Below are 144,179 nucleotides of genomic sequence, written 5' to 3' on the forward strand. Positions count from 1 at the left end.
AGTGTGCAACTAACTCAGGCCCTGGGCTCCTGGGAGCACCAGTAACCTGAGTAGCACAGCCATGGATGCCTTTAAATCTGAAGATGATAACATAAAAGCAGTTCACATAGCACATTTTGTAGGAGGGGGATCTGAGTTAATTAGTAGCAGGATAAAATGAAATAAGGTTTGGCACATAGTAAATGCACAACAAACGACTGAGATTTGAGTGGTTTATCATCCTCTACCTACTTTTTCATATATGCATACTTTATCACATGCATTATATGTATGATAAAATTTTGAAAATTTTTAATACATGGTGTTACTCCATAAGCAAATTTCGTGGTTGCGGTTTGGTGTCCAAGAATAGATAAGCTCGCTACAATGGGAAGTGCAAGGGATGGATTGGGTTCCTAATGGCTCCAAGGAAAGAAAGCTCTTGAAGTTGAAGGCAGAGGCTAGAATTGAATGAGGGGTTACGGTCAAGGGGAAATAAAGTTTTTTTCCTTCAGAAACGTGTCTGTTGTGCAAGAAATGGTCCTGGGGGACAGAAAATAAAATCCCACGGGAATGTAGACCTGCCTGACTCTACATGGAAGTCATTTGAGGGAGCAGGAGGAAGCAGGCTTTGCAAATTAATAAATGGGGAGCTGAGCGCTGAGACCTATACTCTTTCAGTTCCCTGGTTAGCCTTTTACTTAATGGCAGCAGATGTTTCTGGCTGGACTTGAGTTTTGCAATTCTCAAGACCAGTAACTCCATGAAGCTTAGAGTAGGAACTCTGGGCAAGAGAGATAAACCTGGAACTGCTGTTTAGATTTTAAGAAATGGGCATTTTTGCATTTATCGTTGGTAAGGTAGATTCCTAAAATCTTTCTTGCCTAAAATCTTCCCTTCCTGTGTGTATCCAGGTCGGCAAAGGAGCATCTGGGGGCCTGAGGCTGGGGAGTTTGCACAAGAGAAGAGTTGGGGGATCCTTTTCTTACTTCATTTATTTATTCGTGTCATCTTGATGAAGCAGCTCTTCCGAGCAAAGCCAGAAGCCAGGTGGCACAAGTGAGGCTCATAGAGCACAACATTTTAGGAGGTGCTCCCTCTTGGGTTGGTGGAAGTGTAGAGTTGGTGCCCAAGAGCGATCACCACCTTAGGTTTTTGGCCGCAGGACCCTCCTTTGCCTCATGTGTGTTTGGTCCAGTTCTGCATAAGATGTCAGAGATCCAAAGATAAGTGAGATGAGTTTCTGATTCCAGTAAGTTCCTTCTCCAGGAAGTCCTTGAAAGGTGATGTTAAGCCTGGGAAGTATTAGGTCTGCCTGAAGCTCATGGGGAAGAGGGTGTAAAAAAAAAGAGAAACTTGAAGTTCCCGGACTCTTGAAGCCTCTGGATTGGAACTGGAGTCCACAGAGGGAAGCACAGGCCTGGGGGCTTCTTTCAGATGCTTGCGTTGCAGTTGTGCTGGCCAGTTTTTAAAGTAAAAAATTAGGTGTCATACTCTTATTGTTATTAGTAGTAGTATTACTATTGTCTGACAGGACAGACCATATCATAATAATGGTAATAATTAACATATAAAAATAATAATAATACTGAAAATAGAGCTCGTATTTGCTAAATGTATAATAAATGCATTTTTCCATTTAGTCCTCACAACAACCCTTTGAGGTAGGTATTATTTTTATTTTATAGAAGAACAGATTGAAGTTCAGTGATGTCAAATCATTTCTCTAAGGTCAGATAGTGCAAACTGCCAAGGTCAGGATTCAAACCCAGGTTTGTCCGCCATGCTGCCTCAAAGGGTAAATCTAAGCCAGTGGTGGTGGGAGTCGTCATGGACGACTCCTCCAAATTCCTAACCCTGAATGGACTTTAAAACATTCCTTATTTTAAAAAACTAGACTAAGGGCAAACCAAATTTCTTTAAAAAGATTCTCAGCTTGCCGAGGAAGACTGAGCAGGAAAACACAGCCATCTGTGCTCTCAAACCCCTGTCTCCTTCCCACAGCCCACCCCTCACCTTTCACTCTCCTCCACTGCTGCGTAGCAGAACTGACCTGGGAGAGAAAATAGAAAGACAGTGGAAATTGCTGTCACTCTCACACTGCCCTTAGGGAACAGGAGAACACTTATTGCCACACTGGGGCAGCCAGACAGGCCCTGGATTTCTGTTCTTCTATGTTAATTAGAAAGCAGAATCTTAAGAGCCAATTTTGACTAAGAACTCTGAGTCCAATTTTCTCCTGGCCCTGATTGTGAACGGCCTGATCAATATTAAATCTAATTTACAATGATGGCCCCTGTGAAGCTGGCAAATGTTATGTCAACATACCGTAATGACTTCGGCTTGCTAAGCACACTTGTTAGCGTGGCCGCATCTGCTGCTACCACTCTCTTAACCGCTCCCACCTCTAATGCCACATCTGTGATAATGTCTCCCAAGTTCTCTCGCCTTCTTTCCATCAACAGAGGCCCCAGGCCTGTCAATCCTTGTTGCCTCATTTCTATGTGATGAACTCGAGAAAAGAAGGAGAACACAATTAATTTTCCTCCCACAACTGATGAACCAAAGAAAGAAATAATTGCTACTCAGTTTTAATAATGGCAAATTTTATGAAATTTCCATAAAGACAATTCGGAAAGGAGCACGGGGATCATTTCTCCACGGGGGGCCCAACTGGTTTGCATTGTTCATAATGTTTATGTTATTACAATTCCATGTTGTCTGCATTTGCATCCCCGTTGTCTCCAGGGCAAGTTCTTGCAACTCATTTGTGAGGCGCTGAATAAAAGAGCTGTGACAGGAGCAAGGCTCCCATTCCAGAGGTTTCTCGTCTTTCCTCATCTCAGGGGAGACTGGGGTGACTGCTGGACAGAGGCGCTGAGGTGCTGGGTGTTTCTGAAAGCCAGTAGGCAGATACCATTCATGTTGCCTTCCTGCCCAAAACACATCTTGGACTTGCATTGTTTGTTAAAAAAAAAAAAAAGGTACAACTCTTCAGCTCTCACCTCTCAGGGTGCTTCAGACAACACATTCCCATTGTCTGCTCCAGCCAGCAGGCCTCCCCCAGTCTCTAATATTTGCTACACTTCCTCCCACCACAGGGATTTGGCATCTGTTCTTCCCTGTGCCTGAAGATTGTTCCCACTCCACCTTCCTGAAGAGAGGCTTTCTCACCCTCCAGATATCAGCCCTCCCTGTATCTTTTTATCACGGCTCCTCCACCGGGTCAAACTTGTCCTTTGTTGGTTCTGATTGCCAACACTCTTTTGTCCCACTTGCAACTTGATATTTGTTGGTGCAATTATGTGATTAATGTTTCCCTCTTCATTCAAGTGTAAAGTCCTTGAGGATAGGGGCCTCATCTGTCTTAGCTCACTCGTTTACCCTTTTGGAAGAGTATTACCTGGAAGTGGAACATGATGCCATAGTGGGGCATCATCACATCTCTGTTGGAGAGAATTACCATCTCTGTATTAATTGAGTATTGGTTTGGCCGTCATAACAAAGGAGAAGGTAATAGTAAACTTAAAACAGTGGTTTACTTCTGTCTGAGCTTAAGGTGATACAGCCACTCCACAGTGTCAGGGATTTGGACCCCTTCTATCCCTTTCATTCATTCAATGCAGAATTCAATTATGCACCTGCTATATTCCAGGCATTGTTCCAGGCATTGAGGAACCAGTAGTGAACACAACAGAAGGAGTCCCTGTCCTCATAGAGTTTATATTCTAGTGGGATTGACAAGTACATGAGCATGATGAAAAGTAACACGTATAGCATGCTATATAGGACTATAGGGAAAAATAAAGCAAGGGCAGGAGGAAGAGTTGGGGGTGGGGAGTGGATGCTATTGAAATTCTAGACAAGGTGGTCAAAGAATATCTCTCTAGAAAGGTGGTATTTGAGTAAAGACCAAGAGAGAGTGAGGGAGCAAACCATGAGTATACTTGGGGAGAATGTTCAGCAAATACAAAGGTTCTGTGGCAAGAGAGTCTCTGGTTTTTTGGGAATAGCAAAGAGGGCAGTGTGGCTACAGGGGAGTGATCAGTGGAGAGCAGTGGGAGCTGAGGCCAGAGAGATTATGCAAGGCTGGATAACACAGTGCCTTGTAGGTCATTGCAGGGACTTTGGCTTGTTGCTGTGTCCTCCTCACTCGGACTTGTATCTTGTAATCCAGGATGGTTGCATGAGCTCCTGGCATTCTAGCCAGTGGCAAGAGGAGAAGGAGAACAGGTGGATATGACCTTTTCCTTTAATGAACAAGCTGAAAGTTGAACACCTTGTTTCCCTTCACATTTCATTGGACAGAATTAGTCACATGGTCATACCTAGCTATAAGGAATGCTGGGAAGTAAGCCTTAGCTGCCAAGGATCCAGATAAAGCTCAGGGATTCTAGTACTTATGAAAGAAGGGATGAAGTATCTCTGAAGACAGTAACCACTTCTGCCACAAACTCTTTCTTTGAAAATAGAAAATAAGAAATTAGAAATCTGATTATCCCTTTAATAATGAAATCAGCTTTCCATTAATAGAAAATACAATGTAAATATTTTAACCAAAAAAGTACTTTATTTTTGGGTAATGTGCCAAAAATTCTTTCTTGTTTTGTTTTGGAAGCTCTATTTATGACCTAGTGCACTAAACAAAAGCCTTGTCGGGTTGACCAGTTAACTAAGGAGAAATACCCACATAGGATTAAGTTGAACTATTTTTCTCCTCTATCACAAGTGACAATTTTCTTTTTTATATTTCCTGCTACACAATGTAAAAATATATGAATTCCACTGTTAAGCTGTTTTACTAAAGAATCTGTCTTTACCCAGCTAAGGATGTGTATAGACACCAAGTTTTGTAAAGCACGTCTGACTTTAATAATGATGGAGATTCATAGAACAAAGCTAGTATAGAAAATAGTTGTAGTTCATAAATTAAACTTATTGCCAGTCACTGCAGAAATAAATAAATTAACAATGAACTTGCTAGATTTTAAATTTTTTGGCTATCCAGAGAAAAGCTCCTTTGTTCTCTAAAACCATACAAATCATAGTTTAATTTCTGGTGCTTGAGATAGAAACTCTCCCCATGGTTTCTCTCCTACAGTGGTTAAAAGAATGCTTTGACGTCTCCAAACCAAACTAAAACTTGGAATCATGATATTCTTTGATAGTTAATGTTGAATGAGTGCATGAACCCTGAGAAGCTGCTTTGTTTCCTAATCGTTAGCATCTCAGGGTTGGAAAGAAGATTAAAGAACAGGCAGTCAGTTCTAAACTCTATACAACATCTATCCTAGCTTGAATCCCTTCAGTGATAGGGGCCATGTCCTCTTATGCAGTGGTCTGGTTCATTGTCACATAGTACAGATGATTAGACATTTTTATTTCCCTAATTCACTTTATGTTTTTTCCCCAATAGATCCAAGTTTTCCTCAGTGTGACCAATACAAGATAAATTTAATTATTCTTTCCCATGACAGTTTTTCTCCCCAGAAAGGGGAGGGAGACCCAGAGTTGGCTCTTCCAAAGTCCCTTTTGTGCACTTTCAGTGATCAGGGAGCTTCAGAACAGAGAACTTCCTACTTTGGATGACATATCTACACCATTAGGTCATCTCTCAGAATAAAACAGGGAAAGTTAGTGGCTCAGAATTTTGTTACCAACTTGTTCTCTGTCTTTGAGCAAGTCATCTAATAATAATAATAGTTAATAACTGCTACTGATTATAGAATACTTCATATGATGGAAACTGTTCAGATATTTATGTATATTTTCTTATTTAATCCTCATATAACAGTAAGGGTAGTTTCTACTACTATCCTCATTTTATGATACAACTGAAGTACAGAGATATTAAATACCCTACCAAGGTCCCTATGACATTACGTTTGTACTTTTTTTTTTTTTTTTTTGGTACAGACAACCTCCCAGGCGCCCCTACATCTGTATTTTTAACTTCTCCACTGAACTCCCTCCCTCAGCCTAGTCATGAAACAATAACCAAGGCTGCCCCAAGTAAGATGGCCATTGTGGGTCCTGAAATTCCAACAGACCCCCAAGACTGAAGCAAAGGATGGGGAAATGGTCATCAGCAGGAAATAGAAGAAAGCCTGAACCAAGTTCAATGAGGGCTGTTGTGGCCGAGATATAGGTAATAGTGAGTGCTCCAAGAGGCCAGTAGCTTGGGATGCCACGAAGATCTGGTAATAGGCAAAATACTTATGTTTGTTAAGAGGACATAAATGCTGAAGAGATTATAAGACCCTCTGTCATATCAATTCAAAATAAAAGTAAGAGAAACATTAAAAATAAATGTAAAAATGTTCTCTTTTTCCTTCCTGTGCCTGAAGACACCTAATACCTGGTGGATACTCAGTAAAGGTGAGGTACATTTATTGACTTACAGGAACCACAGAACAAGCAGGTGGTGGTGGGAGAATGTTGTCAAAGGAAACAAGACAAATAAGAGCTCAGTTACCATAATTGAGTGTAAGTAAGGATGGCTTGTATTTGCTGAGGTTTGGGGGAATAAGAGGAACTGGAGTGGCCACAGAGTCCAAAAGTGAGACTGAATTTACAGACTGGTTGAGTGTCTTCATCTAGGGAGCATGGAAGGCTTAAAAATCCTGGGAGACTTTTGGGTGTTGATCCATATCACTCTGAAGTTAACCAGAGGAAGGATTTTAAGATGGCACAGATTGTAAGACACCTGTTGACTTAATGGCAACATTTTAGAAAAGAAAGAAATATGACTATCAATGTACATGGCGGATACGGTGGAGGATTTTGTCTTGGGCGTGAAGATTAATGGTCCCAGGTCATCTGAATAAAATCTGAACCAAGTTAGTCTTGATGTGTCAAGTTCAGAGGTCTTATAGAACAGGACAGGCCCACACAATTCTGGGCTTTATTCAGAAGTGAGGTTATCTCCACAGTTCCACTCAGACAACTGGAGGGTGTAATCACCGTAGGCTCTGGTGGCAAAGCTGAGCTAATGCTTGGAGGGTCTCTGGGTTTTTGACCCAGCGTAGTAATGCTTTTCAAAATGCTTGTAGCTTACTGAGTGGGAATTATGGGCACGGATTCTCCATTTCTGAAGGTTCCAGAGGGGAGAGGGAGATGAGAACAGGAGACCAAAATGAGAAAGTAGAACTTTACCAAGAGGGCATGGCAGTTACCACCACTTCCATTTTATCTCACACCAGAGATAAACATTCCAATCAAAATGCCAAGTATGTCAGCGGAAATACCACTCTGATACTGTCCTGTTGCTAAGGTTACTCCAGAGATAGAAAAGTTTCAAGCAGATTATTGGTATTTGGCCCCAAGGACCTTAAACTACAAACAGAAGACTTAACCATTAGGATAATATTGTATTAGATTTTAATTTCACATGCTTCAGTTTTCTTAATATCAATAATATAAATTTCAATTACCATAAAATTAGTGTCTGAGTGGGCAGGAAACACATCTCTTTGCAAGAAAATGTTGATGCAATAATTGTTAACAGAAAGGGGAGTTTCAAGCTCTTCTGTGTAACTAAAAGTTCCCTTCCCTTCAGTGACATAAATGCAAAGCTGATTTCCTTCTTCTTTAATGAGAGAAATTGAAGCCTTAATTAAAATAGTGAAACTAAACTTGGGCTTGTGTCACGGTTGAGACACTGGGCGTGTATGAGGGCTCTCATGGATGGGGGCAGGCTGCTTTTTTACTGTAGAGGAATCAGAGACTTGTTTGGTGAAGTTGAGTGTGTTAGTCTATTTTTAGTGTTTTGACAAACATTCTCATCAAAAAGACCTCCAAGTATCTGAGGCAAACTTTACCTCAAAACTAGGCTACCGAGGTAAGACATGGGTTTATGGAGAAGGTACTTTGAGGTCCGGGTATTACAGTCATCACAAAAGAACAAGCAAGCCTTTCAGTAACAAACCAAAAACCTTCTGGAACCTTGAACTTTTTAATTAAGAGAAATAAAGGAGCAAAAGTTTCCGAGGGAAGAAGAGAGAAAGAAGAGGGAATATATGCATGAGTTGAAAACAGTACAGATAAAGCACAGTTATTAGGTTTTCTTACTTTTAAGTTAGGAGCAAATCTATAAAACCACAAAATCTCTCTCTTGTTCTTTTTGAAAGTGCAATCAGATGTCTGTTTTTGCTGATTAACATCACAAGCATCTTACATTTCACAAGGTCCCTAAAAGTCTTCCTTAATTCAAGGTAAGATGTGAAAGACACACAAGCTATTCTCGGCAGGGATTCAAAGAACCTGTGCACCCATTCAAAGTACAATGAGCTTAGGCAGAACGCTGTGCTACAATATCAATTATCCTTACTGAATAGCATTTCTGCCCCCTTTTTGTGTGTCTTTTTGGAATAAGAATGTATGTTGCCCTTATTAAACCTACGGAATTACTTTTTTTCCTCCTCCTTAGGAAATCTAGCAAATGCAGACAGTTTCAGCGACTTAACAAAAAAAAATCTAATTTCCACTTGAGCAGCTCTGAGGTTAGGTCAGCAGAAAAAAAAACTGCAGTAGCTTGTGTTGATGAATATTTTATAAGCTCTACCATCTAATAAAAGATGTATTTAAAAATGGGCAGGATGCTGGTTAAGAAAATGTCCTATTATTTAATTATCATGAAGATAAAAGTTGAGTTTTGAGTGTGACGAAAGAATGAGCCAGCCCACAGACAAGCTCAATTTTGGGTCTTTAGACTCTTTTCCTTCTGTCCACCATAGATCTTCCATCGTGGCTCCAACTGCTGACTCGTATAATCAATGAGGCAACGGGGTGATTGCAGAGCTTGACCCATGTGGCGATTATTTAGTGGCCTCAATGGACAAGAGAAATCTTTAAAAAGCTTCTAATTAGCACACCCAGTCAATGAAACTGCAAACCTCATTATTTGAGTCAGGGCCAGAAAAGTACAGGCTAATATAATCCCCAAATGACATCTTGGCAGTATTTGGATCTTCTTACCCACTCACCATGATCTATAATGATGATGATGATGATGATGATGATGATGATGGTGACAATACCAACAACTCTAAAAATAGCAGCAACCATTTGTTGAGCACTTACTATGTGCCAGACATGATACTAAGTGCTTTACATGCATCATTTCTTCCAATCCTTAAAGTAAAACTCCATGAAAAAGGTCCTATTATCATACTTATTTTATAGATAAGGAAAATGAGGTTTATGGATGCTTAACTAGCAAGTGATTGAGCTGACTACAAAGCCAGCAGGCTTTGCTAGAATGGATACCTACAATCCTACTCCTTGTATCTTTTCTAGCAAAACCATAGTTTTTTTTTTATGTGTCTAATGGAAAAATGACAAATGCTTATGATAGAAATGCTTATAACACTGGTTTTGATACCAGCTGCATACCTCTTAGGCCTTTAGTAGAAGATCTTAGCCAGGAGAATAAAGGAAGTGTGGTAGAAGAAATAGCAGATTAGACGCCCTGAGTTTTAGCACCAGCTCCATCCATTACAAGCTATGAGACTTGTCAAATCCCTTTACCTCTTGCATTCTTGGTGGCTTATTCTTGAAAGTGATGATTGTAATATTTGCTCTCTCTCATTGCAGGGTTGTGCTGAGAAAACAATGTGATAATGTACCTGAAAGCTCTTGGAAAAGTTTCAAGTGTTATGTAAATGAAAGGTGGTAATTAAAAACCTCCAGAGAAGGGCAGCCTATCTCAGTCATCAATTATCATGTTTTCTTCCTTGTCAGAAAACCTGTATTTTTTCAGCTTCTTGGGGGGTATCGATAGCTCTGTGCAACATTTTTGTTTGAGAAATGTGTGAAGAAAAGGATCATCCTGACAGCTCAGAACCTATTTGTGATAGGAAATAACCGCACATAAATTGATGAAACCAAAGGCAGATGCATTCTCATGCGAAATTGTGAAAATTCATACCTCCACTTATTGGTTTTTATACTTAGTTATAAGAAGATGGAATATTTAACTGTCATAACACACATAAAGCCCAGATCTTTAAATAAGAGAGTGGTATAGGAATTGACTTATTATCTAGAAAAATGGAAAAAGATTTTGGAGGAAAAAACATGAAAAATGTGAATACCAGAAAGCTTAGTGTGTTTCCAAGCTTTGGGAGCCTGGGTGTGGGGATACACCTGAGAAGTTTGAAACCATTTTTTGCACATATTATATATATACTTTTTATTTCTTTTAACATTTTTTCATTTTCTGAGAGACAGAGACAGAGCATGAGCTGGGGAGGGGCAGAGAGAGGGAGACACAGACTCTGAAGCAAGCCCCAGGCTCTGAACTGAGCACACAGAGCCCGACGCAGGGCTCGAACCCACAAACCACGAGATCATGACCTGAGCCGAAGTCGGACACTTAACCAACTGAGCCACCAAGGTGCCCTACATATTATATTTTTGATGAAATTCAGTTATATTCCTGAATGAAAGCCAAAACTGGATTAGGAAGAAGCATTACTTCCAAGATGGTGTAATGGCATAAGGGAACGTCTCAGGCTTTAGCTTCAGGAAGACCTGGACAATAATTCTGACTTTGCTGCTTATAAGGTGCTAATTAGCTGCTCTGAGATTCTGTTTCTATACAGCTACTGCATGTAAACCACCCAGTGTCTTAGGCATTATGTTACTAGACAGACCAACAATATAACCTGAGTAATGAAGACCTAGCCAAAGTAACATCCATGTCTAAGTGCCATGGAGGTTCTAAATTCTTCCTCATCTGACTTTCTTTCAGCATGGATAAATAGGGACATGTACTAATCTGAGCTTTATCTTCTTATGTTTTTCCTTGATTTTTCTTGCCTAAAGTGCTCAAAGAAAGCAAATTTGGACTGATTGGGTTGTTGAGAAGTTGAGATCAGGTAAAGGCGAGACAAACCTGGATAATCAGGGTTTGGCAGGGAAGGAAATCCAAGATTCACCATTTTAAATGTGTTGAGGCACACTGAATTACAGTCTGAAATGACTGGGAAGGTTATATCTATCATAGATAGCATGGCACTGAAGTTAGATCATGTGTAGGTCCTTACTCAGCTACAAGGGAACTGTGTGTGCCAGGACGGTGTCAGGGAGTATAACCTTTGATTCACAGTGGTCCAAAATTTATCAAAAACTTGAGTTAAGAAATAATGTTTATGAGAATTGGTGGAAAGTCTAAATTCTACAACTTAGTCTCAGGTTTAAGTTAGACCTTAACTTAAACATTAAACACTAATGTTCTGAAACATTAGAGAGCCTTAACTTGGACCAGTTGGCCCCCTCATAATGTTTGCTTTTAGTGATCTAGGGATAGCATCTTGCCATAGACCTTTAGTGGGGAATGTTAAAAGACATGGCCCAGGCGCAGTCGGTTAAGCGTCCGACTTCAGCCAGGTCACGATCTCGCGGTCTGTGAGTTCGAGCCCCGCGTCAGGCTCTGGGCTGATGGCTCGGAGCCTGGAGCCTGTTTCCGATTCTGTGTCTCCCTCTCTCTCTGCCCCTCCCCCGTTCATGCTCTGTCTCTCTCTGTCCCAAAAATAAATAAAAAACGTTGAAAAAAAAAAATTAAAAAAAAAAAAAAAAAAAAGACATGGCCCAGGAAGTGCATCACTACCTTTGTGGTAGGGGTCCTGTCCTTCCCAGAGGTCTGCCTGACTATATTCTTGGAATTCTTAAATGTTTCCTCTGTATTATGAATAGAGAGATTTTTCTAATAATTAGCTATAATCATGCTATTTCCCTACACAGTAATCTTAACTGGCTCTAGACTAACTGCAGAACCAAATCCAGGTTTCTTTGCAAAGCCTTCATGTCCAGATTCTGGAAGTGGCCTCATGTTACTTACCTTGCCTCTTCCCCCTAGTCTCTTGAACCTCTGCTCTGGTAATACTGAACGTCCAGACAGTATTCCTTTAGCCTTCCATGTCCTTCCCACAATTGTCTACTGAATTAGTCATTCTTGAAGCCTCATCGCAAATGCTAATCCTCTGAAGATGTTGACTTCCCCAGGCTGACTTTAGGGCTTCTTTGCTTGCTTTAGTCCCAATTCAAGCAACACTTTTACTGTTTATAATTGCTTTTTTGTTTTGTTTCATTTTATTTATCTGTCTCCCCTCTAATCTGCAGGCCTCCAGAAGGCAAGATTGGTTTTCCCTTCACATCTGTAGCTCCAGTGCCTGCCATAGTGCCTGGACCATTGCTACTGCCTCTTTTCTGTCTGTTGCATGCAAGCTGCTGCTTTTCCCTCTTTCTTTTTTCTTCTGGTCCTCATCTTAAAAATGGCTTGTTAATAATTTCTGTTGAGTGCCGGGAAGAGTTGGAAAACCAGCTCTGACACATTCTACACTCTTTTTTTTTTTTTTTCGGAAGAGGGTGCAGTCCTCTGATGGAAGTACTGGTCCAAAAACTCACCTCCGTTCTGATTTTGTGTGACATTTCCCATCATGTAGAACATGATTAGTTGTCTTTTTAAGTGCTTCTTTAGGCCAAGTCTATTAATGAGATTTTGTTTAGTCCAGTGTGAGTCAGAGCCAAGCATGTTTGCTCACAGATGCGCATTAAAGGAACAGGGTCTGACTGGTAAGTGGCAGCCCAATCTTTGGGGCTGAGGTAATTTTCCAAAGCTGATTTTCTTAGTGTTCAGCAAAGTGGAATGTAATTTTAATTTGCAAGGAGAACTTTGGCTTCCACAAAACATAACTATCAGCTTTTTCTCAAAGCATTTCTCCACAATGATGCCAGAGAGGTCAGAATGGAATAGTAAGAGATACAAACAAATTTAATAAAAAGGATGCCCCAAACAAATTAAAAAGTATGTCCTGAAATTTTATGTTACAAAAGGGGGAACAAAAAAGTTCAGCAAGTATTCTTGTTTAATGATGTCCAAATACTCGTTTAGCACAAATGTAAGAGCAAAACAAACATCACAGGAATGTATACCTAAAGATATTACAAAGCCAATTTGAATAAAGTTTTAGCTCACCAAGCAGTCAAAGGCATCAAAGACATTTATTTCCTTGCAGAAGATACTTTATGTGGAGGATTCAAATTGGCAAAACTTTTTAATTGGTTCACTTCTACAGTGCAAGTTTATAGAGGCAACAATTCATTAGATGCTGTAGCATCAGACCAGAGCACCAACTATTTATAATTCAGCCCGCCATTCAGACATGCAGCCATATCAGAATGAGATATGAAAGTTCACCAAGTGGGCAGATTTTCATTAACCATTCATTTCCTTTTGTAAAGTTGAGGGCCACACAAATAATTCTTTCACCTCAATCTTCCTACATAGGAATAATATGCATAAATAAGTATACTATTCAGGAACTAGATATAATAGAAAAATGATGGACTCCAATGCAAATAAGTGTATAATATTATAAAATCATAGATGATGTGATTCTTAATTCCCTGCTCTCTTTCTCTCCTTCCCCCAATCCTATGTTTTCTCTGAAATGTCAGGAGTAAGGCTCACAGGGATAAAAGATGACATATTGCTCTCATTTCTGATTCTTCCCTGGGACATTTATTTGTAAGTACACAGTTGGGGGGAATAGTTTAGGGATATTCAGTCATGTATCCAAAGAGGAGAAAGGGTCATATCTCCCGCTGGTCTATGGAGATGAGGGCTTTACTGACGTTGCAAAAGGCAACAGAACCCAGATCCAGGGAGACATTGTTTTGCGAAAGTAACCTTGGGAGCATGAGCTTGTTGGTTTTTCCTACTATTCTTTTTTTTAATAGAGGAAACAAAGTAAGTAGGACTAAAATATGAAAAAGTAGGCATTGTACAACACCAACAGACATTTGCTAGAACTTAAGAGCCCTATTTATTTTGTTTAACGAATTAAGACTACCTGATGACAGCTACTGTTATGTCTCTTTCACCTTGTAGGAACGACAGTCTAGGGGTTGGGATGAAGATGACTGGTGTAATTCCGTCTGGTGAGACCATTGACTCAAGAGGATCAGAACTTTGCTTGAGGGATAGAGGCAAGAGTAGTTCTCAGTGTTAAAGTTGATAGAAATGAGAGTCAGCGTCTCCCTCAAATAACATGGATATCTGAAGTCCACAGACTTGGTGGCATGATTTTTTTTCTTTCAAGTGTGACAAGTTATTCTGGTGAGTTTAGATGAGAAGGTTAGTGAGAACTCATTTCTCTGTTGTACACCCTGTTCTGCAGATGGGATTTCTTAGAGAATTGCTTGCCTGTGTTTGGCATACAATGCCATGAAATGTGTTATGTCCAACAGATGTGCTAAGAAGTGATACAGTGGCACACTAAGAGAGTCCTGCAGCTTCCTGTCCTAGTCTACCCAGCGTGGGGGCGAGGCGGAGCATGGGCAGGACCAGCCCACTGTGCAAGGAAGTGCAGCTGTTTGGAAGGTATTTATCATGCTTCATAATTAATAAAGCTTATTATCATCACAATCAAAATAATTAGTGTTTATTGAGCACCTACTGTGGACTGGGTTCTGTGCTGGGAGTTTACATAAAGTATCTCATCATTATACTGAATCCTTTGTATCACCCTGGGACATCAGCATCAGAAACCCCATTTTGTAGAAAAATGAGCCTCAGAAATCTTGAGTAGTGTGTCTACGTCAGACTGTGAGTAGAGGGAAGCAGGGATTCAAACCCCTGCAAGTCTGCCATTGACCTACTTCAGAGTATGATAACCTTTGCTGGCAGTCCCTGTCCATATTCCCTTGCCTCTCTTGGAGGTCACCAGAAGTTCTTTTACCTACAGGTGGCTTCCCTGCATATCTCTGGTCTAGGGTGTTGTCTGGCTACTGAAGTGTGTTTAGTTAGAACACAGGGCAGGCTGGAAGTACTAAGGAGTTAATGCCCTTGGGAGCAGCCCTCAGTTCTCAACCACTGAGGTTTAGAAAGATTAATAACCTGTCTCTTGCCCTTCAGCAATTCTGAGGTGTTTTCTACACAGTCTCTCAGAGAGTCCCCGATGGGACAGAGTCCCAGTTGCCCATGGAGTTATCCCTCTTTAACTCACCTTTTACTGGTCTTCCTTCCTTCCTTTCCTCTCTTGCTCCCCTCATTTGCTCATGATTTTTTTCTGAGATCACCTCCCAAATACCACCTCTACCCAAGATCTAAGTTAAGACAACTATATGTCCCGTGGGAGGTCTTCCACCTGCTGGTTAATGACAGAATTATGCATTATTTAGAATGGAAAATTAAGAAAGATGAGAAAGACTCATTGCATATGTCTAAAGACACCAGGAACTCTGAAACCTAGCTGTCAGTTTTGTGCACAGACAGAACAGGGAGTTTTTAGAACAGCACAGACGTTTCTCCCATTTTGGCACAGTGGTTGTGTGGAAAAAATATATTTTCCTAAGTGTTTACATATGTCTTTAAGCTAACAGATTTCAGAATTAGTCCTTCAAGTTCACTAATAATGTGGGAGTAGCTTAGGAGTAATAAAATAAAGTTTAAACAGGACTGTGTACCACATAAATGCTCCCCTAAACCAACAAGACTGAAGTAGAAATAATATAAAGAAAAATGAGCTCACTGTATCTCATTAGGGGTGTACTGCTAGATTTGCATTTTTGTTTAATACTCAAATGCTGCCACGTTATAGCTGACTCATGACTTCAACTTCCTTTAACAAATTAAAATGAGATTGGGTAAACAGACATCTAGAACACCAGGCAAGCATTTACGAGAGTCTGAAAATGGTACAGGTGATCAGCTAGGCCTTACCTAGGGAGCAGTGAGTATCCAATTTCCTTCTGATTCTTTGGATTTGTTGTATTTATTAAATAGAGTAAATTCAAGTGGTATTTCATTAGTTGGGATAAATGGGTATATCTGTTGGGAAGAAAAATTGGTTTAAAAAAAAGAAAGAAAGACCACAGGTATATAGAAATGACACCAGGGTCCTGCTGATAATGAAAAAAAGAAATAACTTCTTCTGGAATTTCTAGTTTCCTTTCATTATCAGGAAGGGAATATTGCCATATTCCAAATACTACTTATCCTCTACTGATAAGATAATAGTTCATTTACACCAAAGATTGTAACATGGTTTAGAATTATCCTTTCCCTTTCAATTTGCTTCCCTCTTCCAATATCCTCAGATTCACAGTTAGTTATAAAAGAGATTTATGGTTTTAAAACATCATCTTCCTTTTTGCTAACGAGTTGTATAAAATAAGTATGCTTTTCCTAATATTCATTTTGAGTGTAAAAATATACAGTTTAGCAAAGAGCATCAAAACACTATTAATGCTGCAATTTAGTGACAGAACACCTCTCAGTTTTCAAGTACCTCTTGCTATATTTCTTCATTTCAAAGGATTTATTGTATTATTTCCTTGGCTGTAATGGTTGGGTCCGAGCGTAATAGGCTTATTTTGATATTTTCTCCACAGTTTAAGTTATTTCAATAATGACTAACTCTACCTTTGAATGATGCTCAGCAAACAGGAAAACAGTGGGTGTTCCATTTTGCCTTTTCCATCTCCACACCTTCAAGGGATCATGTTATCATTGGCAAGTGTGAGCGGCATCTGAATACTGGCTTGGAAGAGTCCTTCCTCCCTCCGTTTGAGGAAAACTGTGGCTCCTGGGCCATCCACTCTAGTTTTAAAAAAAATTTTCAAACAACCCTCACCACAAGAGCCTGAACTCCTAAGCTGTGAATGTAAGTAATGACATAGATCGGAAACTAGTTGTAGACAAAGTAGCCTACTCCTCTGGCTTGGACAATTAAGCAGAATCCAAGCATGGAGTGCTTGGTTCTAACTACTGGTTAAATCAGAATTTGGCCCGTGAATCTTTTTGGACTTTACTAGTATGTGATAACAACCATAGGCAGAGAGACAATCAACTCTATTCAGCCATTTGTAACTGAAAAATAAATGTAGTGTGTCCATGCAGGAATGTATTTTCTGGGCTTACGTGAGGACTGGGACAGAGAGATTTAAACTGAAGCATTAAAGGTGGTTTTTCCTCCCAGCTGGCTATATGGGCATCATGCTAATACCCTAGGGAGTTTCGGTGGTAGACGTGAACTGTGGATGTTTATCTCAGGAAGGTCAACTGTAAATCTCTCAGTCCCTGTTGCAGTTGGCAGGCCTCTAAGGAATATTTATATTTTTATGCATCCAAAATTTAGAGAAATCACAATTCTACAGGCAGAAAATTAGGTATTTAAGGACCCCAAAAGTGGATTGTGTATCTTTGGAATTTCTTTTTAATGTAAATATGATGTTAAGGCAATATGAAAAAAAAAATTTTAACAAAGAAAGAATTTGAATACTGTGATACATGTTCTTTATCCATATTCAATTTTGTTTTGAACTTAGTCATTGGTTGGAAACAATAGTGCTCTCAGAACCGATGGTAATAACTTTGTCTGGCCTGGTGGCTCAGAAACATTCCTCAGGAGGACCAAGCATCATTGGGCTGTAGGAGGAGAGCTTCATCCAAATAATTCACTCTTTGTGGTCCGTGGAAATAGCCTCCTGACTGTCTTGCTCCTATCCTTGACTCCCCTGTCTATTTTCAAAACAGCAGCCGGAGCGATCCATCTACTAAGGTCAGATCTGTTACTCAAAACCTCCAATGACAGCTTGTTTCATCCGGAGTGAAAGCCGGTAGGCACGTGAGCTGCCTTCCAAGTTACTGCAGGAACAATTTTACCAAATGTTTTGTGGATACACATCACATGATCTCTAGCTTTGCAACCTGAGTTTTGTTTTGTTTTGTTTTTTCTCTTCTATCCAAAACCCAACTGTAAATCAATAACATACATTTTAGGATTTTGATGATAGCATTCAACTTCTATATTCTATTAGTTAATTTGATATTAGTTGATTTAATTAGTTGATTAGTTTTATTAGTTAATTATTAGTTTATTAGTTAATTAGATTAGATTATAGTTTATTAGTTAATTTAATTAGTTAGTTGATTAGTTAGTTATTAGTGCTAGATGAGATCAATTTGAAATCTCCATGGCTTAAAAAAGTACAAGTTTACCTCTTGCTGCCACAATCCTTTGGGTCTTTTCCTGGTTGGGCAGCCTTCCACATGGCCAATCAGGAACCCAGTCTTCTTTACTCTTTGGGCTCTTCTCTCTTCTGGGTTCTTGAAGGCTCTCCATTTAGCCGGGGTGTGAGAAAAGAGGTATGATGGTGCTACAAGACTTTCTGCCATAGTCCACAGGCCAAAACTCAGTCACTTGGTGACACTTGACTACAAAGGTTGCTGAGAAATGCAGTGTGTGTCTGGAAAGAGGGGGAAATAGGTTTGTCAATTAGCTAGTAGGCTCTGCCATATCTATCTGCCATTCCTACCCTTAGTTAGTAGACCATGTGGCCTATTACATTATTTTTCATTTCTCAGTTGTTTAGGTATTGCCCTAAATAGACATTATGGTTGGATGTTGTGATATATTCTTGGAAGCAAAAGGGAAGGATCAAGTCTCTGGAGTCAGACACTCCTGAGTTTACATCATAATTGGGGCACTTAACTAACTGTGTGCCTTTGGGTAAATTATTTAACGTCTCTGGTCATTAGCTTCTTCATCTATCTAAACAGGTGTAAAATACCTCCTTCATGAGATGACTGGATAACAAATACATCAGAGAACAGAATAGCAGAGGTTAGGAGCACAGATCCTGGCACCTGCCTGTGTGTTTGAATCCTGCCTGTATCACTTAGTTGCTAGAGGATCTTGGATAAGCTTCAGTTTCCTCATCTGCAAAATATAAATCACGACACTATCTACCCCACTGAGGTTTGGAGAATTAAATGAGTTAATATATGTAAGACACTTAGAATGGTGGCCTCAAACATAGAGTAAGTAGTATGTGACCGTTAGCTCTAATCTGAGTATCTGGTGCATCTTATAGGCTTTTGATAAGTGGTATTCTCTGCAGGTTGTTGCTTGACATAGCTTATTCTTTTCAGCATCTATCAAAGACTGAAAAAAACCCCAAAGATCCCCCAAAAGGGCTCTTCAAGCATAGGATTTCAGACATACTAACGGCATGTCAAGGAGGTTTGTGTAGAGAGCCCTGCCAAATGACCACCTGCTCTGATTATTGCAGTGTTGGTTCTGGGTCCTGGAGGAAATTGCTCAAGAGAGAATATTTACCCAGGGCTCTTTGGAGTGATTTTTAAAAAAAAAAATGTGTGATGTGAGGTTAAATAGCACAGAACTCATTATCAATTTGGGTGCACAATGGAGAGGGGAGGTTATTCAGGGTATCAGTCTCATTTAAGTAGAATATTACGGTCTGAAAAATTGTTTAAAGAGAAATATAATTGGAATAATGGGACAACATAATGGGAAATCAATGCTATTAATGTAACTGCTAATTACTACATTAGAACATTTATCCAAATCTCTTCTCCTTAAAACTAAAAACATGAAATTAAGTCACCACAGTAGACAATTTGTGTAGAGGGACTCAGGGATCTTGGATTACTCTGGAAAATCTGCCCAAAACAATTTGTCATTGTACCAAACATCAAGCTGGATCTTCTCAGTTTCAAGGAGAGAATGTGCTTGGGAGGACTCATATTTTCACTCTATTCATATTGCTCATTTTAGGTCTCCTGGGTTCTGAGCATTGAGAGTGCTCTAATGTTTATTTAAAAAAATTTTTTTTTACCTTTATTTTTGAGACAGAGAGCGACAGAGCATGAACGGGGGAGGGGCAGACAGACAGGGAGACACAGAATCTGAAGCAGGCTCCAGGCTCTGAGCCATCAGCCCAGAGCCCGACGCGGGGCTCAAACTCACGGTCTGTGAGATCATGACCTGAGCTGAAGTCGGACACTTAACCGACCGAGCCACCCAGGAGCCCCAGAGAGTGCTCTAATGTTTAAAATGGACTTTTTGTTTCCTGCCCTTAGGAGTGTTATTTTATTGAATGTGGGTCTTTTTGATAGTATCATAAAAGCTCGGGTTCTGAGTGTTCTGAGTACCCTCTAAGAAGGTGGAATGAGGTGGAATGAAGAGCTTTATTGGATCAATTTGGGATTGTTTGGGGTAGAATGCACAGTGCAGCCTTCCTGGCAGAGAGAGTGGTGGTCCCACAACAAATGGAAGGGAATGTGACCACCCAAGTTTCTGGGACCGGGGCTAAAGGCCAGCTGTCTTGATTTGAGATATGGTACAATAAGACACTGCCTCTTTGATGTTAGTGTAGCTTGAGGTTGGAGACCAGAGAGTTTCCCATTTAGGGGGTTAGAACAGTCCAGAAGTAAGGTGTAGAGCTAGACACCAGGAGTAGGAGGCTCAGACCCCTCAGGTAAAAGGTATGGATGGGATGGAGTTTGTCTTCCTTTTAATTGTGGGAAAAAATATCTAACATAAAATTTGCCATTTTAACCATTTTAAGTGTATAATTCAGTGTGATTAATCATATTTACAATGTTACGCAACCATCACCACTATTTCCAAAACTTTTCCATTGCCCAGAAACTATAACTCCCCATTCTCTCCTCCTTTAGCCCTTGATAACCTCTAATCTGCTTTCTGTCTCTACGGGTTTGCCTATTTTAGGTATTTCATATAGGTGGAATCATACAATATTTGCCTCTTTGTGTCTGGATTATTTTACACAGCATAATGTTTTCAAGGTTCATCCATGTTTATAGCATGTATCAGAATTTCTTTTTTTTTTAAACTTAGTTTTTGAGAGAGAGAGAGAGAGAGAGAGAGAGAGAGAGAGAGAACAAGTGGGAGAGGGGCAGAGAGAGAGGGAGACAGAATTCGAAGCAGGCTCCAGGCTCCAAGCTGTCAGCACAGAGCCTGACATGGGGCTTGAACCCACAAACCTGAGATAATGACCTGAGCCAAAGTCAGATGCTTAACCACCTGAGCCACCCAGGCACCCCAGAATTTCTTTGCTTTTTAAGGCTAAATAATATTCCATTGTATGTTTTTTTGTTTTTGTTTTTGTTTTTTAGGTTTTAAATATCTCTTTGAGGCAGATAATCTTATTTACATTGATACAGAATCATTTCACATTTGTAGATCAGACACTAATAAATGCCTTATTTTAGTAAATTATCAAGAAAAACGGAAAGGAAACTAGTCAGAAGTGTTCTCCATTAGCCTGTCTTACCACAGCAGGAGGATCTGGAACATGGAGCCCGTACAGCTGAGGCTGGGCAAACTGTTTTTCTCTGGCTGGACAGTAGGGAACTTCAACTGGTTAGACTATGCTTTCCTTTTCTGAGCAAACATTTATACAAGAAAAAAGGATGGTTCCTAACATTGAATAATTCAAACATACTTCTGAAAACAGTGTGAACAGTGTGAGTGGGCAGAACCAAGCCCCTGGCAGGCAGGGTGGACAAGGCTCCAGGTTAACGAGGCCCTTAGTCGGCTGCCTGTAGTGTGAGCCCCACTCACACACATGCATATCTATATTTCACACGTGGATCTGTCAATAGACATTTGGGTTGTTTCTACCTTTTGCCTGTTGTGAAGAATTCTGCAAGAACATCAGCTGTAGTGTCTGAGTCCCTTCTTTTGATTCTTTTGGGTGTATACCTAGGAGTGCGATTGCTGGGTCCCATGGTAATTTTATGTTTAGTTTTTTTGAGGAACAGCCAAACTGTTTTCCTGGAGTTGTTCTTGAGATCCGTGAAACTGGTGACAGGTGTGCAGAGGTGGGGGGTGGGGTCTAACACTAGGAAGTGGAGTGAAGGGGAGGAAGATGGACCACAGGAACACAGCAGAAGCCCTAGTGAGTGGCTCGACCATGCACAGAGTTGGCTCTGCTAATATGTTCTCAAGTGTGGTCTGTGGACTGGGATGGCTTTACCTGGGTGCTGGTTAGAACTGCAGCATCTTAGGGCCTGCCGCAGAAGCACCTGTTTCTGCCTCTCTAACTTCTATGTTCATGGGCACATCGCCTGGGCATCTTGTGTGTGTATTTTGAGTGGAGTGGTCAGAGAATCTGCATTTCCAACACTGAGCCCAGGTGATACTGGGCTTGCTGGTTCCTAGACTACATCTTGAAGAAGGGAGTGTCAGGACCGTTTGCATTTTGGAATTACCTGGTAAGCTTTTCAAGCATCCCAATGCCTGGGTGCCACCACGGAGGTTCTGACTTAATTGGTTTGGAGTAAACCTGGCTTTCGGTATTTTCATAAAGTTGACAGGAGATTCTACCACGCAGCCGGGGTTGAAAGTTTCTACTCTGGGTTTGGACACTGTCTTATCTGCCCTCCTTCCTGTTTTCTTTCTAACCCTTCTGCTTAAAACTGAGTCAAATTCTCAATGGATTGATGTTTCTTGCATTCATCATTTACACTGCCTGCAGATTAATCTTTCTAAACCAGTGGCGGACAGACTGCTCTCTCGCAAAAACTTTCGGTGGTTCCCTCCTGCCCTCCATGAATCAAAAATACCTTGTGTTTATCTATCTTTTAGGGCCGTCCTTGGGATAGCTCCAATCTTCTTTACCCCCATGTCTCCCTGTTGACTGAGCCCTATATACTAATTTCCCTGAATATACAGTCAGTGTTCCTATCTCTGTGATTTTGCTTCGGTTAACTCCCCATCCGTTTCATCTTTTCTATATTTGTGTCATTCAAAGACCACCCTATTTTTACTTGCCCCCATGAAAACTTTCCCTAATCTTTTCAACTGACGAAATCCTTTTTCCTCTAGCATTTTTATTGGTTTTCTTACGGCATTTACTTTTTTCCCTTATATTTCTGGAATTTGAATTCTTCTCTGACCCTCCTTGCTGGATTATAAACTCTTTGGGGGCCAGAACCTCTTTTTGTTCATGTTCGTATCCCCTGCTGGGCCTACCACAGTGCCTCACACATAGTAGGCATTTCCAAAGATTGGTTAAATTGTATTGAATTGAGTAATTTGTCTCCATGTTATTAATTCTATTTTGGCCTCTCTGCCGTGTATTGATATTTTAACCACACTGTCTGACATTTAGTAAATCTTTAGGGATTTTATTTAAATAAATGCTTTTCCAAAAGCTCCAAATGTTCTTTATGAACACTTGATAGAGTTTCCTCACTGTCTTCCAAAGTTTGCAATGTGTTAATTGTTCACTCTTTGTACCAGTTTGTTTGTATTTTGGCTTCCCTGTGTCCTGAGACAGTGTGGGATCTAGTAGGAGGTCAGAGGCTACATTCATTTCACTTTCAAAGACTCATTATATTCCTAAAATCTTTGGGGTGCACTGGTAATGAGCCATGATTCTGGAAAGCCCATTCGGCTCTGATTCCACCTCATGTTCGGGTGGGAACTTCTGGGGTACTTAAGTGGGTGATGGGACTTGGAAGGTAATGATGTTTCCTGCAATTAAATCATGTCCATAACAAGTTGCTTGCAATCCTGTAGGAACAATTATAAGGAATCCCCTCTCATTTGGCACAATGAGATATGAATATTTTCTAACGGGCTAATTAGTGCAGTTATCATTTTTTTTAGCCAAAAATGTCAATGTGTGGGATTTAATTAGTCTGCCCTAGGATTACGAGATAACTTCTTAGCTTAGTCAGTCTGTCAGCATTTTCAGGATTTGGAAGGATGCCAGGAACTATCACCTACACACTTGCAGAAACTTTTAAGACTTCTAGAGAAATTACTATGAGGAGCAGGTAAAGTTTCCAGAAATAAAATCTAAATTATATGGGTGGAGGCATTGTGACCAAAGGAATATTTAGTTAGTGGAAAGTGTAAAAAACAGGCCTTGACATCCCATTGTTCTTATTTCTATATTGCAGGATGTAGGTGGTTTAGAGGTTGCCATCTCTGATTTAACTCCTTTGGTTTCTGGTAGTGGAACTTGATTCTACCTGGCTAAGCTACATGGGAATTGACTGGTAGGATATTGGGTAATGCGCAGAACGAAGGAGACTTTGAATAGTTCGGCCATGCAACATGGGGGATTAGGGAGGTTTCTGGGATGTCGGTAGCAGGCACTAGTAGGGGGATCTCTTCAGGATTCTGTTGGTGGAATGAATGTCTTGCAAATAGTTTCAAATCTTTTGACTTTCCAGGGAAAGAGAGTTGTGTTCACTTATCTTATGTTGTGGAATGGGTTCTGTAATATCCCTTCAAAGTTCATATCCATCCAGAACCTCAGAATGTGTGACCTTATTTGGAATAAGGGTCTTTGCAGATGTAACTTAGGTAGGGTAGAGATGAGGCCATACTGGATTGAGGTGAGCTCTGCATCTAATGAGAGTGTTCTTATATGAGGCAGAAAATGAGGAGACACAGACACACAGAGAAGGAGGTGATGTGCCATGGAGACAGATATGGCAGTGATGTGTCCACAAGCTCAGGAACACCAAGGATTGCCAGCAACGACCATAAGTTGGAAGGGAGGCATGGGACAGTTTCTCTTCCAGAGTCCTCAGAAAGAACCAACCCTGCTGAAAGCTTGATTTTGGACTTAGGTCTGCCTAAACTATGAAAGAATAAGTTTTTCTTTTTTTTTTTTTAGCCACCAAGTTTGTGGTAATTTGTTTCAGTACCTTTAGGAAACTAGCACAGGTTATATGTCCTGTGGTAGGCACCTTGATTGACAACCTCCCTGTAACTGTATGCATTGGGCTTAGAGGGACTTCCCAAAAGGAAATCCAGTGGTTGTCTTCAAGGAAAAGAGCATGGATAAGTGGAAAGAAACCATAGGAATGTCTATTATGTACCATAAACCTGAATTTCTATTTTACCTGGGAAAGCTGGGGAACAAGGATGGGAAATGTGCTGTCTAGCACCCGACTCAAGTAAAATGTGAAGCTCACCCTCAGATTTTGCCAAGTTACAAGTGGCAACTAGTCTTTTGGGGGAGAATTTGTGGTGTTGTGGATGACAAAAAATAAAGGCAGTGTTAGGACAAAGGCCTTGTTTATATGGTCAGGGTATGGTATGATATGGGTCTGGAAGATAATCTCTGAAATAAATGAAAATTTACTACTGTATGGATTAAAAGGAACCCACAATAATGATTTTGCCTTATTCCTGGACTGGGACACTGTGATACATGTGAGTTGAGCATAGTCAACAGAATAAATTCTAGCATGTGTGCAGAGAAATCATAATGGGCTACATGGAAATTATTGATCTTGTTTGGATGATTCTGTATTCCATTCCCTTTATGTTATTAGGTATTTGGTGGCCAGAGAGACATCTTTGTGTTTATTTCCTTTGCAGCTCTGACAACAACAACAACAACAACAACAACAACAACAAATATTTATCTAGGGCTTCCTATGAGCCAAGAACTCAATGTGTTACACAGGCATCAATGTTGTTCATATTGTTAGTGGCTCTGACTTTTGGATGTGGAAACAGGTTTAGGGAAGTTATGTACTTGCCTAGGGTCCCATAGCTGGTGAGTGATGGTACCAGGATTCAAACCCTAGAGTCTTGATCCCAGAGCCTAAATTCTTGAGTAATTGTGTAGCTATTGCATGTATCTTTACTGTGAATATATGTATCATTTCAATAAAGAATTACCATCTTTTCTTTTTTTGGTTGTTGTTATACTATTTCCTTAAAAGCCCATGTGGCATATTGCTCATGTGGCATATTCCTTGGAAACTTTCAAATGTCAGTCAGTGGAATGAACCAGAACTTTCTTTGTGCCGTGAAGTATACTGTCTGCTAAGCTAATCTCTTTCCTACTGGGGAATATGTATAATACGAACTGGTTTAGCTAGACTGAAAATCAATCATCAAGGCCACTGACGATGCTTAAAAAAAAAAAAAATCAAAAGCAGTTAGCATACAAATGAAAGTGATTCCCTATAACTCTATGTGGGACAAATTTCCTGAACCACCACACCAATAAATCAAGGCTGTGGAGGCTCAGTTATAAAGGAAGATAGATTGAACAATTTTCCTGTTATAAGCAAGCTGTTTTGTACTATGTATCTATTAGCTAGTTATTCAGGTCTAATTTAGGAATGTGTAAGTAAACATGGACAATATATTTCACTTGCATTAAAAATTTCCAAATAATGCTCCATATCAACACAACCAGATTATTTCTGGAATCTTTAAAGTGCCTTTTGCATAACTGTAATTAGAAATTCTTTGCTATAAAAAAATAGTCTGTGAGGGTCCCCCTCCCTCACTCCTTCCCCCAATCTTTGAAGTGAAATTTTTGTTGTTGTTTGTCCACAGAAGGCTTTTTGAATTCATTGGACCCACTGTTGGAGCATACCTTCTCAGTTCTGTTGAGTGACTTCCCTGCTGGGATTCTAGAGATACAGATAAAGCCAGAACAATAAAGCAACTAACTTCCAGTTTCTCTTATCCGAAGAGGCTGGCTGACAGCAGGGCTTTGGGACTCTATCAAAATTACTGAGGTAATTTGTATCAGGACTTGGGGGCTATAAATCAATAGAGAGGATGCTTCTCTTGACTGGCTGTAGGTTCTTTCTTCTAATCCACTCAGAGTTGAACCAAAATATGCAAGTGTCATGGGAAGGCCAATAATGCGATGCTCTGTGCAGGAAAATTTTTGAGCATAGCATCACACTAGTCATATCAAATAATCATTCAACATTTATTTACAGCTGTGAAAATATTGGAAGTAGAGGGCCACTGGTGGTAGCTCTGAATTTTTCTTCTCCTATTCCAAGACCTGACACAATGTACTTGCCACTCTGCATGGGATGGCACCCTGGGTAAAAGCCAAGAGTATGGACTCTGGAATCTGACTGTCTGGCTTTCGATCTTGGCTTTTTTATGTCCTGGTTTATGACTTCGGACAAGTTACTTAAGTTCTATGTATCACAGTTGCCTCATCTATAATATACATATAATAATATGTATTTATTTTATGGTTAGTTAGTGTTTAGTTTATAGAATTGTTTTGAAGTTTAAATAGGATCACCCATATAGTACCATTACCATGAGTCCTAGCACATAGGGATCCTGTAAAAAATGTTGTCTATTATTACTAAGCAAACAAAGTCCTTCCCTGTAGAATCCCCCTTCCTCCAAATTTATGCCTTGCTTTTCTGTTGGGGAAATCATCTCTTGCCTGAGCTTGGCCCAGGTGGTTTGGTTGGATGATTCTTCTCCCTTATCCCCAAATCCAGAAATGATTTATGATCTGGATTTGACCAACCAGTCTATTCCATTTCCTCATGGCCACAGTGACTAGATCAAGGATGGGCTTGTCATCCAAGTAGACCAATGAGACCCTATCCTGGGACTTTGGTAGAGTGTTAGGAAGGAAAAGAGGATGTTGCTAGAATGTACGATGTAAGTCTGGAGGTGCTAGGGGCCACTGTGAGATAGTAGGTGGAAAGAGAGGCTGAATCCTGAATAAATCACTAGGTTCTGGAATTCTTGAAGCCAGATTTACCACTGGACTTTTCAAACATTGGCACCAATAAATGCCCTTTTGATTAAGCCAGTTTGATTTAATTTTCAACATCTAAAACAAGGGTGAGCATATGTCGTTTGGGACAGCCTTAATTTATACCTATTGTCTTAGCATCGTTATGAATAGTGTACTTTCACTCTCAGAAGTATCCTGATTGAGAGGATAAATTATATGGCCATCTTATTTAAACCCAAAAAATCCAGATTAATACAGCAATACTGGAGCAAAGACCCTTGTGGAGTCCCACCTCTCAAGAGGTTCTTAAATTACTCAGCACATACTGTATTCTCACTAGGGAAAGTTCTGGTGGATACACTCATCTTCATCTCTAATGAGGGTGTAGGGCCCCTTTGAGATGGCCACTGCCACAGTGACCTCCTTAGTCTAGCTCTGATCTTTAGGCTATGGCTGCTTAGACCTACTTGGGACTCTTGTCCTTTTACTGACAAGCTGAACTTCTCTAGTTGAGCAATCAGCCTTCCTAGTCAATCTGTCTCTCTCCCCACTTCCTCTCCTTCCTCCTTGACTACTCATACATGTGTGCACACTCACACACATGCACACACACAACATTGGATTGGGTGAAAACCACCAGCTCCCTTGTCTTACCCCATGACCATGTTTGTTCATTCTCTAGTCAGTTGTGCTAAAGGGGAGAGGTTTGTGCTGGGAGTTTGCGTGGGCAGACGAACAAGATCACTGGGATCATTTTAGGTAGTAGAAAACATACTGGTGAAGATCTGACTTGCATTAGGTGATGTTAGCTTCTTTGATTCTCTTGATTTTCCTTTGCTGAAGCGTCCAAAGTGAGATATCAGAGGCAGAGCACTGGTCCTGAGCCAACTGTATAACCTTAGGCAAGTCACTTACTGCCTCTCTGAGCCTCCATTTGCTTCACTATTAAATGGATGTAAGAGTGTCTCATCTGCCTGTGGCACAAGGTTGTTTAATGTTGAAACACAATGATATATTCCATTGTGGTTTATAAGCTGCTATGTCAATGCAGGAGAACTGAACACAGTCATCATGCTATGGCAGCTTTCCTCACGTCTCACATGGGGTCTTGTTTGTTATCAGCAGGGTTCAAGAGATAAGTTGGCAAGGTCCTATTGCACTGTCAGGCTTTACAAGTGTGTATGTAGGTATATGTATATATGGGGAGGGAGAGTGGGAAACATTAAGTTATTTATCTGCACAAAAGTTCTTGTTTAGGCAACATGAGTTGATAATAATATCCATTGTTAATATTTAATGTTTACTTTTTTTTTTGCCAGGCCTAGAGCTGTGTACTTTATGTGCATTGTACCATTTTATTTAAAACATATTTTTAGTTATTTATTTTGAGAGAGAAAGAGAGTGGATGCTAGCAGGGGAAAGGCAGAGAGAGAGAGAGAGAGAGAGAGAGGGAGAGGGGGAGAGAGAGAGAGAGAGAGAGAGAGAGAGAGAGAGAGAGAGAGAGAATCTCAAGCAGGCTCCACACTATCAGTGCAGAGTGATGCAGGGCTTGAACTTACAAACCGTGAGATCATGACATGAGCTGAAATCAAGAGTTGGACGAGAGTGGGTGGCTTAACACACTAAGCCACCCAGGGTCCTCTGGATTATATCATTTTAATCCTCACAGTGATGTGAAAAAGTCTGTATCATTACAGACTTTATGCATTTTTCAAATGTAGAAATTAAAGCAATAATTGGCAGAATCAGGACTCAAACCTACGTCTGTTTGATCTCAAAGCTTTTGCTTCTAGAGGTGGTATTATTCTGTTCATTTTGTGCGTTGGGAAGAACACTTAGCCTGAAGTCAGGAGCTCTGGCTTCCATTTCCCTATCTGCCCTTAATGAGCAGGTGACCTTGGACAAGTCAAGCTACCAAATGGGCCTTTATTGCCCTGTGTGATAAATGAGGGGTAGATTAGATGATTCCTGAGGTCCCTTGAGGTTCAATGATTTCATGACTCTAGGAATTTGGGCTTGGGATCAAGTTCAAGTTTTCTTTAATGTCATAAGGTCTAAATCTTTCCTTTGGGGGAGCTGCATTTTATCATAAACATCAGTCACCAAAGCCTCCAGCTGCAAATTAAGAACGAAGGAGAAGGGGTGGTTTGTAGGTGCAATGAAGGAAAAGTTCCTCCTGCCAGATATTTAGAAAATGGTGAAATTTCCATTGAAAGTATATTATTAGTAGTAGAAAATAATGATTAATGCCATTTCATGTTCCTTTCACAAGTCATGGTAGATAATGAACAATGATAACACTATGCATGATTGCTGATCCTTGTGACATTCAAAACAGATTCAAAATTCCTCTTCCACATACAGGACTCAGTTAGGACGCTATATTAAATTCAAACTTAGGGATCAGATTTAAAATTCAAATGCATATCCTTTTTGCATATCTATTTTGACACAGCATTACAAATTACTCACTGTAATATGAATTAAAGATGGACTTTTGCACAATGGGGGAAACATTAAAAAATCCTATTTAAATTTAAATCCCCTTTTTCCCTTTTCAGATTTCCCCCCATATTTATCCCTCAGTATATCTGCTAATTATCAAAAGTATTGCTGTTTAAACAGTAATTTGTTCATTCACATTTTATTATTTTGTGCTGGTAGCGACTGCCAAGAAGCAATGTTGATATCTTGAATCACAATTAGTTCATTGTGATGTTCTTAAATGAGAGAATTTTAAGAGTACTTTGTCCTATCTACATTTTAGTATTTACCTAATGTACATAGTGTAGAAAGAACTGATGTCAAAAAGGACAGAGTGGCAAATGTGCTTTTAAGTATATTATAATAGAGCCAGTGAAATGTGCAAAATGACAAATTAAATTTAATGTTCAGGTGCATTGCCAATTTGTTTGGGGGGTAAAAAGCAGCACCCTTTGCTAACCTGATAAGAATTAATCAGATTTTAATTACTCGATGTGCAACCTGGACTGTTTAGCACATTTATGCCGAGTAATCACTGGGGCATCTCAAGCCAAATGGCTGAAAATTTCCATCTTTTAAATTATGGGTATGGTTCTCTGTTAATCATTTTTGGACCCTCTAATTTTTGTTTTTTTTGGTTTTTTTTTGCAACTTCATTTCTTCTATGACACTAATAATTTCCTTCGGGTTTTTCTTTTTTAGTGGAGGGGAACAATTTGCTATTTTGTATAAATGGAAGTGATGCCCATCTCAGTGTTGAGGCCCTAAGGTTGTATTTCCAGTTTTGTGGAAATATCCTCTTTGCTTTCATCTACCACGGAAACTCCTGGAGGTTAGGGGCGCAGTTTGTCATCACAGAGATGGAGTCTGACATTTTGGCCTCATTAACGCGGTGCTGTAACAAAGCGAGTAAACCTCAAACCTAATTTAGCAAAACAACCAAGCCCATAAAAAAGGGCAGGACAAGAAAATCAGAGGTGCATTCAATAAACTTTTATTATTGAACTTCAAAGTCTTTCTTAAAATTGCCAGAAGCTTCCCAGCTTTGTGCTGGTGCTTAGGAATTGCCACTCACAAATGTTAGCAAAGTCACCACGTCAGGCTCAGTAGATACGATGAAATCCAGAATCACATTCATTTTTGTGTTTCTTCAATTCCTGGAGGTCCTTGTTCAGCCTTCAATAAGATCATCCCTGGACTAATCAATGAGAAATTGCAGAGAATATGAATCCTGCAAAATCAATAATTCGTATAATAATTACACAAACATATTAGAGAAGCATAGTAGTGCATAGCCAAGCAAATCCCAGGGAACATGCTCTTGACATCTTTTAAAACTCAGCCAGATATGATAAAGTTTTGCCTACCTTGCTTTTGCTTTAGGATGAGCCTAGAGTTTAATAGAAAGAGTATTGCAAGGTTTTCCTCTAATGTATGCAAGTTAAAAAATTAACACATATAAAAGCCAAGTTGTTAGTAGAAAAGTTTAAATGAATTTTAAAAGAAAAGAGACATGATGGTTCCAGATACAGGTTCTTGTCATATGTCTGAAATACCAAATCTACTGTCTCTCCTGACATAGTTCACACAGGGAATCCTAGTAACTGCTCATGGCTGCATTTTTGTGGTCTGCCCCAAGACTTCTCCTTCTACCAGCTCAGGTTACCAATCTCATTGTTTTCCTCACCCCAACACCATGGGGGCATGAGGAGAACTGAATCAGAACCATGAGACTGGAGTTCTGGTTATGACCATGTGCAAAGGCCTACCAATCCCTCTCACCTTCAGTTTCCTTATCTGTAAAATGGACATTACAAGATCGCTGAGTGTATAAGGTGAAATGTTACTAAAAGTGCTTTCTTTCTTTTATTATAGAAAGAGAAAGAATGGGGGAGAGGGGAGGAAGGGAGGGGAGAGGGAGAGGGAGAGGGAGAGGGAGAGGGAGAGAGAGAGAGAGAGAGAGAGAGAGAGAGAGAGAGAGAGAGGATCTTAAGCAGGCTCCACACTCAGTGCAGAGCCTGATGCAGGGCTTGATCCCATGACCCTGGGATCAAGACCTGAGCCGAAATCAAGAGTCAAACCCATAACTGACTGAGCCACCCAAGCACCCTGGTAAAAGAACTTTCTAAATTGTTACCTCTGTAGTCCCTGCATGGTTTTCTGACCTGGAATAACTTTATCTTTGAGTAGAGGAGTCACAGAGAAGGCCTGTGATGGTTAATTTTGTGTGTCAACTGGACTGGGCAAAAAGATGCCCAGAGAGCAGGTGAAATATAATTTTTTATGGGCCAAGAGCCTACAATGAATCCTCACTTTTCTTGTGAGCCTCACTTTTTCTGTGTGGATTCCTCTTTCCATTACCTAGCCCTGCCAGTTTCAGTCCCTTTAGCCACCTGGAGCTCCACTCATTGCTTCCTTAGCTCAGGGAGATTGCCCATCTCCATTTGCCCTCACTTTGTGTATTTCCCTCCTCTCAAAGAAGACAGCCCTGTGCTGTTTGCTGTTCGAAGTCTTGAAAAAGTTGGGACACCTGGGTGGCTCAGATGGTTAAGTGTCCAACTTCAGCTCAGGTCATGATCTCGCGGTGAGTTCAAGCCCTGTGTTAGGCTCTGTGCTGACCCTCTGTCTGCCCCTCCCCCACTCGTGCTCTGTCTCTCTAAAAAATAAACAAACATCAAAAAAGAATTTAAAAAAAAGTCTTAAAACAATTGCTTTATGTACTTTGTCCAGTGTTAGAATTGTCGTTAGCAGGAAGCAAATCTCTAATAGTTATTCTGTAATAACTGGAAGTGAAAGTATTTATCTAGATTATTTTGCTCTAAATCATACATGAATTATTTATTCCTGACAGTTTCAATACATTAAGACTTTGTCTAACATTACTGCTAGAACCTACCCAACCAAAAAGTGAATTTGATATGAAAAATAAATCCTCAGAACAATGAAAGATGCTGATTTCAAATTGTAAGTTTCAACTACTATAGAATGAGGGTGCCCTAATTTAAGAACAAAGAGAAGATAATCAGACAGTGTTTCTACTCAACAGGAGTTTCAGGCATAATTGTGAAATCAACCAACACCTCTAAAGTTTTAAATTAAAATCTCTAAATTTAAGCTATGACTTCACACATGTAGCAACATCCTTGTGATTCCATATAATATAAACCATTATGTTGAAAGTAAACATTGACTAAAAGCACTCTCTCCTCTCTCTCTCTCTGTGTGTATATATATATATATATATATGCATGTGTATATATATATATATATATGCGTATATATATATATATATATATACACACACATCTATCTATCTATCTATCTATCTATCATCTTCTATCATCTATCTTTCATCATCACCTACCTCTCTCTCCTTGTCTCTTTCTGTAACATTTATTGAGCAGTTGCTGTATGTTAAGTACATTATATACCACATCATGTTTAATCTTCACACACAAAAAAAAACCCCTATAAGGTTAAGTAAACTTTCCAAGAGTAGTAGTAATCTTGGGTAAGTCAAAGATCAAATCTAGACAGTTGATACTGTTGTTATAAGTGCTTCAAGTAATAAGGTGGATGCTTTTAGTGAATTCTGAACAAAAGTTTACAGCTTGTACAGTAGATTTTTGATGTTTGTTCTACCTTCTTGACAAGTTGTGTTTTGTGGATCCACTAGTAGGGGTACCCCCAAATAGAATCCACTAGATTTATTCTCACATTGTACAAAAATGACCTAAAATACAGATAAGGAAGGAAATTTTCCATTCACAGTTTATTGTTTGCTTGATTTTATAACATTCCCCCTCCAAATATGTCTTGCCTCCTAGGAGAATCTTTCATGACATATTATGTCATAAGAACATACTAACTCAAATACAAACATCTGGTCTTAAAATAATGTCTCATTTCTTATTTCTCTTCTTTTTGTATGCTTCTTCATCTTGCCTAGTCCCACGGTTGTATCTTGGTTCAACCTTATAACATACAACATCACTCACGTCCATACAAAACAAACAACATGCATATACTAAAATACATCGTACAATAACTTCTTTTTTCCATCAAAGTATCAATAATGATTGAACAGTATTTAGGGAGTTTTGTGCCAGTATTTTTCTAAAAAAAAAATACCAATTTATGGTTACTGGTGTATACTATAGCAAAAAAAATTGACCATTGCCTATGTAATCTGACTTAATGGTACTAAAGACTATTGGGTTCATTTTTAAGAAGTCTCCCACATTTTCAGCTTATGTTTTTTTCTGATTTATCACTTTCTTAGATATTCCTAGAATTCAACTGCAGGAAGAAAATAATGTTTGATGATGCCAGTAAAGTAAGCTAAGGAAATAGTATAAAACCAAGAATCACAAAGAAGAATGTAAAGATAGAAGTTGCTCTTGTTGCTGTCTTACATCTGCAAAGAAAGGACAATGCCTAGAACTATTTGCTGTTAATTTAGTAAATAATGTACAGTTTATAAAAATATAAATTGTAAACTGTATGATATATCTTTTCTCTTAAAACTCTCTTTGTGCAGAAGGAAGTTGGGGGTTGAGATCATGTCAGCTGTAACATTGTTGTTTTACTAGGTTTGTCTTGATTGGTTCTCTGGAACTCCATTAACCTGCTTTCCATCGAGAGCCAAAGACATTATCTGCTGTTGAACTTAAAAAGAATTTTGCTATTAGAGACTGTAAGAAGTAGAGGGTGTTTTTTTTTTTTTTTTTTTTTTTTTTTTTTTTTTTTTTTTTTTTTTTCTAATTGAACCTGTTAGAGGACTGGGACCAAGTCTTATATTGCTTTTCTTATTTCCCCACAGTTCTCAGAACTGGCCTCAGTACCCAATTAGTATTTAATAAATACCTGCCTATTGGCTGACTTTCAGATTTGGAAATGTAGACTACCGTGAGATCAACAGGGGATTATGCACAAGGAAGAAACAGCTCAAAAAAGAGAGTATCTCCTTGTTTTATTTTTTAGTAAGCTTTTTGTTTCAGAAGAAATTATTTTAACTTCAATCTGGGGTAATATGTAATTTTAATACATTTATAAGTAGTATAAAAGTATGACTTCACATAGCAAATTGTGTTAGTCATTTCATTTTAAATAACGTTTTACTCAAATTGAGGGTTGATGAAGGGAGGTAGGTGGGAGATGGACCAGATGGGTGATGGGTACTAAGGAGGATGCTTGTTGAGATGACCACTGGGTGTTATATGTAAGTGATGAATCACGGGTATCTACTCCAAAATGAATGTTATGCTGTATGTTAACTAAGTAAAATTTAAATTAAAAAAATAATGTTTTACTTGTCCTTGGCCTGGGAAAGTATCTAAATGCATTTAGGTGCTAGCCAAATTCATTTTATCTTGGTAGGTAAGATGCTTATTAGATATGTAGCCTTATAAATACAATAGATATCTCTTACAGTGAGAAGAATTTTTTCTCTATTAAAAACTAAATTCTCAAAGAAGTTTCTGTACATTTTCAATGAGGTTTGAATGTTCATCTCATATGTATTCTTAATATTCTTTTGGGGACCTTGATGTAGTACTGCAACGGGAATTTTTTTTCTTTCAAGGTACATTGAATTACAGAAAAAAAAATCAGTTGAGGGTAACATCATTAAAAGCCAACAGAGTATTATACTCATTAATTCCACAAGGATTGAAAAAGCATAAAAAGTTATATTATCAATTAACACAGAGAAGCTGGGGGAGGAAGGAATAAAGGCTTCCAGTCCCTGTCAGTGTTTTTTCACAAATGTCTACCCATAAAACTTCAATAGCAAGACAAAGTGATTCATTGTGGATCCTACTGTCAGCTATCCCAACTTGAACTTTGCATTGTAGACTAAATTATAAAAATAATATTTATCTATTATCACTTAAGTAGTACCTAAGTTTTGGGGTGCTTGGGTGGCTCGGTCGGTTAGGCGACTGACTTTGGCTCAGGTCATGATCTTGCAGTTCAGATTGTTGGTTCCAGCCCTGCATCAGGCTCCGCACTGACAGTGCAGAGTCTGCTTGGGATTCTCTCTCTCCCTCCCTCTCTCTCTCTGTCCTGACCCCACTCATGCTTTCTCTCTCTCTCAAAAATAAATAAACTTAAAAAAATATTTAAAAAAATAGTCTCCAAATTTTCAAATACAATTGATGTTGTGGGATAATGAACCATTTTTACACCATGAATTTGGGTATTTTCTGGCATCATTTCTTGTACCCCTGTAGAATAATTATACTCCAGTTTGAAAAACATGGTATTATGGGACACCTGGGTAGGTCAGTCGATTAAGCACCCGACTTTGGCTCAGGTCATGATCTCATGGTTCATGGGTTTGAGCCCCATGTCAGGGTCTGTGCTGACAGCTTGGAGCCTGGAGCCTGCTTCGGATTCTGTGTCTCCCTCTCTCTCTGCCCCTCCTCCACTCATGCTCTGTTTCTCTTTCTCTCAAAAATAAACACACATTAAAAAAAAAAAAAAGAAAAACATGGTATTGTAACACCTTACATAAATATTATTACAATGAACTTTCATTATTTTTTCACATTGTCTCCTCCTACATTTTGAGTTCCCTGAGGTCAGGGACTAGATCTCATTTTTCTCCATATTATCAGAGGCCAGTTTAGTGCATAGCAAACAATAGCATGTAATATTTGTTTGCCAAATTGAATTAAATTTGTGCATATTTTATACTTGGGCTTGTGAAAGTTTCATTCAGACTGTATCTTTGAAGAAAATGATAAACAATAACAACACTACTAGTTACATGATGTTTACCATTGTCATAAAACTCTAGTCTTACGTATTTACATTTGGATAGAATTTAACTTGCAGACATGGTGCTTTATTACCAGTGCCTCACTAGTGTGCTGTGATCTGGGATGAGTCACAGCATCTGGTTGCTGCTGTTACATAAATACGTAAAAGAATGTTTAAAAAGATTTTGCTTTGATTGGTCATTTTGGAAAATCCCTATCTTATTGTCATGTTAAATGTCATTCAGTTCTGCTCTAATTCTTCATTTTCATCTTTCTTTTGTGCAAATGCTAAGGATAGGAAGGTCATGGGGGTTTTTCCTCTGCGAAAGTAGGACCTGGATCAAAAATTCAGAGTACCCTTGTGTTAGAGGGATGGTCCACTATGCCCCTGTTTTTCGGATGCTGATCCAGAATATATTTAAGCACAAAGGACTGCACCATCTTGTACACAAATATTGACAAAGCAAGGAAGACAGAAAAACCAATCTTTTGCTTAATGAGTAACCAATCCTTCTAGGGACAATAAATACTCAAGGCAGTAAGATGTCTTTTTTAAAATTTTGACTTAGAAAAAAAAAGCCCCCAAGGATGCTTTGCTTCTATAGCTGTGGAGATGCTCATGGTCTTAGCCAGTCAGGACCAGGCACCATGTAAAGAGGGAGTGGACTCTTTGTGTAGCTCTGGAAAGCAAAGGATTGCCATAGGTGTCTATGATGGTGGGGAGTGCCAGCGTGGGCAGAGCTTCAGAGAATTAGAAACCACCAGTACTTATTAAAAACAAAAATAGAGAAATAGAATAGATTTTGGTGCTAGAAGCATATAAGCTCTAAACTGTACTTTATTATGGTAAAAAAAATTTCCCCTTCAAAGGCTAATTTTAGTTTTGAAGTATAGAGTGATTCTACATACATTGCCTTATGGAATGACTGTCAAATTCTTGAATGTGAAAAGGTAGACTGTAGATCTAGGGCTACTGTAATGGGTAATATTGCTACCTGTGGCCTGTAAGCAAGCTACAGACTCCTAGGGCTTAGGAGTATCTAAGCCTATCAAACAAAGTATCTAAAGTATCTAAACCTATCAAAGACAATACAGTAATTAATCCCACCCTTTGTTTTTTATTGTATTATCTTTGATCTTTAGAAGGTTTCTTCCACTTAACACAGTTCTCTCAATGCTGGATATTAGCTTTGCTTCTTCTGTTTTCAAACTCTAAATGACATTTTTAGAGAAAATATTTATTTCCATGGAACAGAGTTTGCTCACGTACCAAGTAAGATTTAAGTTTTTAGAAATTTGCGGTTGAGGTCACAGTTCCTTAAAAGGGCTATAGAATGCACTTCTTGATCGACAATTTTTGTTCTTTGCGAAAACAAGGGCTGCTTTATCCAGGCTATATTTGAAAATTAAATTTCTAAACCTGAACCTCCCCCTTATCCCCCAAATCACTTTCTTTTGTGTTATAGTTGATCTCATTGTTTATGATTCCTCAAACCCTTCCAAGGATTTTAAGAACACTAGTTCTCTGAATTTAAATACAGTCTACTTGAAATACTTAGAGTGGTTTCCATTTTCTTACATAAATGCCAACTGATATAGAGCATGCGAGCATAATATAGCAGGATACAGAAAGAGGAGGCTAGGCATCTCAGACAGACTAGGGCTGCTGTGTTTATCTTCAATCAGATGGGGACAAGTTAAAACTATGTGTGCAAGACATTTGATATGGGCACACATACAGCTAACCAAGAACAACATTCTTAAGTGAACAATTGCTAATTTAAATCTATAGACCTAGATAACATTAGTCTTTCATTTTTGCCCTGCAGAATAATTGAAATCAAGCTTTGTCCTGGTGGATTCTTTAGCCTTGCATGAGGGACAGGCAACATCCATTGTTCATAGGCTTTTTTAGTAGTTGTTTCGTTGGAGCTGGGTGGTTTGGAGCATGTGTTTCTTAAAGGGGCAGAGTGCAAGGCTAGTCAAGTTGGTTCACCAAACTTGAGTAGACAGAATTGGCTGGTGGGATGCCCACTTCTATCATACCATGCTTATTCTTCCAGAAGTTGTTCATTTGGCTAAAGAGGATGACCTTCAATTGTATAAATAGGAACTATTTTTTTAAAGTTTATTTCTTTATTTTGAGAGAGAGAGAGATAGAGCATGGGCAGGGGAGGGGCAGAGAGAGAGGGGAAAGAGAGAATCCGCAGCAGGCTCCGTGCTGTCAGTGCAGAGCCCAATGCAGGACTCACTCATGGACCATGAGTCTGAGCTGAAATCAAGAGTCAGACCCTTCACTGACTGAGCCACCCGGGCACCCCAAGAACTTTTTTAAAAAATCAAGAGTACACTAGTAGCTATGGCAAAATAAATTATTTTATTTATATATTTACATTTCCATCCCTCACCACACAAATGTAAACTTCTCAATAGCAAGGTCCTTAAATGTCTTACTTTATCTTTAGTAAATAATACGCTTTTACCTATTCAAATCATTCAATGACTAAATATTGAATAGGTACAGTGACCAAGACATTAGACTAGGCCCTGGGGTTATAGCAGTGGAAAAACTTGGCTTCAGAGTTTCGTTGGTAGTAATAGGGAAAAAAAATATCATTAGCAAGACAACTTTCCTATAGTTGGGCTTTGAAAATTAAAAAAAAAGTCACATCTTTTTATTGTGTACAATGTGTAATAACACTGTTGGAGACTGATAGGGTGCCAAATATGGCTTTTATTTTACCTGTTAAAGCAGATTTATAGAGAGCTCATAGAGGCTCAACAGCTAAACATTTTGATTTTAGTCTAATTGGAAAAGAGAATTTAATTTTACTGACAATTACAGGGGAATAAAGAGTGCACTTAAGTTGAAATTAAAAAGTAAAATAGTAAACTAGTTAAGTTTATTGTAATATTGTTGCTTTCCCCTGATAATTTGCATTGCATGATCATGTTCATGATCTCATAGAATACATTAAATTCTATGGTTTATTATAATAAGAATATTTTACTGTGTAACTTGATAAATAGACAGATGTAAAAGAACACTTTGCGTGCGTGTGTGTGTGTGTGTGTGTGTGTGTGTGTGAAAAGATTGAGCTCTTTACCTTGGAAAGGATTTGAAAATTGGGTCACCTTATCCATTTTCTTCATATTGATGGAATACAGGTCACTGAAGTCTAGCTTTGTTTAGCTCTTCTTGCTCCATTTTGACAAAGTGATAAAGAACCTAATTACTAAACTACTCAGCTAACAAAGATGGGGGAATCACCTTCTCAAAAATGGAAAAGCACCTTTTCAAGTATATTAAGGGCCCATCCATTTCAGACTTGAAATTTATCCCACTTAGAGCCTGGATGAGGAGATATGTGTTGAGGGGGGCATAGCTCCTAATTAGCTCCCCAGCCTGGGTGTTGGAGGGTGGAGACCTCTGCACTTGGTTTCCCATTTCTTGGAAAAATGCTCAGTGAGAGCAGGGATAATGTCTCTGAAGCATTAATTATATATTTACTGAATAAATGAAGGAAGCTTGATAGCAGCATGCAAAGTAGGGATCCTGATTGTTCTGAACCTATCATTCTATCTGCCTATACCTGGATTTTTGTGTGTGATCTAGTATAACAGGGTCAACTTACTTCTGTCAGCCTCAATTTCCCCATCTGTAAATTGAAAATTCTAGCATTCTTCTATTGCCAAGAAGAAATAAAAATTCTTAGTAAGAATGACCTAACATTTTTGCCTTTGTAAATACGGTTAATTCACTATTACCCAGATTCCCTTAGTAAACAAATGCTGAATACATTTAATTAATACATCTTGATTACTAGAAGAAGATTCTACTTTCTGTGCCCCCCCCCCCCCCCGCCCTTGTCCCTGGTGACTTTCCGTAGTGGCTTTCTCAGTGGCTCTTCCTTCCCTGGCTCTTTAAAACTTAGTGTTCTTTAGATTTTCCTTCTTTTCTTATGCTATATGCTCTCCTTGGTTGATCTCGTAGACTTTTCTAGGCCTAAGTCTTGACCATGTCCAAATCTACATTTACAGTTCAGTCTCATGCCTCTTACCCTGAATCCTACACTGATATATTCAGCCGCCTACTCTGTTACCACTTAGATGTCTATGGCAGAGACAGGCTAGTTGCTCATCCAACCAGGTTCCTCTTCCTGGCCACACAGTTAGACTATAGCTGCTAACTTCTTCTGCATTCAGTTGGAGATTACATGAATGAGCACTAGCCCATGGACTGATGTGAGTGAAAATGATAGGCACCAATTCCATACATCTCTCTTCTGTCTTCATGGCTGGAAGCAAAGTTCTCCCAGATGGCAGTATTATCATATGGGAGAAGCCTGGATTCCTGAGTCACTCCTTGAAGGAGAGCTTCCCAAGAGAGCTACCCAAACTGCCTTGAGCTGTAATATGAGCCAGGAATAAAAGTTTGTTAAGCCACTGAAATTTGGGGGGTTATTTGTTGCCACAGTAGAGCTTGACCTTTCTTTATTAATATTGTGTCCCCTAGGCACCACGAGCTCCGCAGGTAGTCTACTTTCCACCTCAGTTGGTGGTATCATCCTCTTGTTAGCCACCCAATTCACAGCCCCCTAGTCCTCAGCCAAATCCAATTACTAACCAACTCCTGTGGATTTTAACTTCCTTATTTTTTTTCTTGGAATTATCTATCTTTTTTTAAAAACCATTATTCTGGTCTAGGCTCTTACTATTTCTTACCCGCTTGTTGATTTGAATGAAGTTAAAACAAACCAGGAGGTATCCTATTAGAATAGTCAGTCATTATTAAAAGGCCTTCCCAGCAGGGAACACGAGAGAATGTGGTGACAACGTAACGATACAGTTGATGTCTGGAAATAAGTAAATCTCCAGATCACTGATGAAGGAAGTGGGGACCTCCCCGGCCTTTGCTCTGCGCTGATGATGCCTGAATACAAAATAAAAAAAAGGACCCCCTGCAGTGCACAGATGGACAAGTGAGGCTTAATGCAATTAACCATGGACACCTGGATACTTCCTACCTACTGTCTTCCACTTTATCTTTTCATCCACTCACACATGCTTTTGATAAAGGGTCACAATGCCAGCTGCTTACTGAGTGCAGATCAAAGCTGGAGCGATAGTCTGGCAGGGGTCTTCTTGCTAAGCTTAACCTTACCTGGGAGAGTCAGTTAGCTCAAAACACTTCTAATCACCTGTGATCCCTCCTTACGTCTCCTGCAGAGCGTGGGACTGTAGTTGACAGCTCCCACGCTCCCCTGTCCATTTAGTGATGCTCCCTTTATAAAAGCAGCTCTTGGTTTTATCAACCTATATTCCCTCTACCACGAAAAGGAAGCCCCACTTTGATCACACTCCTCTTGCTTAGAGGCCCCTCCTGTGCCATGGTCCTTCATTTTCTTCATTTCTGTGGCAGCTCTCTCTCCTCCAAACCTCAGCACACATTTCCATTGTATATTTTAAAAAAGAAAATTAAAATAATCCCATGTTTAAAGAAATGGGGTTTGCCTTTAAATAATTTTTCAGCAGTCCATAGCTTTGTTTTTTCATGTAGAATAAAAAGATCCTATTGAAGCTTGAAATGGCTTCAAGGAACATAGAAGTGATTTTGAGGTCCGGATGGACATCTTTATGCTGGGTTTTATAGGAAAGCTTGTGATTATTAGAGGCTTACGCCAAAATGGAGTGACTAAATTTTCCCTGCCCTCCTCACTCAAATGTCTGGGGGGACACTTCTGCACATAGAACTGATTCCCGTATAAATAAGTACAGCATTGGCCACACTAGTCATTCTTACTACTGATTCTTCTTCTGGACCCTCTTCCTCCCTTCTTGTTTCCTAACTTGAACCTAGACCTTAGCCTGTTTCTGTTTCAGGCCTGCTGTTCTGTTACGTTGTCTTCTTCCTCCCTCTGTAGCTAAACTGGTCACATGCAATGTCATCTATGCTTCCAGGGGAATGATGGCCATTCTGTAGCCCCTTCTAAGAGTATTTGCTTTTATTAAAAAAAAAAAATTTTAACGCTTATTTTTGAGAGACAGGAAGAGACAGTGTGAGCAGGGGAGGGGCAGAGAAAGAGGGAGACACAGAATCTGAAGCAGGTTCCAGGCTCTCAGCTGTCAGCACACAGCTGGATGTGGGGCTCAAACTCACAAACTGCGAGATCATGACCTAAGCCGAAGCCGGATGCTTAACCAACTAAGCCACCCAGGTGCCCCTAAGAGTATTTGCTTTTAAAGCACTATTACCAACTGTAAAATGAAAGATTGTACTCCCATTAGAGAAATTTAAGGTGAAATGAGTATCGAGGGATTGAGGATATTTTTAAGAAGAATATTTTCCCTGAAATCCTTTCGTAACCTGCACCTCTATGCAGGTGGATCTTCTCCATCTAGCGTGTTGCTGGGTCCATTAGCATCTCATTATCTGCCATAGGGAAGTAGATACTGTGCTAGCTTTCATCCTGTCAATAGTCCCTATATGTAAAAAGAACAAAGACTTATAAAAAAAGGGAGGACAGAAACGATTTCTCTGTTTTCTTCTTTTCTACCATGCATACTGCCAAGTAACTTCCTACCTCCATCCTTTGTACATGCCATTTCCCGTGTCAGGAATTCGTCTCTTCTTACCTTCCTACTCATCTTTCAAGTGGTACTCCCCCAATGTGGCTCTCCCTGGTTCCTCCAGCTGGAATAACTTTTCTTTGTTTCTATCTTGAGCAAAACACTTAGCCACACTTTGCATTTTTGTAGTCTATAGCACACTGAGGCACAACAAAGGCTTGGCACTTTGCAAAATTCAGTGCTGTGGGCTACTTGTTTGGTTTTACAAGCTCTGAGCATTAAAATCTTGATCACTGCTGTTGGGTGGGGTCCACCCAGTTTAAATTTCTGCATATGTGACAATATCTAAAACGGGCTCTTTATCTTAGGACTTTATGAAGGTAATAAAAGTGTGCATCAAGTTATTTTTGAAATAATACGGGGGTATAAATAAGTAAATAATAACTGAGCCCATGCTATGCAATGACAGCTATGTAGAGTTAGCAAGCAAAATTATTTATAAATAAGGAATTATACATTATATATAGGGAGATTCTGATGTTGGCCAATTTTCTATTCACTAAGGGATTGAAAAACTGCTCAGTAGTGTGGCCAACAGAAAGGTTTCTGTTCCATGCTGAATATTTTTTTTTTCCTTTTTGTATCATCCAAGTTCTATGTGCTCTAGGATTCTTTCTGTGAATTTCTTGTTTTGATCCCTCATCTTCACTAAAATGTTCTTTTCTTCTATCAGAGCCCTTAATGCTATTTGCAGAAAATCTGTAGTCCTTGATTTTTTCATTTGCTCTTATATTCTGCAAAATTACCCTACTTTCCCCTTCCTGTCCTTAGCTTTTCTGCAGAAACGTGAAGTCCCCACTCCACACCCTTGTATTGTTAGACTAGCTTCTTGACTGGGACCTAAGCTGAAATCAGATTCTCTCTTGGGGCACTGACATGGTATCTGAGACACCCCCACTTTTTCTCATCATTCCTCAAGGAGCTACGAGGCGCAGCATCCAGGGGCATTGATGCTTAGGTTCGCCATCCTCTATCTCCTGTGAAGCCATTCTCATGATGGTATTTGTGTCTGTGTCTTATCTTCTCTACTAGACAGTAACCTCTTGAAGATGTCAACAGTATCTTATTCAATTTGTACCCTCCAGGGTTCCTAACAGTCTTGCATAGGGCAGATGCCCATGAAATGTTTAATGGATTGAACTACATTAGCTATTACTCTAAGTGCCCAAAAAGGGGTACTAGAGCTCTGAAGAGCCTTAATTCACCTCATGGGGTTACATGAAGCTCTGTCAGACCTAGTTTATACACCCCAGCTCTCGATGGGTAAAGTCAATGCCAATTAATGAGCTTCTGCATTGGAGAGAAAGCACATTTCCACCTAAAGGCTGATCAGTTTCTTTTCTGCAGTATATCTCAGTGATCATAAAGCAAGAAGACCCCTGGGACTCTATTCTATTTAGGCAAAGGCAGGTGTGCTGGGAAGCTTTATATTTACACACAAACAGAGAAAGCGGGGCTTATTTTTGCAATTACTTGTGAAGCTTGCCCATGTTTTCCAGCATGTAAATTAGGACTTGAAGGAAAACATCTAATTGCATTTCGCTCTAACTAATTGCCAACTCAAAATTTTAGATTAGTGTGCACACCATACTTAATTTTTTTGTTGTTGTTATTAATAACACATTTAGCTTGGTAGGATGAAAAATAACGAGACAGTACTGAAAAGACTTGAGGGCTGGCCCATTAAGGAAATGCTTTGGGTAGGGTGGTAAGGAAACTTTGAGGCAAAGTCATGGCTAAAATTCCGGACAAAGATTGCCTGGGTATTATACTCCTCTGTTGGTTCGCTGGTAAAGGTTAGATGGAGAAGAAAAAACCAGAGGTGGCATTTAGAGTCATTGCATGTGTTTTGCCACAAGGAGGGGCCATGGTTACAACCATGGAAGTGTCCTTGACTTGTATTATACCAGTAGCCTTTCCTGCATGAAAAACAAAACCTACTTAAAAGAGCTTTTTTTTTTTTTTAAAAATATGCTGCACATCCAGAAAGAATGGTACGGTCTTTTGTGAGTAATATAAACATACTGTGATATCCTTACATTATTAAATGAACATTACAAAGCATGACAGAATCACAGCCACACAAAAAAATAAGGACAAGCTAGTGTTGACTGGAAATAAAAAGGGAGAGGCTTTTTCACATGTTGTCATGAAAAGGTAACTGGAGACCTCAGAATTCTCCTGTTTTCTCAGCAAGAGTTATTCTCCAAAGGACACAATGAACTTTTTGTCCTTCTAAACACAGAAGTCAAAAAATGTATCCTTGGAGCTCAATTTAGCAACAGCGGGTTTGTGAATCTATTAACCATCCGGGAGAATTTATTCGGAGGGGGTTAGTTCTGAGTTTCTAAATGAAGGGTCAGAAGTCAGATTGGATGGACCTTGGAAAAACATATGAACTAAATAATGTGATCTCATCATAGCATCCCTCTGCCTTCATCATCTGCCATTCTTTAGTGGATACATGTCTGTGCCAGACAGGGTGCTCGACGCAGCAGCTGTCCCAGAGACAACGCTCAGTAAGATACCTACTGTTGCTTAGTTTCTAGACAGGTGGAGGGCAAAGATTCAAAAATCAGAGACATAAGTAAATATATACTTATAAATTATGTTAACGTACCACGAAGGAAAAGCGCAGGAATTGATTAAGACCACAAACTTTGCATCTCATTGAAATAAAGAAAGCTTGGCAAAGCCTCTCTGAAGAAATGACATTTAAGCTGAGACCTATATAGGATGAGGAGGATTTAACCAAAGCAAGGGGAATAGATATTTCCAGACAGATGGAAGGACAGGTGTGAAGGCCCTGCAGGGACTAAAAGACAGCACTTCCTGTTGGAGCTTGGTGACTGAGGGGGAGAGTGGCTTGAAACGCGGCTGGAAGATTGGCAGAGGCAGAACCACATAGGGCCCTGTAGACCATGGTAGGGAGTTTCTGCAAGCAACAGAAAGCTGCTGAAGGGTAGAAGTGATGAAAATCAATTTATAGAGATCTCCGTGTAGAGAGAGGATGGGAGAAAGGCAAGGATAAATGCCAGGAGACCAGTTGGGAGGGAATTTCCGTGGGGATGGGGAATGCGTTGCTCATTTGCCTATTTGTTCTGAAATCTGTTCTTTATCCTTCCCGTGCAAAACAAAGTATATTTCCGAAACTCTCTGGCCAATTTGCTTTTGGGCGGGCTGAACCAACGTGAGGCAGTGGAGCGAGACTGCAGAGCTGGATGAAAGGAGAAGCCAGGATATTTCCTCTTGTCTCTCCCTGCTTTGTGGGGCATCCCTAGCAATGTTGGTCCTTTTAGGTATCAGCTGCTCCTGGACAGCCCCGTTGGACAGACCCACTGGATGGTCCCATTGTCTCTGGACCTGGATCCTTCAGGGCACTTTTCTCCATGGTTCCTCTTTCTACCTGGCTTCCCAAGTTCTTACACTTCAGCGGTACCGTCTCTTCCTCAGTCCCTTCAGTCTTGGCGGTAATAGTGACTCCCTGCTACTGCTAATCTCTGGGTTGTATCACCATTCTCTGGCTTTTTGAGCACCTTTATGACTAGCCCTCTACATTAAAATACCTCGAATCAGAGCTTGGACTTTGTTTTCCTGACTGGTCCTGACTGATGCAATGAGCAACAATGGTAGCTTCGACCCTGGGTCATAGCAGTTGGAGGATGAGTACCTATATGGATTTGAGATAGCTTCTTGAATTCTGGGTGAACTGAGTGAAGACAGGGGAGGAATTCGATAGATCTGCAAGAGTCGAGTTTCCCAGCACCCTGAGAAGGATTAGTTAATCTCTAGCTAAATTTAGCTGGCATAGACTTGACTGAGGAAAACAAATGACCATTGGATCACCTCCTACACATTATGGATATGCCCTGAAGCCCTCATTAGTGGTCATGAAGCGGTCAACAATTGGATCCAAGCTAATATCACTCCACCCACAGACTCCCACCTTCACATTCTAATTTCTATAGCTGAGGTCTGGATAACTTTCCTGGGACCACAGAACCATGTCTGACTATAGTCTATGCAAGACTGTTTTCCTTAAAACAAAGAAGGGATAGTTTCATTTTGTTAAGAAATGATTCCCCCAATTATTTTTTAGCTTTTCTTTCCTTTTTCTTAGAAGATCGATAGCCTTTCTTGTTTCTTTTCCTTTTTCAAAAAAAGCTGTTCTAGCAGCTTCTCTAGACCCTGGCTCCCCCAGTAGCTCTTCTCCAGCACCCCCTGACTGAAGGAGCATTTATCTGTGTTGACGCTCCCCTCAGAGTGGGACAGAGCAAAGCATCAGTGGCATTCTTGCCATGGCCTGTGTGCATTAAGATGTTGAGAAGCCAGGTGCTTCCGTGTGCCTTCCTTTGGATATCTCAGGCTGTAAACCATTCAGGAAGATTTGGGGAGTTTTTCAAAGATCATATTTCTGTGGCCCCAATAGTCTGAAAATAACTACTGGGAGATTAATGTGCGTGGAATGATGCAGGTGTGGGTGTTGGAAGACTTCGGTGGTTTCAAGGCCTGTGGATCTATGAAAGCTCCCCACCTTCATCCTTTCCTGAGTCCCTTCCTGTATCCATTCAATCCAATGAGAATTTTGAACACCTATCATGTGGGTATTAGGGGTGTGTGCCAGGTGCTCTGAAGTACATGAAAGAAGTACAAGGCAGAGACTTGCTCTCAGAGGTTGGGTGAGACACACATCTGAAAAGCGAATTTGCTGTTAGTAAATAGCAGCATAGGGTCAACATAGGATCAGAAATCAGGAGGTCAGTATTTAATCTTATTGGTGCTTTTGATTAACTGTGGTCTTGGGCAAGTCACATAGCCTCCATAAGTTAATCCATATTGAAAAGATCGAACTAAAAGATCTCTAAGTCATATTATTGTTCTATGATTAATGGGGACATTTATGAGTGATCTAGAGCAGAGGTCCTTGGACATTATGGTTGCAGGTTCCCTTTATACTCTTAAAAATTATTGAGGGCCCCAAAGAGTTTTTGTTTAGGTCGGTTGTACCTATTGATATTTACCATACAAAATTGACATTTAGTACAAAAATGTGACTTTAAAATATGTATTAATTGATTAAAATATAAACCTATTACATGTAAACATAAAATTATTTTCATGAGAAATAAAATATTAAAAAAATTTTTAATGTTTATTTTTGAGAGAGAGAGAGAGAGAGAGAGAGAGACAGAGCATGATTAGGGGAGGGGCAGAGAGAGAGGGAAACACAGAATCCGAAGCAGGCTCCAGGCTCTGAGCTGTCAGCACAGAGCCCGACGTGGGGCTCAAACTTATGAAGTGTAAGATCATGACCTGAGCTGAAGTCAGACCCTTAACCTACTGAGCCACCCAGGCACCCCAAGAAATAAAATATTTTTTGACCAAATACTCATAATCACCTATTACTTATCCATTGAACTTTGGCTTAACCACATTTTAATCAGATTTCTTTCTTCCCCACGGGCCTTTAAGATCTGGCTTGCCCCCCATTTGAGCATGCACTAATGCACTGAGGTGAGCACCACCCACCCTTAACAGCTCATTCTGAGACTGGCTAACTCCAAAAAGAAACATTTCTTATTGAAGTGTCCTGATTTTACCACCTTCTCACCCCATCAGCTTGCCCTCCTCCCCCCATGAAGTCCCTGGTTACCCCTCCCTACATAAGAGAAGCCTCTTTCAGCGTGATATTGAGACATGTGCAGGTCCTGAGGTGAAACCACTTCCCTCATTACAGTAGTCTTTCTGAATAAAGTCTCTCCTTATCTAAGTCCAGTTTTGTTTTTATTTGACATTTTCGAAACAAAATCTTTAATGGAAATAGTGACATTGTTTTACATTATTGCAAACCTCCTTAATGTCTGGTTTACTATCTACTTCAGCAGTTCATCTGCTGCGATATGTTGCTTTGGTTGAAGGATATGGAGGAAATCTGGACTCACCAGCTCTGCAACTGGAAAAGGAGGACCTCACAGACCCCTCTGACAGGGTGTCAGGACCCCAGGGGCACACTTTGAAAACTGCTCTGGAGGAGCAGTTTCCTGCTATGGAGGAAATAGCTGAATGTTGAACTGGATTCTACAGAATTGACTTTGGATTTGTAAAGATGGGACAAAGAGGACAGGGTGAGAAAAGGCAAGAAGGAGAAAGTGAGCAAGCTGTGCTTGGGAAAGAGATGAAAGTGGAGTATGGAGAGAGAAGGTTTGAATTCACATTAAGTTCAAGTTATAGAGGAGCTTAGGGCCTTGAATTCCTCTTCTATCAAGGACTATGGTCTTGATCCTTTATGTCATAGACATCCACTGGGAGCTTGTAAACAGGGGAGTAACACTATGAACATGATAACTGAAGGCAATCATAATGGTAACTATGTTTGATGGATTGGTACAAGGAGAAACAAAAATTACGTGCTACTGCAATAGTCTAGGCATGAGGTGGCAAAAATCTATGGCAGAATAGTCATGTTAGGACAGTAAAAGGATGAGGAGATGAAAGGATGACAAGAGAATTGCGATAATTGATTGATTATACAGGGTGAAGGGGTGTAAGAAGTGAAACTAAATTCTAAATTTTGAGCCAAGTGATAGGTAGAATGGAGGTAAAATCTCCATTCTAGGTTTTGGCAGAGATGGGAAATTTAACAAGAACAGTTTGAGGGCAGATGATGCTTGAAATAATTATGATGTAATTTAGGAACTACAATTCATAATCTTCCTAGGCCTGGAAGATCCGTCTTGATCTGGCCTCTGCCCAGCTCTGTAACTTCCTCACTCCATTCTCTGTCTCATTCACTGTGCTGCAGTCATTATGCTTTTCCTTTACTCCACTGCCAAGTTCACTGAAGCCTCTCTTACCTCTGCCAGGAGTGCTTTTCCTGTGCCCTGTCCTTCTTCCCCTCTCCACCAGCTGCCCCAAGTTGCTACCTACCAGCATTCAGGTTGTAGTTCACATGTCGTCTCTTCCAAGAGACCCTTTCTCTTCTATTACCATCAACCTTTTCACCTTGTTTCATTTTCCTTCTAGCACTTACTATCATCTAAATTGATTATGCTTTTTTGGTTGTTATTTATTTATCTGTTTATTTTCTGCCTCTCCCCACTGGGTTGTAAGTTCCATCAGAGCAGGATTTTTATATATTGTTTACTTTTGTGTTTCCAGTACATAGTAGGTGCTCAGCAAATATCTGTAGAAAATGGAGACATACAGCAGACTGTAGAAATTTCAGGGTTTGCTCTTAGGAGTGACGCACAGATGTATGAGTTTGGAGGTCATGTCAGAGAGGTAGGACTTGCAGCATGACTAGGGCTAGAGAGTGGAGGACATCTGCTCTTTCTGACAAGGGAGGTAAGACAGTGTCACAGCCAGGATGTCCAGGGCCTACGGAGTCAATGTTGCCAGGATACCTGGAGATACAAGGAGTCCTGCCAACAAAGACTGTGCACTGGGATGAAATCATACCTATGAGGTAGAAAGGATGTCTACATGACTACAAGGAGATATCATTCCTGTGATTATGTTATGTTATATGGCAAAAAGCCTTTTGCAGATGCAATCAAGGTCACTAATTAGTCGAGTTAAGTGAAAGGGGGATGATCATGTGGGCCTGACCTAACTTGGTGAGCCTTTAAAAGGAGGGCTGCAGGTGGCTCTTAGGAGATGCAAGTGGCCCCTAATTGGCAACCAGCAAAACAGGAGCTTCCTTCATGGGACCACAGAACTGGATTCTGCCAAAGGCTACGTGAGTTTGAATGAGAATCCTGAGCTCTAGAAAGGAACCCAGTCCAACTAACACCATGGTTTCAGCCTTACGAGATTCTACGCCAAGGGCCCAGCTGAGCTATGCCTGGACTTCTGATCCACAGAAATGGTAAGATAATAAAGCTGTGTTTTTTTAAGCTGCTAATTTTGTGGAAATTTGTTACACAGCAATAGGAACCTAATACATATTTCAATAAGCATTTGTATGTTTAATTGCCAACCTTAACTGAACCTTGCAGCCTTCCTAGATTTCCCCATGACTATGTATCATAATGATAATAAAAAAAAAGCAGGCTAATGATCAAAACAGTTCTGCAGCATTACCACATGGGGACCCATACAGGTTGTTTCTCTGTTTAAATCACTTACTGGTATTGTTTTAAAACGTCACTGAAAAGTGGATAATCTAAGTTGCCTTCTGCTCTGGTTTTCCTTCTTAATACACCAGATATTCTTTTTAAAAAAATATTAAGCAAGATGTTAAAAAAAATATCTGGTTAATCAATTCTTTCACCTTTTGTTTCTACCCACCACGACCACGACCATCACTACCACCTTGGTCATTGTTCTCCCTGTTCAGGATTCCTGGTCCCTGTTTCTTCTCCTTTTCCTAATGAGCCACACACCACATTGTAGTCAAAGTGACCTTTAAAAAGTGAAATTAAATGGTCAGATGATGTTATTTCCCTGCTTTAAACTTGTTATGGACTGAATGTATCTCCTCCAAATTCATATTTTGAAGCCCTTTCTCCCCCCCCCCCCCACCCCCCCGCCGTGTGACTGTATTTGGAGACAGGATCTTTATAGAAATAATTAAAATTAAATGAGATCAGAAGGGTGGGTCTCTGATCTGACAGGATTAGTGTCCTTATAAGAAAAGACACCAGAAAGTTTGCTCTCTCTCCAAGCACACACACTGAGGAAAGGCCATGGTAGCCATCTACGAGCCTGGAAGAAGGCTCTCACAAGAAATCAAACTGGCTTGCACCTTGGATCTTGGACTTTCCAGTCCCAGAACTGTGAGAAATTTCTGTTGCTTAAGCCAGCCAGCGTATGGTATTTTTTTTTTAAGGCAGCCTGAGCTGACTAATACAAAGTGGCTTTCCATTCATCCCAAAATGGAATCAGGGCTTTTTATCATGGGTCCTCTCTCCAGCCTCATCATCTCCCTTTCTTACCCGCTTTGCTCACAATGGCCTTATTTTAGGATTTAAAACATGCCACCCTTTCCTACTGCAATGCCTTGGTCTTCACTGTGGCTTCTCTTCAGGAAGCTCAGTCCTCTACATCTTATTGCAAAGGTTAGTTCCTGAAAGACACTGTCCCTACCACCCTTTCTTGGTAAAATTCTGCCTCCCCCATTATTCTCATTTGATAGTTCACTTCATTTGACTGTCTGGCTTGCCCACTGGATTTTGAATGCCAAGATGGTGGGGACACATCTCTCTTTTATACACCATTGTATACCAGTGCCTGTCTCAGTGTCTGGTGCATAGTAGGTACTCAATAAATATTTATTGAATGAACAAAGAGCTGACATTTGAAGGATGTTTGTTTTAATGTATTCCACATACACTCTGGAAGCCAGAGCTCCACATCCTGGGCCCAGGTCTTCCCTTCACTTTCTGAGTGCCTTGGGGATATCCTTTACTATTGACACGCATGTGTGTTTGCTATTAGAGGGAAAGCAATATTAATTAACTTCCAGGAAGTTGGTGATGAGTGAAATATGTGGGTTTTTCGTTTGTTTTCAGAATACAGACTAACTCTCCATTTCAAAGACAATGGATGGCATGCTTGGCTTTCAACTAGTTGCCACTTAACTAGTGATTATGGTATAAAGCCATCTAGATTACAACATTTACAGGGAGCAGTTTCTTATTCCACAGTGATATCCTTGAAAACAACGTTAATAATATGGTACAAAGGGATTGTAACTGAAGGGTTTTCATTCATAATTTCTCTTCAGTTTGCCAAAGACAGTTCTTATGGCCCTGAGTAATGCTACTGTCTTTAAAAAAACCTTCATTTTTATGTTCCCTAATTACTGCTCCTTAGGGCATTTGAATGTCTTCCTAAAAATGCATTTCTTTTGAAAGCATTAAAAAAAAAATGGACTGCAAGTATTACATTTCTTCAATAGAAGAAAGTGGGGTGTGGGGTGGAGTCAGGGGAGAAAAACCCCCAAATTGTTACGGGATAAGATTTTCAAATCTGGGTGCATGAGGAATTATTTGATTTGATTTGATTATTATTTTTTAAATGTTTTTATTTATTTTTGAGAGAGAAAGAGAGTGCAAGTGGGGGAGGGGCAGAGAGAGAGGGAGACACAGAATCCGAAGCAGGCTCCAGGCTCTGAGCTGTCGGCAGAGAGCCCAATGTGGGGCTCAGACTCACAAACTGTGAGATCATGACCTGAGCCAAAGTTGGATGTTCAACCTACTGAGCCACTCAGGTGCCCCAGGAATTGTATTTTAAGTATTTCACTTAAGCTCCTTAAAAATTGAATGTGGATGCAGAAAAGATTGCTTTATTCATAGTGGAAGCCCCACAAGAACAATGAGATACAATAGCCATTATATATACATCATGTGTTCTCTCTCTCTGATGAAGGATAAGGGATACACAGAATTCCCCTTCTAAGCCCTCTCTGCTTTAGGGGAGCATTCACACTCTCTCCTTAATCACAGTTGAGGCCTGCCTCAAAACTCTTTTCTCACTCGAAATTTCTCCACTATGAGGAGGCCTGCTTCAGAGTTTTCAACAAGGTCTAGGTGGTTGATTCAGGGCTTACTCTTTAATCATATCATGCCCACTCCTATAGGTAACAAATATTCTCGCAGAAGTCTAGGAGGAGCACTGTAGAGGATGCTGTCCCCCTTCAGAGCTCAGTCCAGACCCCACCAATTCCACAGTCATGTCACCTGCTTGTGTGTCCACCTGGGTGCATCAAACTGCAATGCGCACAGGTACCGGAGATAAAAAAGAACTTTGTGATTTGAGCAGAAGGGAGATAATAGGGGGTGGTAGGGCCTGTCAACAGAGAGTGCTTGGCTCGCTCAACAATACTATGAGTGCTTCCAAAAATTTGCATTGCTGGCTGTTTATGACCCTCAGTGATGGACAATGATCTCTATCTATAGCACTTTCTAGTCTTAACTCATTTTCTGCTCAGTATGAATTCTGGTGTCTTAAATTTCTGGGGCCTAGGCCTATAGGTGTTTCCTTCAACTACACTGTAATCACTCTAGGGAAAGGGGTTCTGCATCACACATTTATTGTGCAGACTGGAATTGGCCTGCTCGCCGCCCCAGGGCCCACCATAGCGGCTGCTGCAGAGGCTGGCTGAGTTCACGTTTATTGGTTACTTGACTGACATGTTGGCGCACGTGTGAATGCTGGGTGACCCCAGCTTGCTGTGGCGCAATCTCCCCTGAACGTGTTCTGCTTAATGAAGGGCTGCCAGATAAAGAGCTCCATGGTCAAACAATTTGAGAAAAAGCTGAGTTTAGCAAGGTTAAAGTTTAATAGTTTCCTTTACTGCAGGATTTTTTAAAAAGGCTTAAAATGTTAATGAGCACCATACATTTTTAAAAGGGGAATGATAGCATGATTGGCGCTCTCAACCCCCTCCGAGAAACGACATTTTTCAGACTCCCTTGCAACTAAAGTTCTGGATGAGAATTCAGTTCTGCCAATCACGTGCATGCCTATGAAATTTGGAAAGTGAAAGTGAGATGTAGTTAATTTTCTTGCTATTGATGCTGGTAAGCAAGGTCACAGGGATGTGATTATTTATAGGCAGTTTTGGCTCAGTCATGTGACAGTTGCAGCTTCCAGAAGTCTGTATTCTGGCAACTGTGCATGTGGGCTCTTGAGCTGAGCAGCCTGGGGCAGCCCCTGACTTCTGTTCCTTCAGTCCTTCTGAAAATTTTGTAATCACCAAATTTCTTGTATTAAATTCCTTTTCTGCTTGAAACACTTAGAGTGGTTTTTGTCTCCCGCCCTGAACCCTGGCTGATACGAAAGGTATATAATGTGTGTATACCATACACATTACTCTGTATATATATGTCTGTGTATATATTTGCTCGGAAACAATTTTGTTTTCACAGCATAACTCTCAAGACCACGGTTCTTGAGTAACAATTTAGGGTAATTGTCTATGGAAAGAACACTGAAATCAATATCAGAAGGTCTACGTTACAGTTAGGACTTCACCATTTACTTGACTAGGGAGGTGATCCCCTTGGAGCCTAGAGTTCTCTTCTTCATTTGAAATATAAGAACAATAATTCCTGCCCTCGAGACCTCACAGGGTTGTCATGAGAATCAAATGAGATGATCAATGAGAAAGTGGTCTGGAAACTGTAAATTGTTATAGAAATGCGAAGCATCATCATTAGTCATGCTGCCATCTATGAAAATGAATGTTAGATTCATAATGCAGGGACATCATTCTCCTAACAATTGTCTGAGTAGTCTGTGGTTCCTTGAAAACATTGGGGGTTTGATAGATTAATCAGCTGGGAGCAGAAATACCTCCAGCCTTGTTGAATAGACCATAAACCAAAGGGAACATTCCCTAGCTCCCAAGGTGGCCTCTTTAACAAAGGATGAACACAGACTTCTCTCTCTTCCCCATCTCTTCCAAATTAAAGCCTTTGGGGGAAACATTCCTAACAGAATCCTTTACATCTTCAAAACAGACCAAAGGAAGTGCAGCAAAAATATTTCCTTCATTTGATTTTCTGTTGGTGAGATGGGTCGTTTCATTAGCAAATTGAGTACACACAGCCCCCACAGTCTGCTCCAGTAATTTCCAAAATATGATTTACATAAATTTAACTTTGTAATCTTGTGGTTATATTACTGCATTAAAATGACAAATAATGTGCCACATGATGCAGTTTCAAATGTTGATATGGTAACTGTTTACCAACAGCTGCTCAAATGGAGGTGTCTCTTATCATCCTCTCTTTTCTCAGGATTTGGATATTCATGAAGTATCCCAAATTTGGTCTTTATTTATTTATTTATTTACTTAGTTAGTTAGTTTGTTTATTTTTATTTATTTATTTATTTTATAAATGAGGGAAGTATATCCCTGTGCCCCACAAACAGAAAATTTGAAGTTAGCCAGTGGCTACAGTTTACCTGCTTCACTTAGGATTCTTTGAAAAAACTCAATGTTAAGCAGCTCAACACGACAAATGTCTGCTCACAACTAATGTGTGTAGGACCCTCTTAAATAGAGTTGATGACCAAGGTCCAGGATTTTAGGGAAGCAAGCGAGAGATTCTAGAAGTTATTTTGTTTGAAGGCTTCCTTCTGTTTTTGCCACAATCTAAAATCGCCTGTAATAAATAGAAAATAACCCCATCACAGCACCTCACATGCCATAGGTACCTAATGGTGATCTGTTTTGTGAACGAATGGGTTGAATCTTTTTTTAACTTTGCAATTTTTATCCTAACCATCAATAACATAGGAGGTATTGGGATTCATAATTAATGTCCTTTCTCCTTCCCTTCTGTCCTCTTTCTTTCTTCCTTTCTTTTCTCTCTCTCCCTCCTTTCAGAGAGTCAGTGCCCACTACACGTCAAGCTGTGCTCAAGCCACCGGGAATATACAGGATACAATACTCTCTCCTGGTACTCTTTCCTTTAACTACCACTCATCACATTTGAAATTATATGTTAAATGTCTGTCTGCTGTTCTGGACTATAAGCTCCCTGAGGGCAGAGAAATGTTCTGCTTTGTTCACTCCTATGTCTTCACATCCAGGACAGTGCTGTGTTCACAGTATTTGCTCAATGACTATTAATCAAAAGACTCGGACCCTTCTAGGATTGTGCATTCTCCTTCACTGTCTTATGTGTCTTATGTCTTATTTGGCTCCTGCTGCTCCTTACTCCACCCGTCAATTATTCCCACAAGGTCACTGGTGACCAAAGAGTCAACTTCAGCCTTTCCCAATGCTTACAAGACCACTCTATCACAGCTGTCCCTAATATAAGGGCCTCACAATCTAAGGAGGGATTCTGCTGATGTTGGACGGTCAAAGCCCTTCGTGGGCTTACAGCTAACTGATTTAGGGAGCGGGAACATCAATGTGAGTGGGTGAATAATTACATTAGTCAGAAAAAATGAAGACCAATATCAATCCTACATAAATGCCATAAAAGGAGTAACTGCTGAGAACTGAGGTGGTTAGGGAAAGCTAAGAGGAAACCGAACCTGAGGTAGGTCTTAAGGGAGAAGAGAAAGAAGTAAGGAAAGGCTTCTAACATCATTTTGAGTAGGACTTGAGGGATGTAATGTGGAAGAGATGAAATCAGACCTTGAGGAGATCGTTTAAATGCAAAGCTGAGGATTAAATTTTAACCTGTGCACAATAAAGAATTACTGAAGGCACTAGAAGTGAAGGGGGTGAAGCTCACGCAAATCTGTGTTCTTGATAGAACACAGCAGTCGTGGGAAGCTTAGCCAGCATTACCACCCTCCCCCCTCTGATTCCTGCGTTTTCAACTTCTAATTCCGTACTGCTTTTACTTCCTTTAGTAAACAGTCTCAGATTTCTCCCAGCTTAAAAACTAACACCTACTCCACCAACAAAATAAACCAACATTCCCTTACCCCTCATCTCCATTTAGCTATTTCAGCTCCTTCATTCAAGCTCTTAAAAAATGGCTTTATGTTCTCTATATCTGCTTTCTTACTTCTTATTTACCTCCTAACACACCAGAGTCTAGTTTCTGCCCTAACCACAGAAATGTCTCTGTCAAGATCACTAACGAGCTTCTAGCTGTTAATTTGAAGGCATAGTCGTTAGTCCTTACGTTACTCAATCTTGCATGTCATAGTTTCATGCCCTCTTTCCTTCCAAAAGACCTCTCTTGCTTTGGCTGTTGGGACATCTCTCATTCTTGGTTTTCATTATACCTTTCTGAGCTGTCTCAGGTGTTCTTCTTTTCCATTACATCTTTTATATATTGCTATTTCCCAGGGCTTTTTTCCTTGTTCCATTTTGAATAGTCCATTCAAGTGTGGGACAGTTTGGTAGAGATGTCCAGTGGCACTTGGATATAGAGGTCTGTGCTTGAAATAAAGATTTGGGGGCTGTCAGCATATGTGGGCAAGTGAAGACATGAGATTAGGGGAGAACAGGTAGAGTAAGAACAAGCCCAGGGAAGACAGATAAAGGGCAGGTGGAGGGATGGAATCACCCAAAGGAGAGGGGAAATCCGGGGAGACTGATGAGATGGAAATCAAGAGGGAAGGAGAATTTCCAGAAGCAGAGAATGCTACAGACACATTAAATAAGGTAAAGACTGGTAAGGATCTGTTGAGCTTAGAGAACTCTCACTACTGATAAATACAGAAACTAGATTTTCATGAGCTTGAATGGGGGCAAGGGCAAGAAAGTAGAAAGAGCTGGGATAGTCTGCTTTTTCTAGAATCTTGGCTGTGAAACAAGAGAGGAATTGAGTAGTAGAAAGAGAAAGATGCTGTGCTTAAGATGGGAGAGACTTGCATTGTCAAGTTCTTTAGGCAAAGGGAAAGGTAAAGAGCTATTAATTTTATATATCACAAAGTTCATAACTAGTCAATAGAAACAGACAGGGATGCACAGAGACTCATATTAAGGAAAGCAGAGTATGTGAGATTCCAAATTTTCTTGTGTTGTGGGTTCATTTCTATTCTTTAAGTTTAATATATGTCTGGTGTTTCATTTCATTTCTTCACAGCAGTAGATCATAATTTAATTTTTTTCCTTGATGTAGGTATAAATGGAGATGCTAAAGCATATTTATGCGTACAGGGTCATTTCTAGGTGCATGCACTAAATATTAATATTCCAATCCTCTTCTGAGCTCATGAGCCAAGCAAGAAATGCATTTTTCTTGCTTAGTGAAGAATTTTTTTTTCTGAAGCACAAGGCTATTTGAGCAGGCTCTCTATCCTCAGAGAAAGCAGTATTATTATTACATTTTTCCAACAAAAGAAACATATAGGAAACATAATTCGTATAGGAGCTGGGTTCTATACTCTGTTTCTGGTCTATTTGGAGACATGACACACAGTCTAGCAGATCTAGATGAAACAATACTAACTGAACTTCCATACTGGTGGGCTTAGTTTGCTTTTGTGATCTTATATTCTTCCTTCTCACAGCAGCATTTTGGTTTTTCCCCTGGGACATGACCCTTTTCTCTCTCTCTCTCTCTCTCTCTCTCTCTCTCTCTCTCTCTCTCTTAGTGTTTGTAGATCAGTTGAGGCTGACTTTTTCCCTGGCTCCCAAAGCAAGGCATATGATCTAAAGCAGGCAAATCAAAGTGCAGAATTGCTTTGTCCATAATGACGGGTTTAGAGTGGCTCCATGACCCTGTCCAGGCCAAGGATGGCCCTATTAAACCTGGAGTTGAATTACGGTAAAAGAGCTCTGTAACTGAGGATTTGAGTCTGGAGCTGCCAGCTGCCATTTTGTTCCCTCAAGGGAAGAGCCAATCTGAGTTTAAAGTTAGCACAAATGAGAGCATGGCCAAGAGATGGAGAAGGCCAGGTTCTTTGTGACATCAGTTGAGTTCTTGCCTCTAGGCATACCTAAAGCACTAGCACTACGTTTTTTAAATTCATGCAAGCCAATAAATAACCTTTGGAGTTGCATTTCTGTCCCCTGCAGTCGCAAGAGCTCTGACAAAAATGGTTGCTTGATGCCACATTCACACTTGTGACCTTATGCAATTCCACCCCCGCTGGGTAAGGATTATTAACTTCCTTTTATAGATAAAGGTCACAAAACTGCTAAATGACAGAGTCAGGATAAGAAAGTCTTAGGTCCTGTGCTTGATCCATTATACCATAGCTCTTTCCCACAAGGTCTCTCTTTAAGGTTTTTTAGGAAGAATTTATAGTGATTAATGCTATTGCCCTACTTCACCTTCCTGAACTATTAAGGTAATGGCGAACACTCTCTGATTTAAAACTTAATGCTGCCCTTAGTTTTAAATTTAGTTTATTTACACCTCCTGTGTCCTTTATTTCTTCTTCCTTTCCATATATGAATATTTTTTTAGACTCCATTGAAGTAATAGATCCAACAATTATTAATAGGATATTCTGTTCTTATTTAAAACATGCATTTCTCAGCCTGCCACTGCCTACTGATTTTAATCTAACATATCTTATTTTCATACAAAGTAATGATGACTCCCAGCACCTAGCACATAGTATAGTAGACACTCAATAAGTTGAATTTGTTGAATGATTTGTTGAGTGCCCATGGCATGCACAGTTTACTGATTGGCTTCATGAATGATACTTTTGCCGTTTTGCCTGGGACTCTCTCTCCTCTATCTACCTGGCCTGATATTCATACCTTTAGTTCTTCTTTCTTGAGTCGAACAATGGGAGTGACGATGGGTACAAAAGTCTAGGCAATGTGGTTTCAGAGAAGATGGGTTCTAGATTCCTATTCTGTTACTAAGTAGCTACCTGACATTCACTAAGTTATTCACATTTTCTGAGGGCTAATTTTCTTCAAATAGGTTGTTTTGAGGATTAAAAGAAATAATATGATAAATTTATCACTTTTATTGGTGCAATGTACACACCAGTGGGAAGGCAAGGAAGAAAGGAAAAGGATTGCTTTCTTCCAGCAACAAATCAAGCCGAGTCAGTACAGCTAAGAAGCACAAAGGAAAACAGAAGGAACAGGGAAAAGTTTTTTTGTTCAGTCCTCTGGCTCTTTCTCATCCCCTTCACCTTGTTTTATTTTTCTCTGTAGCACTCAGCACCTTCTAACATACTTAATTTGCATATATGTTATGTTAATGAGCTGTTTTGCCCCACTTGAGTTTAAGCTCCATGGGGGCAGGGACTGGTTGAGAGGGCACTAAAAGCCATTTGTTCAGTGAATGAAAAATTGGAGGAGTGTAGAGAAAAACAGGTGTGGGAGACTGCAAAATGGGTGGAGAAGTAAGAATCTGGGGCATGGGTATTACGGAGAAGGAGCAGAAGGACCATACGAAGAGAATATCTTTGATAATATCCAGGATCTGGAGTAGGGAACATCTTTCCCATATTTATTTTCCAAATATGTGTGTGTGTGTGTGTGTGTGTGTGTGTGTGTGTGTTGCTTTCAACAAACCTTATTACAAAAGCCACATTAAATAACCTTTACAATTCAACATTCTCCTTATGTGACAATGCATTCTCAGAACAAAAGGATGGTGATATATCACTACAATATTCTGAAAGTTAGGACACCTCAAATCTTGTGCCTCTTCTGTTGAGCTCTGTAGTCCCTGAAAGACATTGAGCACATTGTGACACTCCTGTCATGTCATCTCATCTTGTCCTTTTTCTTTTTTCTTCTTTTTAAAATGGTAAGACCTAATAGGGTACATGCTCAGCAATTTAAGTAGCTTTTTGTTGGCAAGTAAACAAATACTTCAAGTTTATAACAGATGCACAAGTCCACTTTGGGAGAAATGCATTATAGGCTCAGGTGCATCCTAAGAGCTCTTATAATCACATTTTTTCATCTGTTCATGTGGTGTACACCTGTACAAATTTGGCATGGGCTTGGGTAAAGTGTAGGAGAGTCCCAGGTTCAAAGCAAACTTCCAATCTTTGTTCAGTTCTCTGAATGTTGTAGATTATTTTCCTCTCAACCCATAAAAAGGTAGGATTCTTAGCATATCTAGAAGCTGCCATTGCCCTTTGGTGAAAGTATTAAATACAAATGCAAATAAATCAACCTGGATCAAAGAGCACAGACCTAATTTGTAAGCACTTTAAAGTAAGCAGGAAAAAATGGATAAAGGTTTTCAGAGTTTTGTATTTAAAAAACTCACAGATTTCACAGACCAGCGTATAATCTGAGGGAGTGAATTGTCTTATGTATATTAGTCTCTCTTTAGACGAATTGTATTAAGATGTTTTTACTTGCATTTGAGGCCTCCCAAAAGTTCAACACTAGATATTTCTATGGCACATACATTAAAATAAAAATCTGGGGATGGGGACGCCTAGGTGGCTCAGTTGGTTAAGTATCATACTCTTGATTTTGGCTCAGGTCTAGATCTCAATCATGAGATGTAGCCTCGCATCAGGCTCCATGCTGATAGCATGGACCCTGTTTGTGATTCTCTCTCCCTTTCCCTCTCCCTCTGCCTTTCCCCTACTCTCTCTTCTCTCTCTTTCTCTCAAAAAAAAAATCTGATAGCCACATGTATGGAAGAAGGAAAGAAAATACTGAAAACCAAAGACTGTTTCCAGGCTAAAGATTATTTCTTGACTTTTCAAAATGTTTAGCAGAAGGCTAATTAGCCCAGAAAATGCTGAAAGACTTGCGTTTTCATTCTTGTTTTTTGGCATATACATTATGCTCCTCTATTACATGCGGGATTGCAAAGTATTGTGCTTTACAGACATCAAATTGTGAACTCAAATGTATGTATGGTTGGACTTCAGTTTTGGCCTCCTCCATAAGAATAAAGAAAGTGGGGACCCCCAGAGCATAGCTCCCTTCCCCTCATGGAAAGACAAGCGGGAATTTTCCAGTGAATGACCTTGCAAGTATATCCTGAGTTGCTTCTCTTCGGTGTGTAAAGGTTTGACTCAGCAGGTTTGGGATGTTCAAACCCTGCACATTCCAGAGGAAGGTCTGGCCCTTGACTGGCTCCTGAGAGATAACCTCTAAGACTTTGGTATATCCTACTTGACAAGAGTGTCTTTGTTTACCTGTGGCCTTGAACTACACCAATATGATTTATGGAGGGGGCCTTGGACCATGTGATATCAGTTTGAGCTCTGGTGGTCCTGGAGGCTGGGTAATGAGGGTCAGCTTCATACTCCATGACTATGTGACTCCCAGTAAAACCTAAACTCTAAAGCTTGGTGAACTTCCCTGGTTGGCAATACCCTATGTGTTGTCACATATTGGCTCTGGGAGAATTCGCTGCTGTCTGTGTAACTCCACTGGGAGAGGACAACTAGAAGTTTGTGTTTGGTCTCTCTTGATTTTAATCTGTATCCTTTCACTGTGGTTAGCCATACAGTGGGTATAACAGTTTTTCTGAGTTCTGTGAGTCCTTCTAGTGAATCGTTGAAGCTGAGGGTGGCTCTGGGGATGCTTGACAACATCCTCCTTCCAGTGAGAAGGGCTGTCCTTATACTCACCATTGTGGCATGTGTACCTAATGACTATAAACAGCAGGCACCTACACACGGACTATTTGGCAACCAGGCTTAGACTGTTTTGCTCTGCTCAAAAGGCTATTCTTATGCTCGCCCCTTTAAAAGGGAGAACAACAGAAGCCTACCATCCTCTTTTTTTAGAGCACGGCCTCACAGCAAATGTAATTGAGTTATAGACCTAGCAAGCCTTTCTGAGAGATGCTGGAAGACTGGGAGAGAACCACTGACTTTTATTCTTACACAGTCTCTCCCTGTGGTCCTTCTCGCAGCCTCTTGAAGATGGCAGCTTTCAAAAAGTCATTAATCTGCCACAAGGAGGAGAAGCGCATGTCTCTCTTTGTGACCTATGTATCATGTTTTCATAGGGAGGTGCCAATCATTATCAGATTCATTAAAATCACCCTCAAAATAAATGTTGATTTTCTTCACCATTGTCTCCACAAACTTGCATTAAATTTAGACTCTGATGCCAAGGAATTTAATATATCTGTCCTCTGTCTTTTGGAGAGGGAGGACAGATATATTAAAAACAAATAGCAGGACTGACAAAGCTGCACAGGTGACACTACACATAGCCACCAGTGAGGGCCACACTCCCTACCATAGGTGGATGCCAACCCCAGTTCTGAAGTATGGTAGGCTGGCGGGATAGTGAGGTGGAGTCATCTCACTGTAGGGAGAGAGAAACTCAGAGAGGAAAGGCGCAAGTCTAGAAAGGCTGTAAAGGTCAAGGTCTAATGAGTTTGATCTTCATGTGTAGGTTCAGGGGCTTTCAGTGGCCTTGGGATTCTGCCTTCAACTCAACTCTTCATTCCAAAAGCAAATGCTTGCCGGTCATACAGCACATAATAGGCCATTTCCCTTGCCATCTCTTCTGCATTGTTTTCTCTTTCTTGTCCTCTGCTCCCCTAAACCCACCTCAGATTCAGTCCTGTCCAGGAGTGTGTTTGGCCTGACTAAATGTGGTTATTCCAAAGATTCCTCAGTAATTCTGTGCTCTCTTCACTCCAGAGTTAACCTCAATTTTTTTTGTAATAGATATGCTTATAAAGGTGGTCTGTGGAGTCAGTTTTGGTATAATGGCTCTCTGCTTTTCTATACACTTTCAACATAAAATCATACATATGTTTCTCTGGAATACTTTTTAGCATCCAAATCCAATCTAATCACATTTACAAACTCAGTAACCTTTTTGAAATCATATTTAAAAGTTATTTGAGTCAAGTTTTTCCTGATGAAATAATAATGCAAAAATAAGTCTTAATATAAATGCAAAACAGCTGAAGTTATTTTTAAAATTACAGTAACTTAAAGGCTTAAAGAAAAAAAAATACAGCAGTCGCTTATCTGAACAGAGCTCATTGATATTAAAAAAATCCCAAATGGCTTCTGAAACCTGTAGGTGAAATGCATGTCCCTCTGAATGCACAGATCTTTTTTATTTCCCCTAGAATTTTGTAGGCATGACTGGTTTTTAAAAATGAACAGGTGATGTAGGCTGAGGGAAGAGGCTGCACTAAAGCAAAGCAAAGGATTCAGAACATATCAGTAAATGAACAATTGGTAACCCCCTGTGTCGCCATTTTCTTCTCTGCTTTATCCTCATATTTTTACACAGTTAATAAGGGGAAGAGCTGGGACCCCAGCAGTTCTAGCTCCATATTCATGGCTCTTTCCAATTTACCACAACTGCCCTAAGCAGTGTTCATTAATCTTTGGAAATTTTCTTCTTTATATGGCAGATTGCTAGATCTCACTATTATAGCAGATACCTGTAAACCAACGTGCCAAAACCAGAACCTGTCCTGTCACTTTGCACCCAAGCCTGTTCCGTTTCATGACCTGTACTATCATTGTCATCAACTCAGGTTCTCAACATACTGTAGCTCACATTTGATTCTTCTCTCTTCCCACTCTGATATCCATTCATTCTTATAGATTCTGCTCTCATGATGCCTCTGAATCCCTCCCCCTCTTGCCTTCCCTGCTGCTGTCACCCTAGCTCGAGTCCTTATTATTATTATTATCAATTAATTGTACAACTGCAATAGCTCCTAACTGGTCTCCTAGATCCTGGTTCCGTTCTTTCTTCCAGTCTCTATTCATCATATGAAAACCATCGCACATACTCTTTCTTCTTTCTCCAGTATGGTAGGGTGATTGCATCAATGACCCAAATTAAATGGCATCCCTGTGTCTATGTCCTTTGTTCTGTTAGTTAATGGTTTCTTCCCAAACCGATACTGGGCTTGTTCATTGTGACTTGCTTTTGCAAATGGGAAAGTAGCAAACTTGATTCAAGCAAAGGTTTATATATAGCATGGGGCAATTTCTGCTTTCTTTACCCCTTGATCCTCTGAATTTTTTCCTGAGGACACATCCACGGAATCCTACTGGAAAAGGAGACTAGTGTGGAATAGAACAAAGTTAGCCCAGGTTGATACAACCAAGGCTATCCTGGACTAAACATCCAACATCTGACCACAGATATGTAATTGAGCCCAGCTAAGATCAGCAGAATCATTCAGCTGACCCTTAGACATATGAGCAATTATCAATTGTTGGTGTTTTGGGTATAAGTTTGGGGGTGCTTTGTTATGTAGCAGTAGCTAGTTAATACATCCAGTATGTTTTCTTCTGAAATACTTCCATATTGTATGTACTGTTATTTTAGCATTTATTATGTCTGACTTCTGTCGGACTGGCTCCTTTATGTCAGGGGCCACATTTTTAAAAACTGCAGTATCTAGCACATAACCTAGCACACAGTGGGTACTCAATAAGTATTTATTTATTTTATATTATTTTACAGTAACTCATCCCTCCCCAATCTTTTACAAAACTGAGTCAAAATGTTTTTTTTTTTTTTTGCCATCCTTTCAGATTTAGCAAGAATATCTGTTTCAGTCAAGTCCTTGCTTAAGCTGTGAAAGAAAAGGCTTACTCTATAAGTGCTTGAAAATTAGTGTTTGTTTTTAAGTTTCTTTCTTTTAAGCCTGACATTTGGATAAGCCTCTTGTTTAAGAGGAGAAGTAGTCCATCGGTTCAGCTCCAGTTCATGCCTTGTGACTTCCAAGGTGGGGGACATGTGCTGGATCTTGAATTTGGGGAGGATGCTTCCAGGGTAGGGAAAGTATAGGGCTTTGGAGAAAAGAAGGGGAATGGGAGCCCGTGAGGAACATCTACACAGTCTTCCTTTCCCCGTCACCATAAACAATGGTAAAGTATGCATGGAATTTTAATTCAGCCATCTTTTCCCTTTTGGCAAACTTGAATCAAATTTCATAGAGAATACTCTACAAGTAACACTGGTGGTTGTTTCCATGCAGAGAGGTGAAAATGACTAAAGACTTTTGAATTTTTTTCTGCATGTTTGTGCATATTTCTGATAGTCTATGAATCTTCTGTAAAGATGTTAGTATTTTTTTTTAGTTTATCTATCTATCTACTTATTTAGAGTGCTCGTGTGAGTGGGGGAGAGGCAAGAGAGATAGATAGAGAGAGGAATAAGAATCCCAAGCAGGCTCCACACTGTCAGCTCAGAGCCAGATGCAAGGCTCGATCTCAGGAACCGTGAGATCATGACCTAAGCTGAAATCAAGACTTGGACAGTTATCTGATTCAGTCATCTAGGTGCCTCTATAAAGAGACTTCAGATAACACAGTGAATTTGTCTTTCCTATTTAAAATTCAAGCTACAGGGGTGCCTGGGTGGCTCAGTTGGTTAGGCATCCAACTTCAGCTCAGGTCATGATGTCATGGCTTGTGAGTTCGAGCCTGCATCGGGCTCTGTGCTGATAGCTCGGAGCCTGAAGCCTGCTTAGGATTCTGTGTCCCCCTCTCTCCCCGATCCTCCCTACTCATGCTCTGTCTCTGTCTCTGTCTCTCTCTCTCAAAAATAAATAAACATTAAAGAAGAATAAAAAAATAAGTAAAATATAAGCTACAAAATATTTAAATTATGCTTGTACGTTAAGTACCAGTTATTGATTTCACAACCAATGGCAAGTATGTCGTATATATATGACATATATATGCTATATATATGTCTGCTCATATTCAGTTGACCTTTGAACAACATGGGTTTGAACTATGCAGATCCACTTGTATATAGATTTTTTTTGGCAAATACAGTATAGTACTATAAATGTATTTTCTCTCCCTTAAGATTTTCTTTTCTCTAGCTTCCTTTATTGTAAGAATACAGTATATAACACATGAAACATACAAATATGTGTTAATCTACTGTTTATGTTATCTGTAAGGCTTCCGATCAACAGTAGGCTATTAGTAATTAAGCTTTGAGGGAGTCAAAAGTTATATGTGGATTTTCAACTGCACAAGGGGTCAACACCCCTAATCTCTACATTGTTCATGGGTCAACTGTATACCCTAAATTATTTTTGGGTCCATTCTCTCAATCTCTACACCTTCCCCCAAGCCCATAGCCTGCCTGGTAGAGCATTGTATGCATAGTAGACATTTAGAAAATTTACCATTTCTTAGCCAACCCTACCCTCTGCTCCTTTGAGCTTTCTGAAACATTAGACATTCCTAGCTCCAATCTCCTTGGTACTAGAATTGGCACATTTGCTATACATCAACACTTGGACAATGACTAATGGCATCATCTAGGGAAGAACAAGTAGCAGATTCGTGAACTTCATTTCTTTTCAGCCTTTTATGCCAAGGCTAATTGCTTGTTTAAGTAAATGCATCTGACTTGAATAGCAATTGAAGATGTTTGGGGATAGTTTGAGTATTGAATTTCACATGCAGTGACCAAGGCTAAGAAAATACAGGTTAATGTCCTGAAAACTTTTAATCAATACAGAGGCTTTTCCTTACAGAAAGAAATTGGCCTTGGCAATAGACAAAATCAAGGGTCAGAAATTGAAATGCCCATAGAGGTCAGACAGGTGACAGAAATCAGTCAAGTAGGTGGGGATTGTGGTAAAGTGGCCAGCCGCTCCTTACTTTGACTATTGTCATGGGGGGAAGGCAGGCCCAGGATGGCCAGATCACCCAATTTTTAAAGCCAATCTGAAAATTCAAGTTTTATTTAAATGTGATATTTGAGTTTTAATTATTGACAGCGAATTCAAGAATATGGATTGCTCTCAAGGCTATCATTTTGTTTCCTCTAAACTAAACAGAGACGATTTATGGATTTTCCAATTGTTCTATCCTCACTACAGGAATTAACCATTATTCCGTTCTGACCTGTGACAGCTGCATCACAGGGTGTGATGGGAAATTACCTAGGGGACACCTGGGGCTGAGTTCTGAGTGAGCATCATCTATTGAGCAGAAAATCTGTTTGTATGAATGTCTCTGAATATATTTGTTTCCTGTTAAAGTAGTGCTTCCTGTAAACATGCTGCATCTTGTGTTGGAAATAGCTGAGAAAACTCCTCCTTTAGTGAGTGAGGGGCTAATTATTTAGTGACCTATCCTCGGCCTCAGTTGAGACACTCCTCATATGGTTGGGTATGGTCCCGGTAAAACAATGCCACAGATCAGAGGTTTCATAGGACCTTGGGGAGCTATAGCACGGGACAGCTAGGAGAATTCACATTTTACCCCAAAGAAAATCCCTACTCATAGGGATTTTGGTAAATTGCATCTACAGGTTATTACATTCAAGGTGAGCTTTGAGGTATAAATTTGTAGGATGTTGTTCTCTACCTTCACACTGACAACAATTGATCAACTGATAAACAACCATGCCCCTATGTCCCCAGAATGCTCCTTTGTTACTGTGGACACCTTGTTTCTTTCCCTGGATTCCTCAGACCTCCTGCAAGATCCAGGCACTACAGTGTTAACGCATTTCCCTGTACAGCAAAGGGCAGGCTCTGTTCTCTTTGCTAGTGCCCAAGCCATACCAGCTTAAAATATCTAACTGTTATCTTGGAACACTTGAACTAGAATGCCAGGACTCCATAAAAAGCAACACAGTTCAGATATTAGAATGTTTTATTCTTACTGCTTTCCTTCTGGTAGCCATGGGCTAGCAGGAAGCCTGAGATGAGTGGGAACAAGCAGCTCAAGGAACAGAACACATATTTCACTAAAAGCCAGAGGTCCTTTGTTCCAGTCCCAATATGTAGTAGATGCCCTGAAGCATAAATTCGTGAGTTTCATCTTGCATTTTCCTATTACTGGAAAATTTCAACTGGCTAATTTTAAAACATAGATTTCCGCGTCCCCCCCCCCCCACCCCCCGCAAATCTGCAGGCTCCGCACACATACTCTGTGGTAGCTGCGAAACAGTTGGAGAATTCCCCGTGTTCAGTGACCTCAAACTCACACTTCAAGCTGTGCTGTGGTTTCTTGCTAGTACAATAAAACATACATGAGTTGTGACTGGCTGCAGAGTCAGGAGCGGGTGTTTCAGTGTTAAATAATCTGGCTCCATTAATTTTGGCGGTTGCTGTCCATGTTTCTATTTTTGTCCCCAGTTAGAACTGTCAAGAAAGGAGTCCACCAGATTTCCGCAAGCGCTTTTGTAAAAATGTCATTTGCCAAATCAAATGTCCGAGGCAGTGATCACACTTTCACAGTTACACACGCCCATCACGTGCTTTCCCATAAATGACTACCCGAGAGCCTGGGCAGAGAGCAGAGATGAGGCGCGGAGTGAGAGAGGCAGTAATGAGGAGACAGAGCCTGGCTTTCACAAACAAGCCTTTCCCCTAATTGCTCCCTCCTGTTGCAGCCACCATGGCAGCAGCAGCAGCCTCTGACCTCAGCTGCTGTGGTCTCCCCGGGCGATGAGAAACCCTGCGAGAGCAGAGAGAGGAGCAGGGCCAACACAGGCATGCAGAACATCCCTCATCTGATAACCAATCAAAATCACATGTTGTAGTTTCGAGATTGTCAGGGGTTGAATTGTGCCCCCACCATATTCGTGTTGGAATCCTAACCTTGGTACCTGAGAATGTGACCTTATTAGGAACTAGGGCATTGCAGGTGTAATTAGTTAAGTAAAGAGGAGGTCAAACTGGAGTAGGTGGGCCTTTGATCCAAATGACTGGTGTCCTTATAAAAAGAGGAGATTTGGACACAGACACACAGAGGCGGCGTGTCATGTGATGATGGTGGGTTGAGACTGGAGGCATGCATCAGTAAGTCAAAGAACACCAAGGGTTGCAGGAAACCACCAGAATTTAAGGAAAGACAAGGAAGGGTTCTCCTCTACAAGTTTGAGAGGGAATGTGGCCCTGAAGACACTGTGATTTCAGACTTGCAGCCTCTGGAACTGTGACATAATAGATTTCTGCTGCTTGAAGCCACCCACTTTGTTTTGCACACCATTGGATACTAATACAGAGACCATGCCTCAATTTTTGCGTCAGGAGTCAAAGTTTTGAATTTAAGCGTCTGTTCTACTTAGAGTGCTCCAAATATCTGAATTCAGGGGAATAACATCTGTTGACATTATCAACTGTGATGTTGATATTTTCCTACCTGTAGAACTCCCATCAGAGGGGCATGAAAGCTCAGAGATTGAGAACGTGAGCCATGGGGTCATTCACGGGCTCAATCACTTAGGGGCTGTGTGATCCTGAGAATGTTACTCAATCTCTTTACTTTTTAGGTTCATCATCTGTAAAATGAGATACTAATAGTGTCTTCCTCACCTGATGTTTCATAAGGATTTAGTGAGGTAAAGCAGTAATCCATGTTCACTCGGCAACTATTTATTGACTCATGGTATGTGCTGCATTTACAGTTAAGGAGGGAAAATAAACAAGAGCAAAGACAAACGAGATAATTACAAATTCTGACAGACTTGGGAAGAGATCAACAGGGTCTTGAAAGAAAGTGTAAATGGTGGTGGGGAGGGGACACACTTTATTTTTTATTTTTTAAAGTTTACTTATTTTGAAAGAGTGAGAGAGAGAGAGAGAGAGAGAGAGAGAATGAGTGGGGGAGGGGCAGAGAGAGAAGGAGAGAGAGAACCCCAAGCAGGCTCCAAGCTGTCAGCACAGAGCTCGATGTGGGCCTCGATCTCATGAACCATGAGTTCATGACCTGAGCCAAAAACAAGAGAAAGATGATTAACTGACTGAGCCATTCAGGTGCCTCTGGACCCACTTTGGATAAGAAATCCAAGGACTACTTCTGGGAGAAGGTCAGATTTCAGCCAACACCGAAAGGATGAATAGTGTTAGTAGAGTGGAAAGTTGGGGAAAGAAATCAATGGCAGAGGGAGCAGCTTGTACAAAGGCCCTGAGGTAGAAAGAGCATGGCATGTTCAAAATGTCTCTTTAGGTAAGGGGTAGATGGCTACAGTGGTTTTCTATTGCTGTCATAACAAATCACCACAAATTTAGGAGCCTAAAACAGCATCCGTTTATCATCTCACAGCTTCTGTGGGTCAGAAGTCTGGGCACAGCTGAATTCTCTGCCTAGAGTCTGTCAAGGCTGAAATCGAAATGGCGGTCAAGCTAGTTCTCATCTGAGGCTCAGGATCCTCACTGGTGCTTGGAACTTCTTTTTCATACTATCCATGTGGCTCTTTATATTTTTAAGCTGGCAACAGCAGATGAAGTCCTTCTCAGATTTTCAATCTGACTGCCTTGCTGGCCTTTGCTTTAAGGGCTCATGTGATTTTTATTGGACCCACCTGGGTAATCCATGATACTCTCCCCATTTTAAAGTCAATTGATTAGCCCCTTAAACCTATTCACTGGAACATATTCACAGGCGTGACAGATTCACAGTCTTGGGGATTTGGGTGTGGGGTCTTCTCTCCCCCTGTAATTCTGCCTACCACATCATATGACTTGGAGAGGAATCTGATGATGTAGGGCCTTATGGATCATTGTGAAGGTTTTGAAATTTAATACCAATAATTGTAGTAATTACTATCATGTAGTTACTATGTATACCATCTATGTATTAGATTCCAAACATTACAAAATATAATCTTATTGGATCCTCCTAATAGCCTTTTGAGAAAAGTACCACTATACTCAATTTACAGATGAGGAAATCGAGGCTCAAGTGATCTACCCAAGATTTCACATTTCCTGGTGACTCCCTATTTAAGGCCAGATATGTCAGTTTCCAAATTCCATCAGCATTTTTTAAATGTTTATTTATTGAGAGAGATAGAGATAGAGATAGAGATAGAGATAGAGAGATAGAGAGATAGAGAGATAGAGAGAGAGAGAGAGAGAGATTATGCAAGAAGCCGGGGGGTGGGGGCAGAGAGAGAGGGAGAGAGAAAATCACAAGCAGCTGTCAGTGCTCAGCCTGATATGGGGCTTGATCTCATGAACCCGTGAGACATGATCTGAGCTGAGAATCAAGAGTCTGACACTAACCCACAGAGCCACCCAGGCGCCCCCAAATTCCATTAGCATTTTTATTTTAAATCCCTCTTACTTAGACGTGCATTTAAGATATATTTTTAGAGGTTTCAATAGGGACTTTTCTCTTCTTATGGGTGAAAGCATAATTGATCTAACTAGATGTTTTTCTTTTTGAGTCTCTTAACCATGCCTAGGGGAAGGCTGGTGATTCCAACCATCAGGTTGTAGCCCAGGACTACAGCAGATCTGGCGTCTTATACATTAAAGAGTTTTAAAGAATTTCTGGAGCTCCATGAAGCAAAGCTTATTTAATTTTTGATATACTTTTCTCAAAATTCAGTTTGTGGGCTTTTCATTTTCATGCGCTCAGTATGAGTTTGAATACTATCACCTGCTTTGCCTTTGGAAATACCTTGATTTTTATTGAGGGCATTGAACTTTGAAATTTTTCAAAGCAGAAGGACACATATGCCAGTAAGGCAGTGTTTAATAACGGGGCCATAGCATCCACATTCTAATCTTCTTCAAGTATCTCATTAATTATCTGTATTTTGATGACAGTTAGAAACCTGGCCATTTCCACAAATTGTTTCATAATAGCTAGGCAGAATCTTGTAGTCCTGGGGATTGTAGAGGAACACATTTTTACACGAGGCTAGAGAATATGCCTTGCTCTTATCCCATGGGCCTGCTTGTTCACCCCTTGGTCCATCCTGCCAAGGATAAAGTTCTAGAGATCTGACTCCATGCTGGGGACAAGAGGTGATTAGTCACATGTTAGTTCCTGTTCCCCATCAGGCGCCTACATATACAATGGCCCCTTGTGTTTAAGGGTCTGGTAGACAGGAAATATCAGGGACTATTAATCGTGGAGTCACCTCTAGGGGGTAGTCAAACCTTTTCCAAGGACCTGGGTGGGGGGCGGGGAGGCGGTGAGGAGATGGACTCTGTTCTCTAGGAAAGCGGGTGGAAATGTTGCAGGAGAGGAGGGAGTTGGGGAAGGTATGTCCCACTGATTGGAGCTGTGTCCTGGGAGATTGCCCAGCAGGCATATTTTGCAAAAATGGTCCAGTGCCAGTTCCCAGGTGTCTGCTGACTGGGGGCAATTCATCATTAGTTAATATTTCAGTGCCCATTGAATGCTGCTTCCCTGTGCCCCCTGTAGCTCCAGAAATGCTTGCTTGAGGATATGCTGCTAGAACCCAGGACTCCAGGAGAGAATAAGAAACACACGTGCATTCCCGTTGCCAAAAACCATTGCTTTGCAGCTGCAGTACAAAAACAGGTATCAACACATTTAAGCCATGCAGGAGGGGGAAAGAATTCCACCCAGAAGGAAACTTTGTTTGCCAAGTTTCTTGCCAGTTTTTCCTATACAGGGGGTAGGAAGCATTCCCAGAAAGAGAATGGCAAATGAAGTTACAACAAACTTAAAAAAGGCAATTCGCAAGGGAACAAGATCTTCAACAAACGAAAAAGTGTAAATGGTAATATTCCAGCAAATTAGCTCCTAGAGAAGCCCTTAGGCAGAACTGTAAGCCATTATAATTAAGGATTTGGAAAATATCAGTATTTAATTAGAGCCTCTTCTCTTGGTGAAATGCTGTTGCGTTGCTGTAACTTCAGGTGTAAACAACTAAACATACCCATTTCTAAAACGTGTTTTGTTGCAAAGCCTAGAATCGGTGCTAATGTTAATTTGCTTATCTTGCGTCTTCCTCGCCTGTTTTTTTGTTTTGTTTTATTTGTTCGTTTCTGATCAGAGCTGAATTTTAAGAGCATTTTTATCTTTAGTTCCCAAATACAGCCATCTCCAGTTCCCAGGCTGTTCTAGGTATTTATTCACAAACACTGGGGATCATCCCATAAACATACCAACTCCTCTGTAATCTAATAAACACGGTTCCTCCAATATTTAATGCATATTTGTGGCAGTTGTTTCAGACAAGGAGTTTTCAAATCCATTCCCAGCCTAATCAAGTATCTTGACAATAGCAAAATGTTTCAGCTTTATCCCTTAACAGCAGCAAACATTATAGAAATTGGTTTGTGCCGCATGAAATGCTGATTAAAACACACACACACACACACACACACACACACACACACGGAATACCTGGTGCCTGACTCACATCAGTCTTAGCCCCCACTTTTTGCACCTGCAATATTCCTGACAACAGATAAACCTTTATTCCTTTGCCTATATAGAGACGCGTGTAACTCAAAATGTTTTCCTGCCGTGATGGAGAAGATGAGGCATTATCAAGACTAACACTACAATTTAACGCTTCAGAGGAGCAGTGTATATCATTACTCCCTCTGTAGCCAAGCACACTAATTAATATTTATTGCACCTGTCAAGCCAGTAGCCACGGCCAATCCATTCCTGTGGCAGTTCAATGGGATACTGGACACCATATTTCTCCTTGGCAGACACGTTTGGGTCATCAGCAAAGACAGAAGCCCCTTTCCCCAGTGAGACATCGTAAACGCTCTCTTTGCTCTTGCAAAATTAAACCATTAATTCTTTTCGCGTTAATTTTTATCCTTGTTGAGAATTGCTGTAAAAAGCAAGTGGGGGGAGGGCGGAGAAAGGATGAGAAACCACTGCATGTTCAGGATCAGCTGTCTAACATATTTATTAGAAGGGCTTTTGGAACCCATGACCTTTGCTTTGTATCAGACATCCCTTAAAGGTTACAGACATGTGGGGGGAGACATGGTTATAAATCCTCATGAAGTTTAATCAAAAGTGGCAGGCCACCCAGCAGTAAACATGTTATTAAAACTCTTTGACTTAAGACTTTGTTCAGCATTGCCAACAGACCCCCAGCATCAACAGGTAGCTGGCAGTGGAATTAATTAAGCGAGGGTAAAATAATAGATGAATTCTCATGTTGCACCTACAGCAAGGCATTTGGCACCGAGAGCGGAGAAGTTTCTATCAAGGCTGTGAATCATTCTATAGTGCATCTGAGTAAACCCAGCACGGCTGTGGAACGAAGTTTACTCAAAAATTTAATTAGGAGAACATGTAAACCATACTGGAGAAAAGTAGGGCACCAAATGCTGCTTTATTTTACTTTCCTTTTTTGCTAATTCTGTCAGGAGCACCTGTGTCATTAGAACCACGTGACCCAAACTGCCAAGCTTTTGATTAACAGGAGGAATACTGTGAACTGATCACTGAAGATTATCAAGGCCATTATACTTTCCCTTTGAAATAATTGCTCTTCCCTTGAGGATGACAACATTAATGCTGATGATAACGAAGCAACAATAGCAATAATAATAAAAGAGCCAGCAGCTTCTGAGCTGGTATGATGCCCCAGGTACTAAGTGCTTTACATACATTATCTCATTTAATTCTTACAAGCCGTGGAGGGAGGAATTATTAGGTCCATGAAACAGATGAGTAATTGAGCTATAGAGAAGGCTTGTAACCCCTGGCACCCACGTATAGTCTGTTGTACTCCAGAGCTGTCCTCTAGGATGGAGGCTTCTTTGGAGGGCAGTGGGGGTACCAGGAGAAGAACCCATTTACATAAGAGAGCAGCATCTCTGTAACCTCTCTACTGCTGTCCTGTGGCTCCTGCTTGGGTCGGTGTTTCCCACCAGCAGTGTTATCCATGTCCTGACCTCTGGAATTAGACTTTCCACACTGGACTGGCCGGTTAACTCATGCCTCAGCCTCAAGTTCCTTATTATAAGTTGGGGATATTTATTCCCCTTTCATAGTGTTGTTATAAAGATGAGATGAGGTGACATATGCAAAACCTTCAGCACAGCGCAAGCACTCATTATTATTAGAAGTTTTGTAGGTGGTTTTCAAACGGTGGTTTTCGAAGGGTGGTCCTTAGAGCGGCAGCATCAGCATCACCTGTGAACGTGTGTTAAAATGCAAATTCCTGGGCCTGCCCTAGATTTCACCGAATCAGAACTTCTGGGGGGTGGGCCCCAGTTATTGCATTTTATTCTTTTATTTTTTTAAGTTTCCTTATTTATTTTGAAAGAGAGAAGGAGAGAGGGCAGGTGAGTGTGAGAGGGGGAAGGGCAGAGAGGGACAGGGGGAGAAAGAATCTCAAGCAGGCTCTGCGCTGTCAGCATGGAGCCCAATGCAGGGCTCAAACTCACTAACGGTGAGACCATGACATGTGCCGAAACCAAGAGTCAGATGCTTACCTGACTGAGCCACCCAGGCGCTCCCCAGTTATTGCATTTTAACAAGCCTTCGTGTGATGGTGATGCTCTGATGTCTGGGGACCACTGGTCTACATACCAATGCTTCTTATTGATGAGTTACATTTTGACTGCTGGACATCTGTTTTCTCCTTCCTTTGGATAACGATTTTGGCAGCTTGCTCACCATCTTTCTCCTCTTTAACTCTTGGTGGGTGGGGTAGAGAAATCAGCTGGCTTCCCTATTTAAAGTACGATTTTGACTGGGAAACTTTGCTCCACTAGTGGCTCACCTGTTTTTCTAATAAATGTCTCCAGCTTTTCTCTGCTGTTCTAGTGAAAACTGTGAGGCCCTCTGGGTAGGAGCTAATTCTATGTTCTGTGGATTGTCTGCCTCACTTTTGAGTCCTAATGATTATTCCTAATAATAATAATTACTGAAAGCTTTTCTTTGACTTGATTACTGCTTCATGCTGAAGAAAAAAATCCCTTCAATTTTTCTTCCCTTTTCTGAGGCCTGACAAATGACTATTACCGTGTTAAGTCACTCACCTGTGTAAAGCAGAGATTTTTATTTATGTCTCTGATGTTTGTTCTTTAATATCTGTAGAAAAACATAAAATTTGTGTTAAACTGTAAATGGGGACTTTCATTCTAAAGAAGGGTCGGCGGCTTTTCCCTTTTACTTGCTTGCCGTATTTAATTCAACCTTAGAAGACTGGTACACGCATCGTTTCCTCCTCATCTCTGTTTCACTGTTGAGTGAAGTGTTCTGAATTAATTTTGTTAAATTATTAATAGCTCACTATTGGAAAACATTCCAGCACTGGAGTTTATATTTCATCATGCGCTGTGAAGTAATATGGTAGATTTCATGCACACGAATGAATATGCGTCTAGTGGTTAGGGGAAATTTTGGTTCTGGCCTACCCACAATGAATTCTCATGAAGACATAATTTAATAATGAAGTGGATATTTTAGTTTTCATTAGATCAGGACAGTTTCCTGGGAATCAAATGATTAGAATTACAGAATGGGCTGGGTCATTCATCTATTTCACAGAAATGTGCTAAGCACTCCATTAGGCACTGGCAATACGAGGGGTTAAAAGGAGATATGGCCTTTGCTCCTAAAAACGTTATAGTCTAGTGGGGAAGACATACATTAATCAAAGAAATACCAGAATAAATATAAAGTGATAGTCATGATAACTGTTACAAAAGAAGGGTGAAAGGTATGTAAGTGTGAGCATATAAGAGAAATCGACCGGTCTTCCCTGGGAAGTGGTGTCGGCACTGAGGTGAGGGAGAAGCATGATTTCCTCAGGTGGAATTGTCATGGGAAAGGGTACTTTGGAGAGAAGGAACAATGTATACAAATGTCCTGGGGCAGGAGGGAGCATAATAGCTAAGTGGGGCTGAGAAAAGGTCAATGTGGCTAGGGATCAGGGAACAATGGGGACCCATCAAGGGGTTTAAAGAAGAGGAAGATGTGAATAGATTTAGGTTTTGGCAAGATCACTCTGGTTGCAGTGGGGGTATGGGTTGTCAGGAGACCAGAATGAATGTAGGCAGACTAGCCAGTGGGCTATTTCAGAAGAGATAGCACAGAAGGGCTGGATTGGGGTAGAAGTGACGGAAATAGAATGAGTGAATGTAAAGATAATGACAGGATGGTGATGGGCAGAGAGGTGATTCTCTGATTCTGGTGTCCATAGGAGTACTGGTAAGCAAGCTAAGAGACCCCCGGAAGAAAACCATGTTTGCCAGAGAAGCTCGTGTCTGCTTTTGGACTGTTGAGTGTGGTGAGCCAAGGGAGTGCTGGATATTTGGGTCTGGAGCTCAGAGGAAATTCTAAAATGTCACATGTACACTTGGATTTATCTGTATATATGTGATGAGGCAGCTATAGGCATGGATGAGAAGAGGGGGCGTAGATTCCTATTTTAACGAATAGCAACATTTAATCCTAAGTAGAGGAGAAGACAAAGAAGGAATGGCCAGAGGGAGGGAAGGAGAAGAGAGTGAGGTATCATTGGAGCTGAGGAAAGAAAGTATTTCAAGAGAGTAGGAGTGGCCAACAGAGCCAAAGTATGCCCGAGAAAAGACCAGCAAAAGGTCTATTGGATATGGAGAAACCCATGGCTTGGTTTGCTTGACACTGAATCTTGGGAAAACCATGAGCGATAATAACATAACAGTGGTCCCTGATAATAATCGAGATATGTGCTGTTGAGGTTATCCATCTCTCCCTGCCTGAACCCATCTGCCTATGGCCCAAGAGGAAGGAAAACAGAGAAGAGGACCCACTGAGGTATGAAAGGTCATGAAGCACATGCAAAAGCAGGCTCTGGAGACAGACATCAAAGTTTAGATTCTGACTCCAAACTACTTAGTTTGGCTGGATTTCTTCATCTTCCTAAGTTTCAGTTTCTTTATCTGTAAGATGAGCATAACTATTTTACAGGTACTTGTGAGGATTAAGGAGAAATGGATCAAAATCTTAGCAAGGTACCTGACCCACAGTAAAGGTTAAAAACAATTGTTTATTTAATAACTGAATGATGAATTTCAGGCAAGGGAATAAGGAAAAGATGTGTTTTAGCAAGATGACTCTATCTATCTATCTATCTAACCATCTATCTGTCTATCATGTATCAATCAATCAATCATCTATCTTCTACCTATATAAATGACTTCATAATTGGAAGAATAACAGTAACTAAATACAAAGAAAGTTCATTTTTGTTATCTTGGAAGGGAGTTTCTAATAGTGTGCTGTAGTCCTTTTCCCCAGGTGATTTACCTTTTCAGTTAATGCCTTTCATGAGGACATAACAATATTCTTAAGAAATGTACAGATGGTAAAGTGACATGAATATGGAAGTGATAGCAAATATAACTTGTGACAGAATAAAGATTGAAAATAAAACAAAATAAATGGTCTGAATCAAATCAGACAAAAATTTGACAAATCAACTAATAAACGAACTGTACAAATTCAGGACAGTATGATCCATGTGACTTTTCTGGGCAAAGGCAGTTAAGAGCACCAAGCCTTCTCCATAATTTCACTTTTCCCTTGACTTAGGGCTGGATGTAGTGGGGCCCTCTGAGGTCCTAGGAATGTGCCAAAGCCTTGGTCCATGAAGGACTGTGTTGAGGAGAGCCCTTCCTCTGCCCTTGCCTCCTGATCTGTGACTTCATGTCACCTGAGAAGTGCACAACTATTACAAACTATTACAAGTTAAGCCATAGAGATTTGGGGACTGTTACCACAATAACCACCATTATTCTTTGCTAAAAAACCAACAACAAGCAAAAATAGAAACAAAAAACCCCACTTCAGTCTTCAGTAATATTAATAGAAGTATGGTGTCTAGTTTAATGGGAAATGGTATTCTGGAAGAAATCATCTCGGAAGCTACCAAATGACTTGACCACATTTTTTGTATTCTGTTAGTAGAGCTATATACCTGATCTTTAGGTTCTTGGCTTCACATAAGAAGAGATAGACCTGTTGGGAGAGTTCTTGACATACCCGAGGCACTCAATAAGTATCTGTCAAATGAATAAATATTAAAATGTATACATTCAGGGGTGCCTGGGTGGCTCAGTGGGTTGAGTGTCTGACTCTTGATTTCGGCTCAGATCATTTATGGGATTGAGCCCTGCGTCTGGTTCTGTGCTGAGCTTGGAGCCTACTTGAGATTCTCTCTTTCTTCCTCTGCCCTTCTCCCCTGCTTGCAGTTTCTCTCCCTCTAATATTAAAAAAAATTAAATAAAGTAAAATAAAATAAAATAAAAATGTATACATTCAACGGCATGGTCACAAGGAGAGGTGGTAAACTGAATCCATGTCCTATTAAGGGTGGTTAGAGGAACTGAGATTGTTCAGCTGGGAGAAAATGAGACAGGATAGGTATCACCAACTATAAAAGTACCGTGTTATAGAGGAAGGATTAGATTAGTTCTCTGGGAGTCCACCTTGGAAGTGCAATAATAGGTTGAAGTTACACATTTCTGTTCACTGCATGATGATGGAACTTATGGAGGTCCCTCATCAGTCAGAGATGTTCAAAGGAGAAGTGGCCCCTTACTGTATTTGAAGTGTTTAAGCCAAGAGTGAGTGACAATCAGTTGGGGGGATATTATTGAAGAAAGTCAAGCACTGGATGGAATCCTGCATAAGATGCCCCTTAAGACCTCTTACAACCCTAAAGTTCTATGTTTACATGGTTCTAAATTAAACTTCATCTGGAGATAGTCGACAAAAGGCACTGATCCTAGAGAGTCCTGTGGTGGGCCACACATGACTTGTCTATAGTAAGAGTAAATGTCCTTTTCATCTTTTAAATAGTAGTCACTGTTTTGTTCTTTATAGGGCAGAGATTATTAATGCTTTTTCCCAGCTGTCTTCTCCAGATTTCTAAAGGTGGCTCTGCCTTATAATTTTTTTTATCATGAAAACAATATTCATAGGAGGGTTTTTCTTATAGGTGGTCTTAAACCACTGTAGAGAAGTTTTAGCTGAAGCTCAGGTGATTTGAAATCTATTGCATATCAAGTTGTGTTGCTCTGAGTGCCCAGCAAATGTCAGGAGCTCTATGGATTATAGACACCTTCAAGAAGGTTCCATTCTCAGCTGTTAAAGTCAGTTCTGCCACTGAAGTTGATGAAGACCCGGAGTGTGATCCCAGCTTTGTGCACACCATGACTTGTAGGAAAGCTGTGACTATCTCTTGAGTGAGCGTTTCTATTCACAAAACAGAGGCACAGCAATTGGTTTTCCTGAGAGGGATATTGTAAAGATAAAAGAGAACAGGTGTGAAATTGCCTTTACTTTTTAGGAGAAATAAGAGAAACTTTGGACGGTAGAGCCCAGGTTTATATTAGTTATTCTTTTAAGAAAGTACTTGGAGTCTAAAGGATGGGTCTCATTCTCTTATAGTCTCCACATTATGCTTACCAGCTACGTCTTCAACTGAAAAGTTAATATGGTACACCTAAAACATCTAAGGTTCCCTTTACTGTCATGCTAATATGTGAAAATCAATGCTCATTACTAAGAAACAATTATTTGTCTGAGGGTCAGTTGACTAAATGGTTAATATTTAATAAAACCAATAGGGGTAAAATTAGAAGTTTAGTAGAAATTCCCATCTGGCACAATTGTAAAGAGATATAGAGGAGAATAAGGTACATACCATCTATTTCTCTAAGAAAAGATGTAAACGTAAAAGAAGTAGTGTGCCAAAGCTTGACGAGAGTTTTTGGGTAAATATTTAGATTGTTTCCATGAGGTCACTGATATTCCTTAGGGACTGTTAATTCCCTCTGAAACTTTAAATGCCTTAATATGTTCTGCAGATATTTTCTGAGTAAACACCAGGAATGAATACATTGACTTTTAAAGTGAATTCTTCATTTTATTTGCAGTTGTCATGCATTCTATTTCAAATACTACTCTGTCAGAAAAAGCTCTAATTTGAGAGAAATACCAGATAGTTCTACCTAATATAATGAAATCAGCAGGACTTGAGCCTCTCCACACTCTCATTTGCTCTGCTAACAAAGTCTTTGCCTCTGTTCAGGAAACTCTCACCACTCCCCGCCCGCCAACCCCTGAATGTGTCAGGTCGTTCGTTGGGCATGAGAGACACAAAGGATGTGTGACACAGAGTCCCTGCCTTGGAGGAGCTCACGGTCTAGAGCCGCTGTGAAAAGATGTATCTGGTGCTCTAATACTGGGCTTAGAATGAATTTGAGGCTAGATTAACCAGGAACATCCTGTGAACAGTAACTTAGCTTTGATTATTCTTTTCTTGACTCTTTCTCTTTCTTAAAGATAATGTCTTGGGCTGTGAATCCCATAGATTTTCATGTAGCCCTTTCAGGCACAGAAATAAAATACTTCAAGTCCTAAGGATGGGCTTTATTCATGTTGTCCAGTGGGGTGCTTTGCATCTTGGGCATATTGAATTAATTTCCCCCACGCTGGCCGCTCTCACCACATTAGAGCATTTGCAGTTGTTATGGACTTAACTGTGTGCCCTTAAAATTCATATGTTGAAGTCCTAACCCATCATACCTTAGACTGTGACTGTATTTGGAGATGAAGTGTTCAAAAAGGTAACGAAGGTTAAGTGAGGTCATATTTGTAGGCCCTAATCCAATATGACTGATGTCCTTATGGGAAGAGGAAGAGGCATTATGGACGCACACACTCAGAGGAAAGGCCATGTGAGGACACAGTGAAAAGTGGCCATCTGCAGGTGAAGAGAGAAATCTCAGGAGAAATCAAATATGCCAACACCTTGATCTTGGACATCTAGCCTCCCGAACTGGGAGAAAATAAATTTCTGTTGTTCAAGTTACCCAGTCTGTGGTATTCTGCTATGGCAGCCTGAGCTGACTAAGACCGCAACTATTTCTGATACTTCAGTTTTGGTAAAGTTGCCAAATTGAGCAGTTATTCCCAAATTCTCCTCCAGGTTCTGCACATGGCTCCTCTGAGTCCCAACCATTCTTTCATGCCTCTATGATCAAAGTTCCCTAACTTTTTCTCCAGACTTCCCATAAGATTTGAAAATTTTCAAGGCTAAAGAAAAAGAGGAAATCCATCTTTCTATTTGAACTCTGCAAATGTCACCTCAGGAAAGGCTTGACTGTCACCTCGTTCTCTCCCCAGGAGACAGGGATGGAGAACTTGGTTGAGATGTAATGCTGAGGCCCCACAGTGATGTTTAAGTTTCAAAATGTCCCAAAGAAAGTTCATAGTGGGAGTAATGGTCTGGCCCCGCCCATCTGCAGTGGGGCAGTATTGGGTTAACTTCTTAAAATCCCAGGTGTTGGAAATGTACCTGCAGGAGCTTCATAAAGACAGGTATATTCTAAGGCAGAAAAACTAATACGAGTTCAAATTAAAGAAATGACATGAAATTGCATTTCTTAAGGAGGGAAATAACACTCAGGAACATTAAATGATTTAATTATGCTTGAAAGAGCTTTTTGAGCTAAAAATGCAGCAAAAGCAAAGTGTGTTGGGATATAAAGTTTGAGAAAGCAGCCACAAGAAAAATCTTGAAAGCAAAGCATGCAAAGTCTGTAATCACCCATAGCCATATTGAGGGCAAGGAGGACCCTCCATTAACATTCATTTTGCTTTTTCTGGGACAAGGACCTAGAAGAATAGGGCAATACTTTTATGTATTCTTGAGGCTTAATTGTCACCAGTGGAAAGAAATACCGCGAGTCTCAAGATTCTTCAACTTAATAGATCTCAAATATGTTAATGTATATTTAACATATAACATTAAAATTAATCAACATTTATTCTAGTTTCCTTAAGGACACACATATAGAAAATGACCACTATCAGAACCAACTGATTATTGATATAGCAAATACTTTGTCATTAACACCTGATACATTTTATGTGTGTGTGTATAACATAACATAACATAACATAACATAACATAACATAACATAACATAACATAGTATATATATATATATATATATATATTCCCTATATATATATATTCCATATATATATATTCCCTATATATATATATTCCATATATATATATTCCCTATATATATATATATATATATATATATGGACACTCCATACGTGCCAATTATTTACTAGATTCTTACTTTGTTTAGAAGAGGGTCATGGGCATATTTACCCCCAAATGTTTTTCCGGTAACGAACTAGCATTCTGAGTGGAATCTGTCATTTAAATAGATTCTTTAGCCATCTCTGAATCCTCAGGTTTTAGTTCTAAACTTTAAACAGAATATAAAATGGTCCATGTGGAATGGGACGCAATGTCCCCCTGACTGAACAGTTCCTGGTATGGTGCAAATTTTCTTTTATGGTGCCAATTAGTGTCTGACTTGTCTTTTTTGCCATGTGATGAATTAAAAATGCATGATTTGGATGCTGGAAAGCTAACCAGCTTCTGGATAGAATCCCCTGGACACTGCCATTCTTCCAGTTGATCTTTTTGCCCTCCCTGTGTTGGCAAGTACTGCCTCTATCGCCCACTGCTTACATTTTTCCCTAACAGATGGTTCTTTTTACTAGTCAAGATCCAATCTGGTGATTTACTTTAATATGCTTTGGCCTAAAGAATACCCACGACAGACAGCTAGCACAGCCTCCCGAAGCAAAATTTTGCAAAGAAAAAGTTAAGTCGACACATGCTATCTAGACTGCGTTCCATTTTATGCACCCCATAAATCAGAATATTTGTCAACAACAATTAAAATGTAGTTTCCCCGGTAATAAACATTACAGGGGGGAACAAATCAAGTTTCATTTATTCTGTCAGAAACCGAAGGCGAGCGCTTCATATTATTTTGTGGATAATCTCTGAGGAGTAAACTAAGCACAATTACATTCTTGATTTTAATTAAAACTCTGGGTACCTTTCAAGTTCCGTTAGGGAGATGTCCTGGGTCTGCTTAGCTGAGGTCTGCACCGTGAAGTTAATTTGACATATAACATATTTTTCATGAGGTAACTGTCGCAGGAAGCGGTTTGTAAGAGCAGCCTCTCCAGTGCCTGTGGGCCCCACAAAAAGTAATGACTTCTCCTGAAGCAGCAACTTCGCCAGGAAGTACATCTGCATAACGGTCCCCGAAGCCCTCCCAATAATGTCATTAAGGTGGAAAAAATCAAAGGAAAAGGTGCCCAAAAGATGCCGTTAAAAATGTTTCATTACTCACTGTACACAGAACAACAATAGAACTGAGTCATGGAATCATTTCAAATCACAATAAAAGTGAAACCATCCCCACGTACCGGAAAGGGTGGTGGAGGCAGACACGACGGAATGTGAGGCTGGACCTGGGACTCTGGAAGGCCACCGGGGAAGGCCCGTGTTCTGCTTCTGTCTGTGAGGACCCTGTTCTTCAGGACTGGGCCTGAGGCTCCACCAGCCATTAGTTTTTGTGTTATTTGACCAGGGGTTGGCTTACAATCTACTGATTTTCTCCTTGGCCTATTTTTTCAACTTAGTTCTGCAAAGTAATGAGCAGAAAGCTCAATGAGCATGTTCACTGGTGTGAGCTGAGTTGTGAGGGGCAGGGGACTGGACTGTCAAGGGGCCGCACACATGGAACCTCTTCCCCATCCTCACTGTAGCCCTCCTCCTCACCCATCCTGACCAGGGTTTCCCTACACTGGAGTCTGAAGAGTAGATGCTCCTCCGGGGCGTTTCTTAAAATCCGAGCAAACCTGAGCTGCTATTGGCCTTTGGAGACCGTCTTCTCCAGCTGGTCTGTTGATTCACAGATGGCGAGGCTAAAGCAGGAAAAGAGAAACAACAGCCTTTCTGGGTCTCTCCAGCCACATGTATTCACTGCCACCCTTGACTCTGAAGGGCACCTGATTTATACTTTCATTTTGGAGCTTTTCACTCTAAGCAATGATTGCTGTTGCCGTGATATTTATCACACTATGTAATTATTATATAATATTAATGTCTATATTCATGCTACTGTGCATTAGGTCTGTATGGCTTGTTTACTACTCATTGCATGTTCGTGCCTTTACACACCATCCATCTTGTGCCCCACCTCCATCCCCTGGTGGCTACCATTTTACTTTCTGTGTTTTACAGCTTTGAATTTTTTAGATTCCACATACAAATGCTGTTGCACTTGTCTTTCTCTGTCTGACTCCTCTCACTTAGGAAAATGTGCTCAAGTTCCACCCCTGTGGTCCCAAATGGCAGGATATCCTCCTTTCTCGTGCCTGAATGATATTCCAGGTAGTGGTATTTGTTACTGTTAATAACTCAAAAGCCTGACTATAATGGATCTGTAAATAAGTGTGCTGCGTATACCATTTAGTATATACCTGATTCTGCTTTAAGTTGTTGACATAAACCATCTTTAACTTTCATAATAGTCTTCGGAAGAAGTGAGTATTATAAACCCTGCTTTTCAGATGAGCAAACAGAAATTGAGTGAGTTTAAGCAAGCTGCATGGAGTAACATAACTACTAAACACTGGCAAAACCAGCACTCCCGCCTGAGGCTTGCCAGAGTCAGTGTTCCATGCTGAACTGCATCATGGAGGAGAGTGAGGGGCTTGATGTGGATGCCTAACACTTAGAGAGAAATAGTGAAATAGTGGACTTGTGCTGGGTTTTGAACTGGCAGGATAGGACCCTGTGCTGTAACAGTTATGTGGGTAAGAGGATTACCCCCGCCCCCCACCCCACTCAAGGAGACCCATTCCCCTTTGGCTTCTTATTTATCTTACTTCTTCTCAGTGCAATCCTAGCACAGGGTCCCAGAGACTAGGAGCTCAACAATCATCTGTTGAATACAGAAATGACTACAGACGGATGGCCCAGGGCTTATTCCCTCATTGCTAACCTTACCTCTTACTTTGCTGCCAACATTCCAATGAGGACTTTTTTTTAGCCATGAGTGTGTCTCTCCTTCCTATCTTCCCCGAGTTTCTACAGGCTTATTTATATCACTGTCTTTCCAGGACTTATTTTGAAATTGTGGACTTCTTTCGCAAATATAGAAATCCTCAGTAAAGCTGGTAGTTATTCTCTGAGTTGGTACTGAGCAGGGTAAGGAAAATAAATAAACACACAAGAAACAAAGCCCTGTTAGACCTGATCCAATTCTGGCCACACATTTTATGCATTTCCCTGGGTAACTTCTCTTCACGAGATTTTGATCATCAGAGAACATAGGGCCGATATCAAGATGGATTACAAAAAAAAAGAGTAGATCTTAAACGTTATCGCCACATACACACAAAATGGTAATTATGTGAGGGGATGGAAGTGTTAACCAACCTTACTGTGGTAATCATTTTGCAATATATTTGTTTATAAAATCATTATGTTGTATACCTTAAACTTACATATGTTATACGACAGTAGTATCTTAGTAAATCTGGAGAGGAAAAAGTACCATGATGAATATACACTGCCACCTTTTAATGGATATTGAGGCTCTTTCTTAGTATCTAGCTGTTTGTTTTTATTACGATCAGAAAGCAAGGAGCATCCTGTACATATAACTTTGCAAATCGATGTGAATTTATCTACAAAATAAATTTATACAAGTAAAAAGAAATGGGTAGGTGATGCCCCAGGTATTAACACACAAGAATTTCCTTTAACTTGCTGTACTCTTCAAATTAACCGAAGCTTAGTGAGTAGCAGAAGCTGCACGTGGCCACTGGAAGGAATCCCTGCAAAGCTGGGATTCTGGAATATTCAGCAACTACTGCCACTGTTGCAAAGTCCTTTATTCCTTTGGGGGACCCTCCTTTTTTCCTTTAAGCCTACTAACTCCAGGACATAAAATGGCTTGAAAGAGTTAATGCAATTCTTCATCAATCTCTCTCTCTCTGAAGCTTAGCTTTTTCATTTGTAAAAAAAGGCTGCTGAGGTCTGAACTTTTGTGTTCCCTGCAAATTCGTATGTTGGAATCCTAATGGCAGATGTGATGCTATTGAAAGGAGGGGCTTCTGGAAGGTGCTTAGGTCATGAGGGTGGAGGCTTCATTAATGGGATTAATGGCCTGGCAGAGCTCCTAGCCACCTCCCTCCAGGAGGCAGATCTTCACCCGACATCAAATCTGCCTGTGCCTTGATCCTGGACTTCCCAACCTCCAGAATTGTGAGAAATAAATTTCTGTAGTTTACAAGCCACCTAGGCTTTGTGGTATTTTGTTATAGCAGCCTGAACAGATGAAAACATTAGTTCAACAAAGTCTGCCTTCGATGTTGTAAGAATTAAATGCAACATTCATAATAATAATAGCTCATGTTATTATTCCAAGATATATTTATATCTGTATCAATGTCTACCTATCTATCTAATCATTTGATCCTTATAAAAACCCTATGAGGTAGAAATCATTTTCTCTCTAACAGATAAGATTAGAGAGATTGCCTGAGATCATGCACTGAGACAAATTTGTGAATTCCCTGAGATTGACTAACTCTGGAGCTTGTAAGGCATTTTGGAGCCCGGAACAGTGCTAGGCACAGAGGCACCTGTAAATGTTCCTTGACTCTGAATTTGGATGCCGGTATTTTTCTCTGCAAAATTGGAACTGAAAAATGAAGAAGCATAAGAAGAACATGCAGGGGTGCCTGGGTGGCAAGGTCAAGCTTCCGACTCTTGGTTTCAGCTCAGGCCGTGGTCTCTCGGTTTGTGAGTTGGAGCCCCACATTGGGTTCTGTGCTGTGCGGAGCCTCCTTGGGATTCTCTCTCTCCTCTCTCTGCCCCTCCCTCCCTCAAAAATAAATAAATAAACTTAAAAAAAAGAAAAAAAGACAAAGAATATGCAATCAGTAGTGCCATGTTGTGGCTTTATGTTCTCCAGCTTGGCTTATGGGTACCCAGTCACAGTGACAAAAGTGTCTATGGGCAGCATGTCTACCCCTGCTCGGGCTCTGCTGGCATCCCATGGCTTCTTATCTGATGAAATAATGTCCCGTTCTGGCATGTAGATAAGTCCAGTGAGATTTTTAGTGGGCAGAGGGTGTAAAATGGAGAAAAATAGTCAGGGCTGACATGGTGTGCCAGAGACAGCCATTATGGATGAAATCATCGTCCTCAGTATGGCACTTGCTTAGACTTGAAAAACTTCCTAGTTTCCTGCTACATGCAGTTCAGGCTTGCCTTTTAACCTCTGCAATGTTAATGTGTATAGCCACAGGATATCTTCTGTCACAAGAGTACAAATCCCTGGTCTAGAAGGTCAAAAACCACATTGCCATCACTCTAGACCCTTCCTCCAGCATCCCTCCCCCTCACCACTAGCTCCCTGGCCCTCATCACTTCAAATCCCCTGAAGAAATGGAACATGCAGTCATTCAAAAAAATATGTATTGTTGCAAAGGTCAAAGCAGTAAACTCCAATTCAACAGAATCTAAGAAGGATTACAATTCTGATCCCCCTGTCTGGTGATAGACGTCATCTTTGGAGGAGGAAAAGGCAGCGTGCCATCAATCCACTCTAGTAGAGAGGGCAGGTGGAGCCACGAACTTAACTATTTTGATCCCAGGAAGACTCGGGGAAATCTCCCAAGGACGTACTGTGAGCTGATATGGCAGCACCTCTGGCAGAGTGTTTTGGTCCCTGTCCACCATTAGCAAGGAGACTGGCAGTGGCTAATGAGCCTCTTTGAAATGACTTCTTTGCATTGTGGAAAGAAGTTCACTGTGGCTGGAATGTCATCTCCATTTCTGAACAGAAATGAAAAAGTACTGCCACATAATAGTGAGTTGTAAAAGATGGGAGAACAAGAGATTAAACAGAAATTCTATTGCCCTCAGTAGGTTTGGGTTGAAATTTAAAAATAATCAAACTAACCATTATGGCTCTTCTAATTGAGTGGGTTGATTATTCTTGTGTCCCTCCCCCCCCCCCCCAATTTTTATAAGTAGAAGAGCAAAAGCTTTAAATGATACCTTATGTGTATCTGAGAGTACCTTATACTTATAAGAAGTGAAGAGAACTTTATTAGGAAAGAAATCATGAAACGAATAAAGTACTAACATCACATTAGGCTCATAGCTCATGCACAATCCGGGTGGGATGGAAAACTCAGAAACAGAAAAAACATGGGGGTGATGGAAGAGGAAACGCTTTGAATCAGCTAATTTTCACAGTCTGAAATCTGAAAGAAAATTGGGGCATGTGAGGACTATGTGTCAAAAGTTTTAGCAAGAAAGGAGAATGTTCTAAGAAGACTGATTTATAATGCTTTGGGTGGATCAGAACTCATTATTCAGGTTCTTGCTCCTTTGCAGTGGCACCAGGGGGGAGCTTGTTAGAAATGCAAACTCTCCGACAGGCTCGTTGAATCAGAATCTGAATTTTTAACAAAATCTCCAGGTGACTTGTATGCACACTAAAGTTTGAAAAGTTATAATATAGTCTAATACTTTGTACTAGTACTCTGGAGTTATTATTATTATTATTTTTACCTGTTCCACTATTTATTTACCAAATCCACTTACACAGTAAAATTGCAAAGAGAATTAAGGCCCATATTATCTGGCAAATATTTTTCTTCAAAAGACTGAAGATAAAGGCCGAGGCTGTCTAATGAAGCTTTCCTTTGACCCTTCCCCTCAGATTTCACCCTGTGTGTTAGCAAGTCTAGTCATAAATAGAAATTGCATTGTCAAAACACAGAGGCCATGCCAAGGGGCAGCAATAGCATTCGCTGAACTCTGTTAATTGTACAAAAGGCTAGTTAGGCTAGTTGTGACCCGAAGGCCAGCTAACAGCTATGCAGAGAGAACGTTCCTTGGGAGTGTGTATCTTTCCAAATGACAAAATATAATTAAAATTTGAACTATTAAATGAACTGTCAAGAACACAATTATTATGACCATGGTCTCTCTCTCATTTCTTTTTAAGGCAAAGTTGGACTACATTAAAGGCCAAATTCAGATATTCGATCTATATGGTATTTCTGGCTTGGGGTTTTTCAAATAAAAGGGTTTCTCTAAGTTACTGTCTCCTATAATAAGCAGATTTTCTGAATCTTGAGATTGTTATAAGCATACGGAGAATGTGATATGCCTGTGGTGAACTGCTGAGAGCAAATTTTTGTTAAGCATCTCCAATTTGCTTACAAGCTGATATTAAAAAAAATGTATTATTCCAAATTCTCTTGCTCAGATGATAGGAAATATGTTGAATAATCCAGATTGGCACTAAGACGGTGTTCATGTAAAGCTCTTTGGGCTTGTGGATTTTCTTGTCTCTAAAATTTGGACACTTAAGGGTATTTATATCTCTGATATAAAAACTGGCTCTGGCTAAAGCTAAGGAGAGAAAAGATGAATAAATGAAAAAAATGAATAGGGAAAGGGGCAAGAAATTGAAAAGAGGGAGGAAAAGGAGGGAACTGATCTTAATACTTGGGATAGCTTAAAAAATTCATGTATTCATTCATACATTCATTTTTCAGACCATTATTGAGGACTCTCTTTTCAAAATACTCTGCTGGGCCTTGAGGACATGTAAAAGAAATATATAACAGAGAAGTCCCCTCCCTCATGGAGGTAATAGACTAGTGAGTGGTGATGGGAATCAATCAGTAAAATATATGTTGTGGCCTCACTCTGTGTTCTGCACCTACTTTGTGCCCAGGTGCTCTGGGGAATGACAGAAAAATATGGTCCAGAAGCCTCTTTTTTTTTTTTTTTTTACTAGGTTTTTTTTTTTTTTAATATATGAAATTTATTGTCAAATTGGTTTCCATACAACATCCAGTGCTCATCCCAAAAGGTGCCCTCCTCAAGACCCATCACCCACCCTCCCCTCCCTCCCACCCCCCATCAACCCTCAGTTTGTTCTCAGTTTTTAACAGTCTCTTATGCTTTGGCTCTCTCCCACTCTAACCTCTTTTTTTTTTTTTTTCCTTCCCCTCCCCCATGGGTTTCTGTTAAGTTTCTCAGGATCCACATAAGAGTGAAACCATATGGTATCTGTCTTTCTCTGTATGGCTTATTTCACTTAGCAGAACACTCTCCAGTTCCATCCATGTTGCTACAAAGGGCCATATTTCATTCTTTCTCATTGCCACGTAGTACTCCATTGTGTATATAAACCACAATTTCTTTATCCATTCATCAGTTGATGGCCATTTAGGCTCTTTCCATAATTTGGCTATTGTTGAGAGTGCCGCTATAAACATTGGGGTACAAGTGCCCCTATGCATCAGTACTCCTGTATCCCTTGGATAAATTCCTAGCAGTGCTATTGCTGGGTCATAGGGTAGGTCTATTTTTAATTTTCTGAGGAACCTCCACACTGCTTTCCAGAGCGGCTGCACCAATTTGCATTCCCACCAACAGTGCAAGAGGGTTCCCGTTTCTCCACATCCTCTCCAGCATCTATAGTCTCCTGATTTGTTCATTTTGGCCACACTGACTGGCGTGAGGTGATATCTGAGTGTGGTTTTGATTTGTATTTCCCTGATGAGGAGCGACGTTGAACATCTTTTCATGTGCCTGTTGGCCATCCGGATGTCTTCTTTAGAGAAGTGTCTATTCATGTTTTCTGCCCATTTCTTCACTGGGTTATTTGTTTTTCGGGTGTGGAGTTTGGTGAGCTCTTTATAGATTTTGGATACTAGCCCTTTGTCCGATATGTCATTTGCAAATATCTTTTCCCATTCTGTTGGTTGCCTTTTAGTTTTGTTGGTTGTTTCCTTTGCTGTGCAGAAGCTTTTTATCTTCATAAGGTCCCAGTAATTCACTTTTGCTTTTAATTCCCTTGCCTTTGGGGATGTGTCGAGTAAGAGATTGCTACGGTTGAGGTCAGAGAGGTCTTTTCCTGCTTTCTCCTCTAAGGTTTTGATGGTTTCCAATCTCACATTCAGGTCCTTTATCCATTTTGAGTTTATTTTTGTGAATGGTGTGAGAAAGTGGTCTAGTTTCAACCTTCTGCATGTTGCTGTCCAGTTCTCCCAGCACCATTTGTTAAAGAGACTGTCTTTTTTCCATTGGATGTTCTTTCCTGCTTTGTCAAAGATGAGTTGGCCATATGTTTGTGGGTCTAGTTCTGGGGTTTCTATTCTATTCCATTGGTCTATGTGTCTGTTTTTGTGCCAATACCATGCTGTCTTGATGATGACAGCTTTGTAGTAGAGGCTAAAGTCTGGGATTGTGATGCCTCCTGCTTTGGTCTTCTTCTTCAGAATTACTTTGGCTATTCGGGGACTTTTGTGGTTCCATATGAATTTTAGGATTGCTTGTTCTAGTTTCGAGAAGAATGCTGGTGCAATTTTGATTGGGATTGCATTGAATGTGTAGATAGCTTTGGGTAGTATTGACATTTTGACAATATTTATTCTTCCAATCCATGAGCAGGGAATGTCTTTCCATTTCTTTATATCTTCTTCAATTACCTTCATAAGCTTTCTATAGTTTTCAGCATACAGATCTTTTACATCTTTGGTTAGATTTATTCCTAGGTATTTTATGCTTCTTGGTGCAATTGTGAATGGGATCAGTTTCTTTATTTGTCTTTCTGTTGCTTCATTGTTAGTGTATAAGAATGCAACTGATTTCTCTACATTGATTTTGTATCCTGCAACTTTGCTGAATTCATGTATCAGTTCTAGCAGACTTTTGGTGGAGTCTATCGGATTTTCCACGTATAATATCATGTCATCTGCAAAAAGCGAAAGCTTGACTTCATCTTTGCCAATTTTGATGCCTTTGATTTCCTTTTGTTGTCTGATTGCTGATGCTAGAACTTCCAGCACTATGTTAAACAACAGCGGTGAGAGTGGGCATCCCTGTCGTGTTCCTGATCTCAGGGAAAAAGCTCTCAGTTTTTCCCCGTTGAGGATGATGTTAGCTGTGGGCTTTTCATAAATGGCTTTTATGATCTTTAAGTATGTTCCTTCTATCCCGACTTTCTCAAGGGTTTTTATTAAGAAAGGGTGCTAGATTTTGTCAAAGGCCTTTTCTGCATCGATTGACAGGATCATATGGTTCTTCTCTTTTTTTTTGGTAATGTGATGTATCACGTTGATTGATTTGCAAATGTTGAACCAGCCCTGCATCCCAGGAATGAATCCCACTTGATCATGGTGAATAATTCTTTTTATATGCTGTTGAATTCGATTTGCTAGTATCTTATTGAGAATTTTTGCATCCATATTCATCAGGGATATTGGCCTGTAGTTCTCTTTTTTTACTGGGTCTCTGTCTGGTTTAGGAACCAAAGTAATACTGGCTTCATAGAATGAGTCTGGAAGTTTTCCTTCCCTTTCTATTTCTTGGAATAGCTTGAGAAGGATAGGTATTATCTCTGCTTTAAACGTCTGGTAGAACTTCCCTGGGAAGCCATCTGGTCCTGGACTCTTATTTGTTGGGAGATTTTTGATAACCGATTCAATTTCTTCGCTGGTTATGGGTCTGTTCAAGCTTTCTATTTCCTCCTGATTGAGTTTTGGAAGAGTGTGGGTGTTTAGGAATTTGTCCATTTCTTCCAGGTTGTCCAATTTGTTGGCATATAATTTTTCATAGTATTCCCTGATAATTGTTTGTATCTCTGAGGGATTGGTTGTAATCATTCCATTTTCATTCATGATTTTATCTATTTGGGTCATCTCCCTTTTCTTTTTGAGAAGCCTGGCTAGAGGTTTGTCAATTTTGTTTATTTTTTCAAAAAACCAACTCTTGGTTTCGTTGATCTGCTCTACAGTTTTTTTAGATTCTATATTGTTTATTTCTGCTCTGATCTTTATTATTTCTCTTCTTCTGCTGGGTTTAGGCTGCCTTTGCTGTTCTGCTTCTATTTCCTTTAGGTGTGCTGTTAGATTTTGTATTTGGGATTTTTCTTGTTTCTTGAGATAGGCCTGGATTGCAATGTATTTTCCTCTCAGGACTGCCTTCGCTGTGTCCCAAAGCGTTTGGATTGTTGTATTTTCATTTTCGTTTGTTTCCATATATTTTTTAATTTCTTCTCTAATTGCCTGGTTGACCCACTCATTCGTTAGTAGGGTGTTCTTTAACCTCCATGCTTTTGGAGGTTTTCCAGACTTTTTCCTGTGGTTGATTTCAAGCTTCATAGCATTGTGGTCTGAAAGTATGCATGGTATAATTTCAATTCTTGTAAACTTATGAAGGGCTGTTTTGTGACCCAGTATATGATCTATCTTGGAGAATGTTCCATGTGCACTCGAGAAGAAAGTATATTCTGTTGCTTTGGGATGCAGAGTTCTAAATATATCTGTCAAGTCCATCTGATCCAATGTAGCATTCAGGGCCCTTGTTTCTTTATTGACCGTGTGTCTAGATGATCTATCCATTTCTGTAAGTGGGGTGTTAAAGTCCCCTGCAATGACCACATTCTTATCAATAAGGTTGCTTATGTTTATGAGTAATTGTTTTATATATTTGGGGGCTCCGGTATTCGGCGCATAGACATTTATAATTGTTAGCTCTTCCTGATGGATAGACCCTGTAATTATTATATAATGCCCTTCTTCATCTCTTGTTACAGCCTTTAATTTAAAGTCTAGTTCGTCTGATATAAGTATGGCTACTCCAGCTTTCTTTTGGCTTCCAGGAGCATGATAAATAGTTCTCCATCCCCTCACTCTAAATCTAAAGGTGTCCTCAGATCTAAAATGAGTCTCTTGTAGACAGCAAATAGATGGGTCTTGTTTTTTTATCCATTCTGATACCCTATGTCTTTTGGTTGGCGCATTTAATCCATTTGCATTCAGTGTTATTATAGAAAGATACGGGTTTAGAGTCATTGTGATGTCTGTATGTTTTATGCTTGTAGTGATGTCTCTGGTACTTTGTCTCACAGGATCCCCCTTAGGATCTCTTGTAGGGCTGGTTTAGTGGTGACAAATTCCTTCAGTTTTTGTTTGGGAAGACCTTTATCTCTCCTTTTATTCTAAATGACAGACTTGCTGGATAAAGGATTCTCGGCTGCATATTTTTTCTGTTTAGCACACTGAAGATATCGTGCCAATCCTTTCTGGCCTGCCAAGTTTCAAAAGAGAGATCAGTCACAAGTCTTATAGGTCTCCCTTTATATGTGAGGGCACGTTTGTCCCTTGCTGCTTTCAGAATTTTCTCTTTATCCTTGTATTTTGCCAGTTTCACTATGATATGTCGTGCAGAAGATCGATTCAAGTTACGTCTGAAGGGAGTTCTCTGTGCCTCTTGGATTTCAATGCCTTTTTCCTTCCCCAGTTCAGGGAAGTTCTCAGCTATAATTTCTTCAAGTACCCCTTCAGCACCTTTCCCTCTCTCTTCCTCCTCTGGGATACCAATTATGCGTATATTATTTCTTTTTAGTGTATCACTTAGTTCTCTAATTTTCCCCTCATACTCCTGGATTTTTTTATCTCTCTTTCTCTCAGCTTCCTCTTTTTCCATAACTTTATCTTCTAGTTCACCTATTCTCTCCTCTGCCTCTTCAATCCGAGCCGTCGTCGTTTCCATTTTGTTTTGCATTTCGTTTAAAGCGCTTTTCAGCTCCTCGTGACTGTTCCTTAGTCCCTTGATCTCTGTAGCAAGAGATTCTCTGCTGTCCTCTATACTGTTTTCAAGCCCAGCGATTAATTTTATGACTATTATTCTAAATTCACTTTCTGTTATATTATTTAAATCCTTTTTGATCAGTTCATTAGCTGTTGTTATTTCCTGGAGATTCTTCTGAGGGGAATTCTTCCGTTTGGTCATTTTGGATAGTCCCTGGAGTGGTGAGGACCTGCAGGGCACTTCCCCTGTGCTGTGGTGTATAACTGGAGTTGGTGGGCGGGGCCGCAGTCCGACCTGATGTCTGCCCCCAGCCCACTGCTGGGGCCACAGTCAGACTGGTGTGTGCCTTCTCTTCCCCTCTCCTAGGGGCGGGATTCACTGTGCGGTGGCGTGGCCCATCTGGGCTACTTGCACACTGCCAGGCTTGTGGTGCTGGGGATCTGTCGTATTAGCTGGGGTGGGTAGGCAAGGTGCACGGGGGCAGGAAGGGCAGGCTTGGCTCACTTCTCCTTCTCTTGAAGTGGTGATCCACTTCAAGAGGGACCCTGTGGCAGAGGGAGGGAGTCAGATCCGCTGCCGGAGGTTTGGCTCCGCGGAAGCACAGAGTTGGGTGTTTGTGCGGAGCAAGCAAGTTCCCTGGCAGGAACTGGTTCCCTTTGGGATTTTGGCTGGGGGATGGGCGGGGGAGATGGCGCTGGCGCCTTTGTTCCCCGCCAAGCTGAGCTCTGCCGTCCGGGGGCTCAGCAGCTCTCCCTCCCTTTGTCCTCCAGCCTTCCCGCTTTCCGAGCAGAGCTGTTAACTTATGACCTCCCAGACGCTAAGTCGCGCTTGCTGTCGGAACACAGTCTGTCCGGCCCCTCCGCTTTTGCCAGCCAGACTCGGGGGCTCTGCTTGGCCGGCGAGCCGCCCCTCCGCCCCGGCTCCCTCCCGCCAGTCCGTGGAGCGCGCACCGCCTCGCCGCCCTTCCTACCCTCTTCCGTGGGCCTCTAGTCTGCACTTGACTCCGGAGACTCCCTTCTGCTAATCCTCTGGCGGTTTTCTGGGTTATTTAGGCAGGTGTAGGTGGAATCTAAGTGATCAGCAGGACGCGCGGTGAGCCCAGCGTCCTCCTACGCCGCCATCTTCCCTCTCTCCCAGTAAAGCCTCTTAAGAGGCATTTAGATCACCTGGAGCTCGTGTCATTTACTTTATTTCCCTTTTTACTCCTCAGCCTCTGTTTCTGCTCTTTTCTAGTGATAGCACCCCCCTTTATGTTGAGGAGCTGCAATGAACCCGTTAGGTAAAGTATGGAGGGATTGTGAATTGAGGCTCTCTGATTTCCCTTATAATGACTGTGCACAGGCAAAAGCACAACCAGTTGGATGTTCTATCCTTAGAATTTCAATCCCAAGCCAAACTGCAAAAAGCCTGAATTGCTGATTCATCCTCAGTGGTGGTGGCCTCAAGGGCTAGTTCTCAGGCTGCTGGACCCACATTCACAGGGCTTCCCTGGTTTCTGGCCTTTTTGAGCCAAGTCCTTCATCTGGGAGTCCTTCCATGTCCTTTTCAAATAAAATACTTTTCGCTTAAGTTAGCAGATTTGGTTTATGTTTCTTGCAACCAAAGAAACTTACCAAATGAAATTAGTACCAGAAGTGGGGAAAGGGATTCTGGGTAACAAAGAAAAGTACACCACAAGTCTAGTCACAGCCCTCAAGGAGAATACAGTTCCTCTGGAGCTTCCCACGTGGGGTCTGAGAGCTTTTGGCTTGCTAGAATTATTTCTACAGGTATCAGTATTAAACCACAGATCTTAACTTCCCTACTTCCACAGGCAATTTCTATAGGGTTTCAGAGTTAAGTAAACTTGAAGAGAGAAAGATCTTAACAGGATCATTGAAGAAAATAAATAAAGGAGAGAGAGAGAAGAAAAAACAAAAGGGCAGGAGAGAGATTGGGGTTTGGGGAGAGAGAGACATTATTATGTGTCTTAATTTTTATTTTCTGAAATTTTTTTGTGAAGATTTGTGGGAAAAAAGGCCTCTCTGACACAATACATCTTGTCAAGTGTGAAGAGCATTTTCAGAAGAACGAAAAAGACCCCTTCATACCTCATTCATAGTCTGTAGCTTGTGGACGATGCCTCACCTGTGAGAGACTTAAAAAATAGAATCCGTTTCAAGACTCTTCAGCCAGTAAATAACATTTCATACAGAGGGATTTCAATCACCCAAAGGCATCTGTCTTTATGACTCTATTTGTGGATAGTAAAATTACCAATGTTTATCAGGGGGTAAAATATTGGCAAGTCCATTCTGTACTTTACTATCTGAAAAAATTCTATTTTTCAAGCAAAAATGTCTGACAAGCAAATCACATATAATGACATATATCAGAATCTCACTGAACAATCTCTGTTTCTGGACGATTTAAATCAGATTTGAGCAAGGAATACTAGATGCTGATAAGAACATTAGCCAGTGATTTTAAACAATGAACTTGACCTCATCTCTCCAAAGATGTATGGTCTTTGTGGGACAATTAGCCAGGAACATTACCCGATGTTATTATGTTGCTTTGTGTGTGGAGGTCCACCTATACTGTGCCGGTGAAAAGACTCTTCTTAATCTGGGCACCTTCTCTTGATGTACTTCTTTCTCTTTCTCTTGTATTCTATGGAAATAAAACAGTTGCCTCCAAGGCCTGATGTTTCTTTTTATGTGGCTGGATGTCTTACCTGAGGAATATCATGCCCGAGACTCTCTGCCCCCATTTTTTTACCTACAGAACTAGATAGCCTGCTTCTTTCCTGTTAGTGTTCAGATTATACAAGGACAAGCATCACAGTGTAATTACTAATTTTAGCTTTTCTCAGAAAGATAGCTTTGGGCACTGCCTTAGTCTTTCAGGCTGCTATAACACAATACTATAGATACTACTACTATACTGGGTGGCTTATAAACAGCAGATATTTATTCTCAGTTCTGGAGGCTAGGAAGTCCAAGATCAAGGTGTTGGCAGTTTGGGGTCTAGTAAGGGCCAACTTCCTCATATGCCTGTCGTTTCTCTGTGTCCTCACATGGCAGAAGGGACAAGAGAGCTCTCTGGGGTCTCTTTATAAGGGCACTTATCCCAGCCATGATGGCTCCACCCTCGTGACCTACTTATCTCCCAAGGGTCCCACCTCCTGATACTATCACAGTGGGGGTTAGGATTTCAACATATGAATTTGGAGGGGAGACAAATTCAGTCTATAACACACGTTATAGAAACACTGATAACTTCTCTTGATAGAGTTATGTGGACAAAGTAAACTGAATGATCAGGGAAGAAGGGTGCAAAGAGACTTTGTATTTTGAATGGCAGAAAAGAGGCCTCATCCTCTGAGAAATGTAGGGATGGTTTTAGACGCAGTGATGATTTTGTCCTTATCTCCTTGGGGGGAAGGGGTAGGCTTAGGTCTCCTTATGCCAACTTGTACCCTAGTAAGTGGGAATTATATGAATTAAGAACGATGTCCACTAGAGTTACAATCTCAGAACACTGAGGGAATGAGACCAGAACCTGCACATGGCATCACCTAGAGTGGACATGAGCCCATGGATTGTGGTACTGTGTAAGGATGAGCATTGACATTGACACATGAGGAGCAGTGGTAGTGGTGACCTTCAGAGTTCTCTGTGCACCTGGAAAGGGAGGAGAAGGGAATTACCTTTGGAAGCTCTCAGGAGTTCTTGAACAACTGGCAGGGGCACCTTGACAGGAGAATATTGAACTTCCTGCTTATATGGCAGGTGGGAATTTAAGGGATTATTTGTAACAATAAATGATGTGATTTTACTTGTATTGTTATTTTTTTGGAGCATTTCCTTTTGTGGCTGTGATCAACTACATCGATTTTTATTCTCTTATGCTAAAATCAGTTAACATTTTTGTATTCAAACAAGCATGTCATAATTTCTCTTCTTTATTGTCATAGAAAAAAGAGGGTGACTGAATATCATATCCTCCAGCATTTTTTTCCAGTTTTATTGAGAAATAATTGACATACATCAATTTAAGGAGCACAGCATGATGGTTTGATTTACATATATTGTGAAATGATTATCACATTAGGTTAAGCTAACATCCATCTCGTCATATAGTTACAATAACAAGAAAGAAAAAACAAAAAAAAATTCTCTTTCTGATGAGAACTCCTAGGATTTACTCTCTTAACAACTTTATATATCATACAGCAGTGTTAGCCATAGTCATCATATTGTACATCACATCCCTAGTACTTATTTATTTTATAACTGAAAATTTGTACCCTTATTTTTAGTTTCATGTGTTTTTTTTTATTTTGATTTTTTTTAAAGAGAGGGACAGCACAAGTCGGGAAGAGGGGCAGAGGGAGGGAGAGAGAGAGAGAGAGAGAGAGAGAGAGAATGAGAATCTTAGGCTCCATGCTCAGCAGGCTCCCCTCCACCAACCCTCAGTTTGTCCTCTATAGTTAAGAGTCTGTTTTATGGTTTGCCTCTCTTTTTCCTCCTCACGTTTATTTGTTTTGTTTCTTAAATTATACCTATGAGTGAAATCATATGGCATTTGACTTTCTCTGACTGATTTTACCTAGTATAATACTCTCTAGCTCCATCCACATCATTATAAATGGCAAGATTTCATTCTTTTTAATGGCTGGGTAATAGTCGATTGTATGTATGTACACACACACACACACACACACACACACACACACACCAGTGTTCTTTATCCATTCATCAGTCGATGGACATTTGGGCTTTCTCCATAGTTTGGCTATTGTTGATAATGCTGATATAAACATTGGAGTACATGTGCTCCTTCGAATCTGTATTTTCGTATCCTTTGGGTAAATACTGAATAGTGCATTTCTGGGTCACCGTTTTCCAGAGCGGCTGCACCAGTAGAGTTCCCTATTCTCTGCATCCTCACCAACACCTCTTGTTTCCTGAGTTGTTAATTTTAGCCATTCTGACAGGTGTGAGATGGTATCTCATTGTAGTTTTGATTTGTATTTCCCTGATGATGAGTGATGTGGAGCATCTTTTCATGTGTCCGTTAACCATCTGGATGTCTTTTCTGGATAAGTGTCTACTCATGTCTTCTGCCCATTTTTTTTTCACTGGGTTGTTTGTTTTATGGGTGTTCAGTTTGATAAGATCTTTATAGATTTTGGATACTAACCCTTTCTCAGATATGGCATTTGAAAATATTTTCTCCCATTCTGAAGGTTGCCTTTTAGTTTTGCGGATTCTTTCTCTGTGCAGAAGCTTTTTATCTTGATGAGGTCCCAATAGTTCATTTTTGCTTTTGTTTCCCTTGCTTCCCGTGATGTGTCTAGTAAAAAGTTGCTGTGGCCGAGGTCAAAAAGGTTGCTGCCTGTGTTCTCCTCTAGGATTTTGATGGTTTCCTGCCTCACATTTAGGTCTTTAATCCATTTTGAATTTATTTTTGTGTATGGTGTAAGAACGTGGTCCAGGTTCATTCTTCTGCATGTCACCGTCCAGTTTTCCCAGCACCATTTGCTGAAGAGACTGTTTTTCTTTCCATGGGCTGTTCTTTCCTGCTTTGTTGAAAATTAGTTGAACATGTAATTGTGGGTATATTTTGGGGTTTCTGATTCTGTTCCATTGATCTATGTGTATGTTTTTGTGCCAGTATCATACTGTCTTGATCACTATTGCTTGGTGATATACCTTGAAGTCTGGAATTGTGATGCCTCCAGCTCTGCTTTTTTTTTTTTTTTTTTTTTTTTTTCCAAGATTGTTTTGGCTATTCGGGTTTTTTTTTTTTATGGTTCCATATAAATATTTTGATAGTTTGTTCCAGCTCTGTGAAAAGTGCTGGTGCTATTTTGACAGGGATTGAATTAAATGTGTAGATTGTTTTGGGTAGTATAGACATTTTAACAACGTTTTTTCTTCCAATCCATGAGCATGGAATGTTTTTCTTCCATTTCTTTGTCTCATATTCAATTTTTTTCTTAAGTGTTCTATAGTTTTCAGAGTACAGATCTTTTACCTCCTTGGTTAGTTTTATTCCTAGGTATTTTATGGGTTTTGGTGCAACTGTAAATGGGACCAATTCCTTGATTTCTCTTTCTGCTGCTTCCTTACTGCTGTATAGAAATGCAACAGATTTCTGTACATTGATTTTGTGTCCTGAGACTTTACTGAATTTGTGTATCAGTTCCAGCAATTTTTTTGGTGAAGTCTTTCAGGTTTTCTACATAGAGTATCATGTTGTTTGTGAAGAGTGAAAGTTTACTTCTTCTTTGTTGATTTGGATGCCTTTTATTTCTTTTTGTTGTCTGATTGCAGAGGCTAGGACTTCCACTACTATGTCAAATAACAGTGATGAGAGGGAACGTCCCTGTCTTATTCCTGACTATAGAGAAACTCTGAGTTTTTCACCTTTGAAGATGATATTAGCTGTGGGTCTTTTGTACATGGTTTTTATGATGTTGAGGTATAAGTTCCCTCTATTCCCTATTTGCTAAGGTTTTTTAAAATCAAGAATAGATACTATACTTTGTCAAATGCTTTTTCTGCCTCTATTGAGAGGATCATATAGTTCTTTTCTTTTATTAATGTGGTGTATCACATTGATTGATTTGGGAATATTGAACTACCCTTGCAATCCAGGAATAAATCCCACTTGATTGTGGTGAATGATTCTTTTAATGTACTGTTGGGTTTGATTTGCTAGTATTTTGTTGAGAATTTTTGCATTTGTGTTCATCAGGGATGTTGGCCTGTAGTTCTTTTTTAGTGGGGTCTTTTTCTGGTTTTAGAATCAAGGTAATGCCTCATTGAATGATTTTGGAAGTTTTCCTTTTTTCTATTTTTTGGAACAGTTTGAGAAGAATAGGTATTAACTCTTTAAATATCTGGTAGAATTCTCCCGGGAAGCCATATGGCCCTGGACTTTTGTTTGTTGGAAGATTTTTGATTATTAATTCAATTTCTTTGCTGGTTATTGGTCTGTTCAAGTTTTCTACCTCTCCCATTTTCAGTTTTGGTAGTTGATACATTTCTAGGAATTTATCTATTTCTTCCAGATTGCCCAATTTGTTCACATATAATTTTTCATAATATTATCTCATAAGTGTTTGTATTTCTGTGGTGTTGGTTGTGACCTCTCTTCTCTCATTCGTGATTTTATTTGGGTCCTTTCTCTTTTCTTTTTGGTAAGTCTGGGTAGGAATTTATCAATTTTGTTAATTCTTTCAGAGAACAAGCTCCTGGTTTCATTGATCTATTCTACTGTTTTTGTTGTTGTTTCTGTATCATTTATTTCTGCTCTAATCTTTATTATTTCCCTTCTTCCGCTGGCTTTAGGCTTCATTTTTTGTTCTTTTTCTAGCTCCTTTAGATGTAAGGTTAGGTTGTGTATTTGAGATTTTTCTTGCTTCCTGAGGTGTGCCTGTATTGCTATATACTTTCCTCTCATGACCACTTCTGCTGTGTCCCAAAGGTTTTAGACTGTTGTGTTTTCATATTCATTTGTTTCCATGTATTTTTTGGGGGAAATTTGTACCTTTTGACTACCTACCCACCCCCACCCTCCCATATGCTTCTGATCTTTTTTTCTATTAGTTTTGTCTTTTTTTTTTCTTTTTAGGATTCTACATATAAGTGAGATCATACAGTATTTATCTTTTTCTGTCTAACTTATTTCACTTAGCATAATTCCTTCAAGGTCCATCCATGTTGTTATAAATGGTAGGATTTCCTTATTTTAAAAGACTGAATAGGGGCATCTTGGTGGCTTAGTCGGTTAAGTTTCCACCTTTGGCTCAGGTTATGATCTCATGGTTTGTGAGTTCGAGCCCTGCATTGGGCCCTGTGCTGACAGCTCAGAGCCTGGAGCCTGCTTCAGATTCTGTGTCTCCCTCTCTCTCTGCCCCTCCCCCACTTGCACTCTGTTTGTCTCTCAAAAATGAATAAATGTTAAACATTTTTTTAAATTTTGGGGCGCCTGGGTGGCTTGGTCGGTTAAGCATCCGACTTCGGCTCAGGTCATGATCTCACGGTCCGTGAGTTCGAGCCCCACGTCGGGCTCTGTGCTGACAGCTCAGAGCCTGGAGCCTGTTTCAGATTATGTATCTCCCTCTCTCTCTGCTCCTCCCCTGTTCATGCTCTGTCTCTCTGTCTCAAAAATAAATAAATGTTAAAAAATATTAAAAAAAAATTTTAAAAATCTTAACAGGAACCCATGGGGGAGGGGAAGGAAAAAAAAAGAGAGAGGTTAGAGTGGGAGAGAGCCAAAGCATAAGAGACTCTTAAAAACTGAGAACAAACTGAGGGCTGATGGGGGGTGGGAGGGAGGGGAGGGTGGGTGATGGGTATTGAGGAGGGTATCTTTTGGGATGAGCACTGGGTGTTGTATGGAAACCAATTTGACAATAAATTTCATGTATTTTTTTAAAAAGGTTTCTCATTAATTAGTTAAAAAATTTTTTTAAATGACTGAATAATACTTTTGTGTGTGTGTGTATGTGTGTGTGTATATATATATATATATATATATATATATATATATGCATACATACTACATACATACCACAACTTCTTTATCCATTCATCCATCAGTGGGCACTTAGGTTGTTTCCAAGTCTTGGCTATTGTAAATAATTCTGCTGTAAATATGGAGGTGCAGATATCTTTTCAAGTCAAGTTAGTGTTTTTATTTCTTTTCAATATATTTGCAGAAGAGAAATTTTTGGATCATATGGTAGCTTTATTTTCATTTTTTGAGGATCCTATGTACTATTTTCCATTGTGGCTATACAAATTACATTCCCACCAATAGTGCACAATGGTTCCCTTTTCTCCACATTCATGCCAGCATTTATTATCTTTTGTCTTTTTTTGTAATGGTGATTCTAACAGGCATGAGGTGGTATTTCATTGTGTTTTTAATTTGCATTTTCCTTCTGACTAGTGATGTTGAACATCTTTGTGTGCTTTTCATGTTCCTGTTGGCCTTTTGCATATCTTCTTTGGAGAAATATCTATTCAGGTCCTTTGCCCATTTGAAAATTGTATTATTTGGTTTTTCTCTTGACTTGTGTGAGTTGTTTATATATTTTGGAAACCAACTTTTGATCAGATATATGGTTCACAAATATTTTTTCCTATCCCATAGGTTGTCTTTTCACTTTATTAATTTTTTTCTGTGCAGAAACCTTTTAGTTATATGTAATCTGACTTGTTTAAGTTTTTATTTTGTTGCTTGTGCTTTATGTGTGATCTCCAAAAAATCTTTACCAACACCATATGAAGGAGATTTTACTCCTGTATTTTCTTTTAAGAGTTTCAGGGGTTCAGGTCCTACATTTAAGTCTTTAATCCATTTGAGTTAATTTTTGTGACTGGTATAAGATATAGGTTCAGTTTCATTCATTTAGATGTGAATATCCAATTATCCCATAGACATTTCTTTTTCTTAAAAAATTATTTATTTATTTTGATAGAAAGAGAAGATGAGCGGGGGATGGGGAGAGAGAGAGAGGGTGAGAGAATCCTAAGCAGGCTCTGCACTACTAGCCCCAAATGTGGAACTCAAACCCATGAATGGAAAAATAGTGCCCTGAGCCAAAATCAAGAGACAGACCATTAACCGACGAAGCCACCCAGGTGCCCCTCCCAGTACCATTTCTTAAAGAGACTATCTTTTCTCCATTGAGTATCATTGGCTCCCTTGTCAAAGATTAGTTGACCATATGAGAGTCTATTTGGTCTTGGGTCTATTTGTGGCTCTTGATTTGATTCTGTTGGTTTACTTTTCTGTTTTTATGCCCATACAATATTCTTTATAGCTTTATAGTGTAGCTTGAAGTCAGGAAGTGTGATGCTTCCTACTTTGTTCTTCTTTCTCAGTTGTGTGTGTGTGTGTGTGTGTGTGTGTGTGTGTGCATGTGTGTGGCTATTTGGAGTATTTTACCATTCTATATAAGTTTTAGGAGTGTTTCTTCTACTTTTGTAAAAACATGTCATTGGAATCTTGATAGAGATTGCATTGAATCTATAGATGGCTTTTGGTAGTATTGACATTTTAACAATATTAATTTTTTTCAATCTATGAACATGGGATACCTTTCCATTTATTTTTATCTTCAATTTCTTTCACCAGTATTTCATGGTTTTCCCAATAAAGATCTTTCACCTCCTTAGTTAAATTTATTCCTAAATATTTTATCGTATTTGATATTTGGAGCACTTCTTGCCAGTGACATTTGACATTTAGAAATTATATTGCAACTGCTAACTTATATCTTCTTTCAAATAGGTAGAAACTTTTTACATCTTTATAACAATTACACTATAATTCATATATAAGTATTTCATAAAATAATATGTGTTACCTAATATGTAATGATAAAGCTATGACTATGTAGTCACTTTAGAATTAGGTTTGGTTTTTTTCACCAGCCTTCTTGATGATTAACACAATTTTGGCATGGGAAGGAATTCAATCTTCACCAACTTGAGGCCTTTGCAAGCACCATATTCTTAACAACTCTATATAATTAATTGGCTACATCATTTATTCATTGTTGGCTAAACATTTATTGAATACCGAACATATATCAAGCACTGTATAGGATTCTGAAGTTTCATATATAAAGACAATGTGATGTCTTTTTTTTTTTTTTTAATTTTTTTTAATGTTTGTTTATTTTTGAGAGAGACAGAGACAGAATGTGAGTGGGTTGGGACAGAGAGAGAGGGAGACACAGAATCTGAAACAGGCTCCAGGCTCTGAGCTGTCAGCACAGAGCCCGACACGGGGCTCGATCTCACAAGCTGCAAGATCATGACCTGAGCTGAAGTCGGATGCTCAACCGACTGAGCCACCCAGGCGCCCCTGATGTCTTTTCTTAAAGAGTTTACAGATTATTAGTATGGATAGTTACATGAATAGGAAATCATATTCTTGTGGTCATTGCTTTAGCAGAGATATGTTCAGCATGCTAAGAAAGGAAATATACTCAAGAAACTGAGTGTTATGGGAAGGGCTTCACAAGGCAGATGAAATTTCATCTCAATTTTTTCAGGATGAGGAGTCATTTACTAGGTGGATGAAGAAAAGAGCAGGTCAGACTGAGGGAGAAAATTAATGGGTATAAAATAACTAAAAAAAGCTAGGTCACTATAGCCTATAGAGTGGTTTGATAATACAACTCAGAGATTGTGTGTATGAGGGCAATGGCAGAAAAACGTTCTGAGGCACTGCCCAATCCAGAAGGGTCTATTGCTACATAATCTGAGTGGGCAACAAAATTTTTAATTTCCAGCAGGCACAGTTTTCAGACTAAGCAGTAAAAGCAAGATGTATTCTCTAAATTTCCCATATGTGCACTGACTTGGCTACGGTTAGTTCAATAAACATTATGTACAGGTGTTATCCAATAGAGTATCTGAAGCAGAAGAACACAATGAATGATGGCAGTCAAGACTCTGGTGCCATAGTGGACAGATCTAGTAAATGACACACATATTATACATATTACATATGTGTTATATGCATCACATAAAGTCAGAGAGAGATTTGAGACTACTAAAAATTTTAGTGTCTTTGAAGGGTTGGAGGTGAAAGAGATGTATGGAAAATAGTGGGTTGGTTGTATGGTATGCATGAAATCTAAACTTTATTTTGTGTTTCATTATTTCCCAAACACTTACAGACAGTGAACCCTGTCTGTAAGATGTTTGTATTGATTACAATTTAATTCACCCAGAAGTAACAGAACATCCAAAGCACAGTAGCCTAAATGATAAAGGAGTTTAATTTTCGTATAGAAAGTCCAGGGTTGCTTCATGGGTCAATGATATTATTTGGGAAACAGGTTTCGCTCGTCTTCCTTCTCTTCCATCCTTAGCAAAGGCATAAGATGGCCGCCATTTCTCAGGAAGAGAAAACAGGAAAAGGGATAAAAGGAAATACTTTCCATAACTTCTGTCTATAACATATCGACTAGAATGACACTTAGGCACACCTGGCAGCCAGGAAAGCTAGGGAATATTATAATTTTTCCAACTTCCGTAATAGAGAAATATAGAGAATAAAGGGATTGGCATAGATAAAAAGTAAGCCAACCCACAACATCAGATTTAATTCCCCATGAAAAAAGTCTCAAATCAAATATGTTGGGAAAGGCTTGCTTCCTCTTGTAGACTCGTCATGAGAAGTTCTGCAGCAAACCTGTTTAAATGAGTTTAAGCCAAAGTTGCCCCAAATTATTTAAGCATAGGTCACTTTCTCAATGAAACACCTTCTAACAATGTAATTTGGGAGTCACTGAAGATTTTTATGAGAGTGACCTAAAATGTGTGAAAGGTGAAATTGAAGATGGTAAAGAATGTTGACAGGGAGATTATTGGAAGCAACTTCAACAGTTCAAGCAAGAAATAATTAGTTTTGCTAAGTCAGTGGCAATGGAGACCAAGGAAAAGATAAAGATTCAAGTGATGGATTCATGAGGGAGAATAAAAAGGAATTGGTGAGTATTGCAATATAAAAAACAAAAGCAAAAAACAAAGCAAGAGCTTGGTGAATTAAGAGGGACTGAAGTTTCTAACTTGAGCAACCAGGAAGATTTCAGTGTCATTAAATGATATGAGGAAAACAATAGGAGAAGGAGGTTTCAGAAACAAAATAAAAAGTTTAATTTTGACTCTGTTGAGTTTTGGTAGACTTGTCAAATATAATTGACATTCATATTACTATATAGCAAACAGGTTGGAACTTCTATCATAAAAATAATTTTATTTAAGGACTGAAGGACTGTTAATTAATCTAATTTGCTTTTCTCTAGGACAGGAATAAATATACTTAACCATTTGGATATTAATTTGTCCTTTCATTTACATCTGATTAATTGAAGGAGAACTTATTGAGGCTGTGCCATATACTAGGTGCTGTGGTAGGAGATGGACAAAGGGTTTGTAATCCATAAAACATGAGCACAACATGAGGCATTAAGAGCTCTGAATCAGCAGGATATGAAGGGGAAATAGAGGAGAGAAAGTGGCCAGCTTGGTATTTGAGCTGAATCCTTCATGAAAAGGCAATATTTCAAAAAGTAAGAATGGAGGGGGAAGGGCACTCGGAGGCCTATTTTCCTAAATTTTTTACTGTCTTACTAAATATTACTATTTAATCTTCTCAAATGTGAGTAGTTAGAACTCTTTCCTAGAATGTTAAGCTCCGGTAGAATGGGAATGTTATCTGTTTTGTTCATTGCTATATCCTTACCATCTAGAAAAGTGCTTGGAATATAGTAGATACTCCAAAAATTTTTGTTGAAAGAGTGAATAGATTAATGAACGGACAAAATGCTTGCCTTTTGTCTCTTTTTACTACACTTTGTCACATATCCATAATGTCCTTTTTGGAAGATATGTATAGACCTCCTTTTTTTTAAATGAAGTTGAAAGAATATGAAGAATCACAGAATGTGGACTGGGAATTTTAGTAGTTCTTATCAACCGGATGATTTTAGTTTTGACTCTTTCCATTTTTACATGAAAGGTAAGGAAGCACTACGTCTTGTCTGTGGTTTCATCACCAGCACCTAGCAGTGTTTGGACTACAAATAGCTGTTGAATGAATGAATGGGTAAGTGAAAAAATGAGTGAGTGAATAAAATAATAAATCTATAAATAGGAAAGGGTTGATTTTTACCTTTCAGTTCAACAATAGAGAGTGAAGTATTTAAAATCTTCCTTCTGACCAATTCAACACCCTAGTCCCATTTCCCCTAACGATACTAGACTAGCCATGGAAAGTGATTTTTTAATTTCCAAAAGTTGGAAGAACTCATCAGAAACCTGTCAGAAGCACTATCCAGTGACAAATTCAAAATGTGGGAAGCTGCTGTAGAACTCACAAATCCTCAGAGCACATGCTAATGAGTTTGGTTTACTCAAAAGAGAAGAGTTGACTCAAACAACTGGACCAAATGTCTGGCTCGTTTTTATTGCTGTATTTTTTTCTTTATAGTTACAGTGTTTTGTACAGTTTTGTACTACTCAAGAAAAAACCACATTGCTAAGTTTTAAAAGGATCTTATTTTGTGTGGGAAAAATACAATAGAGATTATTATTTCTCCATACGTATCCACATTCTCAAGCTCTCAGGGTTTTTTGTTGCGTTTTCTTTCTTTCTTTCCTTCTTTCTTTCTTTCTTTCTTTCTTTCTTTCTTTCTTTCTTTCTTTCTTTCTTCTTTCTTTCTTTCTTTCTTCTCCCTGGAAATTGTACGTATTTGTCCTTGGTCTGGGTTGAGGACAAAAACATCGAATGTGCCATGGTTATATGTTCTCTGCCATAAGTATACTCCAGAGAAGGCTGATAGACCATTACTAAACTTGTACAAATGAGGCTAAATTGTTTTGGTTTTGTTAAAAATTAAAAAAAGTTTTTAAATTAAAAATTTTTTAACATTTATTTATTTTTGAGAGACAGAGCACAAGTGGAGGAGGGGCAGAGAGAGAAAGAGACACAGAATCTGAAGCAGGCTCCAGGCTCCAAGCCATCAGCAAGCCCAGCGTGGGGCTTGAACTCACAAACTGTGAGAACATGACCTGAGCTGAAGTCAGAGGCTTAACCGACTGAACCACCCAGGTGCCCCAGCTTTTAAATTTTTTTAAAATATCATTTATTGACAAATTAGTTTCCATACAACACCCAGTGCTCATCCCAACAAGTGCCCTCCTCAATGTCCCTCACCCACTTTCTCTTCTCCCCCACCCCTCATCAGCCTTCAGTTTGTTCTCAGTATCCAAGAGTCTCTTATGTTTTGCCTCCCACCCTCTCTGTAACTTTCCCCCCTCCTCCCCCTCCCCCATGGTCTTCTGTTAAATTTCTCAAGATCCACATATGAGTGAGAACATATGATATCTGTATTTCTCTGACTGACTTATTTCACTTAGTATAATACCTTCCAGTTCTATCCACATTGCTGCAAATGGCCAGATTTCATTCTTTCTCATTGCCCATAGTATTCCATTGTATATATAAACTACATCTTCTTTATCTGTTCGTCAGTTGATGGACATTTAGGCTCAATCCATAATTTGGCTATTATTTAAAGCGCTGCTATAAACATTGGGGTACATGTGCCCCTATGCATCAGCACTCCTATATCCTTTGGGTAGATTCCTAGTAGTGCTATTGCTGGGTCATAGGGTAGATCTATTTTTAATTTTTTGAGGAACCTCCACACAGTTTTCCAGAGTGGCTGCACCAGTTTGCATTCCCACCAACAGTGCAAGAGGGTTCCCGTTTCTCCACATCCTCTCCAGCATCTATAGTCTCCTGATTTGTTCATTTTAGCCACTCTGACTGGCGTGAGGTAGTATCTCAGTAAATTTTTAATGTTAAATATAATTTATACTTACATTACAAAATCTGAGCAGTACAGAAGAGCCAAAGTAAGATAGGAAGTCAGTTTGTTTACAACTAATACTCAGGCAAAAAGAGTGTGAGAGTGCCCATTTCCCATGCCTTTGCTCACACTGAGTAGTGTCAAACTTAAATCTTTGCTTGGGTGATAGATTAAATCATTCTTAAAAGCACGAGAAAGCTATTAACTGCAACAATTCTGAAAAGTATAGAATTTGATGGTAATATGGCTTAACAGTATGGGGTCTACGATTCTTGGGTTTTCTAAAATAGGCTTGACATCTCTCCTATTTGACACATTAGAAATAATAGTAGCTAATATTACTGAGCATTTGTTAGTTACTTCTAAGTGTCTGAGAGACAGTGAACTATTATTATAGTACATGTTTTACAGGTGAGAAACTGAAGCACAGAAAGGTTGAATAATTTCCACAAAGTCACATAGCTGGCAAATACACCTACATTTTTCATTTCAGTGTCCTGTTTTTATTTAAAAATATGCTTATCACGTTTAATAGCTAACACCCAGACAGGAGATGGAAAATGTACCTTTTGTGTTTTGGGAAAAGGGGAAATATAAATCTGTAATTATATTGACAAAAGAATAGCCCCAAGTCACTGAGAGAGTAATGGAAAATCAGGAGAGGTGATATAGAGCATAAGTGTATAGGTGTATCGTTTTTCTCTTGCTGCTGTGACAAATTATCACAAGCTTAGGGGGCTGGAAAAAACCCAAATTATCATCTTTGTAGTCATGTTGGTTAAAAGTCTGACATGTGTTTTACTGGCTAAAATGAAGATTTTGGCAGGGTGCTGTTCCCTTCTGGAGGCTCTAGGGGAGAATCTGTTTCCTTGCCTTTTTCAGTTTCTAGAGGCTGCCTGCTTTCCTTGGCTCTTGGTCCCCTTTCTTCATCTTCAAAGCCAGCAATTCTTTGAAGGTCCTTCTCATATCACATTACTCTGACCTCTTTTTCTGCTTGCTCCTTCTACTTTTATGGACCTTTGTGGTTTCTTCAAACCCACCTGAGCAATCCAGAATGAGGTATCTATTTTAAGGTCATTTTATTAGCAACTGTAATTTCATCTCTAATGTGATCACAGGATCCAAGGAATAGGATACAGATATCTTTGGTGGACAATAATTCTGTTTATCACAATAGGCTCCACAGTCCATAATCCATCCAACCTTCCTTCCTTCCTTCCTTCCTTCCTTCCTTCCTTCCTTCCTATTCTCTTTCATTAACTAAACAAATACTTATGCATCCCTCTGTGGTTGAGCCATGGTTCTAGGTTCTGAGAATACAGCAGAGAACTTGACCAACCAAGTTCCTGCTCCCATAGAGGTTACATTCCTAGTGAGGGGAATGACTAATAAATGAATGAATACACCTGTGAAAAAATTGCAGGTAGTAAATAGTCTCCTGAAGAGAGATAAAGTAAGGAGAGGGGATAGAGAGTAGTGAGAGGAAAGGAATATGGGGTGATTTTTGAGAGTGGTAGGGAAAGCTGACTACTGAGAAAAAACCTGCATGAAATGAAAGATCTAGAAGATGAACATTCCAGGCAGAAAGAATGGCATATGTGAGAAAGTGGTATTTTTGAGAAATAGCAATATGGTCAGTGTATCTAAAGTGGAGTGAATGAGGCAGAACTTGGTAAGAGATGAGGACAGTGAGGTGGCAGCAGCCATAGAATTGATTCTGAGAGGTACAGAAGTCTTGATCGAAGGAGTGACTCTGATCTGACTTGCATTTTGAGAAAATCCTTCTTCCCAGTGTTTGGTTCAATGCCTTTGAGAAGGCAAAAGTGGAAGCAGCAAGACCAGTCAGATGATGCCTGCAATAACCTAAACAAAAGGTTATGTTGGCTTGGACTATGGTGGTGAGTCACAGATCTGGTAATACGTCAGATTCAAGACAGGACTTGCAGTGGAGTGTAGGGGACTACAGAGGAAAGAGAGGGATCAAGACTGTGTTTTATGTTCTCAGCTTGAGCAATGGGATAAACACTCCTACACTCTGACATAGAGATGGGGAATACTAAGAAGGAACAGATTTTGGGGAGTGGTAAAATCTAGAGAGATATTTTGGGCATGTTGGATTTGTCTATTTGAGATCCAAGTGGAGATGTTTTGAAGGCTGTAGACTGGAATTTTAGGAAGAGGTCAGGCCTACAGATATAGGAATAATTAGCTTATGGCTGGTTTGTGCATGGAGGCTGGTGTGAGTACTGGACAGCAGGAGAATGAATTGCTTGCTGGGTGGTTTTGAGGAGCCTCTGAGCTTTATGTTCATTTAAGGTAATAATGTTAGCACAGTTGTGTGTTTTCCTCTAGTCACATACACTTGGGTAGTGAATGAGGAGGCTGAAGGTGGCTGCACCAAGAACCTAGGAGCTCTGGATTTGAATTCCAGTTTTTTGCTTCCATGCTATAGTCTGCAGTTTTTCTTGGCTTCACTCTCCCGACAACGGGGACGATAGCAATGCCCATTTCTGAGAACTGCTGTGAGATGAAGGAGTGTGAAGGGCCTAGTCTAGTAGCTTGACCTGAATAAGAGCTCAGTGGTTGGCAGCTGGGATCCCAGATATGGTATCCACTATTCTCATCATCAGGATGAGTAACACTGAATCAGAGTGTCCCAAAGTACTGAACTTATTTTTAAAGAATAACATGTTGGGAATATGTCTTTAAAAATGACAAAAATAATGTGAAGTGAATAATATGCCTTAATATTGATAATAAATCACACAGGACATAATATTTTTTAGACATCCAAATAACTTCACTGTTATTTCTCAGTGCTTTAACCAATTCTTTGTATTTCACATTTAGTTCCAATGAATCCTACTGGTTTCTACCCTCTCTTCATCTTCTCTGCTTATTTCTAGGTGCCATTAGTTACACTTAGTGTCTCTCTCTCTAGATGACTTTAAGATCTCTCATATAACTCTATTTTGAAGTAGGTTTTTTTTTATTCAACTCTCATAGAAGACAACCTCGAGAAATGAGATAATCAAAGTTCAAGTGTTTCCAGAGACTGAATGCTTGTGTCCCTCCAAAATGTATGTGTTAAAACCTAACCTGCAATGTGATAGTATTAGGAGTTGGGGGACTTTGGAAGGTTATTAGGTCATGAGGGTAGAACCCTCATGAATGCAATTAGTGCCTTTATAAAAATTGTCCCACAGCTACTATAAAAAAAGACAAAGATAGCAAGGGCTGTTGAAGATGTGGAGAAAAGAGAACCCTTGGGTTCCCTTGGTAGGAATGTAAACTGGTATGGTCACTACAGAAAACAGAATGGAGGTTTCTCAGGAAATTAAAAAATAGACTACCATATGATCCAGCAATCTCTATTCTGGCTATATATCCAAAGGAAATGAAATTATTATCTCAAAGAGGTATTTGCACTCCCATGTTCACTGCAGCGTTATTCACAATAGTGAAAGTATAGAAACAACCTAAGGGTCAGTCAACAGATAAATGGATTAAGAAAATGTGATACATGCGCGCGCGCACACACACACACACACACACACAATGATATACTATTAAGCTTTAAAAAAAAGAAGGAAACTCTGGGCTGCCTGGGTGGCTCAGTCAGTTAAGCATCTGACTCTTGGTTTTGGCTTAGGTCATGATCTCACAGTTTGTGAATTTGAGCCTCATGTTGAGCTCTGCACTGACAGCACAGAACTTGCTTGGGATTCTCTCTCTCCCTCTCTCTGTCCCTTCACCACTTGTGTGCTCTCTCTGTCTGTCTGTGTCTCTCTCTCTCAAACAATAAATAAAAAACTTTTTTTAAAAAAAGGGAAATTCTTCCTTTCATGGATGAACCTGAAGGCCTCATGCTAAGTGAAATAAGCCAGACAGAGAAAGACAAATACTGTACTGTATAGCATCAGTTATATGTAGAATCTTAACAACAACAGAAAAATTTAACTCATAGAAAAAGACACCAGGAAAGTAGCTGCCAGGGCCTTGGAGTGGGGGAGATATAACATGATGACTACAGCTGATAAAACTGTATTGTGTAATTTCAATTTGTTAAGAGAGTAAAACTTAAATGACCTCACCAAAAAAAAAAGGGGGGGGGGTTAGATATGTAAGAAACAGATGTGTTAATTAACTCAATGGTGGGACTCTTTTCATAATATATACATATATCAAAGTCATCATGTTATACACTTTAAAATATATTATAATATTGTCATTAGAGCTAGGAAAAAAAAGAGAAATCCTGGAGAAATCCCTCACCCCTTCTTCCATGTGAGGACATAGCAAAAAAGCATCTGCTTATGAAACAGGAAGCAGACAATCACCAGACTGCCTGTGCCCTGATCTTGGACTTCCCAGACACCAGAACTGTGAGCAATAAAAGTTTGCTCTTTTTAAGCCATCCAGTCTATGATGTTTTATTATGGACTAAGACAAGGGGTCATTTGCTAAAGATTTGGGAATTACTCTTGAATATCAACAAGAAATAGATGACACAGATTAGCAAATTGGATCAATTTAAGTATTTAAAAATTTTTTTAATGTTTATTTTATTTTTGAGGGGGGGCGAGGGGAAGAGAGAGAGGGAGACACAGAATCTAAAGCAGGCTCCAGGCTCCAAGCTGTCAGTACAGAGCACAATTTGTGGCTCGAACCCACAAACCATGAGCTCATGACCTGAGGTGAAGTTGGATGCTTAACTGACTGAGCCACCCGGGCACCCCTTGAGTGTTTTTTTAAACAAAGGGTTGGGTTGGGTGTGAAAACTAAAAAAACTATAGTGTAGCAACCCAGGGCTACTATCAGTGACTCTGTTAAGACCCCCAAGTTTGAAGAGATCAAAGGAAAGATCAATGATTGGTTTCAGCCCATGAAGACCCTACAGTCAAGGAACCAGGGAGATAAATATCTTGATCTCACCTTTCTTGCAACCCTACTCTGTACGTCTCCTGTTAGTCCTCCCCACTGCCTGACCTAGCTGGAAGCCAGGGAGTGCAGAAACCCACTGTTTGTGTCCACACTGCCCTGGGATAACAATCTCAAGACAGGGAGCAGGGAAGAGGAGGATTTAGAGTGTGTCTGGGGGACTCAGTAACTCAGTAAAGGTCTCTAGTATGGTGCCTACTGAACACCTGCCCTCAATACAAATGTCTCCTGCAGGAAAATCCCTTTTAATCTTCTAATTTCCCCACCTGGAACACCTGCACTGCCATTATTGTGTCATACTGGCCTTAAGCCCTCATTTATCTTTTCTCTTCTCACCTCCATCCTTCTTTAAAATGGATTTCTTTAATTAGCACTTCAAATAAGAACCCTTCACTGGTGGTCTCCATACAAGTAGCTAAATGAATAAATAAAAATGTAGGAACTTGATACACTCACTACTCTCCTTCTTACCTGATGGACTTTATGTTGACAAATACTGCTTACACATGTTACTCCTGGTCCACGTCTGGTATATCTCTGAGACTATATTCAGGAGTTAGTGTTCCATAGAAGGTAATGAGAAACCAATGAATCTTAAATGTGTGCCATAAAAAGCCATTTGAAAACACTAGCTGCAAGTACCCTTCTAAAGTCAGTTACTTAAGAAGACAGTGTTTTTAAAGGAACACTGTCAAGTTAGTTCAGTCTAGCATAATTTATAGGCTTTTAAATTGTTCTGGCCCTATAGTTGTTAACATTGTCCCTGGTATAAAAATACATCTAAGAAATTGCCAACATATGCAATGGCCATGGCCTCTTAAAGACCATTTCCAGTCTTCTGTCTCCAGTGCTATGGACACTAAATAAAATGGTGGCAACAATAAACAAAACTAAAAGGCAGCCTACAGAATGGGAGAAGATATTTGCAAATGACATATCTGATAAAGGGTTAGTATCCAGAGTCTATAAGGAATTTATCAAACTCAACACCCGAAAAACAAACAACCAAGTGAAGAAATGGGCAGAAGACATGAATAGACGCTTGTCTACAGAAGACATCCAGATGGCTAACAGACACATGAAAAGATGCTCAACATCACTCATCATTGAGGGCAATACAAATCAAAACCACAATGTGATACCACCTCATACCTGTCAGAATGGCTAAGTTAACAGCTCAGGAAACAATAGATGTTTGCAAGGATGGGGAGAAAGGGTAACTCTCTTGCACTGCTGGTGGGAATGCAAACTGGTGCAGCCACTCTGGAGAATAGTTTAGAGAGTCCTCAAAAAGTTAAAACCAGAACCACTCTCTGACCCAGCAATTACACTATTAGGTATTTACCCAAAGGATACAAAACACAAAAGATTTTAAGGGGTACATGCACCCCACTATTTATAGCAGCATTATCAACAACAGCAAAACCATGGAGAAAGCCCAAATATTCATCAACTGATGAATGGATAAAGAAGATGTGAAATATTATGCAGCCATCAAAAAGAATGAATGAAATCTTGCCATTTGCAACAATGTGGATGGAGCTAGAATGTATTATGCTAAGTGAAATAAGTCAGTCAGAGAAAGACATATGCCATATGATTTCACTCATATGTGGCATTTAAGAAACAAAACAGATGAACACATGGGAAAGGGAGGAGAGAAGAGAGGGAAACAAATCACAGGAGACTGTTAACAATAGAGAACAGACTGAAGGTTGATGGAGGGAGGTGGGTGGGAGATGGGCTAGATGGGTGATGGGTACTATGGAGGGCATTTATTTTGATGAACACTGGGTGTTGTATGTAAATGATGAATCACTGAATTCTACTCCTGAAGCCAATATTGCACCGTATGTTAACCAAAATATAAATAAAAAATAAATAAAAATAAAAAATAGAAAAAGGAAACACTGCTAAATTACTGAAAAAAATGTTTGGTAGAATTAAATATAAACAAACAAACAAAATGATGGCATTCTTTTGAGAGGGATCTGCTGAATCCCCAGACTGACAAGAAACAAGCATTATTTTGGCTGTAAAAGGAAACCAGGAATATTACTGGGGCTTTTCTAGATGGAGACCAAGCGAAAAGAACTTAGTTTTGAGATTTAATTTTGTTTTCAGAGTGTCCCCTTGAACAACTGTAGGAAGAAGAGAAGGGAAATGGCACCTGAGAAACACATTGTGGCAGAAAAAAAAAACAAACAGTCATCTTGTGGGCCAGAGTTGGCCTTGTGTTCAGGCAGAAGATGATACTGAGTATAGCACTCAAGAGGGGAAAGATGCAGTCAACCTCTTTGACTTCCAGCTTCAAAGGTTTGTGTGGGGGAAATGGCCTTGGAAGCAGGTGGGACTGCCATTCTTGATCCTCTTTTCTAATTACGTGAAGTGTAGGGAAAAAGGATATTGGAAACGGAGACCCAGCTGTGCAGAGTGACAGTTCAAACATAATGAGGACAAAGAACACCCAATGCAAGAGGGAAGATGTTTTAGTCTCAGGTGTCTGCACTCTTACAGCATTGTGTAAAAGAGAGAGAGCAGAAATAATGAAGGAGAAATAATAAAATGAATGGGTTCCCCTCTTGTAGTGCCTTCTGATACCAAACCTTGAATCAATCACTAAAGAGAAAGCCCACAAAACAAAGTGAGCAAGATCAAGTAGGTAGCTAGCTACAGAATGTAGAGGGTGTAGACTAATCAAATGAGAATAACACTTTGTCCTTATATTATGCAACACGGTAGTGCATTTAAAGGGACTGTTTGAGAAAAGGGAGATGTTAACCTCATGGGGAGAAATGAAACAGGTATATGCTTATCTCCTTCAGTTCCCTTCTGTCCTTCCCACCCCTTTCCCCCTGTCTCTTTGCTTCTCTCCTTCACATAGTGTTAGAAATAATTCCAGAGCCTGAACAGCTTGGGAGCTGCCCACAAAGTGTTTGAGAAGCTGGAATCTCGGGCATTAAAAATAATTCAGACTGTTCTCTTCATGTGTCATAGACACAGCTTGAACGACAGAACAAACTTCCTACAGAAATGCAGATCCATTTTGTCTAGTTACTTTAGTAGCTAAAGTTTGGATGATTACATCATGCACTATTTTTAGGAAGACTTCAGGGTAACCATGGAAACTGCTTTTGCTGAAAACTTACACTATTTCCTTAGAAATTAGCCACGGAGAAAACCTTTGCAGAAAACTAATAAGGGATAAATGAGTTAGATTCAAGGGGGAAAAACAACTTAGTAGGTCACAATAACATTTATATGTATGTAGACACCTATACCTTTGTTTGAGGCAGAGTTATAATCCATAGGCCTATATTTATATGTGAAAACACTCAAATTTTTGCATTCTCTTTTGACTGGCAACAGCCTGGGCACATGATGTGATATAGTTTATTACAATTGTACAGCACTGCTTATAATCTGAAGGGAGCCCTGCTCCTGAAGGAATGGAGCCACAGCTTCTAGCTGTGAGATGTTAGAAAGTTTCACGACAATCCTTTTGTCCCATTGGGAACTTACTGGGGTGGGTACAGTGGGTGTAAGGAGAACAATTCACTACACCATGCTTGAAAAGACTCAGCTCGTTCCCCCAAACATTGCCACAGGAGGGAAGATGGCTAATCAGATGACAGGTAGCAGAGTTAGTGTAGTTTTGTGGTCCTACTATGTGGTAGGCCAAATGGCCACCCCCAAAAGTACCCATGCTCTAATCCCTGGAACCTGAGAATATGTTACGTTACATGCCTAAGGGGACTTTGCAGATGTAATTAAGGAAATGGACCTTAAAATAGGGAGAATATTCTAGATTATTGTGTGGACCCAATCTAATTACATAAGCCCTTAAAAGTAGAGAACTTTCATGGCTGGAGTCAGAGACATGTAGCACAAAGAAAAGTCAGAGACATTCTGAGTGCATGAAGGACTTGACCTGTAGTTGTTGGCTTGAAGATGGAGGGAGTCATGTGGAAACTGAGAAGGAAATGAAATCTGCTCACAACCTAAGGAGCCTGGGAGAAGCCTGGAATTCCTCCCCAGAGCTTCTAGAGAAGAGCCCAGGCCAATTGATAACTGGGTTTTCACCTTGTGACACTCTAAACAGAGTACCCAGTCAAGCCCATTGGACTCCTGACCTAGAGAACAGTGAGACAAGGAATGAGTGAAGTTTGTGGGAATATGTTATTACCATAGCAATAGGAGACTAATACATATCCCAAAACTGCTATGTTAGGAATGCGGGTTAGTAGTGAAACTTCTTTCCCATTGGTGCAAAAGGGGCCAAGAGACAGTTCTTTGAGTATCTTTTTAAAATTTGTCATTTATCAGGAACCTTGAAATTAACATTTAGAATGTTATGTATCCCAGAACAATAGTAGAAACTACCTAAAAGGTTGGCAATACAGTTCTGGTTAAACAAATTATGGAACATCTGTTTGATAGAATATTATGCTTCATTAAAGTTATGCTGCATAAAAATATTGATTGATCTGGGAAAATGTTCATGTTGTATATAAGTTAGAAGTGGGGAGAATGATTGAAAAAGATGTATATGTATTAAAAAGATTTGAAACATGTTAAAGTATTTAATGCTCTTCCCCTCTAGGTATTGGGAATGTATGGTTTTCTATTTTTCAACTCTTTCTGTGATAAAATATATAACTTTCATAATGAGAAGAAATACTAATAAATGTCATTAAAATCATAAAAATAAATAGAGGAGCTTGATATTGAGCAGTAAGGGAGCAGTTTGAGGCTATGCATCAAATAGAACTTTCAAAAGCTGACCATATTGCTGCCTTGGAAATGGGACATTATGACTTCAACTCTCTCCCACTTCTTTTTTTATATTAAATATAATTTATTGTCAAATTGGTTTCCATACAACACCCAGTGCTCATCCCAACAGATGCCATCCTCAATGCCCATCACCCACTTTCCCCTCTCCCCCACCCCCATCAACCCTCAGTTTGTTCTCAGTATCTAAGAGTCTCTTATGTTTTGCCTCCCTCCCTCTCTGTAACTTTTCCCCCTTTCCCCTCCCCCATGGTCTTCTGTTAAGTTTCTCAGGGTCACACTTCTTAATTATTTTTCATCAAGTGTGGTTTAGGAGTGCACTTGGAGGGGCACCTGGGTGATTTAGTTAGTTAAGCATCTGAATCTTGATTTTGGCTCAGGTCGTGATCTCATGGTTCATGAGTTCGAGCTCCGTGTTGGGCTCTGTGCTGACAGCATGGAGCCTGCTTGGAATTCTTTCTCTCTTCCTCTCTTTCTCTCTGCCCCTACCCTGCTCATGCTACCTTTCTGTCTCTGTCTCTGTCTCTTTCTCTCAAAATAAGTAAATAAACTTAAAAAAAAGGAGTGCACTTGGAGCATCTTTTCTTTCATATTAGATAGGATTTGTGCAGTTGCCAGTAACTAAAATCTAATTCGAAGCAGCCCAGTCTCTAGTGATGAAAAGTCTACCTGGCTTCAGGATCCAAGTGTTCCAACAATGTCGTTATGGATCAACATTTCTTTCTGCTACTTGGCCAGCCTTTTTCTCTAGCCCAGCAGAAAGAGAGCTCTGACCTAAGTCTCTGGTTAGTCTGGTCATAGGAACCAGGGTGGTCAGACTTAAGGTAGGGTTAGTCTTGACTTAGTCACATGGAATGGCTTTTCTAGAGGAAATAGCGTGGGGTTTTTTTATTTTTTGTTTTTGTTTTTGTTTTTGTTTTAGCAGGAGAAGGGAGATGAGACACTGGAAAGGAAAAAAACAAGAGCCACCATCAGAAGATCTGTGCAATGTGAGAACCAGAGTCCTCATCTGACAAGGAATATAGTCAGTCTGCTTCTTGCATTTCCAGTGGAGGCACCATATCTCCAAGGGATGTTGGCATCTTCTTCCTCTCTAGCCATGCGTGGGCCAGAGCCACCATCTGTTCCATTGCTTCTGCCATTGCCCTGGTGCTCCACTACTTCTGAAACTTGAGGAAAATTATTTCCACATTTGAGGAACACCATGCAATGTCACATTAAAATGCCTCATACTATAATAAGGGTTAAATCTTTGGGCTCCTTCCTAACGTATAATGAATTCCTTGCCTTTATAGCTCAGTGTTTGGCTCATAGTGGGAAGTCAAAAAATATTTGTTGAGTGATTGGAGGTTTCTGACTTCTGCAGTTGGTGTAAATATTTGTCTCCTTTCTTTGGGTCTCAACCTTATTGTCACAGGATCTTTACTGCCAACCCTAACATCTTCCTCACAGAGGCTCCCAGGAGGTTGACGGACGCAGCTTCTGCATTTCATAAAACACTGAATTCATAGGTAGTCATTCAGATTATGCTCCCCATTCAAACCTTACAATAAGCAACTCAATCATTACTATCAGTAGTCTAATTGTCTGGACAACAGAAGCCCATTTTTCCATACATCCTTCTTCTTTATAATCCTCAACTACTAAATATTGCTGGAGAATTATGAATAAACCATTTTAAAACTGTAATAAATTCTTACCAGTCTTTGAGGGCAGAGAGGTCCCTCAAAGAGTGTTTGATAGGCAGAGTCCCTGGGATAGGAAGAGGAGAGATGGAAGGATCTCTCAGATGGCCTTTAGATACCTTGCTTTTCTAACCTTGCTTGTATTTCTTTACAAGTGTCATTATATTTCTAGATATTCTCTGCTATCAGAAAAATTATGCATTATGGACTGTAATATTTAAGGTGGTAAACAAGAGGAAATGAGGAGTGGAGGGTCTGATCTATGGTTTACATATTGGATAATGACCTGCCCTGCTGCAGAGAACAGGGCTGGATGACCTCTGGTCTCTCACTTAAAAATTCTTTGTTTTTGATGCTCTGTGAGGATCTTTGCACAAAACCTTCTCATACTGGCAGCAACCGTTTGCACTTTCTTGAACACTTTTAAAAAATACTCTTGAGTATATGAAAAGGCCTAGAAATCAGAGGCAGTGTGTACTTTCAGATTATTACCCATTCCTTGAGTTCTCTTTGGAGGATACTTGCTAGATAATTACCAGAACAAATCACTGAGTGACTGGAGGACCCGAAAGACAAAGGCTGTCCCTAGACAGAATGGCAAAGTAGGCAAAATTGTCATTTGGTGCCTTTGGTTTTCCTACCCCATCCCCACCTCCTGCCTATAGTTTGCTCATTGTTTCATGCTACCTCCTTCCCAACACCCTGGCTCTCAAGGACCATCACCTGTGCACTTCACTAAAACATAAGCTGGTCTTGCCTTGAGTTCTTTCCTAGTAAACACAGATTCATGCTATATTCCAGTCCCTCAGGCATCCTTCTTGAGTGATAGCTCTTTCTGAGTGACAATTAGCTCATCTGGCAAAATGTATTTATAGTATGAATTAGTGTTTCCCATATCATTTGCAGGTTAGCAGGGGCTCTCTGGAGATAGTATGTTAACATGCTGAAGCCTGATCAAAGTCGAAAGGACCTTTTCTTCACACTGCTTCACTTCAAGTTACATTTTACACATTACTCTCTTTTACCAAAATAATCTTAAGGGAGTACATTGTACTTGATATGTCTATTTCCTTTCTTACCCCATTATAATTTGTATAACTCCTGCATGCTATTCCATAGCTGACAGACTATCAAAAATCACCAATTGCCAATCAACAAATTCTATTAAGCCTGTTGACCTGTTCATAACACTAGATAGTATCTCCTATTCTGATCTCTAGCCTTCCTTGGTACTCCATTAGCTCTCCTCAGCTCTGATGAAATTCTGGTTTCTTTTACTGGCTTCTCTTCCTTTGTTTAAACCCTTAAAACTGGAGCTTCCCCAAGAGTTACTTGGACTTCTCTCTCCTGCTCCCTAACCCATCCAGATAATCACAAAATCCTCAGCCCAGTGTCTGCTAAATCTCAACTCTGTTGCCATTGCTTTCATTTCATCCCATGCTACTTTTGCTTGAACTTTGGCAAGCTTCCTGTCTCCAGTCTCTTCCTCTGCATGTCTCTCTCACCCACAACCTGAATTATCCAGTCTTGACACTCCTACTATGGTCTCAAATGTATTTGTTTTTCTCTATTCCTGTTCAAAGAACTTGCCACGTCATTTGTACCTTTCTGTGAAGTCTTATCCTCTTATTATTCTCTTTCCTTTCTTCCCTAAGTCTCTACCTCTCCAATGAACATCACTCAAGAGAGAGCCCGGTGGGCCCCTCATATCCATTCCTGAAAACATATCTTGTATTGGTTCCCCAGGTCTTCTGTAACAAATCACTACAAACCACATGGCAAAAACAAAACAGCAATTTATTCTCACAAAGTTCTGGAAGCCACAAGTCACCAAAATCAAGCTGTTGGCAGAGCTTCACACCCTGCTGAAGAATCCTTCCTTGCTTCCAGCTCCTGGTGTTCCTTAGCTTGTGACATTACTCCAAACCCTACCTCTGTCACCACGTGGCCTTTTCCCCTTCATCTCTGTGGGACATCTCCTTTTCTGTCTCTTATTCAGATACTTGTCATTGGATTTAGAGCCCATCTTAACCCAGATCCTTACTTCTAGATCCTTAATATATGTAAAGACCCTATTTCTGAAGGTCACATTCGCAGGTACCAGAGGTTAGAACTTGGACGTATCTTTTTGAGGGGATCTTTTTGTTCAACTCATTACATCTTCTTTGTGTGAAATGTTCCTTTACAATAAGAACCTTTCCTCTTGGAATGGCCTCCCAGCCCTTTCAACTTGTCTTCTAGTTCAGTTTTGAAACATAACCCAAATTCCAATTTTTCCATGGGAATTCCATAGAGTCTCCTATAATTACTGTCATTTGCAAACTCACAGAGTACCTTGTACCTCTCCAACAGAGCTTCGCATAATATGCCTTAAGACAGAAGTATGTATGAACCTAGCTATCTTTTTTATTCTCCATAAGACTCTTGGTTTCTGAGGGCAAGACTTCCTCTGTAACACCCACCAGAAATTTCCAAGTTCCATTAATGCATTAGCTGAATCAAATGGAATATAAAAGTGTGGTTCTAGTGTAGGGGACTTAATGTCCATGGATGGGCAGTGGGGATCTCCATGGACTGACTGAGACTATGTTTTTTTTTTACCCTTTCCAGATAGGCGATTTTGGGAGAGGGTGCAAATTAAACAAAGCAAAGCAGATAAGCAATCACCATTAATCTTGAAGACAAAGGTAAAATTTCAAAAGAAGAATCTGGAAAAATCCTGTTGAAACACCTACATCCAGCATCATAAATTTTTAAATAAAATCAAGCAGTCTTATAGTTAATAGACTGCTAAGTACTATAAAAGCTCAGTGGTCTTACAGTCTAATCATAAAGATGAGTGCATGATTTGCCTAAAGCCAGATAGCTTCTCCATGACAGAATCAGGAATGCAAAGTCCAGATCTTCTCACTCAAAACCTAAAGAATAGTTTCTTCTATTATTTTTCTGTTGAGATATAGCCAATCTAACCTCCTTCTGTGAACCCCTCTATACTCCAATTAATAGCAAGGATTACAAAATTTACTTTGTTTCAAAGGAGCTTTAAGCATAAAATTCATTTATATTTTTATTTTTAAGTAGGCTTTGCACCCAGTGCAGAGCCCATCATAGGGCTTGAATTCACAACCCTGAGATCAAGACCTGAGCTGAGTTCAAGAGTCAGATGCTTACCTGACTGAATAACCCAGGTGCCCCCCACAAGCTTTGGATTCTTGAATGCCTTTGGCCTAACTATCCTAAACTGGAAAAAGAACTAAGTACAAGTAATACAGAGATGTATTTCTAATATTTTTAATGTATAAAATAGCCTGTTTATTTTTCATCGCATCTTTTCACATTCTCACTAATAAGCAGAAGTCACTAGATCATGTGTTCATTGGGTCTTGTGGTCATTAGTGTGAAGCAGAAAGGTTGCATTCTAATTGCTTACACACTGTGTAAAGCACTCTGTTGACCAAGGTGCAAACCAGCTTCCTTAGCGACAAAGCAAATCTCTAGGTCAAAAGCCCTCACGACATTTTCTTTTCTGTAATTTTTAGATGTGTTGTTACCAACATGGGAATCATTAGAACCTATTCAATAAAATTACATATACTCATTATAACCATTTTCAGAATGAAAAGTCAGGACCAAAAGACTTCTGCTTGATTTGTAAAATTATGTATTTGGAAACCTTGCAGTGATACAAAAATTAAATCTTATTTAGCTATGTATTTAGCAAATCAAGGTATTTTATGAAAGAAAAATAAAATTGGGTTATCCAACAAAATCTGGGACATGTGATCATTGCGCTATGCTTTATCAGCTTTACTAAAAGCCATACATAAATAATATGTACATATATATTCAGGAATATACATACATATATACATATATATTCCAGAATAAATGAAGGTTAGTCAGAGAATTAAGTAAGATCATGGAATAATTGTGAAAAATAGAGTTGAAAATAATACACAGGAGTACAGAGATTGGATGGTCTCTTACAATCTCTTTTATGGTTAAACTGTTGCCAATATTAACAATAATGATAATAATAACAAATATTTACTGAGTTCTAACTATATGCCTGATTTATGCTATAGCATTAGATGAATCCACTGACTTAAATAGCTTTATATCTGTAAATTTAGTCTCAAAATAAGCCTATGACATAGGTAATAATAATAAAGTTGGTACTAATATTATCCACATCGTATGATTTTACAGATGAGGAAATTGAGGCACAGAAAACTTATGTAACATGTTCAAAGTCACATAATTTGATAAATGGCAAAATGGGATGGACTGTGGTATTTAGGGTCCAGAACATGTTCTCTTGACTTCTATATCATCCAAATTTACTTAAATATCACCACACATCTGACAATATAAAATGTAATAAAATGTAAAGTAGGCCGGGAGGATTGGTTAAAATATCTCTGAAATAGTGCATATGGGTGACTAGGATGCATATATTCACTTTCTGGGTAGGGGTTATTGGGCAAGGTACATGAGGAGGAAATCCTTTTCTTTCCCCAATCTTTTATTTATTTCCAACCCTCTAGAATGACTGGGTCATTTGACAGCCATGCATGAAAACACAGCATGAGAAGTTTAGGCAGTTACTCAAGACTCTGGCACCATGTGGTTAGAACATACTGATGGCTGAGCTGATCCACTGTGAGGCCAGGTGCTCTGGCACCATGCAGGTGCAGTAAGACAGCAGGCCCTGGGTTCTTGGCTCCACACTAATTGCCATTCTTGCCCCTCCTCTCGTCTTTCTAATCCCTTCTACTTCCAGCACATGCTAGAATGGCCTCATCACAGAGAGCAGGAGGAAGAGCCCAGTGAGATTAGGGATCAACTGTGAAATAGTGATGCTTTGGGACTGTTTTCTTCCAGTAAAGAACTCTTCTGCTTTTCTTTCCTCTTCCTCTTCTCACACCTAAGTTTCCACAAAAAAGATTTCTGACACTGCTTATTTATAGATTCCTTTTTTAGTGTAAGGCAGGTTGAGTTTTTCCTTTGGTGATGTGCAAGATCCAGGTGAGCATAGATCTCACCTCATAAAAGGTTATTTTATTGGCAAAGTCATCATTTAGTATTGTCCGGACTGCTAAAGTAAAGCAAATCTATTTGGTAAGTCAAATATATCTCTCACTCCAAGCCTTTAGAAATCGTTTTCTTTTGTTCCTCAAAAAGGGACAGGAGGGTGGGGAGGGGGGTTGCTATTTATCCTAGGGCTTTCATGTGCCATGCGGTCTATGTACCTTGTTTTTTTTTTTTTTATTTCTTGTAGCAATTTTGCAAGATAGACATTATTACTCCATTTTACAGATATGGAAATAGAGGTTTTGAGAGGCAAGCTCAAAGACCTAAGGAGTAAAATGGGATTTGACTCCCAGTTGGGCTGAGTCCTAAGGCAGCATCCTTTCCCAAGTGTCATTGCCATGGAGGTTACCTGCCTTTTAACTGAGATAAGGGACTGAGCCTTTTAGTAGAGTTTTGGGCACTGATCTGATGCTTCTTGTGAGGAGTCCTTGTCCTGAAATCATAGCACAGAGGTAGTGATTTGGTGTTATTCTGTGGATAATCTGCCCTGGTGGTCCAGTACAACTACTAGTCTGGTGCTACATGAAGGGAGAGGCCTGCCCTGGGAAACACAAGATTGGTGCATTTCATACAGGTTGTAATTCTTAGAGGCAGGAATGACCTCATCAATTAAGGATATCTTTGTCTAGGCAATTGATTGCAATTGACAACAGCCAGAAATAGGACTCTTGCTAATGAACTTGCTAACAGTTGCTTCCTGTTGACTCATATTGGTTTAAATTCAGTCATTGGCATTATTGCCTGAATGCTTGGCCATTTGAATGGTGTGATAGAGGTACTGCTACAAGCAACATACTTGTGTATTTCCCTACCCGGAGTGGCTGTTGACTAGATACCTGCCCCCTGCTCATCAGTCCTCATTCTCTCCCCACCGGAGAGCTCATTTAAATTCCATTGCTTCAATATCCTTTCTATGCAAATAACCCCCAAATTGGCACCATCCCAGCTCCATTTCCACAAATATCCCCCTGCCTACCAGATATTTACAACTGGACATCTCACAATCACTTCAAGGCCAGAATTTCCAAAGCCACTAATTATCTCCCCTCGAAGCAAGGTCTTTCTCCCAAACAGTCCATCTGCTGGTGACTCAACAATGTTAGTCATCTTCACTTTGGGATCCTTTAGAACCCATCTCTCTTCTTTACTTCTTAATTTTCTTCTTGAGTAAAATGCCAGGGACCTGTTTCTTCATCATGATCTCCATGAACACCAGTTTTCCCTGAAATGGTAGACCCCGATTCTTCTGCATCTGCAGACTATATTCTAGCTTCAAATTCTGGGACCCATCCCATTTTTAGACAAAGGAAAATTAAAGAATACTGGACTAATTGTTTTCCTCCCCCTCAGGAGAAAGCATCACAGTTTTAATCATGCATTTAAAATTTTTCTAAATTAATTTTTTATTAGCCAAGTAATATGTGAATATTCTCCTTGTAATAATTAAAACATTACCATTAAAGCTGAGGTCCCTACTGACCCTCTCTGCTTTGCCCCCAGTGAATTTCCAGTTTGTTTGTATCCTTCCGGATCTTTTCCTAAGCATTAACACACATGCATACATGTATCCATAGAAAATACTATTTTTCTCTTTTTTCCAATACAAATGATCACATGTAAGAGTATCATACTGAACATATTCTGTGACATGCTTTTTACTAAACTTCCATTTATTCAACAAATATTTATTGGGTAGCTGCTAGATGCCAGGGACTGTTCTGAATTACAAGGGATACACTGGGGAAACCAACAGAAAAAATTAAACCCCTAAGTTCAGAGAGTTCACAAGCAATCTATTTGTGTGGTACAAATAGATACATCTCATGCTTTTCAATGACAATGTAGTAACCCATAGTATGAGCATGTTGGAGTTCATTTAGCCATTCCTGCATTGATGGACATTTAGATTGTTTTCAGTGTTTGGCTGTGACAGTACTGCGATGAACACCCTCAAACGTGCCTCCTTGAGCATACGTCTGTGTCTCTCTAGGGCAAATGCCAAGACATGGAACCGCTGAACCAAGCACCCTCCAAGAAGATTCCAGCACTTCCAGCAGTGTGTACATGACAATTCATTCTTATACATCCTTGCTAATGCTTGATATCATCTGAATTGTATGCATTCCCCCATCTCATGAATGCAAAATGATATCTTGCTCTTGCTTAAAGTCAATCAAGTTTTCATAAAATTCACATCTATACACTGTTGTGGGTAAAATGTATAGACTGAGTTAAATTAGTACAGCCCCTTACTTTTTAAATTTATCACTTCAAACATTGATGGGGACGGATATGAAGTACAATCAAGTAAAAAAAAGAACATTAAGTGGACACATACAGTAAATAAAGTAGCTGTATTTGGTCTCCCTTGTCTCCTTTATGGACAGGTTTCATGACCTTAAAGCTCCCATGAAACCCAGAGATTTGCTTCCCTGGTGGCCTTCTCTGATCTTCCTTGGTCCTCTATGTCTGAAACTCAGCTCTGATAATCTGCCCTTGAAAGAATACTTAACAAAGTCAGAGGGAGGTTGGTAAAGGGAAGAAACAGCACATGCAAAGGTCACCACAGGAAACTACTTTGCTGGGCACAGAGGAGGTCCCACTCAGTATTGGCAGAGAGTAGTAGTGGGGGTGGAGGAGGAGGAAAAAGCAGGAGGCTGATCATGATGTACTAAGGATTTGGCCTTGACCTTATGGACAATGGGAAGCACTTCCATGTTTATTAGAACTCATCTATAAAACTGTTCTGTTTTATGGGTCTTATTGTTAAAGTAAAAAAAAGAAAAAAGTAATTCTTCAGAGAAATCTCTTCCTGGCAATAAGAGCACTGAATTAGGACTACAGGTTGGTTTCATGAACACAGAATTAGAGCAAAGGGATGGTGATGGCTTTCAGGGAGTATACGACTATATGAACGATGCATTCCTTTGTTCAACAAGCATTTATTGGTGCTTACTATGTGCCAGGTACTGTTTAACTTCTGAAGTTAACTGCACACACACAGAAAAACATTTCTATTCTCATGGAATTTATATTCCAATAGGGGTGAGGGAGATAGGGGGAAGAGAGTAAACAAATAACCATGTGTTATGTCAGGTGGTAGGTGCTGAGAAAAGTTCAGATAAGGAGAAGGAATTGGCAGTGATTGGAAGGAAGAGAGAGAGTGAACAATGCAGATGGTAAGGTGAGAATATTGAGGTATAGTGGGTAACAAGTGCAAATGTCCTGAGGCCAGGAGTGCTTGGGATATTCAGGGAATAGACATTTATGGGGTACCTGCCTATACATCATTCTTGAGTGCTAGAATAGAAAAGTAAACGAAGAAGGCAAGATTGCTGCTCTTAATGAAGAACACCTTTTAAAAAATGTTTATTTATTTTGAGAGAAAGAGATGAGTGGGGGAGAGGCAGACATAGAGGGAGAGAAAATCTCAAGCAGGCTCTATATTGACAGCACAGAGACTGAAGTGGGGCTTGATCTCACAAACTGTGAGATTGTGACCTGAGCCAAAATCAAGAGTCAAACACTTAACTGACTGAGCCACCCAGACACCCCTGAAGAACATTTTCTTGGTATACTATTTTTTTGAAGTCTCTCTCTTAGAGGGTATATTAGTTTTCCAGGGCTGCCATAACAAACTACACAGACTGGTTGGGTTAAACAACAGAAATCTGTTTCCTCACAGATCCAGAGACTAGAAGTCCAAGATCAAGGTGTCAGCTGGGTTGATTGCTTCTGAGGTCTCTCTCTTTGGCTTGTACATGGCTATCCTATCTCAGCGTCCTCACATTTTTTCATCTGTGTGTGTCTATGTTCTAATCCCCTCCTCCTCTTCTTCTTCTTCTTCTTCTTCTTCTTCTTCTTCTTCTTCTTCTTCTTCTTCAGAGATAGAGACAGCATAAGAGGATGAGCAGGGAAGGGGGGTGGGGGGAGGAAGGGAGAGAGAGAGAGAGAGAGAGAGAGAGAGAGAGAATCTCAAGCAGGTCCCATGCCCAGTACAGAGTCCAACGCGAGGCTCAATTCCACAACTGTGAGATCATGACCCTAGCCAAAATCAAGAGTCAGGTGCTTAACCGACTGAACCACCCAGGGGCCCTAATCTCTTCTTTTAAGGACACCAGTCATATTGGATTAGGGCCCACCCATATGATCTCATTTTACCTTAATAGTCGTTTTAAAGGCCCTATTTTCAAATACAGTCATATTCTGAGGTACTGGGTTTAGAACTTCAACATATGAATTTGGGGGGAGACACAATTCAGCCCATGATAGAATTATGTTATTTCTAAGTTAAGAACAATTATTGGGCCATTAGTCCATGGTCTCATTTTCTCTTTTCCAAACTAATATTGTTTTAAGTTTATTTGTTTATTTTTAGAGAGATAAACTGTGAGTGGCAGAGGGGCAGAGAGAGAGAGAGTAAAGAGCGAGGATTCCAAGCAGACTCTGCACTGCCAGCACAGAGCCTGATGTGGGACTTGACCTCACCAACTGTAAGATCATGACCTGAACAGAAGCTGTACGCTTAACTGACTGAGCCACCCAGGTCCCCCAAACTAGTATTTGTCTTTTAAGACTCTTTTTTCTTTTTTTAATTTTTTTTTAACGTTTATTTATTTTTGAGACAGAGAGAGACACAGCATGAATGGGGGAGGGGCAGAGAGAGAGGGAGACACAGAATTGGAAGCAAGCTCCAGGCTCTGAGCCATCAGCCCGGAGCCCGACGCGGGGCTCGAACTCACGGACCGCGAGATCGTGACCTGAGCTGAAGTCGGACGCTTAACCGACTGAGCCACCCAGGCGCCCCTTAAGACTCAATCCTCACTTCCAGGTGCCTCTTCTTAGCCCTGATCTGATTTGCTGTCTCAGTCTCTATGCTCATGAAATCCATGCCTGGCTGTCATAGTCCTTACTGCATTTTCATATAATACTCTGATTATTCCTCTCTCCAACCAGTCTGTGAGCTCCTTGCCATGGTGAGGACTACATCTGTGGTGTTTTTTATCCTTACTAACATTTTCTTTTACATCATATTTGTTCCCTATAGACCTTTGCTAAAGGAATGAATATATTTCCTGAATCCATATCACAGTCGTCTCCAGAGGCAGGAAGGACCATCTCACACTGTCCCTCCAAGGAAAGCCCAAGAGAGTGTGGGAGAAGCTGATGGAAGAATGTTGGAATGAGGGGGCTTTCTTGGTGATGGGTCTCTGGTCTTTTCTTCCGACACAAAAGGGAAATAACTGGCCTTTCAAACTACTCTTCCTAACTCTGGACAGAGAAACTAATTCCTCACCAGGAAGATAGGTGTGAGAGGGCCTTGGCTCTCAGCAAGATATCAACTACAAAGGCTTTGATGTGTAACATTTCTCTCCCATCTCCCCACTGTTGGGAAGTATAGCTTTGGATTGGAAGTGCAGACATGGCTGCTGATGAACATGGGTCACATCTTCTCTCCTCTGGTCACAGAAGGTCCCTAAGTATTTGTTCTTCAGGAAGTAGCTACTTTACATCATTGTGAGACCTCAGAGGACCCCTAGTCCTTCAAGTAGTTGATTGTAATTTTAATGGCTTTCCTGGCTGTGCTTATCTATATCTATGGGCATGGCTGGAAATTTTATTAGAAGGAAGGAGGGAAGGAAGGAAGGAAGGAAAGAAGGAAAGAAAGAAAGAAAGAGAGAGAGAGAGAGAGGCAAAGAAAGGACGGAAGGAAGGAAGAAAAAAAGAAAAGAAAAAAGAAAAGAGAGAGAGGTGAAAGAAGGAAAGAAGCAAGGAATGGATAGAGAAAGAAAGAAAAAGAGAAAGAATAGAATTGCCTCAACAGATGACTGGATCCCCTCTGGGAAGTAATCAGGGTGTGAGGCCTGTGTATATTTGGTTTGTTTTCTTTTAAGATGGGCCATCTCTTGCTTGTGGCAACGATTGCCACTTCTCTGGGCTTACTCTAGAGGGTCTGTGTGGTTGTTTTAGTCCAGTTAACAACTCAGTAATTGGAAGTGTTCAGGGTGAGAGGAACCAGTGACCAGAGGAAGAGATTAGCTATTGAGGGATAACTGGGGATGGGGGCACAGAAGGAGTGGGGAAGTTATTAAAAATATCATAGAGGATGATGTTTTAAAGAAGTGGCTCCACTTTTTGATGATTCCACAGCAGAATTAAATGGCCATTATAAATCATCTACCTGTCAGCTATAAGATACTTGAGCTTCATTGGGTCTTTTCTTGTGTGTTAACACACCGGTAGGTCTTGATGTTTGCATGTGTCTTTATTACTCTATAGGCAGCCCCTAGTGATGAATGAATTATGCTCTCAAAGTTGGGTCTTATGTTTTTTGGTAAACTTTATAAGCTCAGTTTTCTCCACCAAAAAGGCATACCCTACCACTTAAAAAGTACACACTGGAGTCAGATTTCTTGATTTTAAACCTTGCTTCCATCACTTAGCACTTTTGGGTCTTGGAATGAATCTAGCAATTCTTACCTGGTAGGATTTTTGTGGAATGAGAGGGTCCCAGGGAAGTGCATCCTGCCTGGCACTTAGGACAGCCCTTTGCGCCAATCACTGCATCCTTCTGCCCCTATCTTCTCAACTCTCTATTTGAATGGCCACTGCACATGGGACCTTTGCATTCAGAGGAGTCATTTCCACAATGCATCTTTTCCAGGAGACAACACCTTCGAGAATCTTGCTATAGGTTATAAAACAGTAAGCACCCCAGGTTGGCTTTCAATTTATCAGCACTGGTTAACTTTATCCTTGATAAAATTCCTGTGAGGATACTCATGATCTTGTACCTGACCAGGCACGGGCCTTCAACAGAACCAGATCTGAATGGTTCTGCAGGAGAAGTTGATGGTACTGACACATGAGGTGCTGTCACTCTCAACACTGGATGTCTATTTAATCCTCTATCCCATCTCTTTTCCAGAAATCCCAATGGCATCATAAAGGGGTATTAACTTACCTCAGGACCAGACCCCTTAGGAAGACAGCTGGGTACACAGACCAAGCTGCAAAATGCATTCACTCATTGGAAAGCATTTCTTACTGCAGAAAACTGGGCATCTTCTGAGATGAAAGGAAGATCTAGGATTCATGGTGGAGGGTGTTTCTTCTCTTCTAACCATTTTTTTCCCTAATCTCTCCTACCCAAGCACATTTATTTTCTCCCTCACCTTCTACCTTTTTCCACTCCAAAGAAACAGGCTAACAATATCTATAGAATTATTGAGCTTTGTTGTTCAAATTCATTTTCAGGAATTATTGACCCAATAGAACTTAATGACGCTTCAGAGTTGAGGCCCTTTGTGTAAATCTTTCATCCTTTGCAGATTAACAACCAGATGGGATCTGAAAGGGCTCCTATGTCCAAACGCTAAAATCTATACCAGACTTTCAGCTGAAAGAAAGTTACTGTTCCTGCGTATAGCTTGATTTAAAAACAAAAACCAAAACCTGGAACAACAACAACAAAATTCAACTGATGTCCTTTTCCTTTAAAAAAAAATTTTTTTTAAGCCAACAGACTGATCAGCTGGCTCAAAGTCAGGAACACAAACTCATAGCTGTCTCTCAAATGTTCTTTGTTCATGGCCTGTAAAATCTGATTTCTAACATCGAATTAATTATGTGCAGATAGCAGATTTTAACTTTAATTCATGAAAGACAGGGAGCAGTGCACTCCTAGGTCCTGTACAAAAAACCATCCCTCTATTGCTACATTGTGTAGTGTAATTTTAGTTGGCACCTTTTAGCAGAGAACCCTCTACCCCTCCAAAAAAGGGGGTATAAGATGCTGATTTTGTTTGCCTTCAGACAGGTTCTAGTGAAAGCATGAGATTACAGTGCCTGACTCTTCTGGAATTAGAAGGTATTGGGATGTGAGGAAAGGAGTGCAGTCCTACTGTGGGGGCCCATTCCTCTTTAAAATGAGCCCAGATGCACAGCCTGGGCCCTGTCTGACATGCACAGCTTGGGCTGGCACCGTTATTACCCTATCAAGGCATCTGCCCATTTCTAATCCTTCAACGCAGAAGAGACAATTCCACCATCCCACATAATATGTACCAGCTGAATGGATCCCAATTTATCAGGAAAACTATAAATTGCAGAACACCAGGCTGAAACTAAAGTAATAAACCCTGTGATCTTTGTACCATACATTTTAGGCTGTTATTTAAAGTCTCCAAGGAGATCGGTGCCATAAAAACCATTTCTCAGGAATTCTGCCAGCTATAGGAGCGTGCTGCAACTGTTCGTGCTAATATATTACAACTTGTTTATCGCACTCCCGGAGCAGCCTCAGCATCAGCAGCGTTACCAAGGGAGGGGAAATGATGCGCATACCCTCTCCATAGGCAGCCAGATTTTTGTTTCCTATGTACACATAAAAAAGGATGCTTTTCTTTTTTCATCCTGTTACTACTCTGTACCTGCTCCCCAGAAATAGCTCTTGAGCTCAAAGGAGATGGAATAGGGCCTCTATTAATCTTCATACCTCCTTGGGAGACTTCACCACTGTCAGTGCAAAGATAACATGCAGCTACGTGGAAACCATTGTGCAAAACTTGGGGAAAACGTAGAAGCTCGAGAGCCATGTAGATCTAGATGTTCTTTTCACAAAGCATCCATGTGGCCTTGGGCAGGTTATTTAACTGCTCTGAAGCTCAGTTTCCTTATTTGTGTTTTGTTTGTTTGTTTGTTTTTTAAGGAACAGCGATGCCTCTTGTGAGGATTAAATGAGACAGCAGATGTAAAGTAGCTGTTTCAGTGCCTGGTGGATAGCAGGGACTTGAAAAATGTTAGTCCTTTTCACCTAATTAGTTGGTGCAATGAACAGAATATAAGATACCAATCTGCTACTTTTATAAAAGAGTTGAATATATTGGGAACAAGATCACAGTACATTATTTCTGACTCTTTGCCTAGTAGAGAAATCTTTAGTGCAGTTTCTAGGGTGCTGATAATGATCGCCTCCTGTATTAGTTTGCTAGGGCTTCTGTGACAAACCGCCACAGGCTGGGTGACTTAAACAACAGATATTTACTTTCTCCTAGTTCGGGAGGCTAGAAGTCTGACATCAAGGAGTTGGCAGGTTTGGTTTCCTCTGACATCCCTCTCCTTGGCTTATGGATACCCATCTTCTGCCGGTGTCTCATATGGTCTTCCTTCTGTGCATGTCTGTATCCTAATTTCGTCTTCTTAAAAGGACACCAATCATAGTGGATTAAGACCTACCCTAATGGCCTAATTTGAACTTAATTGTCTCTTTAAAGGCCCCGTCTCCAAACACAGTCACATTCTGAGGTACTGGAGGTTAGGACTTCAACATATGAATTTGGAGGGGGGAAGAAATTCAGCTTATGACAACCTGCCACCTTGTCACCCCCATGTTAGGCAGGGAAGGGGGCTGGAGAGGAGACTTATCACACTTCAGGAGGTGTTATGTGGCTCTAGGTGCCATTATGTGCTCATTATCATCTGTTAAAACATGAAGTGGATTTGGAAACTCAGTTATTATATTGTTTAACACATAACACAAATCTAGAGGACACAGAAGTTTCAATAAAAACATTATCAACTTAAGATGTCCTCTGCTTAATTGGCTACCCAGTGAAGAACTTAAGCAAAAATGTCAAGCCTTCCCAGTAATGGATTAGTAATCTGATGACTGAAACCCTTTAGGTTGCTGAGAAGTTATTTCCCAGTTAATAGAGCTGGTAGTTATCTAGCGTGCTGTCACGGTTGGTTTGGCCCGTGATGGATAATGGCTGGATCACAGAGTTGGACAGATGTGCTGTGAAGAGGCTCTGCACATTAGTATCGGGGCTTGCTCCTCTGCTCTAGGGACTAAGGCTTAAGAACCCAGAGTGGCTTCTTATCTCTGTGTGACCAGTGTAGCAAGGCAAGGCAGGGAGGATCCCGGCAGCCAGGCCATAGGGCTCATTCTGGGGAGGTGTATTAGTTTCCTATGGCTGCTGTAACAAATCATTACTAATAGAGCAGCTTCAAACAACACATATTGATTGTCTTCTATTTCTGGAGGTCAGAAGTCCCAGGTCTGTTACATGGAGCTAAAGTCAAGCTGTTGGCAGGCTGGTTCCTTCCTTCTGGGGGCTCCAGGGGAGAATCTGTTTCCTTGCCTTTCCCAGCTTCTATAGACCACTTGTGTTCCTTGGCTACTGGCTCCTTCCTCCATCTTCAAAGCCAGCGTGATAGCATCTTCAAATCTCTTTGTGATTCTCTGACCTTGCTTCCATCATTACATCTTCTCTGTCACTCTGAACTTCTTGCTTTCACTTGTAAGTATCCTTGCGGTTACATTGGCTTCACCTGGATAATCTAGGATAATCTTTACATTTCAAGATCCTCAACTTAATCTATCTGCAGAATCCCTTTTGCCAGGTAAGGTGACATATTTACAGGTTTGGGGGATTGGGATATGGACATCTTTCAAGAGACCATTATTCTTCCTATCACAGGGAAGGGGCCTGGCAGATGGGCCCTCGATCCAGGAGGTAGGACGTTGTCAGCAGCTCCAAATTCCAAGCTAAGGGTTCTTGGCTTGGGGGTGGAGAGAGGGGTGGTCATGTTATGTGTGGGAGTGGGAGTTAGGGGGAGTCTGTGCGTGTATGTGGGCTGTACAAAGATAGGGTTCAGGAGGCCATGAACTCTCATTCATTCATTTCTATCAAAGTGTTCCTCTTTTTAGGATCTGAAAAGTATCTTTACCTCTACTAGGTTAACACCTGTGCTTCAAGCCTCAAATAAACAGACAAAAAGAACAGCCAGACCCTACAGATCTCAGAGCTCCCTAGAGCTGCTCTCTCAGTGTGAGCCACTCTCTCTGCTCATCATCACAAATTCTATTTCTTTCTTCTTTTTTTTTTTCCTGGTTACCATTTATTTAGTACTTACCATGAGTAGATAGAAGGCTACATGCTTTATCTGTTATTTATCCTGTAATACTTACTGCATTTGTGAGCATGAGGCCTCCTGCCATTAACAAATAAACAATGGTTCAACACCAAAGAGGCTTATTTCTTGTCCATATAACCCTCCTTAGCCAGAGCTCTGGTCCCAGGGCAGCGTTCCTCCACACAGTGGTTTGCTACCCAGGCCTTGTCTGCTGATCCACATTCTCTAGGCTCCCAGGATCCTCTGAATCCAGTAGCTGGTTGGGGAAAAGCAAATAGAAAAGGCCGATGTGCCCCTTAAAAAATCCTGGCCGTAAGAGGCATGTGTTGTTCCTGCTCACATTGTCTTGTACAAAACATGGAATACTTGGCCATATAGGGTCTAAGAAATGCAGCGCCTGGCCAAGCAGTATCCTTTTAGTAACAACTCAGACTACTCAAATTTGAGGGCAGTGAGAATTTTTGGTGGGCAGCTGCCATCTTTTCCATCCTCTGAAAACCCCATCTGGTAAGATGATCTCTATTTTTCAATGAACAAATCAGGACCTAGAAATGTCTAATAATGTGACCTGGCTAAGTAAGTGGCAAAGTCAGAATTCCTGTACAGGTCTGTTGGAATTCTCTGTGATTGTCTTTGTAACTGGTGTCTCATTGCAGCACTGTCCCGATGCAATGCTTGTCAACCTCCTTTTCACTTAATGGTCCTGGAAGGGGTCAGTGATCCTCCAGAACCATAGGGTGTCACATCTGCATGGCGTAGTCCCAGAGGCAGCCTACAATCAGCCTCTTGTTGTTCTCCTTTCCTGCCATTTGTTCTTCTCCCTCCAAATTCCCAGGCCCCTTATGCTGTCCCCAAGCCCCACGTTCCAGATATTTTCTAATCTTCCACCTCCCTCAGTCACACATGGATTTGTCACAGTTCATTTTCTCAAACCTGTTCCAAAGAGGTTCCCAGACATGTAACCCCAAACATAGGCCGTCTTTAATTCCTCCCTCTCCCCCATCCATCCGCTGATCCGTCTCTGACATTTATCCTGTGTCTACTCTGTGCTACGACCTGTGCAGTCTACTTGGTAGGAATATGACTCAGGACTTGGGCTTAAGGAGCTCATGTTGTCTATTTCAGAACCAATAATGCCAGCATTGTCCTTCTCTCTGTTCCCACTGTCAAATGTTCCAACTCACACACTTATTCCTTCTTACTTAGAGCATTCAGTAATTTCCTCACCACCTCCTGCCTTATTTGTCTTTTATTTAAATGCTTCCACACATTGTTGCCAGGTTAATCTTCACAAAGCAGATTCTTGATTATATTAATTGCCAGTTCCCTATTGACTGTAGAATAAGGGATAAACTCTTGAGTGTCATATACAAAACCTTCCATGATCTGACTGACCCTTCTTGATCTTTCTAATTTTATATTTTATATTCCATTTTCCACTTTCACACATCCCATCCTAAATGGAATTTCTTATGATTCCCTTCATATTCTCCTTCTCTAACCCTCATATGCATACTTATACTATACCTACCCTTTTTGTCCTTACATTAAAGTCTTTGGTTTTGCATGGTCTCTCATATGAATGGGTCCATTTGTGCTCAATAAGTATGTGCTGAATGAATGACTAGGTCCTAGCCTGGTCTTTAGCACATCTAAATCCCAAACATAACACTTTATACCTTTGTCATGGCAATAAATTCACTGTACACTGTATGATATTTATTTATGGATGGATTTTTCGCTCCTATTAGATGGTGCTCAGGGCCAATATGATTTACCTTTATCTACCACATGTAAGTTCCTCCACCTGAGCACAAAGTCCTGTGTATAATAGGTTCTCAAAAACTGTGTGTGTGTGTGTGTGTGTGTGTGTGTATGTGGGTGTGTGTGTTGAATGGTTAGACCCTGCTAGAATGTTTTCAGGATTATGGAGTGCATTTAAGGCACCTAGTACAACTCATGGCATACAGTAGGCTGTCATCTGGAAACATGTCACGCAAAGGTGTTAATGACTGATGACTGTACCAAGCCATTTCTAAAGGGCATTTAATAAGGAATCTAAAGAGGAGTGCCTGGGTGGCTCAGTAGGTTAAATGTCCGACTCTTGATTTTGGCTCAGATCGTGATCTCATGGTTTCGTGAGTTTGAGCCCCGCATTGGGTTCTGCGCTGACCATGTGGAGCTTTTCTGGAATTCTCCCTCTTTCTGCCCCTACTCCATTCGCACTCTCTCTGTCTGTCTCAAAATAAATAAATAAACTTTAAAAAGTAAGGAATCTAAAGAGATGAGAGGCTAATTTTAGGGTTCCTGAACCACATGAGAAGTGTTTGGGGGTAGGGCTCCTCAAATGCTCCCACATGGGCAATGGAACCCTCAGCCCAGGGTAACCATCTGCCCACACTTGAAACAATTCATGCTTGCTGGAATCAGCAGTGCAGAGTGAGGTGCCCCACTATCCATCCTGGCAGAACCTGGGGTACTAGAGTGGGGGTGACTGTCTCACCCATTATTCCGCACAGGGCTGGGCAGACAGAATATTGGTTAAATGAGTTAAAGGTATCAGAGCTGGAGTGTGAATGAGAACTCTAGTGTAGGGTTCTTTGCAATAGTCACCTCACTGGGTGCTTCTTCTCACAAAAGTGAGGGATTTGGGGTGCCAAAGGAACAAGGAGCTTTGCTGCTTCTTTGTTTGGTCAGTGGGCAGCACTCTAATTGTGCCCTTCTGATAACCACAAGCGTTCCCACCCTTTTTATTTGGTGCCAGTCCTGGGGAGCACAGACACAGGCTGGGGGTTGTGTCTTTATTAGAGACATTAGCCACCAGGGGAGTCTGCTCAGAGTTTCACATGGTTTTCTGCTGAGCAGGAGGCTAGCAAAGTCACCAGACTCCACATGATTTAATTAGAGACAAGATTTCAAGCTTTGCTTGTGTTCCCAGGATTTGGCATGATGGTACAGCTGGGACCTTGGTATTTCGGCTTCCTCTGTTTAGGTAATTGGTACAGCAGGGAGGGCTTTATTGGACCAACGGTAAGTTTTCTCCACTGAAGATTTCCAATACCCAAAATACTTTTCACTGTCTTTAAATGAGTCACTGGATACAATCCAGCCAAGGAAGACACACGTCTTAGAAACTCTGTGGCTTAAATTCTTTGCTAAGGCTTGGGAAAGGCGGGATTTGGAGCCCAACACACCCAACTCTTACGTTAGAGCTGTAAAGTTAATTCTTTTTTTGTCAGGCTTCTCTATAGATTATCTCCTTTGTACATTTCAGAATGTTGTCAATCCAAACGAGGAGTATGACACAGGGATTCATCATATCGCTAACCCCCCACCATCGAGTTTCTCCCTCTCTCTGTTCTGCTGTAACCTGTTCTCATGGCTGCTGTTGCTTTCTCCTTGCCCTCGGCCATCTCATAGTCAGGTGACCCAGTGCTGCTCTGAGTGGCCTCTGTGCTGTCATTGATCCTTTCTGCACCCATGGCAGACGGCACTAATTAATCGATCACAGCATACTTTCTCAAAGAGCTGGGTCTTGTGTGTGGAGTTCTACTCAGGAGAGCCCCAGGCAGCACCACTGATCAGTGAAGGTTAGCATGTGAGATAAAACCTATTTTCCCAATTAAGCAGTTTCTATTGAGTCCCAGAAATAAAAAATGAGGAATTAGCTCACTTACACTATTCCTTCTCCTGCCTTTTCTCCTCCAGGATTTTTAGTATTTCTACTGATCATCTTTGTAACTTTCAATAACAGTTAATTTCCCCTATTTTGTTCAATCAAGTTTTAGCGGTATTTCTTGATTTTCCACTTTGCAATAAGACAGTGATAGCTTTCTTATGGTTTCCTCCACCTTTCCTCTCCCATTTTCTATATGGTCATAGTGTTAACATTTACATCCTTTCCTGTATGGAGAGTGTCCTGATCACTTCTAATGAGACAGTCTACCCCCACCAATCTATCCTTGTTAGCCCGCTTTATTTTTCTTTATAGCATTTTTTACCACCTAAAATAGCACATATTTATTTTTTAAATGATCTCTCCCCAACTGGAATTTAAATTTCATAACAGGAGGGAATTTGTTTGTTTTGTTTAGTGCCGTATGCCTTAGCACCTGGAATACTGTCGGCATAGTAAGGTGCTTAATAAATACTCGTGTAAGGAATAAATGAATTCTAATCATGCTCCATACCCCAGTTAACTTTTATTGGCGGAACCAGCCCAGCCTTTGTGCCTGAGGAAGATACCTGACCCTGTGATATGAAAGGATAATCTCACCTTTGGGTCCACTAGGGCAGTGAAAACACCCATTGAAGGCATTTGCCAACCCGGCTTCCCATTAAAAGAAGATTGTGTAACTGATAATCTAGCTTTAGACTTAAAAACCATATTGGCTTCCTGAGGGAATGGAACCCAGAACAGGCAAATTTTTATAGGAAGGAGGAAAAAAGAGAAGTTTCAGAACACGAGTTTCCTTAGGGACGTCAAAGTTTGGGAGTTGTGAGATTATGCGGTTTAGAGTATAAGCTTAAAGGAGAGACAGAAAAGAAAGGGGGATTTTATCTCCTTAAAATATTTCTTATTGGACTGGCTAACAAATACATGTGAAGCAGCAGTGTTTTGAAAAGACTGGCCTTTGAGGCAAGCAGACCTGGGTTCCAATTCTTTGC

At 40.2% G+C, this 144,179-nt stretch overlaps 1 long non-coding RNA gene across 1 annotated transcript; it reads right to left on the reverse strand.

The window, feature by feature from the left end:
* Nucleotides 1-30,765: 30,765 nt before the first annotated feature.
* LOC109265380 (uncharacterized) lies at nt 30,766-85,248 on the reverse strand. Its single transcript, XR_002079157.2, has 3 exons — nt 85,090-85,248; nt 77,204-77,255; nt 30,766-31,018 (listed from the first exon to the last, which is right to left on the reverse strand). It is a non-coding gene; the product is annotated as an uncharacterized LOC109265380 (long non-coding RNA).
* Nucleotides 85,249-144,179: the final 58,931 nt, after the last annotated feature.

The sequence above is a fragment of the Panthera pardus genome, unplaced genomic scaffold (genome assembly GCF_024362965.1).
Source record: "Panthera pardus isolate Hobbes unplaced genomic scaffold, ASM2436296v1 HiC_scaffold_6, whole genome shotgun sequence".
In the NCBI taxonomy this organism is placed as follows: domain Eukaryota; kingdom Metazoa; phylum Chordata; class Mammalia; order Carnivora; family Felidae; genus Panthera; species Panthera pardus.